The sequence below is a fragment of the Ruditapes philippinarum genome, unplaced genomic scaffold (genome assembly GCF_026571515.1).
Source record: "Ruditapes philippinarum isolate M1 unplaced genomic scaffold, ASM2657151v2 ctg466_1_1_1_1, whole genome shotgun sequence".
In the NCBI taxonomy this organism is placed as follows: domain Eukaryota; kingdom Metazoa; phylum Mollusca; class Bivalvia; order Venerida; family Veneridae; genus Ruditapes; species Ruditapes philippinarum.
Window position 1 is genome coordinate 32,628 of NW_026858741.1, and position 124,566 is coordinate 157,193.

Genomic DNA, 124,566 nt, shown 5'->3' on the forward strand with positions numbered 1-124,566 from the left:
AGGCTCATAAGATCAAAGGTCAAGGTCACAAATTTAGTATCAGTACCAGTACTTGCAAAATCACTGCAGTACATACTGCAGTACCAGTAATGCAGCTCTGGTCACAATGACCTTAACACTGAAAATTGTGCTTTGCGGAGCATAACACAAGTTCCATTGGGCTTACAGTGTTCAAACTTCAAAGGATGATTGCCTATATTGAATAAAAGATCAAATATCTGTATTGGGGTCATAAGGTCAATATCAAGTGACCCTAATATTGTTAAAAGTTTTACAACTGTCAAACTTCATAGGATGATCACATATATTGAGTAGCGGTGCTCTTGCTTTACATTGAGCTTTTCAGGGAAACTATATATGGTATGATGCACACTTTATTATCACCAGCCTGACAACTGTGTACATATTAGATGTATGATGTCTCCAAGGTGATCTGGACAATTGTATTATATAGCTAATTGGTCAACTAAAATAGGGAGGTGTTGAAGTAGATGTATAAATGCCGACAATTATCTACGATTTTATTTCAAAGATACAATAATCAACTCCGTAATGAAGCAAAATTAAAGACATTTGCACTTGAATTGTTGTTGGGTATTAAACAAAGGCAGGTTTGTTCTGGTAATAAAAGACACATTCGTACTTCTAGTACCAGTAGTTAAGGCCCCCACGGTTACACATTTAAAATTCATCCCCTCTTTAAAATTTTGACGTGTGGGGCTTTGTCCATCTTCCATTCACCAGTGCTTTTGTGACTTATACTTTATCTTCTTGCACCAATAATTTTGTGCCCATGTTTTCTTAAAAACCAGGTAATCAAGTCAACATTTATTTGTTAAAAATGTTAAAATGAAACTTTCCGGCAGGTTTCATACAATTCACACTATAGATAATATCATCGTCTTCTTTACAGCTCGACTTTTACTTGATGCAAATTACCATTTTTAGAAAGGTTAATTCTATTCACTAAAACATTATAACAAGGTTATTCATCCCAAGATGGTCAATTAGTACATTTTAGTTTAAAATGGATAAGGGGTATCCACAAGTGCTCCTCTGCATGTTTCAAGCACCAGCAAGTGCCTTGGTAGAACCACTAGTTTGTACCTTTTTATTACCATTTGCTTTGAGCTAGTTCTGTGAAATAGACATCTTCCTAGGTGGCCAAGTCATAGTTTAATCTGCTTTCTAGGATTTAACTCTTTAGTCTTGAGCAGTGCTGATTAATGTCAATTGTTACTGTACTTGTAATATGACATGTGTAACATGTCAAGTCCCTTAGAGCATACCATGATATTCCTTGACTTTTAAAACACGAGAAACAAAGTTTTATATTTGAGAAATCTGTTTTTAATAGGAACAAATAAGAGAGCCTAGACTTCCAGAAGCCCGGAAGTCTGGGCTCCCACAAGTACAATAATAGCCATATTAATAGATATATGCTAGATTTGTTTTTATATAAAAATAGCTCTATAGCATATTTACATTTAACAAAGATCAAAATGTATATGTGTAACATATGTGTTGACAAGAGATGCCATAAAACAAATACTACATTAATGATAAACAATACTACATTATGATAAACAATCTGAAAATAAACGATTAACAATGATAAACATTAATATACGTCTGTTTTATTTTTCTTAATAGCGCTACACAATTTCATAAGTATTCTCGAAAAGAGAAGAAAAAAAAAAGAGGAACATTTACAATATTTTAACCACATACTTGTGGTTAACATATTTAAGCATTATAAAATTTTTATAATCATTAATATGATCTAATATTTCTACTGACACATTTCCCCGCACAACAATTTACGGTCATTTCGTTCAAAGATTCACGATAGAAGCAACAAAAACTTATGCTACTACTGTTAAATAAAAGAAAAAACGGCAACAATATTTGTTAAGTACTTTCAACACAAAAACAACACAATTTTTTACCTTTATCGGTAATTGATTCAATATTTCAATTATATATATATTAAACTGCTGCGGACTACATCAATGACTACAGTATTGTACCTACAGGCCTTGTGAATTACAAAAAAAAATATTTGAACACATTTTTTAAAATGTTTTTAACTGCTAATCTGTAACGCCATGAAAAAGAAATAAATGATAATTTCATTTTGAGACAGAAAATGAAACAATTGTTTGGTTGCTTCAAATGGGATGACTGAATGTGCTTGGTTCTCCAAAAATTGTAAGAGAAGAAAAAATGTTTGAAATAATGAATGGCAAGCCCTATATGTGTTTTCATATACAAAAAGCAGTCCCTGTTTATATCATAACAAAAACAATACCAGTAGGAAAGGGGAAAAAAAATCATTAAAATGGCAATAATCTGAAATTCTAATCACTTAACTAATTATTATGACCTATTTAACTAGGTATAACATGAGCATGTTAATAAAGTCTGATTCTATCTTTCAGTTGAACATCAACATGTTCAACAATATGTACCGGTAAATCAAGAATACCGTGATTAAAAAACCAGAAGCTTTGGTGTACAGAACAGATAAATGAAGCTGTAATACACACAGTCCAAGCTCTTGTTTCTATTTTAAGTGTTCCCAGTTACATACATGCCACATGACTAAGTCACATGATCCAATCATGTGACCATATATCTACATGAGTGATAACAACAATAACAACTAGAACAATGCTAATATTAAAATGTAATTGAGATCAATAGAAAAGTTTACAACAACTTTGTAATTCAAGTCTCTCCTATTCAAAGCCTACCGCTCCGCTACGTCTATAAATACTTGTAGATCAATTATAACTAAATAATTGTTGTTATTTTAGCTATTTAATATCGTACATATGGTGTTAATAAGCGCGTCTCAACTTACTGATAATTTAAGAATTCATTAATTTTGTATCACAAGGAATGTAATAGTAACCTCCCTTGAATTCCTTGTGATTTGTCCTTTTGTCTCGTTTTATTCTACAGTTAAATAAAACTGCACTTTTACAAAAAAAACATCCAGCACTTTCTATGCGTAAATTTTCAGCACAAGTAAAAACAATTCACACTGTCACATGGTAAAATTGACTGTTCCAAATTCAACTTTTTGTATTAACATTTAGTCCTCGAGATCTTCTGGACTGGCGTCCTTTAACACAGCTGTTGCGTCTTTTATAGCGTGATACACAATGTTCTTAATCTGTAATTTATCCTCGTGATTCGAGTGTCCTGCCGACAAATGTCTGAACTCCTGCGTAAGCTGAAAGCAATGGTGCACATTTTCCGGAGAAACAAAGTCTTCCGCTACTTTGATACAGTTATTGAGGTTTCGTACTTGATGCGGGGCGCCAGCAGGAACAAATATGGCGTCTCCTAGGCACTGTAGTATGGTGTAGCCAAGCACGTTATACTCCTTGGCTAATCGATCTCGCAAATCTTCGTCTAGGTACCAGCTCTGATCATGGATGGGATCATGGTGTTGTTCAATTTTTTCTCCTCGTTCCTTTCCGACCTAAATAAGAAACCAATAATATTATTGTTTCTACATATAAATGTATGACAGCAATAAAATTTTCAGTTCAAATCAATACTATCAAACTCCACATCTCTTAAGTTTTTTTCAGAGTATATATAGAAACATATGTATACATGTATGTATATTAAAATAGTGAAACATCAAACCTTTTGCAGAACACTACGTTTTAAGGAAATGTCTGTTAAAGACATTCAAAATAAATGTTCAGTCAGTAAGAATGGGTTTACAACATAAAATGTTACCAAAAAACATGCTTGGAAGTTGTTTATATCTCGAGGTAAAATTTACCTTATTTAAAAAATCTCGGATTTTGTCCGCATCAACAGCATCAAAGATGTGCCAGAGTGCTCCAGGAGTTTCCCGTACTTCTCGGATACGACGTTTTGTGATTGGGTCACATCGGGCCATTTCAATGGCTTTGTTCGTCTCCTGATCTTTTGGTATTCTACCTCTTTCCTCGTCCTCGAGGTAACCAACGTAGACCATTACATTAGTAGCGTCAGAAACATCAAGGTGAAGGTTGGTGGTACCTTCCTTTGGATACTGGGCGGAACCTGTAACAGAAGACAAACCACTGATTTAATGAAGAACTTTGTGTTTGTTAAGTATTATGAAATACACAAACACCTGGCAATTAGGAACATGCTATATGTATCAAATTATTTACATTTGACAAGTTACTGTAAGCAAATTTAGCCTATTTTTATATGTTATGTCATTATTAGAAAACTTGTAAGGTAGAAAATAAATGCAACTACTAACCATAAGCAATGTACATCTTTGGTCCGAGGTCCGGTTTGACTAGAAAATCTGGGAGACGTGAGACAAGGTTTAGGCGACCATCACGTTTGGTGTATTCGGGCAATGGTAGAGACTGCATCAAGTCGTTGAATTGCTGGGGTAGAATGTCACTAAAGTCATCACCTGGTGGCCAGTCTTTTAATTTTAGTAACATAGGAGTGCCTTCTTCATCTACCAGTCGCTCTGTTGATAAAAAATCACAATTGTTTTCAATAACTGTCTAGATATTGACTTACTGGTATTTGTAAAAAGTTTTCATAGAAACAATAAATGTATTTATCTTCAAGACATAATGCTATCGTGTTAGGTAATCGTCCTTAAACCTTATTAATCAACTGTTATAAGAACTAGGCTTACAAATTTCTCTTGTTTTAAAAAATGAATGCTAAAATCTAATTAACACCCGTTGTTTTTTTTTTTCTATCCTTAAAACAAACATAAATTAATGAGCAGCGGTAATATAACAACATTTACCTTCCATACAACTGAAACCTTCCCAGAAATGTTTCATAGGTTGATTTACAACTAGACAACCAGTTCTACAGTTGATGAGGTCATTCTCAAATTGTCCAAAATGTTTCGTGAAGTATGCAGGCTTCCACAGATCTTCGTTCACATATTTATCTACACCAGACACCAGAACCGGCTGGCCTCTCTTCCACTGTTCCATGAAAATTCTCAGATTACCTTTGTGACGTGGATCGTGAAGTCGTAATAAGCGACCGTCACAGAGCCATGAGTGAGGTACATCTGGATAAAGAACACTTGTCTCTGTTAGATTATGGGCTATGATAGGGGTTTCACGCACTAAACAATGACTTGCCCCAAATCGAGGCTTATAATGAAGCAGTTTCATTTCAGGTTCATCTGCCTCTATAGGGGTCAAAGGTCCATTTTTTTCAATTTCTTTTGGGATATGCTTCTCAACAACTTTTTGTATAATGTCATTAAGTGAACTAGTATTCTTAGATTTCTTTTTGGACTCATTGTTATTTTTCACTTTACTTCCAGCAGTTTTTGTAAGCAATTCGCGTAATGTTGAACAACTTGGGGGCATCTTTTTCTCACTACTTCCTGGTGATACTGGCTCAGTGATAGGATTGTACGACTTTCCGTTCTTTCCTTCTTTCTTTTTTGTCAGCAGCGGAGATTCACTTCGGTCACGAGTTTTCTCAGAGTCCATTGAAGCAACGTCAGCCAAAAGACTAAGTGGCGACGTGCTGTCTGGATTATACACTGCATTTTTAATGTTCCCATTTTTTGTTTTCGATTTTTCATCACCGCCAACACCATTTACCATTTTCTTCTTCGGAGATAATTGTTTTATTGCTTCATTCATTAAGTCAGTTTTAATTCCATTTTTCTTTGTTGTTATTTTAGGACTACATTGACAAGCCCGTAAAATCTGGAACCTGTCCCGAACCTCATGCACCATTCGACCTACTTCCCATAGAGCTGAAAAAACAAAAAAAATCTTAATGAGAAATCTTTTGCAAAAATCGATTAACAAAGATGCTATAAACATCTAACAAGAAAGCAAAATTACACAACAACAAAAACCTGTAATTGTCTGCATGTTGTATAAAATTACAGAAACTGTTGCCATATCAACGGAAAAGAAATCGGAGAATAACGCATTAGATCGCATCATATATAATTAAAAGCTATTGAATATTTATATTAATAATGTCTTTGAACACAGATCATAACTAGTTCAAATTTCAAAGTTATATCTTATTTGGTTTTGAGTCAAGCCCACAATATTAAGGTCAAGGTGACTTTTTAACATTAACTTGTGGAATTAAACCACAAATGCCTGTTTACAGACAACATTAAAAGATAAACACAAGGTCACTGTTATATAAGCATTTACCATCAGACGGTATAATCTGGGTCAACATCAGTTTATCTACGTCATGAGCCTGTCTGTTAGCGCTGCACGTGAGCCACTGCCTCTGGTCCTCATCATCCCCTTTCACGTCCTCAGAATCAGAGTCCTCGTCCACCTCCTTGGCCTTGACCTTGTAACAGTCCAAGCAGACGACAAAACCACATTTGTGACACACCCAGTGCATGTTGAACAGAGTGGTGTCACAAACGTCACACATCTCACGAACACCTGTCACAGCCCTCTTCCATGCTATCTTGGCTGAACAAAAAACAAACATTAAAACATTAGCTCAGTGCAACTTTTCCATTGCATATTGAATAACCTTATGTGTTATTTGAACCGTCTATTTCTCGGATATCCTATCTAAAGACAATTGAATATTTAGTAGGATTAAAAATATTTTTAACTTACAATGGAAACAAACTTACACTAAAAACATTGAAGCATTTAGTATATAAACAAATTGTGATTACCTCCCTTTGACCAATTCCATTCTTGTTAGCTTCCCAATTTTATAAAGATTTAATTTAACTTTGCCAATGATTTATCAACAAAACATAAGCCTTTGCCACCAATATAGAGCCAGGCCAGCCAACACGTCCATACAGTCTGATCAGGCTCTATACTGTTGGTAGCTCAATTTCTATAATGTGATACTGAAATCACTGAAATATTTTTAATCGGCGGCAGATCAATTACATTAATTCAGCTGAATTAAAAATTAAGAACACTCACCATTATCCCCAGCACAAACATGAGCCTCTTTTTCTTGCTGTATCAATTCACAGAATTTGTCACCAAGACGACGGATAATGAATCGTGCCGTATCCACATCGATCTTCGGTTCTATGATCGGCGATTTAGGAATCCAAGGGTCTATGTCATCCTGATCAGCGTCCGATAGTTCGGAGAATCCATCAATGGTAACAAATCCGCGCTGACTGTACTTTAACCTGAAACATATCAGTCAACACATATATATATAAACAATTCATCATTACTTGATGCTTGAAAATGTTTTAGCATTTTTTATACTCTTTAAAAAGAAAGCAAAATTAGCAATTTACGACTGATGGATGCAATCCATAAATATCTTGAAGTTGAGGTGTCTTAAGTAAGTCAAATAACACAACCATAACTTTATTCATAGACATAACTTTACTCTATTACTCAATATAATAATGCATTTAAATGACTGAAAATATCGCAACAAATTGCCTTTCAACAATTATGATTTAACCTTCTGGAAGAGGGCTAACCAACTTCACTTTTTTCACCTTGGGCAGTTCCAAATATGGGAGCTGGACAAGTCCATTTAAGAAATTAAGCATGTTAAGGGTAAACAAAAGAAACCTTCCAAAGTCACCTTGAAACATAATATAGTTGAAGGTCTAACCAATTGAACTAGTTGTAATTGTTTCAGAGTACACAGCCATTTACGTTATAACATCAACGTAATTGCCCACTTGAGAATGAAATTATTCAGTTTGTTTGCGGCAAAAAACATTTATCACAATATAAATCAAGCAACTCATTGAAAATAACCTCGTAAAAATCAGCCGTACATGACAAACTCCCTCAGGTAAATACAACGTCTAAATCATTAACCTAAAACTGTGTATGTAAGCCAATACATCTTAATGGGTTTTCATAAAATTGTCAGAGTAAATATAGAAGTGTCTAATGGCTTTAAGGAGATGAAATTAACGAGAAAAATGACAAATTCATACAATTTAACACAAGATGTAACCAGTTTTACAACCACCAAGTTTCAAGGATGAATCATTAAAACAAGTAACCTTTACAAAACTGACTTCCTTCAAGTAATTTCATTACTACAATAAAAACCTGGGATGGGAGGATTTTGCAATTAGCAATCTCCTAAAAATTGTAAAATTAAATCATTACTTTGTTTGTGACCTACATGTACTATGGCTTTGTTTTATCCCCCACCCAACAAACCCCCATCTGTAGGAAATGGGGGTTTAAGAAGCATGGGACTCTTCAACTGAACTAGTTGAAGTGCAATGACAATTCATCACATTAATGACACAAGCAAACAATACAAAACTTTTCCTCCTAATCAAGCAAAACACGATTTCCAAAAATTGATCAATATTAAATTTTCTTAGTATTTACCTTCTAAATGCGTAGAATCTACAGAAAATGTTTGGAACAGTTTTGCCTCTCTGTGTAGGAGTCATCTTACATTCTCGACATTTCATAAGTTTTGGTGTGACTTCGCTACAGGATCCATCCTGCAGGAATGGCTCGCAGGTCTTGCGGAGGACAGAGTCTGGGACTCGTACCAAGTCTTTGATCACAGTGCTTTGCTGAACTGTTGAAATTTAAAAATATACTGTTTTTAATATGCATAACATACCAATTTCCACTTTATAGTGAGAATTATCACTTAAAATATTTATCCTGACCTATACTGTAATTTCTGCCAATTTTAAATCTCAACATCTTGTACTATACATAGACAAAACATGTTCCATTTTTATCAAACAACGCATGACAATTACAATGTGGCTCATTCCTAATGGGAAATTAATATTCCCCCCTCCCCCCAAGAATACATTTTAGAGAATATTCACCTTTAGTTTCAGAGTCTTTAAACATGGATTGAGGAGGGATGTAGACAGGTTCATTGTCTATTTCTTCATCTGACTTCTCCACTTCCTTTTCTTTCGTCTCTTTTACTTGTTGTTTCTCTTTCTCCTTTTTGTTCTTTTTATCTTTCTTCTCCTTGTTTCTCTTCTTTTCCTTTTTATCAGACTTTCTGCTACTTTCAGCATCATTGGGTTCATCTGTTTCCATGTCTGTCTGCTCAGTTTTTTGTTCCGCAGCATCTTCAGAGTCTAACGTCTTATCGTAGGCTTCCTCTGTCTGCTTGATATCTTTCTCTTTTGCAGATTCTCGGCAGTTTTCAACAATTTTCTTTATCTGTTCTTCAGACATGTTATCCGCATTGTTCTGAAAATACAAAAATAATACCATTTTAGTTTGAAATATCTCAAAATCTCTTTATCATCTCACACTGTTTTTAGTTATTCACAACATTTCTTCTCTCTTTTTTACTGTAAAAAAAGAACCACCCACTTCACATTATACAAGTAATGTCTTACATTTCAAAATCTGTATCATATAACTAGTAGGCCTACAAAGTTTGCTGAATTTCAAAATCACAAAAAAAACATTAATAAAGGAGGAAACCTCAAGTTCCCCTCAGTGCCTTATTTCAGACTTCTTATCAATGATACATCTCAAAATTCAGCATCAAATGTCTCAGTCTGACATTATAATTCAACACCCAAGTATTTTTTTTCCATGCTTTATTTACATCTGGCTTATTTATAAATAGATATTTTATATTTCCAACGCCTCCATGAATAACCTTGGTGCTGTAAACCCAAAACTGTTTACAAAAATAAATCTTATTCAACAAACAGCTTGAAAACTTACTCTTGACATATATACGACAGAATGATCTAACAGCCCATGTCTTTTTTGTAGTTTATTTAGGAGTGAGTGAGAAAAACCTCTACCATACTATTACAGAGTAACCTTCCCCATACTATTATATTTAATATGGTGTCATTTAACAACATTAGCAAGTAGTCTGGATCATGTACAGAGACAAATAACAAGTATCATTTATAAGACAGGGTCAACAGCTCAGGAAGCAACACTTAAAACATGACATTTTGAATAATGTTCCCTCATTATACAAGCAAATTTATACACCGGGGGAACATCTCAAAACACTTTTTTTCTGATAAGAAAACATTAAATAAATCATATGTTAAATTAATGGTTTTTTTATGTTTAATTATTTCTGTTATCATTTCTATTAATATATCAGGCTATGCACAATGCCTTTGGAACATTTCCAAAGTATTTATCAATATAAGCTTTAAGTGTTTTATGTATCTAAAAATAACTTTAATCTACTTTTTTCATCTACATGTATATTGTAACTTAACCTAGCAAAATATATCAAAATATATGTATAAACATTTGATAATGTTATTGTAGAGATATAATATCTTTACTTAATACTAACTTAAAATATCTCTAAATGTATTAGTTTGTCTGTTTGATACAGACTTTTTGCACCAGGAAACATAAAAGTTACAAAATGAGTGTACAACATAATAATTATACATCATGTTGTTTTCCAGTTTATTTTCATAGAAAAGGCGACAGAAACATTTCTAGGAAACGTGTGTAACATCAAATCTAATAAAACTTTTATACATTGTGAATATGCTGCATAATTATATAAACAGTGTAACATTTTATGACAACAGACTTTTACTGCCGTTTGTACTGAATGGTTAACACTCATTCGTTCTGACAAGTTCTCTCATTTTTTACCCAGTTTTTATTCAATTAACATGTCAGTGTAGCCATCAACTCCTTTCTTTTTTTAAAGACAGATAGAATTCCCTCCTGTTTTATCTTATTAACTTGTATAAAAACCTAAAAATTCACTTGCTTGAAGGAAAACAAACAACATTAAGTCAAGGAAACTGAATCAATCTTTTACGATTTTTCTTTTTCAATATACAACCTTCCTAATCATTCATTCAGTTTGTTTGTTTTTTCCGATTTTTCTTTTTTTGTATTATGCAACAACACAGGTTGTTTTTTTTCTTGGTTTAAGAAAACAAAAAAAATGACCTTTTTTGTTTCACATCGAATACAATTAAATAAAATGCAAACATTTTCCTGGAAAAGCATTTCAACTGACAACAACTGACAAGGTCATCCCTAACTGCAGATGACTCATAGCACGGGGTTTGTGAGATTTTATTGTACTATGACAACATTTAATTGCATCAATTCAGAATTTTATAAACCATGAAATTATACAACAAAATGCAATAATATTGCAATATGAAAATTTTATGGTTTTATTTTCTACTTCTATACATTTATTGATTTTACAGACAGGCATTTCTTTAATTACCTAAAATCATCAAATTTCTGCATTTTATTCTACCATTATCATTAAATTCAGTAGTGGGAAAAAACCAACAACCCGGAATTTTATATTTTCTTGGAAAGAAACCAACTTATTCATTTTTAGATCTTTTTGCAATAATTTTTTTCAGCAATAACTATGGAAGGTTCTGTGTTTGTTTTTATGTGTTAACATAGAAACCAGCTTGCTTTAATGTAAACCAGATGTTCTGTAGGAACATGCTGATGTAAATCGTGCTTGCGGCTAACAAGAAAACCACTTCATGCAATTTCGTACAAACATATATTTTATTGGGTTCATCCCAGTGTCTTCTTTGCTGATGTTTCGGTTGAGCTTCCAACTCAAGTATAAAATGTGGTTTATTTACGTTTGTATTCCCAATGAAAATTAGTTTTTATATTCCTCTTAGCGCACTTGAATTTAACAGGCTAATAAATAATAAATTTACACAAAACCTGCTTAATCTTGCATATTTCTTGGAAAGGTTTAACATACCAGCAACCACATAATTATATGACTTCTTAACAAGTCATTTAAATTTACATAAAACTAGTCTTTGTTCTATATGATTTTTGAGTTATATAAACAGGCATAATCTATCCAATAAAACAAAGTTTTCAAGCGGTCAATTTTAAATCATATTCCTATCCCATTATCATCCTTTGACAACTGCACAACAAGCAATAGCTAACATTTTCATAAATCTGCTACAAAAATTTTAATCTTAAACTTATGGGGAAACAACAAAACTCTAGTTTTACAAGCGACAGGTATGTAATTATTATTGAAAATTTAAGCAAATCTGCATTAATCAGCAGTTTTTTCTAACTAACACGTCAATTATTAGGTCGACAAATTGAACAAACTTTTCATTGCTCACTTCATTAACAACATTTACTGTATTTTTAACACATGCAAGCTGTTTCCCAAATAATCCTAACATAAAAGGGTTCATCAAATCTATATAAATGAACAGCTGTCTTGTCATTTTCTATATACATATATCTGTTCTACTATTGAATATACTTCATTTTCAGATTTACTTAATATTCTTTTGATCAATATGCTAATGTCTCGGTGCAAAACAGTTAATACAAAATAAACAATACTGAATGACATTTTCGACAGATGCCTATAATGTGTCCTCTATTTAATTCCATACTGATATGTTGTGGGTTTTTTTTTTTTAATTTACAGCTATTAAACAATTTGAATGCTAATGTCATTTGTAACTTAGTTCTATCTGCACAGTCTGATCAGGATCCATGCTGTTCACTTACAAACCCTATAACAAGTAGATAAACTGATAGCAAACAGCATGGATCCTGATCAGACTGCGCAGATACGCAGGCTGGTCTGAATCCATGCTGGTCGCAAACCCATTATGTTGGTTTTGTCATGGCCTAGCTCATATATGTTTTTTCAAATTCTTCAGTCAAATCTGCTTGATTTCTTTACAAAGTATACGGTCATTTTATTTATAAGGTGATAAATAAACGAAAAGCAAATGAAATCTCTAGTGTATTTTGAATGTAAATTATCCAATTGTTATGCTAATAATATACAAATGCTTTCAACTCTGCAAACGAGCAAAAACTAGCGCAATTTACATAATGAGATCGTGGTAAGGCCGCCAATATGCAACTTTATCTTCAGGTCTCAAAGAGGAACAAATATTGGAATTTCTTTTCCAAAAACATTTTCAGAAATATTTCTACCTTTGTTTTAGATTCCTTGCCCCGTCTGTTTCCTTTCTTTTTGGTTTGACCCGTGGTGCTTGTTGACGAATTTTCATCGGAATCTATTCTTGGTTTCTTAGGATTAATATTTCGCTCTTTCTTATTCTTAACTCGTTTTTTAGGGTTACTTGAATTGCTGTCTGTTGCCTATAACCAAAAACAAACAAAAATAAATCTAAACTTATGTCACAGAACAAGAACATTTATTAATACAGGCACCATTTCTGTTTCTTACTTCATTTGAAAACAACATAATATTATGCATGACACAAATGCATGATTACAATAATGAGATGGTGATTGAACATTTTTATGCACTTATGTTTTTCCTGTAGAACAATAACTGCATTCTTCTGTCATATCAAAAATGCTGGAACTATTTATAGAACAGATTTGAATGAACTGATATTTACAAGTGTTGTACATACAAATACAAGATTAATGTATATGTCAGCTCTCAGAACATGAAACATCAAAGAACATGATTTTAACATAAAAGAGAATGTATAAAGAGGGACATTAATTATTCAAGCATTATGCGTAACTGCATTTTTATACAAACAAAAAGGTCAAAACAATCAAGAGCACTTGATATTATCTTCTCTATCTTAAAAAGTGGTTAAAGAAATTAGTATGCTAACCTGTGTTTCTGTTTCAGATGCAGACGTTGTGGAACTGTCATTTGTTTCGGATTTTTCCAAATTTCCATTTGGCAGAATAGCACTAATGGGCGATTTACTTCCATCTTTACCAGGAGATATGTAAGAACAATTTACGTAACAGTTTTTCACTTCCTTGTCTTTTTCAACCTCACCAGACGGGTTATTTTGGTTAACATTTCCAGAGTCCGCTACGACTGCTGGTCCTGTGACCCGATCTTGAGGTTGTGCTTCTTGTTTATCTTCGTCGGAATGTCTCTGTAGCCACGCCTTTTTCAAGTTTGGATGTTTCGCAGCTTTATGAGGTGATGGCGTGTTTTCTTGTTTTAAATGAGGGGGAGGACTAGGGGCACTTAAAGTATCACTGTCTGTGTCAATTTGTCCGTTAGCTACACGATTAATGCTTTCAACGTAAGACATAGCAGAGTTACTATTTCCACTATTTGATAAATTAGACGATTCATCATTTGCCGCACCCGGCTGAGATGTGACTGGCGTACTTGACCTTTCAAGGCTACTTTTAGGTTTATATGGTTGAGGTTTGTGTGTTAATTGTTGTTGTAAATGTTGTTGGTGAAGATCTCGTAAGTTTTCCATGCTCTGTGGCTTCTTCATCTGACCTTCTTTTGGCTTGCCAAGTTCTGGATCAGACATGAACGCATTCTGCACGGTATTCTCAACAAATGATTTAAAACTGTCCATAAACCCAGTGAGACCGTGCAATCTATTTTTGACTATAGCCTGTGACGATGAGGTGGTAGCCGTTCCGGCCTGTGTTGTGGACATCGCAGAGGCAGGAATGCTACCACTACTTGTTGTGTAAGGTGACTGGTTTGACACAATTTGTGGAGTAGTACATGGAACTGATAAATTTAATGGATTATTATTGCTTGAAGCAGTAGGGCTATGACCCTGTACTTCACTGCCTTTTTGTCTCTTACGACCATTCCCTTCTTTCTGACCTTTACGTTTTGATCCCATTGCACTTTGTTGCTGCATTTGTTCTCTATACGAGGAGTGAGAGGATTGGGCGGCTCGTGGAACCTGGGCTGTGCCAGTTACCGAAACAGTTCTTTGAGAATCGCCACCCTTTCCATTGGAATTGTTAGAATAAATGGGGTTTGGGACAAGTCCTTGTTGAATTAAACTGTATGTGTATGGAACTGAAGAGTGAGGTAATGACACTGGTGGTTGAGCTATAGCAGGAGAATAAGATCCTGATGAATTAACACTTGATGGATGAGAGCCCGGGTTTGATCCTGGACTTCCTCTTGTTTTGGTTACATTTGGGCTACATCTGTAGTCCATAGGCTCCATGACAGCTGCTGAAAGTTGCTGAGGACTAGCAATTCTCAACGGACTTTGAGATCTAGATGTACCTTGCCTTGCTGCGTCTGCCCGAAGTGCGGCAAGTTGTTGTGAATGCGCAGTCATTGGATTCATTCCATGTGAACCGGGACTTGAGGAACTTGAATGAGGCCGTTCCGGAGTGTGGGCAGGTTTAGGCTGGTGATGTGGTGACATATGACTTGTGTACTGAGGACTCGAAGATTTCACACCCCCTTCTTTCGTTTTGTTTTCCACTATCACAGAACTGTATGGTTTCGAGTCTTTAATCAAAGGCGGGGGAACAGACAAGTCCTTTTTACGAGGAGATTGGGAACGATTTAATTTTGAGTCTAACACACCTTTATCACCCTTATTCTTCTCTAGTTCATATGACTGAAGCTGATCTGTAGTGATGAATGAATATTTCTCAGGCTTGTATCCATAAAGACTAAAATTAGCCTGAACTTCTTGTTTCACATTTGACAAGCCAGGTTCACGCTTTATGGAATTGTGACTATCATAAGGTGATGATCCCATTTCTTTGCGGATTTCCTGCTTGATGTCCGGTTTGTGATCACCTGAAGAAAGCATCTTTTGGTAGCGTATATATTCTTCCTGTTGTGTCATTAACTCTTGATGTTTACGCATCATTTCAGCATATCGGAAATCTGTCTCCCGTAACTGTTCCTGAAAAATAAAAGCCATATTATAACCATTATAAAACATAACTATGATAATACAGTTGATCATTTTCCTTGTCTTCAGACTTAATATATAAATGTTGTCACTGTTTAAATGATGAAATGATGTAGCAGTTTTAATGGGGAAAAAAACTAAACATGCCCTAGATATCTCATTTCAGGCATATGTTGGCACCTCTATAGAACTTTAAAACTTTCGTTACCAAAATAGATTGACTACTCTCTATTTATAACAAAATTACAATATTCAATCACACTAAGGTGAAGGTCACAGATTTATAGTGATAAATATCTCAGTACATTCTCTACATTTCCATTCCCCAATCATTATGAAGTTGATTAATCAATCATCCTAGTTCTATCAATTCAACTCATTAAATCACGGACTGCCATTCCTGAATATTGATTCATGGAGAACAAGTGGACCAAATTCGTTTCTACAGATCAATAAAACGTTAAAATTAAATAAGCTTGACATTGCAGCTCTCCCCCTCTCCTATAAACATACAACTGTATCTATTTCAGTGAAACTGATACATTAATGTGACAAACCAGCCGAGGGGAAAAAAGTGCTGAGTAAACAAACAGCCCACACGCTTGTTTATTATTCATAACATACCTAAGACAACATTGCTGCACCAATTGCTACATGTAAATTACTGTATATTCGTCCCTTTGATGTGATCGATATAATGACGGAAGCCATAATGCACACCTTTATTAAGCTAAATCAATACACGGTAATATGTTTGATTACTAATTAAATAAGCCTGGCCAATCAATACACATTATCATCTGTCACAAACCTGTCACCATATTATAAAAGGAATTCTGAAGATACATTAGCCTAGCAGACAATTCTCCAATAATCTATCTTGAAAAAAGGCAAAAATCATTACAATATCATTACGGCAATATGATTGATTCCCGCTACAGTTTCCTTTCTTCTCTGCATGACCTACATTAATCTGAACATCGAGAAATATCAAGCATTGACTCTAACAGGGATATGGTCACATACCGGAATGTTTTCAACTCGGCGCCCCAAGGCTTTTTACAATGGTAACAGTCTTTATAGATTAATTCTCACGACTAGTGATTAATCTGCAGCTAAGCTTTACACACAAAATCGTAAATTTACTAAAAAGTATGTCATATGACAGACAATGACTATTCATTAACAACAGAGAAGTCAAAAGGGCAAACTTTGTTGTATTTTTTTTTTGATGATAAGTTATAGAGGTGAGAAGGTTTCTTAACTAGACATAATGTGACAGACTGTATCAAGTTGTCTGGACAAACAAAAAGTAAATTATTCCTGTATGAATAAATTATCAAGTTTAAACATTTATGGTCGTCATTATCATCTCAAAACCCTGTGGACACATTTTAGACCGGGTTTTTAATAAAAATATTTTAGGTAGAACCACGGATGTGCATCTTTCTTACATGAGTGAAATCCCAGGTCTCTAGCAGTATTCAAACCAGAGAGGAGTAGGTGGAAATAAAAAACTCTTTTTTTGCTAAATTGTTTCATATTCAGATGAGAATTAATGTAATCTACCTGTTTAATCTTTTCTTCTGGTTTGATTTCGCCCATCTTCGATGAAGGGTGCTGAGACTCGGGTTTGGGTTTACCAGTACCCAGTGTGATTGAAGGCTGGGGCCACATGCCTGTCTGAGCAGCCTGAAAAACACACAGGAAAAACTACATTAAACATCAAAGAGAAATCCTGTTGCCCTTTTAAATTATACTTCCTCTGTTTGTTCGTTTTTTTTCTATTTTTTAAGATGCAGTTAGATATAATCAACAATATGTTACCATTATTTGTCTGGGTTATTTTCAATTTGAACAAATCACGAAATTGTAATTATAAATTTGAGTAAATATCATACAGCTCATTTTTTCCCTTTTGACATTTATGTAGCTAATACTAAGAATATCCCGACATTGACCAATGTCATGGCTGTCCATTAACAACATTAATAAAAAAATTTATACCACAACCTCAAAATGACTTTAACATTTAACAAAATAGGAACCATAGTCTAGACAGGGAAGATGTATATAAAAATAATTTCAAACAAATCTCAAAAAATAAAAAAGATACAAAAAAATCTCTTTTTTGTTAAGAAATGTGGTTTTCTGTACACAATTCCTTCATTTCAGTATTACCTTTACCCAATGAATTTTTATTTATTTCAGGGAACAAGGAGGATATGATATACAATGTATAAACACACAATATAAATGACATAATTACAATGTTACAAAAAAATAAAATCAACAATTCAAATGTAAACATATTAACAGATTCACTGAAAAAGCAAACTAATTCAATAAAGACTGTATGTAGGCAGCCATATAATTAGTTATACAGTATATGCTAAAACAGCCATGTCTGTATGGCTTATTACCATGCCGCATCCCAATATCAACTCTGCAAAATTTGTGAAAATAGACTAACCCATCCTATCTTATCAATAGCTACCAGTAAATTGATTAACCGATTTCATATTAAAATACGTAAATTCTCTAGTACTAGTAGTTCAAAACATAGACATAGACATATAATCATATTCAAAAGTAGAATTTGGTCATTATGTATGAATAACAATACAATATGTCAACTTAAACATGTTCACACAAAAAAATAAGCAGACTCATGTCTGTTAAAGCAACTTTTTTCACATTTATTATTAAAGTTTACACAAAAAACAACTTTGAATGTCAATGTAGAGCTTTTTCTCCATATGATTTGTTTTGACAGTTTATTAACAAAACACCTTATAAACATATCTTTCTATACATACTGATCCAAACCAGGCACACTTTCATTGAAAAAAGTGAGGGAAAAAAATTCAGGGCAAAAATGACATTAGCACATACACATTTACTGTAAGGTAATGATGTTGAAATAGCATTTAAAAGTTTTCAAAGCAAATATCTCAAAGGGTTAAGGCAATAAGTGGAATTTTACCCATATTCAATGTATTTTCTAAGTCAAAAAGGGGCATAATTCTGTCAAAAACCTTGACAGAGTTATGTCCTCTTGTCTGTTGATGAAGGTCGTGATGGTAAACAAGTATGGTCAGTTTCAAAGCAATACCTCCAATGGTTTTGAAATAAAGTGAGGTGGTACAAAAAACTTAACCAAGCTCAATACACTTTCTAAGTCAAAAAAGGGCCATAATTCTGTCAAAAACCTTGACAGAGTTATGTACTCTTGTCTGTAGATGGAGGTTATGATGGTGAACAAGTATGGTAAGTTTCAAAGCCATACTTGTAATACTTCTGAAATAAAGTGGGGTGGTACGAAAAACTTAACCAAGGTGTGACGCCAACGCCGACGCCAACGCCGACGCCGGGGCGAGTAGGATAGCTCCCCTTTTCATAGAAAAGTCGAGCTAAAAATGAGATATAATTATTGTGTTATTTCTGGGTAAGGGGGTATAAGTATCTTAGTCTTCCTTGTAAATAGCTTGTCAACAAAAAAACAAATTGGCAAAATTAGTTGCCTCATTTCAAACAAGCACAATCTGGTTATTTGTACTTTAAAAGTATTTCCTCTGACATATTTATTGCTATAATTAGAAACATATTTTCAACATTTAAATATGTATTATGTAGAACAGTACTGGAAAGCATTTCCTCTCACATAAATAAATTGATATATCACATTCATTAATTGATATAATTAGATATGAATATTAAAGTGAAGTTTTGATGAGCCTGATATCATTATTATCAGTTAAGACAAGATCAATTACATATAAATAAAATTCAGTTCATAATTAATGCATCAGCAAACATTTTATCATGTATGTCAGTTACATAAATATTCATAGGGTAGAGGCATGCGATATGTTTCAAACTTGACAATAAGAGTGTCAATTAAAATCAGTATTGACTTGGCAGCTGGCGCCATAATAAAATAAAGACATTGATTTGTACATGCATCCGATCATGGTGTCAGGGTGAGTGGGGGTGCTGGCTTGAGGCATTTTAGTATACAAGGTTGATGAAATTGGGAAGGGCCAAGAGGTTTTTGAGCTGCATGTTTAAGACAAACACTTTGACATTTATTGATTAAGGTACTATGTAAAAATACTTGTTGTAATCATTGTGATGTATTTAAACAACATGACAAAACACACAGAGAGACATCAATCTTATCACTTTTATGTCATCGTCAGTTGTTAAGTAGCGAGGTAAAACATTCAATGTCATTTCCTTCATTAAAAATAAGAGAATAACAAACATTTTCCTGCTTGTTATTACTAATTTACTAACGCATCAACATTATGGTCCATAATTATCTTCCATATAAAGGTAGCAGGAGTAATTTCACTGCACAGCATGCAAGCCGACCATTAACCCTTCTGATCAATTTTTACAATCTCGTTTTCTAGTGCTCTTGTTGATTGATTAAATGTCACCAACAAAATGAATCCAGAAGCCTAGTTACAGCAGTAGCAGTCTCTGTGATGTCTCCATAGCAACGGAGACAGAAGTGGCAGAAAAGGGGGAGTGGGGGACAGAGAAAATGTCAATTTGTCTTTTGTCTGACTCGTTTAAATGTAACCCAATTAGAGGAAGTGTGAAACTAAAGCCTGCCATAAATCACAAACACAGAATTGACAAAGTTGTATGACTGAGAAATATTCTCATAAATCTGATAGAATCAGACAAGTATTCTACGGCACTAACATCAGACAGACACAACATTAATGATCTGAGACTATTCTATAAACATGCGCACAATGTTACAAAAACATAAAAAGAAAGTAAGTTTCAAACATTACAAGTTCCAACACAGAAACCCAAGAGTTTTAAAAAACTGTGAAGTGGGTAACATTGTTTTCAGTCATTTCTTTTTTTTTAAGACAAATTTTGGCTTATACATTGTACTTTAGAAAATTGACTCAAAATTCACAATGTTAGTCATTTATTACACACTTAGCTCAATAGGGAGAGCATCAGATTCATAATGATTTGTGTGTGTGAATTATGCACTACTGTGCCGGGAATGGGCATGCTGGTAATCCCACTGGTGCACTGATTAAGCAATCAGAAAGTTACAATATTGTAGAGCCGAGTTGGCGGATTTGTGTGTTTTGTGACAGTCACCCTGCTAGGAATTCGAAGACATTCTGACATGATTGTTTTAAGGGAGATTTTTTTTCCAGAAGAATAGATACTGAATATCACATGACTGCATGCAAGGACAAGGACCTGGGGCCTGAGCTGATCTCATATTGAAGGTATAGATGAATCATCATTACCACTAACATCCTAAATATTTCAATGGACTTAAATGTCAAGTAATTACACAAGAAAAGGGAAACTCATTTGTTTCTACTAACAGAGTTACAGCCTCTGCTATTATCTAGCACTATATCATACAAGTTTCATGCCAGAACACAATAAATAATTCATTTATCAGAGCTCACAATATGAAAGTGGTTTACTACACATACAATACAGAACTTTATATTGTCAAGGATTTTTACTTCACACAGTAAAACTATACTAGTATTATAAAATAGCAAATGTAACACAGCAGTAATGGCCAACTTAAAAAAAAAGTTAAAAATAAATAAAATCTTTATTAGTTTTAATAAAATATGTGGTAATCCATAAAAGAATTGTAAAGTTCAAAATTAACCGAGCAAGATTTGACAATGGAATCATCACTGTGTACAAATCACTGAAGCATGCTTATTTTTTTTGTCCTAGTTCTTGACCTTGGCCATGCAATGTCTAATTTCTTCGAAAATCTCATTGTAATGTAAAAAGGTTCAATTTAAAACAATTATTTATCTTATTTATTTTATCTAAATGCATAGTAACGGAGAAAACTATAGTGAGGTACTGATTGATATTCTCTTTTTACCATAAATATAATTATTTTTCTAAAAATATATGTACATTGGTTTCACTGCCAACAACAACGGCAAAGTTATATACAAAAAACTAATAACATACATGTATATATAAGGCAATAAAAACAGTAGGGGAAATAATGACAATGTTGAAAGACAAAAAAAAGAAGACGGAGTTATTACCATGTATTTTGGACGGTAGTTTGCATTAGCATATTGGTAACCATCCATGGTTGAGTTGTGATTTGGGGGCTTCTTCCAGTTCTTAACAATAAATGAGAAAAAGAATTTCTGTTACTATACATTAGGCCTATAGGCTATACATTTCATTCCTCTTTTTCTCCCTTTTATCACAATTTTTTTTCATTTAAATTTAGATATTTACTACAAAAACAGCTTCAGTTTCTTAGAATAAGCATGTTACCATTAAAACACCATTATAAACTTATCCAATTTCATTTTTTTTCTACGGCAAATTTTGGTCAATCTAAGCATTGGTTTGAAACTGTTAAAAACATTTTTGTCAATTATCTAATAATTGTGCAATGCAATGTCAACAATGTCAATTACAACAATTTCTCACCAAAAAAAAAAAAAGGATAATAAAAATGAAAGATTAGTTTTGAACTATTTCAATATTTCATTTACATACACGACTATTATATATTAATACAATTTTAAATCAATTAAATAACTGATATAATTTCTCCCTTTTATAATACAAGAACATGACACTGAGCTATTGATTTACTAAAACAGCTTAAAAGCTTAATGTTTGTAAGCTGAATGTGTGGATCAAAATTAATTACTATTTCTCAAATGTCAGGGGGGAAAAAACACCTTATCAAATAGCAAGATTCCATTAATACTTGATTTGTGTTAGCAAGTCATTGTGCTTAACACTGATATTAGTTGCATAATATGACACTGTCCAATCATGCTTCAAAACTTCCCCATACATTAATCATAGCAAATGTATCGACAGACCTGCACTAAGAGTAAGAAACCTTACTATCGATGATCACCATTCACAAATGGCCATACCTTCAAAACTGTTGATACAATTAAAGCATTAAGAATAAAATTGCAAATTTTATAAAAAGTATTGACAATAGACGAATGAATGAAACTGGACGGCTGTAATGGTGATCACCAATATAGATGAGGGTTAACTCTGAGGTAACATGTATGAAGAAGATAATGCTCACCCTCTGACTGGCAAGTCTGAGCGACTCGGAGAAGTGTTGATCAACGGCCGCGTGCGAGTCCACGGATTCCTTCAAGATACGTCGTTCACGCTCCAGACGTTCTCGGTGTTCTCGCTCTAATCGGTCCTTCTCCTGTTTCTCCCTCTCTAAACGTTCACGTTCTGCTCGCTCTTGTTCGACTTTCTCCCTTTCACGACGCTCCCTGCAGAAAAACAGCAAATAAATCCATAAAATAAAAACCCCTTTACTATTTCTAATACATAACCTACTCATATAAACTGTTTCATTTAATATTCATTATCAACATAATTTACAACAACAAGTGCCTCCATTAACCTAGTCAAAGTCAAAAATGTGATGCAAAAATTCCCCAAATTACACCAGTGATTTAACTACATGTATACATAAATACAAGCTAAATCTCAACATACAGAGGATATTATGTGTAACCATTGTTGCATGAAGGATTTCTATAGCAGGATTTTATCAGTTTTTTTCTTCTCAATAGTGTAAATTTCTGGGTAAGAGAGTTTCATGTATTTGACCTAGTTTAGAGATTATATTCAGGTGTACTGAAGTGTTTCTCCTCTGTGTGTAAGTACATGTGTACATGATTTTGACATATATTATGACAAATGGTATCTCATGTAGGTGAAGACATGTCAAACAAGACATAAACCTGTGATTTATGACCAGGAGCAGGCTAAGATTACCTGTCACGATAAAATGTCTATTGTGTTTTGTGGGGGATGCATTAGACTTTCGAGAGTAATTATCCACCATGCATTAACCGATGTAAAATCTGAATTAATAAATTTGATACAATGTAATTAACATAGAAAACAAAAGTTCCCATGTATGCTGAACAGCCATAACATTGCCATTCAAATCACAAAACCAAAGAAAAATCATTAAAACCTTCACATCTGTCTGATTGGAGGAAGGGGGCGGGGGGGCTGTATTTTTAACCCTGTGGCCCGCCAGTACAGAATTATACTTTATGACTACTTAAGATATTAATTTTATAATTTCTATGAAACAAGATGAAGCTTTCAAAGGTAGGTGACACTCCTCAAGTCTTGTTTGCACTCCCTAACATTGATAGAGTGCACTGTATTCATCGTACATGTATGTACAATTTCACATGATATCACTCAATGTGACCTACATCTCAACTTGACCAACTTTTCTGTTAGTTAAGTAACAACTACAGGGCAAAGGTTACAAGCCAGTTGCTATCCATTAGTCACTATGATAGTATGCCACATATACAGTCTAACACATTCATTACTCTTCACTAAACAAAATTTAAAAAAATTGATACACAAAAGCAAGAAAGTCATGCAAAAAAGCTTTTTTTGATTATTAACTATAAAATGAAAAATAAAATGAAAAATATTGTAACAATAAACAAACATACCAACTTATACCAACCCTCTTTCAAGTATAATAATTTCCCCCACTCTTAGCCCCCTTCAGGTTAAAGCCTTTAAAATGACAGAAAATTACATAATGCACCTGTAATACTCCTCCCAACACCATACTGACCCCTATACACCTTCTGCCTTTTACCCCAATCCTTTAAACTACCAAAATCAAGATGTATGTCTACAATATTATTCACCCAGCCCATCATGCCTCAAGAGAACTTTTATTCACAACAGCTACCAGAGCATAACAAAGGCTGAGCCGAGATAAAATATCCCGCCAGTATTAATGTTACCCCTTCATGAGGGCCTCTCAGCCCTTTATAGCTATTAAACTTCTTTGTTCCAAAAGTTTGACTGAATAAAGACAAAGTTTAAACAACAAAATACAAGAGACGGTTGTAAAATAGTTGATGTATGGCTTCCTTTTCTATATTTTTATCCCCATTTAAACATCAAGAATGCAAATCAGCAAAATATGAGTCATAAATGCGTAACATTACCCTAACAATCTACATGCCACAGGAAAAACTACTTGATAAAATATAGTTTTTTATACCCCACAAAAAATATAGATATAAAAAACTTTTTACCTCAAAATAATTCCATAACTATTTATATACACTCCAATGAAATAAAAAAATCTCAGAATATTTGCAAAGAATGTAGCATAATATTGAATATTTCAAAGCGTCATGCAAGCTCTAAATACTAAGATGGCGGAGACTATTCAAATCAATAAAGCTAAGGTGAAGGTCGTTGGCATAATGAAGGTCTTATTCAGGAGAAATAAATAGGAGGCCTCCCATTGATTTCCCAGTCATGATGAATCTTATGCCAGATAACAGCAGACATGGATACTTGATAAGAGACCAACTAAATTGTTAAAGGTAGTTTGTACAATAGTACTTCATCTGTTATACTGCATGGTTATATTGCATGTGTTTATTACTCTCAGTTGATCTAGTTTTCAACTTTTTTTTTTTGTAAACACTTGTGAGTGGGTATGCTTTATCTTTATATCTCTACCTTCACCATAGTTGATCCAGTTTAAGTGTACTTATAAAATGATGAATAATTTATCTTGTATGTAACAGATTCTTTTCTTTATATGTATGTCGTTTACATAAAAACCATTAATGCAGTACAGTCCTTTCAAAAGCTGTAAATCTCAAGCATTTATTTCCTTCTCTGAAATTTAATGAAGCTAATAAATCATTAAAACATTCATGGGAACAGCTCGAAAACCTTTGTTCTGAATGATATAAAAAAAATATGGAAAAGTCCTACCTGTCTAGCCTTTCTTTCTCCATCCGTTCACGCTCTCTTCTTTCCCTCTCTTTTCTTTCGCGTTGTTCTCGTATGTCTCTTTCTCTTTCCCTCTCTATTCGCTCAAGGCGCTCACGTTCAACTAAATGTTGTTCCTGCTGCTCATGAATTAATCGAGCTTCCCGCACAAGGTCATCCTGGTGTTTGGCAAGAAGCCAAGGTGGCGGTACTGGCACAGATGGGTATTTCTGTTGCCATAAATGTTCAAGCTGCGATTTGTTCATAGATCCTCTTGGAGGAGGATAGATAGATAATGCATTACGATATTGCTCTGAGGCAGCTAATGCTGCAAGCTGCTGCTGCTGTACTGCAGCAATCTGCTGATGTATTGCCAAAGTGGCTGGGTCCAACTGATGTAAACCTGGTGGAAGCAAGCTAGACAGTGATGCTCCAGGTATTGAAGGACCCATTTGAAGTGGCGATGGATATGCCACTGAGGGTATGACTGGAGTCCTAGAAGTTCGCTCCATTGCACTTGATAATGGTGTTGATGAAGTCATTCCTACACTAGCAGGTCGAGAAACTTGCGTTGGTATAGGATTGTGGACCTGCGGATATGATTTGTGAGGATTATGCATACTTGGCACATTACTCCGCACTGGATTTTTGCTCATCAATTCTGGGTCCCTATATATTTGCACTGGTTCACTCTTGTCAACAATTAATGGACTTGAAGCAGTACTACTTTTTGAACTTTTTATATCATCAACACGAGAAGAAGGACGATGAAGTTCATCTCCACTCAGTCCCGAACTGCAACGACTGTCACTGTTCCGTGACAAACATCGTTCGTCCTGAGACCAACTGGAATTTGTGTTTGTATTATGTAAACTGCTATTGAGAGAGCCTACACTATGTCTGTTATCCCTGGGTATTGACTGATTTTCACATTCACGATCAGAAACTGGTGAAGATAATGTGCTTGGTACAGAACCTTTATCGTCACCGTTTAAGGAAGAAAGTTTCCCTGCACGAGCAATCTGGTCAGTTACAGATTGATTAAAGTCAATGCTTGTTGGAATTCCACTATTCTGAGGTGTTCCTGATGAAGCACCCCCTGCAAGTAATGATTGTTTCTTTTTTATATAGTGCATATTATCCCCTGATTCATTTAAAGAAGTCTTTTCCTTTTCGATGCAGTTACCTTGTTCCGCATCTACTCTCCTTTTGGAGTCTGTGGTTTTTACCTGAGAATTTTCATTGTCTTTCTTTTTCTCCTTACGTTTAACTTCTTTTTCGTGACATGCTGTTCGTGGGGACTTTCTTTCCTTTAATTCCCCAGATAAAGCATTCCCTGATTCTTTTTCTTTCTTTTTCAAAGCACTTTTAATTTCTTTGACTTTCTCTTCAACTAAATCCTTACTTTCTTTTTCCCTATCCACACTATCACTTTGTTTTGCTTTAATTGAGCTTGGGTTGTTTTCATTAACAGGCTTAGTAGTATTTAAATCACTTTTTAAATCACCTTTTTCTGTTTTGGCACTGCTGTTCGTCTTCTTATCACTTTTTTCAGTTTTCTTGTCTTTTTTACTGCTCCCTGAATTAGACTTAATCACAGATTCTGCTTCTGTTTCCGCTGGTGTCCTACTTGAGGACCGTCTCCTAGGAGAATTACTTGTACCCTTCGGAGACTCAACACGATTTCTAGGTGAATCAGTTCTTCGTAAAGAAGGTAATTCTACTTTATCGTCCTTTCTCTGTCGTGATCTTACAGGTGTTCTGGGTTGTTTACTTGGTAAACTTTCACTGTCCGACTTCTCTTCACTAGTTTCTTTTGCAGAATCTTTATTTTTAATATTTACACTTTTTTCTTCACTATCTTCACTTTCCTTGTCACGTTCACGATTTCTTTGAGGTCGTATTCGTTCCTTAGCCGGGGTGTTTCTTGGAGAAACCCGGACAGGTTGATTAGAATCAGAGTTAGAAACCTGAGTATTGACACAATCAGTTTTAGTAGGAGTTTGTGGTTTTGTTTTCTTTTTAGAGGTCAAGTTTTCAGACACTATTTGCGCCTCAACTTTCCTTTTCCTGTCTTTGGAATTTGTTGATTTCTGCTTCAAACTTGTCTTATCCGCTCCTGAAACAACATAAAAAACATGATAAATGACAGTAAACAAAGGAGTGAAGTTATAAATTTCTGCAACTGATACAGCAGTCTTGGTGCCCCATTACAATATCCCCAAACCCCCACCTTAAGTGGTGAAATGAAAGCTGTGCGTCTTTAGTCAAAATATGTTTATCAAAACGATACATCTTCATGAACTTCTCACCAATGGTTTTTTGTAACAATAGCTACTAGTACTAGAAATGATTGCAATCGATACTTAAATTAACAACTCTCAAGTGTTTACAATAAATCAACAGAAAAAAAAAACACAGCAGAAAAAAACAAGAGACAATTCACCATGTATTATATAAAGTAAAATTTCCACCTGTCTGCTGGTATTTACATGCTTGTAGAATTTATCAGGATTTGAGTGGCACTGAAAACTTCTTGTGTTTTGTACCCAACATTTGCCAAGGTACAATGTTATTAAAAGGCCGAGTTACAAGAAAACACCTTACTTTCAACTTCATTTTCGCCATAGATTTTATCAGCTTATTACTATTCTGAACATTTATATCCTCTAAGCTCTCATTAAATACAGAAATAAACCCTGTATGCTGATCATATATCTGTTCAATCTATGTAATTACTTGTACTAAAAGACTTTTACCAACATTCCATCTTAAATCATATTGCATTCTTTGATTACCATAAACATTTTGTTTCTATTGTAACATATGGCATCACTGTTGTGAGAAACAAAGCAAATCAGATCAAGGCCAATGTTGTTCTACAACTTGCTTTATGTTATCCTTGGTTACCAAATTATTCTGACTTACATTTTGTTTTCAAAACATTCTTTTTTATTTATCCAACTGACTTTCCATTATAATATAATTTTAATCTAAACTCTATTTATAAAAATGTAAAACCAAATCATAGCATTTTGTGGTGAAACGACCTTGTAAAAAAAGGAAAACAATTCATGGGTGTTAAGGTAGACATGGTGATGTTTAAGTTGTCACTGTGCCATGTTTTTCTGGCAGACCTAATCGGTTTGGCAGGTGCACTTGAGAGGCTCACTGATTTCCAGGAATCTTGCCTACTGTTTATGACATTACTGGCTCCATTCCAGTGATTCTCACAACCCAGTCAATATTATGGTGCACCAACTATGGAGGCTGTGCTAACCATGTGATGTGCCAACATTTCAAGGAAAGTTTCTCTTATCTTAAACAAGTCATAAATGGGAAGGGTTACTGAAATACATAACAAACTTTTGACACACCTGAAACCTTATTACCAGAAAGAATCAGTACTTTTCTTTGAAACTTGTTTATTATTTGTCATTCTCTGTCAACTATGAAGCCTTTTTCTTCATTCATAGCAAAAATTCAATTTTTAAACAAATGCAAGCTTGAATGAGAATAACATTTTATACATGTATTTCTTTTTCCTGTCCTAACACTATTTTTTCCTCTCACCCATTTCAATCCCTATGTCCACTGTCTTTATTTATATCTTATCAAAATATTAAGTTTTCATACTAAAATTAGATGAATAAGCATTACTGAAGCATAGTGATCCCAAAAAAAAATTATCTCTCAGATCTGATTAAATGTTTCTTCATGAATGGTTATCAATACAATCTTAATAATTTATAACAGTCAATAGGTTACTGCCTTAAACCATTTTATGTAATAAATGAAAACTTCCTGCTTTATCTCCCCTTTCATGCTCAAATTAAAAAACCCTTCCATTTAACCACAATGTTGCTCTTAACCACTGATAAAAAATGTTTTCCATTTAACAGACATATCTAATGCACTTGAAACTACCGCCATTTCAGATATTTTTCTACGTTCACCAAGTCTGGGGGTTTATTTTAGCAGTAAAGTGCATTTGTTCAATACTTAAAACAAAATTACTAAGCGTGACCTGTAACATAAAAGCAAAGAGTACAAAACATGAAAATATATGCAATAAAAACCTCAAACTACTACTGCTATTTACCTGTCAAAGGCGTAATGTAATTCCCCCATTGAAATTGATCATTGTAAAGAATATATTTACATTTCGTCTTGTAATTGGATTCTCAATCTTCAAAACAAGTCAGCCATGCAAAGAAAGACGAATATTTACTTTGTAATTATTTCTGACGGCCTTTGACAAATGGTAACTTAATCCGCTTTGCATAAAACTTATCCGCAACACTATTTCACCTATAATTAACCCTATAAATTGCTTAACTGTCTTTCCTGACTTGCTGGTTTCCTAATTTAATGGTCCCCTTGCATGGTTTTATTTCAAAGTAAACAAAAAATTTATCTTCATAGAAAATGTCCCATGCTTATCAACACTAAAGTTGACTCAATGATTTTGTTCAAGGTACTGTTAAAGCAATTATTCACAACTTTCTGTACAGAACTGCACCCCTTGTTCATTCAATGTTAGTTTAATCCCATTATCAATATCAGTCAACATGTTACAATTTAAAAAGCGGAGATCTCATAAGTCAGTGTATTCAAAATCATTAAAGTCCACGTCAAATAATTTACTTGTCACTACACTATCAAACAACTTAAACTTTGTACAAACTTTAATCCAACCAGAAATCTATATATAAATAAATATATACATACAGAAAAAAACATTTTACTTACTTCTACGCTTATTAATGCCAAGTCAAACAAAACCAAATATTACAAGTTTAAACATAAGTCTTTTAAAATCCTTTCTTTCACAAATAGAAATGTTGAATCACAATAAAACCAAATTAAGTTTTCCAATGCATTTCTAAAGCTGGATTACAGCTTTTACAAAGGAAGGCTTTCTTCACATTGAAAAACCTCTTACTTTAACTAGTGACAGCTGTACAGATCGTAAAACTGACGGGGAAACTATACCATCTAACCGCTTTGTGGTTTTTTTCCTTGGGGGTCATCTCAAAACATATTTTATCAGATTTTTATATCAGATGTTATCTGTAGAGGTTATTAATATCAAACTTTTATCTATTTATCATTGGTAGATAAATATTGTTTGTGTCAAAAGTTAGCAATAGTATTATCCTCATTATGGGAAAAATTTACAATGTTGAAATACACATGCTTGAACAATACTTTACAATCACTTAAAATTCTGTGTGTTTGTATGAAATCCCAAGTGGTTTACAGGCGTTAGATTAATCATAAGGCACTTAAGGAAAACAATTAACGATCTGAAACATAAACTTTAAACAATGAAAACTGTACTTGTAAGTACTCTACAATTATCTATACAGTAGATACAGCAACAGCTGCCCATAAGACAGCTTAATACTTAAACTGGCTTACAAGTGTTATTAATTAAAAAAACTGTCGTTTGAAAACTTGAGCCCAATAGAAAGGGGCATAATTTTGTTAAAAAAATCATGACAGTGTTATTCTGTTGCTTACAATTTTGAGTGATAGTCTTGAACCAGTATTCTTAGATCCAAAGCATTTATCTCAAAATGTTCAGTGACAAGGTTTGGAAAACTTGAACAAAGTTGAAAAAGGAGGGTAAGTTTGTAAAATTCAATGACAGAGTTATGTGTTCTTGCATCCAAAACAAGGTGATTGTCATGATCACATTCCAAGCAATGTCTGTATGATTTTCCATTAAAAAGAAAAATTGGTTGGTATCATGAAATTAATGAAGATGCGACTCCAACTTGGACAGACATCTGACCTGAATGTGAAGGATAGATTTACCTATGGAACAGTTATTATATAACTATATTCGAGCTAATAATCACACACAAAACATGAATCGCTCTAACATTGTATCATGTTTATTATCATCAAAGCAGACAAGAGGATGAAAACATGTAAATATTAAACAACAGCTGTCGCAAAATCTGTCAATAGTACTACTCTATGAATTCCAATAGTCTGAATAATTCACGGCCTTCCATGTTCTCCATTATAATCTTTCTCCAGTGTAAATTGCTGATGAAAATCAATAGAAATAAGAGAAGGCTGTCAAGGGTTTTATATATTTTCCTGGTTAACAAGTGTATTTTCATCATTTATATTGTCAGCTTATCAAAGATATCATCACTATTTATAAACAATATAGTAAATTGTTTTCTTTCCCTGGGAAACCAGCTTAGACATAGCTCCAGTAATAGCCAGTAGAAATATACAACAGGGGGCAATTTTCTCTCCTACCTTAATATTAAGTTAGGTGTTTTAAAAGTGATTACATTGTTCAGAAATGTCGATAACATAACCTGTAGTTATTTTTCCAAGTTATTTAAGAAGTATTATCTTCCTAATACAATGATATTTTCTCAGCATCATGTTGTTTTTATGTCATTACGTTTCTGCCTTTTGTTTTAAAACATGAGAAACAAGGAGTTATCAATGATATCATGATCGAAATTCTTTCCCCTACTAAGTACAGGTAAATGAACTTTATACCCCTAACCTTGAGTTGAGATATCTTTGGCAACAGCCAAGATAAGAAATAACACTGAATATGTCTCATTATTACAGAAGATAGTTTTAACCCTTACCATGGGACTTGTCCAATTTTTCAGCACTGTTTTACAGTTTAGACAAAACCATTCATCATTTTAAGGGGGTAATTTCAAAATAAGTACAGACTGAATAGCGAACAGAATGATTCTGCCGGCTGATCTTGGTCTGCAATGGTGGCTGGGTTAAAATGTTCAACAAATAGCCTCAATCAGATGAGAAAAATTAACTCTTTAAAAATCTTTGCAAACATTTTTATTGGGCTTACCAAACACAACTACTCTATAAAATTGTGTATTTTATTATCAGTGAAATGATTAAATCTGCTTGAATTATAAATAATTTCGAGAAATCACCTCTGGCTATTCAACAACAAGTTGTGAAGTGGTTAACATTTTAATATGCTAAGAAAAAGACGACTGTGGCCTGAAGCATAAAATTTAACTTACTGACACAAGGTGTAATGTTGAGAAAGCCCCCAAGGGATATATATGACACAATGCCTGACTATTTAGGCTATCCATCACTCCCCATGTTTTATAGTAGCAAATGAAGGAGTCCTTATCATCAATCAATAACCTTGCTGACTTCACAAGCTCAGGCCCTGTACTAATCAATGTCACCTGCTAACAACCCTGTCACAGTGCTCACTTAAATGCACAACTTTCTAATTATTTCCAATGAAAATCAATATACAGTAGAATAGAATGAACCACATAATAATAACAACCTTTTTCTCCCCAATCAAAGCTCCCCTAATTAATTACCACAACTGGCCCAATTTGTGGTACAAGCTCCACCTTTAAGCTTTTCAATTTATCTGAGATAACTTAATAAGATCTTCAAACATAAAGGTACTAAAACTTTTCATATTGTTTTTTTTTCTCTCTCTCTCTCACTCTTGATAACGAAAAAAAAAAAGTTCAATATCTTGAGAGGATATTTTCGAACATGTCCTCCCTGCAGCCTATGATTGTAAACAGAGGGAGATTTTTCTGCAAGATTAATGGCTGTGATTATGCAATGAGTCATGTACAAAATGAATGAAAAAAAACAAGCCACATTGAGGAAATGCACATGGTAACAAAGAAGACGGCCATGTTGAAATATAACACTTCCTGTGTCTACGCGGCAGATCTTACGTTTTTGGCAATGAATATTTATAAAAGGGAAGTGAGTGAATGACAACAGTCATGTGACCTATTGTGTTTCATATACTGACATTTGAACATTTAAAACTTGACCTTTTATGTTTGACGACAACGGCAAATTAAAATTGACCATGACCAATCCTATAAGACTACCATTACAAACACTTTAGATAAAGGTGCATCATTATCAAGGTCGTGATAATTTATGTCGTGAATAATAACTTTGATCCAATATTCATATCCTTGGTTTCCCTGACAAAGTTCTTGATTTTATAGTACTTATTATTATCCTATGTTAAGAGAACAACATGCAATATGGCAGTGCAAAAAGATAATCAACCTGGAACGTTTGTTTTATCCCTCACTGTTTTTGCAATACTTTTCTCATGGAATTTATTCTGGTGAGACATAATGTTTTTCCACATGATATAAGCTTGTAAATAATGAGCTATTTACCGCCAGACGCCCACTTTCTACAAGGAAGCTTTTATGTTAAAACCTAGTGCCAGCTGAAATTCACAGCTTGTTAATAATCAATAGTGACTCTAAGATATAACCTTCATATATATTTTCTATGGTTTCTTTTTATAGATCCTCCCATTATTAAGACAGAGAAATTGTACCATCTCTCATCCTTTTTGCGGATTTCATCACGCCAGAATTTAGATTGCAGAGAAAATTCAGTGGTGCCAATTTGCAATGTAAATTTCTACTTTTTTCGCCATCAGAAATAATTACGCTGAAAGAGGCAAGACTAAAGCCGCCAAGATTTTTTTTTTAAAGAATCTTTATAAATGAACTTGCAAATCCAAAACAGGTCAATCAAATACAGATCATTTAATTTCATTTGCCAGCAAAAGGTTTTTTGATTAATTTCAAATTTTTCAACATAGATTTTATAAGACCAGTCTGTCTGACAAAACACATAAATTCCTTAAAATATTAGCAATTTTTTTTTAGTTTAAAACATTGGGGTCTGGATGCTTTGAAAGTGTAAGCACAGTTAAAATCAAGCAATGTAGGGCAATGTAAACAATAGATTTTTGAATACAATATTTGAACTTAATCTGGCAAGTTATGTACCTTTTATTTCTGTTTTTGCTGCAGTGTCTAATGATGGCGACGTGACGGCAGTTATAGAGGATGTGATGGCAGCTGTAGTAGATGGTGCTGAGGTTTGCAGTGAAGATCGAGATTTTTTTGGCGGCAATATGCAGCGTGATGATGAAGTTGTGTGGGTCACTGAAGAATTACTTGTCCGCGTCTGAAAGTATACATTTATCAGGTTATTAACAGGCTATTTACAGGTACAGGTTGTAGTGATTATCATATACAGCGGGGCATCATTTCATCTATCATTGTTATAAATAAATAAACCACACTTTCTATAGATAATACGCAATACATAACACTAAATATAGCTATTACATCATAACTACATAAATAGACAAATTGTATATTACGCCTAGTTATATATGGGTCATAAAAACTACTACATCAATATTTAAATATCAATGTTTACACTTTGTTTGACTCATATTATCGGGTGTTTTGCCATTCTTCTGTTCCTTAATTGATTATGTCAGATTATCTCAGCATTTAGGCCTATTTAGTATCAAATTCTTTATATGTTTGTACATTATTTTACCAATACCAAAATTACCAGATTTGACAAGTTATGACATACCAGAACAAAAACATAATAAATAAATTCTATGAAAATGTCAAACAACAGCGTATGACCTTGAAACATTTCTTTCTCCAAATGTCAATCTGGATTATTGTAGAGCAACCTTGTACAAAAAGTTAATATATAGTTTACAGAATGTTACCTGAAAAATATATCCCACCAACTTTAACAAAGTGAATAATCTTTATTACACACGATGAAACAGTTGTGTCTTAATCCAACAAAATCTGATTACGCACTATAATTCACAAATAAAATACCGTTCATTTAAATCACAACAACTGTCATTGATACAGTAAAATATGAATCAGTTATTTCTGAAATGTGTATATATAAATGTCTATTCAATAACAATATCTGTAAATATATCTCCCTACAGTAGGACCTGTCACACAGCTATCTTGATTTGTAGATCTCTGAGACTTTATCTGCTCATCCTAGAAAATCAATGTAAAGATAGCATGGTGGAACAGGTATGTAATAAGAGATGCAGATCTAAAATAGATCACAACATAGCACAGGATCAGACAAATACATCATTCTTTCCCTCTACACAAATCCTATTCTTGTACACCTAGATATACTACACCTGCTAATACCACTGACAAATTGAAAAGGTCACATGAAAAGCAAACATCACTGAGAGAATAAATCATTTAACACCATAACACTGTCGATTCTTTGTTGTTCGATATGATACTTATTTAGAAACAACTACTATTACACTGATTGTGTCTTAATGATAATTCATCCCTTCACGCCAATAAACAAACCGCATTTTATATGACATAATACATAACAGAAATGTAAACAGCTTACATAAATCTTTAATTCATTAAATCAACCAAGAAAAAAATCATTGAGGCTAAAAAAAACCCTAACATCATTATACTATACGCGACAGCAACTTGATAAATTACTATCTTTTTTCCCCATCAGTGCCCCAGCAATATCTGTACAATGTCGGAATGTGTTTTTCTTTCTTCTCTCTGGCTGGGGGCCAAGTACAGCGAAAACAGATTGATAACAAACATGGCTGACTTCGCACAAAGGCTCTATTTTCGGTGTGCACTAAAGGTCAACCAAAACTGATTAAGATCTACAGTACACACTAATCATAAACCCATTTCATAAATTAAACAATGTGGACTATGAACAAACATTTATACCTGGCGAGGTTTTGTGTATATTGCCAAAGATTACTACACTGCATTCAAATCTCCCTAAAGATAAATACGAAAATCAATTACTGTAACAAATTAGCCTGACCTGGACAATAAGCCGTGTATTCATAAATTTTGTCATTGTATGTCCTTCAAACATATAAGCGATTTAATCATTTATAACTACAATTATGTTGGCACACTTCAATGGGGCATGTTTGGGCACAGTCCGGAATTAAATCTGCTAATGACGCAAAACCTAATAATAAACCAGACAAATATTTAAGTGGTTAGGCAGAGGCGTTAAAATTATATATTTATAGTTGTTACTCTCGTCATTTTATACAATGTATAATAACAATATAATTCATAATAACAATGATCTAATCAGATTAGTAACATAGTTAAACCCATTAAAGATGTAAACCCCTAACCATCCCCCTGCGGTGCTTCTCCACCCCCCCCCCCCCCCTCCCATAAATGAACAGAAATTTTAGAACAAATTATCAAATATAAGATAATTAGCTGCTTTCTTAGTTCACTATTCCTGTCTCTCCAACTATATACACAGAAGAAAAAACCAAGCAAGAACAGACAAGGTCAGTGGTTCGATGTATCAAATTCTCCCTCCCCCCACCTCCCCCTAACTGCCATCACTCACAGAGATAAAGCAGACTGCCATCTCTCTTCCCCTTGTTCAACGAGGCCTCCATTATCATCTAAATGCCTTAATTTTCACACACCAGTTTTAAAAACATTTATTTTCTTTACCATTTACAAATTAATTTTAATTTAAAAATACTACGCTAACAGTACAACAGAAAATCAAAAACAGGAAAAAGCCTTACCAACAAGAAGATTAATACCACAGAAAAACCATTGTTAAACCGCAGAGAATCCTAACATTATTACTATCATGATGAACGTATTCTATTTATCAGCTATAGGTAAAATCTATACTATAAGTTATTTTCCAACATTCCATCCCTCAATCCAATAATTCAACTTCTGTAAGTAGAAGAGCTGCTAATATGTTCTAACATATTTTTCACAAGCAAACAAAAAATCCAATATACTCTCCCAGGTACTAATAATGGTACAAAATCACGAAACAAAAATAGACCATCGTTGAATAAAATAAGTTACGTACAAAACCACTTGCCTTAAATCAATATTAAAATAACAATTAAAATCTCCAATTAAAATGAATTTGAAACATATCGTCAACCTCCAAGGTCCTCTATGCCTCATTAAAAGTTAAATATAGCCTAAAGAATGGTAGAAACTTGCCAAGTGTTCAAATATCTTTAAACCACCTGTTGATAATAATGCTGAAGCATAAAGTAACAAAACTACACTTACTGAAGTTAACAGTCCAAATGAAGCTATTCAATAAATCCGTCTGGATAAAAAAAGTTTGTTTAATATCAAGCTAAACTGTTTAACAAATCCGTAACAAGTCGCTACCATATGCAGCAGGGTGTAGCACGTGGTAGGTGCAAGTAGCTAGCTGTGTGAGAACTGATCCGAACCATGAGTAAAATACCGTGACCTACATCTGACATAGGCAGACCTCGGCTTGTTTGTTCAATGTACAGATAGCAATGTAATGTAATCTATACATGGGACATTAATCATGTGAACCAGGATATTTTTACACTGTAAACATTCTCTACAGGCTAGACTGTACTATCTGAACAACACTTGTAAATTACAGGTATAGGGTTTATGCCTACAGTTTTAAGATATTCCGCCTCTGGCAATAACACTGACAGTAAGCTATCAACAAAACAGCTATTATACTCTTACTTTGGGGGACCATCTCAAAACATTTCTGCAGTAAGTGGTGGGGGTCAGGTATCACGCAGCAACAAAGCATTCACATTTACTTCCAACAGACTTAAATCGTTTTAAATTTAGAACTGTCTATTGTTAATTGATCTTAAATTTACTCCAAAGATTCCTACAACCTAACAATTAAGCATCAGTTAGTATCATATTGACCCAAACTGTACAGAACAAGTCCATATATTACTACACGCCTCGCTCCTTACTCTGGTGGCACAGGAAGCTGGAGCTCTGGAAGCCAAAGAGGTTTTAAATTACTATTCAATAATTATTATCCAAATTTAGAAGGTTCATGTAAGAAGTCTGATCTATATATCTCTAGGGTGTTCCTAAATTCATTCTGTACATCTTTTCATCCTTTCCATATTTCAAAAAGATACTTATTCTGAGCACAAATACCAACAGTTTACAAAGGGCAAAATGTCATCAACAAAACATGTCCAAAGGACTGGCTAATAACCTTTTTAACAGTATGAGGAATCTTTTTCTGTCTACAACACTTCTATGTATATGCCCATAGGACATGAACTTTGTTTTTTACATCGTCCCAGAGCACTGAAACAGACACAATTTTAGTATGGCATATTACAGATTCTGGAAAGCAAGTGTGCAGAGGAAATGGTATCCTACATTTTTTATGTCTGGGAAATTCATTAACACAGAAACAGAACTTTAGGTTGTTTGTTTGCTTTTTTCCCCCTGAAAAAGTGCTTAACCTGGGTTTTCAGGTGCAATTTGTGTGCGTGTTAAAAGCATTTGTGGTAAAAGTTTGTAATTATAACTGGATGTGTTTAAACAGTAATTTGATGTAAAATACTGTTTTCTAAATTCTGTAAAAATAATCTGAGGAAGGTTGTACACTGAAACAGTAATTTGTTGTAAACTGTAGCGATGAAATTGAAGTACTCTTTGATTTCCATTGTCGTTGGCAACTTGCTAGTTTTAAGCTAAATGATATTAAAACTATTTAACTGTCAAACAAACAGAATCTTACCATTATATTAAGACAGAAATGCAAATTCAAATCACCTTTGGACATTCATGTTTGTCTATATAAGATACCAATCAGCTTAGTGACATTGAACGACCTTGTCCAGGGGTTTTAACAATGGTATAGCTTTTTCCATTTAACTTGTGTTTTTTCAGCATAATAAGATTTATCTTATGACAATCTTCTTCCCAGTATGTTCATTCAATAATGGAAATTATGGATGAGATGCCTATAACTGTTGTTCCCCAGAGACCAATAGGAAAACATCAGACAAAACAATCCAGATAAACAGAAATAAAACAAATCAGTAATGCTTCACTTATAGGAATCTATTATTCATTTCAGTATGGCTTTAAAAGCCCTATGAAAATAAAGAGTATAGAATATAGGTCACAGGCTTCTTTGGTAAAGGAAGACAAAAGGTCAGGGCTTTTTCTACAAGCAGCAGAAGGGCCAATTCTCGAAATATTCCTTGGAAGGAAGCTACGGCAAAAACACCTTGATGGGTCTCTCATTTAGTCTTTCAGAGCTGAAAGGTACCATTGTTTAGAACTTTACACTGTCACTATTATAAAAGACTGTAAAAACATAAAAAGCAAAGCTACCCTTGCTATATGCATGACATGTAAGCCATTTCAGATCAGGAGCTGAAGCACATATCATACATATGAAATTGAAATGAGCTTATTTTCCATGCTAAACAAATGAAAAGCTGGATATTCTCAAATTCTTCATTCTGATAATAAATAATGACCTTTTAACCATACAATGTAGAAGTACAACAATCCTTGTTATCTCAAAGTAATAAACTGAAGGACATTAATAAACTAAAGGAAGTATACAAAACAACAAATATTTGCTATGGAGGAATGCAAAAATAGTAACATTGTTAACAAAGAAGTAATATTACCGTACAGAGAGCCATATTTGGAAAGGTATATTCAGTTCTATTTGAATGATTTTCACATGAAACATCTCTGTACTATTTTTTTATATTTGAAATACTTTATCATTGTGTCATGCTTAACCATTGGAACAGATTTGTTTTGGGACAAAAACTGAAAAGAAGTTGAAACATGAGACGATAATTTATTTGACACAAAGTTATACATGTATCGGTGACTTGGCATAAAATTGGATATGTTATCTCAAGTGGGAGGTACCCAATTCCCATCGCTGTAATTGGAAAACCAATAAGAAAACAGGTTAAGGCCGTCATACTATACACGCAATATTGTGAGACACGAATGCAAACTTGTGACGGAAAACTCAATTCAAAGGTGGTATCAACAATCTATTTATAAAACTTATTTACATGAAAAACACCCCAAATCCAGTCAATGTCACTATTTGAATGCAAATGACTGTGCAATGCATTCAATTCAACTCAACTGTATAAATGTAAAATACATTCTCTTTAAATTTTACAATCACTAAGGAAATTGGTCCTCCAAATTAATTTATGTTCAGATAAAATCAACTTGTATCCAACCACAATTTTTGTACAGTGCTCATGCAATAAGTTAAATTCATTGTTTATATCATAAACATCTTCTTCAACCATCTTAATAACCTGCATGGACCTGAAAAGAAGTTTATAAAGAAGATAAACTATGATTTTGAGTTTAAGTGAGCATTTGTAAGTGCACTGGCTCCCATGAACTTTACCCTCATCTCAGCCACAAATACAGTACATTTAAAGCAGTAAATTTCTCAACAAGCATTATACAAGCACCTGCTGCTAGTCTACTGCATAATTGAAACACATTAGAAGCGTCCTTGAAGATATCAGAACCTAAACCTGACTGGCAATGACATATTCAAAATACATTAGATCTTACACTTGATCCAGCTAGCAAGGACAAACCATGTTGATGTTTAAAATACTGCCTCCAATCAAGCCAACATTAGAGCTATATCTTTGGACCCAAAGTTTGCAAACATTTCACATCTTTATAGCTTTCCAAGAGTATGTCTGTAAGCTTTAAACCCTTTCTCTGTTATGCATGCAAACTCATGCAGTCTGATCAGGCTCTATACAGTCATGACTAACTTCAATTTTTAATCTTAATGTCCCTAATTGATAATTGACAGTTCCAGAAATGGAAGCTGGACAAGTCCATATAAGTAACTATTAGCCCTTACCCTACCAGTCTATCTTTCAATATGGACAAGGCTATCTTTATTAGGAAAAAAATTCAAAATATGTACTGACTAATTAGCAAACAGTGTAGACCAAGAACAGACAGTCATATGGCACTGAAACAGGAAAGATGATTTTTGCTAACCTCTGGTATTACAATCTTAAAGCAACACCAGGGGTCAAAACCACCTCACCTGCTGTTGCTATTTAGAGATGCATATACTCCAGCAATTCAAAACCATTTACATGACCTTTATGTACACAATAAAGTCCTCAAGTTGCTGTTATGACCTAAGCTCACAGCAGTCTTTTATATGACATAGAAAAACCACATAATCTTTTTTTCATGGATTTAGTAACCTGCGTCAGAATTCTTTTATCCGCATTAAGCTGTTCAAAACAAAGTACAATGTATATGTATGCTTGTATTATATATTATATTGTGTCTGGTGCAATACTTCTTCATACATTTCATCAATATATATTATGTTTGTACCAGGTGTTATTTTTATAATCAATAATTACCCTGTCAGACTTAAGCAAACAATGGACAACCTGGTGTAAGGAAAAGAAAATAATATTATTTTATACAAAACAGAACAACCTTACCCTCATGCCTTGCTGAAACCTAAAATGATTAGCCTTTTGCCATCAGTATTGAGTCAGGCCAGCCTACACTATAAACCATGCAATCTGACAGCAAATAAAACTTGTGTGCCACCAGTCAGGCATGTATGGGCAAAACTAATGACAAGTCTTTTTTCCCTTCTTTTGCTTACTCAATACTCATTGATTCATAGGGAACCCATTAAGCAGAAATGTAATGGAGGTCTGATAAAGCAATTGGCATGAATAATTGACTAGAATGCTTCACAAATATAGCTGCACCACACCAACAAGCCTAGTCACAAGAGAATAGGGACAGAAAATCAATGCTCAGTTTAAACAAAGATCTCTGATCTCATTACTAGTGAGACATGCAATATGAGGGTACTGTTTAATAGTATTGTATGACAGTATTGAATGACAGTTGATTGAAACATGGAATCCCAAGGTGAACTAACAAGTTACATTAGTGTTATCATCATATGAATAAGCAAAATCATACCATTAACTTCAAACCTAACTTGCCCCTTACTTGATCAAGTGTTTGAAGAGATTGTAATTGTTTATTTGGTTGTTGGGTGCACCAGCCACATCAACACATTAAAAGTTATTTATATGACTTTGTAGCTTTACTAGTAGAGGTTGAAGAGAGAGAGATGACCCAGTTGAAAGGTGTTTTACTCTGCAAGCCTGCCTCTTCAACCAAGGGTTTACGGGTTCAAGTCCTGATGAGGTCACAACAATGTTTCCTCCATTAAACACCAGTCAGTTTCAGGAACCAGATTCAAAAGAGGTTCAAATAGGCTCTAACCTTTTATTGCAATCATGCTACAGTAAATATGGTTAAACTAATCATAGTTCAATGATTTGAATGATTAAAGGACAAGTTATACAGTAGCTTAGTTTTGATAAGAAGTTATTGTTATATTCTTTCCTTTGTTTTACATGCCAATGACCTAGATGATTATACAGTGATCTTGTCACCTCAGTGCAGTCACAGGTTAACTCCTATTAAATTATATAAAGAATGAACCCATCTCTGCACCAAGGTCATGATATTGCAAGCATTATAGAATATATTAGGTTAAGAGAGTTTAATGAAACATTTCTTGTAAAAAAATTGCCTGGCATACAAAGACTTTTTTTTTGTATTTGCACCAAAAAGTAAGAATTCCCCCACAAGTGAAGTACAACAGATCTGTATTCCAGTGGTGTTCTGTTGAAATTTTTAGTGCAGTATAATGCAACGGAGTAGTAATGAAAGTGGAAAGTTATGAAGGATTGTTTCTTTTACAAAGACAGTACAAGCTTCATCTCTAAATGAAGCTTATAAATACCTTGAAACTAATTTAATCATGCACATGATGCTCTAGAAAATGAAGCCCTATTTCTTTACATGATTACTACAGTCACCAATTCAAGCATGGTCTCCCTAATTATAGTGTAAAATCACCCTGTATCAGAGCCATAAATCTTTTAAATCTTTTGAACAAAATAAACCATTTTCTCTTAAAAGCAAATTACAACAATAAAAAGAGAGAGAAAAAAAGGACAGGGAAAACTGCCAACATTTGCTATTTTTGCTTTCTTTGATCGATTTGTACTTAGGGTGAAAAGATCTCGTAAGAAACTAATTACAACAAAACTTGACGAAAATTTTCAATTTGACTTGACATAACTTCACTGAAGTATAATAGATTCCATTAATAATTTACGTGCTCGCAAGACAGTTTTCTATTGAACAAAAAAGTTAATACTGTAATAATACTTTATACAAATAACATAATCATAGGCTGCCAACTCTGTTTTAAAAGTAAATACGCTTTTGAGTCCAATCAATAAAGCAAATCTAAAATTGCCGTTCCATTACATTTTGTATATAAGGTCAAGGACTAATCTCAGTAATATTAATCTTTCAGAACTTTAAAAATCAATAGCTTTTAAGACTAATATATATTAACAAAATGAATGAAGAAATCCTGAATTATTATTTTTTTTGTGTGTGAAATTCAAAAGGCCCCCCGAGACAATTGTCACTGAACGTACTTTACAAATGTATTCTAAATTTCTGCTTCATACAAATTCAAAATTAAATGTAAACATCTATTGATCAATGTTGAAATCAAATAATTAAACATGGGATTGGGTCAGTTTTACACATAGTTTTCCGCAAATTGTTATAAACCACATCTACAGGGGTATTGTAGGCGGAATTTATTTCATGAATAAATAGTTCGTCACAAACAAAATTATTTTGAATCACGCAACAAGAAATCGAGGAGGATATGACCTTGGGGCACTTACAAAACCTTTCCTTTAATAATGTTAGAAAGTTATAAGCAGAAAGAGGACCATAGAATGTATGAACAGTTTCTTGTGAAGAAATTGAATCGTCGCTATTCATCATAGAAATTTGGCAACAATGACCTTTGCACGGAAGTTAATACTTTTTGAACGAATTTAGTCTTTTGTAATATGTCTCCCAAAATAAGACTGGGACGGTGGGTCAAATTATTAGCAAACAGGTGAATTATACCATGTTCTATGTATATATGTTGTTTAATGTGTTTATTGTATGTATATTTGTTTAATGTTATGTACATGTATATGCTATATAGGCCCACATGAAAAATCGGGAAACCCATGGTGTTAGCCTCTTTAAATAAAGTCCTTATTACTTACTTACTTACTTACTTGTTGTGTAATGTATAGGTATTACAGTATTTTATTATAGACTTGATGAACCAAATTGTTATCATTTATCAATGAATCAGATTCATGTACATTCCGCCAATTTTAGTCTCATTAAGTATCCTTATCCATTCAGACAATGACAAGATGCTGGTAGTAGTCATTCTCTAAATAACTTACAGTACTTACAGAGTAGTTTTAATAAGGATGTATGGACATGATTGGCTCTATACTAGTGGCTATAGCACTAGGACCATTATGACATTATCAAGTAATTATCATGCTGACACTTCACCAACTGATTTGTGATGGATGTACTCCATATTTAACTGTCCATTCTAAATAACTACACAATAAATCATGTATGAAACAGCTGCTGCAATAATGTGGGACTCTAAAAACTGATGACATTGCATTACTAATTAAATCATTCTAGGCCATCTAATCAAATCACATTTTTTTTTTTTTTACATATTACAATTCATGAAAATTAAGTCAGTCACTAAATGAGTAAGTGTCTAGCTCTAGACTCCTTACATTTTCATTATATACAGAATTTATATCAGTTCAATTGAGTTGGAAGTAATAAGCTTACAGGTCGACATACTGTCAAAGTCACTCTTTGTACAAACCAGTACTGAAATATGAGTGTAAAGTCCCTTGCTCAAGAAAAAACAATGACTTGCATCACAGGGATTTCAACCCACGCTGCCAGCAACACCTAAATAACAGTAGTCCAAGTGGTAAACCAATCGGCCACACCATCACATTTTGAACTAATGTCAGGTTTTTTGTAGTCTTACATGTATACCAATGGATATTAAGTTAGTCCGTGTTGCTTCAATTTACTATTCAAAGACAAAGGAAAATACTAGTAGTCTCCAGCTGATTCATCATATATGACAACACAACAGGGATTGTATACAATAATATGCAAACTAGGAATTCCGCACACCCTACGTGATCTGTACTAAGCTGCAGCATTGACCATCTAGAAGAGAATGTAACAAAGTACTTCTTAACTGACATATCATTTGTTTGAACCAATAAAGTGGAAGGTCAACCGGCCCATGCAAAACCATATAATTATTAAGATTGCCAATAAAATATTCTTATATAACCCTGATTTAAGCTAGGTCATTGAACATTTAGCCTGGCAGGTTAAAAATAATGTCAATAACCTTAAATGTACATATTCTATTAATTACCTACATTTTGTATTAAAAAGAATTTCTTTAAAAGACCTTTCCTACAGCACTTTTGAAGCAAATTCTTAAAACTTGATTTCTTTTTTCTTTTCTTTTTTTGTGTCACAACAAGAAACAACAAGCATCGTCAACTGCTCTCAGCGCTTGATAGTAACACAAGAGACTGGATAAAGTAAAATTTTCAAAAAGGGCTATAACTCTGTCAAAATCCATGTTAGAGATACAGCCTTGGACAGTGACCTTCTGATACTCTCTCAAGTAAGTGTGTGAAGTTTCCAACCATTCCTTCAGATGAATAAAGAAACTCTCTGTTTAAAATGTCAGAATTTAATAATCTGATTAAATAACAGTAATCCTGAATTACCTTTTGTCATCAAAGACCATTTTTGTTCTTTTTTTAATTTCGCAAAACTGGACTATTTATACAAATCTAAACCATAACTTCCAACATAAATGAAGAATATAAACAAAAGATTAACAAGTTCAATCAATATATGGAATTTAATGGCAGTGTTTATAGTCTTCTATTGACAAAGAGCTCTAAATTTTGCACCCAATCCCCCTCTTATCTCCATTTGAATCTCTTTAAAGTTGTTAAACTATCTTGGTTGCCAGTGCTTGGCTAAATCAAACATTTATCAAAAAGATAACACAATTAATGTCATCTTAAATTTAATACATTAAAACAGTGAGTACCTTGGTGTTCTCTGGTCTTCTTTTTGTCAAGGTCAAGGTCAACAACCTGTAATCTGTAACACAGCCATCAATACTATATCTTTTTTATCAGTTAAAATTAAGACAGCTTGATATATGCAGCTATATCATTTAATAAAACCCGATGTGATGTAAAGTTCAAAGCCCATGTTCTCCATCCACGGACATGCTGACACAATACGCCACTTAGTTGCAAAACAGTAACACTGGACTCGCTTGTGCTAACACTTTCCAGTTTTAGTTTGGGTTTCATGAGGGCAATTCTTCAACTTTGACATCATTTTAAGATTGACCGTTTCATTTAACAGTGTATAATGAGCCCTGCTTTAAACTTACGAGTTTATTAACACCGAGTCTGTGTACTACTCATGCAATAAGTGAAGACCAAGATTCATGATCTGCACTCTTCCCTATTTAGTAAGTACACATGCACTAATTAATGTAGAAATATTTGTCCAGAATAAAAGTTGGACAAGTTCAGATAAGATATGATGTAGCATGATAAGGGTTAAGCAATCAACAGCATTAAGAACCTTGTAAAATTGCATAGATGTGCAAATATTCCAAAGGTTAACAAATGACTGACCTCAATCTGATCTTGTACAAAGCTATCTAATACTGTTATGATACCATATGTACATTTGACAATGTTGCTACACTAAAACAAACAGTGATATATATACAAGTTAAAATGTTAAAGTACTGTTATCAACTTCATAGTTTACCTAATCAATGTAAAACTAACATTACAAAATCTGGGACCATCATGGCTGTATTATATCTAGTTCAAAAACCTGACCATGTGGACCTTGTGAACAATATTCTACACAAAGATAGAAATTAAAAGTCAACTAAGAACATGAAAAGTATTTATAACTATAATCTATAATTCAATGCTGTTCATAGTAAGATATTATCAACTTTATGGTGGTGGCAACTTGGAGAAACAGCTTATTTATTACAGCTTCATCTGACCATATTAGTACAATATACATTGGAATCTATCCGGCTACAGGTTGGTTGGGTTTTATGTTGCATCAAAGCAATAAAGGTCGTATGGGGACTTTCCAGCTTTACTGGTGGTTACGTGGTGGACAACCTCAGCCCCTCTGCACATAATTTCAGGCACAAACGGGGCACTCCAGTCCACTCGAGTAGAACCACAAATGTTCTATAAGCCAGCTGGATAGCTTTTTCACATGTAGAATCCAACAAAGCTACAACAGTAAGAGGCAAGTGCTTTGAAGTCAACCAACTTAACCATTCAGCCACAAATGCCCCTTGGCAATGAAAGAACAGTCTCAAATTAAATACCAGATCAAGTCCATCAAAATGACGAAGGTAAATGTTAAATTAACCAATATATCATATTACAGTACATTGTATGTGAATGTTTTGCTGTAATGCTGGATGATAGCTTACTAGCAAGATGTTACATTAAGTATCTACAGTGAAAAAATCAATTCAAGGCTGTATTTGATAGCATCAGATCTCTAATTACATCCTAGTTAACAATGCCTTAATGTCTAAGAGGTCACATCCCCGTACAAGATCCTCATACTAATGGAAAACATTTTTTAAAGGCCTCATTACAGTCAGACAGACCCTTCCTTTTCTGTTCAAAAAGTTCATTTATTTTATTTTCCCTAGTTTCTTAACATCAGTCTTATATCTAGGGGTGGGGGAGGTAGTGGAGTAGTGCTGGATATTTATTGTTGGTAATTATTGCGATTTTCTGGCATGTGCACAGGCTTTAAGTTAACTTAAGACAATTTCTTGATGATTGTGTTACAATTCTCACTGCAATTTCATTTACATAAATGAACTGAATTAAAATATGGATTGAAAATGATGGTATAGCCATTTTTACTTCTATTCAAAATTATATCATGCCAAATACTTAAGTCTGTAGATAATCTCTCCAGTCAGTCAAGTGGATTGACTAATAAGACCCAGAGGCCATGTTTTAAGTTAAAACACATTTTCAATCTTTACCTAAATAATAACAATCCTCATTATCTTCATTATCACTAACAGCAAATACTAATATCACAGGTGAAGGTCACTGTGAAAGATTTATCCCAATCTGATATCCAATCATCAAATGAGAACTTCTTTGCTCAGATATGGTATCTCACCTTTATCTGGCTATCTATCAAACACTCATTATTCAAACCCTATCTTGACAAACAAAGTAAGCTTTCATTACATTCTTTGACCTTTTTTCCTTGTGAGCCGGCTAAGAATAAACCTAAATCAATACATTTCTAAATGCCCTTTTCTAAATAACAGTAATTCTTACACAAACATTGAAACAAGCCATCAGGTGATATGATAATAAGAATGGAACATTTTTGAATTTGAAGAATTTTACGGTTTTATCTCCGTCTTTATGTAGAGATTGTTTATTCTTAAAAACAATATGTAGGATATTAGTTTTATCTGTAATGTACCTTGCCCTATTGCATTTGAAGAGCAATGCTATCAGACATCCACAGCTATAACACTGGTCTGATAAAATCACTTTATAAAGTAAATATACCCTAATACAATCAGAGGGTAACTTGGGATATCATAATCCAGGACTATTTTTTCATTTTACGATTATTACTACTCACAGATGAGTTTGGTTGTTCCTTTTCCTGTTTAACAGCCCGCGGGCGCCGTCTGGGAGCAATTCCACCAATTTCTACGCCCCGCAGTATTGAGTTCACAACTGAAAATACACAAAACAATTTTGAGAACACAAATACAACATTACGAGACCATGGTAATATCTGCAATAAATCAGTATGCAATTTATTTTTCCTTCGAAATAGCTTCTGCATTTTAATCAGTATAGGGTATTAAAATATGCCATAAACATCAGACATCTAGACAACTTCTTGCCAAGAAACACTGGAGATAAATAAGACAGGGAAATAATTCCATTCACTCTGCTTGCAGACAATATTCTTTTTTGTTATGTACAAAAAAAAACAGGGATATTAATATGTCATGTTTAGCAAGCATCTGTCTATAGGCAAAACTTATTCAACGTCTACACTTAAGTTCTTTAAGGAAATACCAGTGGTACATTCATCATAAGTTTGAGATAATTCACAATAACTCACTACTCTCCCGGATTTATAAAGGTTAAATTAGTGTCCATAAACATCTCAGGGGTTTGATTTATTTTTTCCCAGTACTAAAAGTGTACAAAAAACATGTTTTCGCAGATTTCAAAGCTATATACTCTGCAGTGTGAGGTGAGATGTGATTAGGATGGCTCTTCCTGTAAAAGGATAATACTAAGTTATCCCAAGCCAAATAATACATATATAACACTGGCATTTCATCAAGCCAGCACAGCATCCATATATAACCCAGGTACATGCATCTTGACATTTGGCTGTCAGATAAATAGACAAGGTAAGAATATTTGCTACTCTGTGGGTGAGAGGGGGGAGGGTTTGTTTGTTTGTGATTTATGTTACATCAACACAGTTTAGGTCATATGGGGACGTTCCAGCTTAATTGGTGTCGGAAGATCTCAGGTGCCCTTCTGTGCATTATTTCAGGCATGAACGGGCACCTGAGTAGAACCACTGACATTCTGTAACACACTTTACCACTCCGCCACAGACACCCCTGAGAGGGAGAGGGGAATAACAAATTTATACAGTTACAACTTCAAAAATAAATCAAACAAGTTGGCTAATCTAATGTGATTAAGCTATAATGGTAAAAATTTGTTTGTACCTGGGAATTAACTTGGAAAAAAACATCAAATTTGCCATGAAATTATAATAAATACAGCTGGAAAAAACAAAACATTTTGGGACAAAGTTTTGTACTCTTAATAACAAAACAGAGCAATATTGTAACCACGCCTTCCTGCAATTTAAGATTATATAAACAATCTTTTTACCTCATCTTAAACTTGATAACGTCAGAATAATTTGTTAAGCCCTTTATACACGCACATACACAAAAAAGCCCCATTAAAAGAAAAAGATCAAAACACCTATAGAGTTACAGCAAATATCATGACAATCTGACATTTGTTTTAGCCTGTATAAAAAACATACTTAACCACCTTGTATAGGGCTCAATTAGACTGCAGATTTTCTACATAATCATACATAATGATCAAATGCAAAATCTCAACAAAAAAAAAAATTCTCACAAAAACAAACAAGGCATAATGATGGAAAAACAAATGAAGAAATGAGGAGAACAACATAGAAATACCAGCAATTACCAAACTCATTTTCCGATTGAACTTCTTGTTTTATTTCTGACATATTATGACCAGCTAAAACATGGGAGAATCTGTTTTGATTGTAAGAATTTATCGGAGTATGAATCCTTTCTGTTGTTGGTAAACTGGTCAGCTTACTGATGTTCGAGTTGTATTGGCTGTTGAAATAGTGGGGTACACCAGAAGCATAGGGTAACTCTGAGTACATAAAGTGCTGGTCCACCCTCCGAGGAAACAAGTTTTGTCCTACAGAATGGTCAGATGTAGGGTAGTTAAGCAGCTGTTGTGGCTCACACTCATACAGGCTATGTATGTCCCCTGTGAAACCATTTCTTGCCTCGTAACCTGGCTGGTATACAGGCACTCTCATGTCATGACAGGGATACATTCCATTTAATCCTGGCTGAAAGGGACTCACTACCCCTTGTGACTGAATATAATCCATATACACAGCCATATTACACTGATAATCCATATCTGAGATTTTCCGTAAATTAACCAAACTTCATTTTTACAAAAGAAAACAAAAAATAAAAAATCTCATAAAATAAAGAATATCAATCAGATTTTAAGCGTCAAATTGTTCACACAAGATTGTAACACACAAACGTTTACAACCAAATCAGAAACAAAATTCCTAAACTCAAAACATTTCCACTCCCCTCATCAAAATTAACCTCACATAACACATAGAAAAGTTGACAGTAAGAACATAATCTCACAAATCCTCAAAAACCTCCTACCTTGCTATTGAGTCAGTTATAAACCACAATAACCCCCACTGTAAGTACATCCGTGACTAACAAAAACTGTTTTAAGTGTCTAGTTTCCGCCAGAGCAGTATCATTCACCTATAAAAGCCCTTGCGTCATTTATGTCACTTCTATAAACTAGATTTGTCTGAATATCAATAGATAAACCAAGCCTTTCATTACACTCATTGCCGAACATTTAACTATCTTTTCAAAACTATTTACATTCTAAAACCCCAGTGAAGGCCAATATCAAACACTTCAAATTCGGAATAATCAAATTTTTGTTCTGCTCAAATACCTTCAGAGATAAGCTGTAAGGCCGTATTTGTTAAACCAGTATTACCAACTTCAATGGTCTCCGCATATATTCACCGACATTTAAAACGATATAAACGTCATGGCGGATAATTAACAAAGACGTTTTTTGCGGTGCATTTCATGATGTGCAACATTTATTTTGAATGCAAAACACTACGTTGTATTAATGATCTACTAAATCTAAATTTAAATCAATTTAAATACGGAGTAAACACAATATTATATTTATGGTGCACTAAAAGTACCTTCACACTGATGAATATTTTAAAGTCCTAACAATATTTTTTTATCTGATTTAACACCACAGCTACACCAGTGGTTCAGTTAAAGCATAAATAAATGAATTAACACCAAGGGGGCTGAATAATTAAATATAAATCAACTAGATGATTAAAATCGGCACTTACAATTAACTGTTTTACCGAAATATACTCACTTTGTGAAAATAGTACCAAATTACACCATGAGGGATCAATTACTGAGCATTTAAACTACCAGCATAATGACTACACCTTAATACTAAAACATGAACACCAACAAAAAAGAGATAGGGCACAAATTGCCTTCCTGTTTAAGAAATAAAAAACACAAACACAAATATCAGAAAAGTAATGGCATTTGTCTGAATTTTAAGAAAAGCAAAAAACATACCGAAGTTCAGTATCAATCATTACACATCCATTATCATTTAACACATTACATTAATTATATATCCTCACCTACTGAGAGTAGAATCCAGAAATAAACACCCTTGATATATGTATATATTTTGTAAACAACAAGTTTTTCATTCTGCAGACAAAACTCTCCTATATTGAAATGAGAGAAAGATAGGTCGGTGAAAATTGGTCAGTATCAGAGAATTGCTATTGATCTGATGGCTGTGATTTAAAGTGCCTATCATTTCTACTTCCTTCTCTTTCTGCCAGCTAACTTCAAACAAAATTCTATACCTATCAAAGTGGCACTTCTAGGCACTAGAAAAAAACCCAATCAAACAAACCAAATATAGCACAACACACAAAACACAAACATAAGCTCTTTAAAGCTTTATGATACACATGATTGATAGAGCAAATATTGTCATTTAAAGGATTATTTTTCCCTTTTTATATAGACAATAATAGTATCAGGTTTCTTATCAAAACCATAAATTAATTCAGGTTGAAAATAAATTGCTTTTAGAGGCTATAAATATTTTATTAATCTGCCTTCAAAAGTTTTTCAGCTGTTCTTTCTTCCTTATTAAAGTTTCCTTGGCACTGTTGTCAGCCATTACAGGACAAAAATCTGTATATGCATGTAAACAAATGTTCTTACCAACTTGGATTTGAGGCCATTTTGTTTTGAATAAGTTGCCCGGTTTCTTTAACTATTGTTATGATTTGTTTGCCATTATAAAGTCCCTTAAACCTGTGTTCAGGCACTTTAACCCTTTACCCGATATACATGCCTTTTAACGCCTTTTTCACCCCCCCCCCCATTTGTTGTCTGAAATGGTGAAAAATGCCTTATTTAGGCCCCCAACACTTGATTTTGTTTGAGAAATGTTGCTTAAAAAAGTGACAACTTTTTTGGCGCTGCCCCCATCCAAAAATACATCAGGGGGGGTTGCTAGAAGGGGCATGTGCCCCCTTCTGTTTGGGGGGGTTTGAAGGGGGGGGCGGTAATCCCCCTTATGGCCAAGAAAAGTTTGGACTTGTGAGAGGCTAAAAATGACCCCAGGTCGATCATAAGGTAAGGTGTAACCAACACTGAAAAGCCTTTGACTCTATCTCAATCAATTGAGAAGTTGCAGCACTTTGATGGAAAAAATCAAGGCAAAATAGTGATTTTTGGCAATTAGGAGATGTCCCCTCGTTGCCATGGTAACTTTAAGACTGAGGAAATTTAAGACTTGAGCATGTTGTTATAAAGGCAATGGTCCAGTCAACATTTGTGCCAAGTTTGATTAGTATTGAAACAGTTTTTATAGCAATTTGAACTTGTAATGGGAGACTTTTCAATGAAAACAGCCATTTTTCACAAAATGCTCATGAAGTAATGGGTTAAATGACATTGAAAGATACTATGTGTCATGACATCAATTCAACAAAATATGACATCTATATATGAACATGACATCTATTAGAGAATATACAACATACCAACTTGTCTATGACAGATTTATGGGATTTTTTTCGATAATATCTGTTCTGAACTAGACCATGGTTCCGCAATGGGAATCAAACCTGCAGACATCTTTTATTCACGCAATAATGTGGCAAAACAATACAGAAGAGAGCATGATTGTCTCTGGGAGAGGAATTCTGTTCCAATAGTTCTACATGACCTAGCAACATGACACAAACAAAACAACAGCAACCAGACAACAATAACCTATACAGTTGCATTTTTCATCATCATAACATAATAATACTCATAAAAACACTCGAGAGCAGACCTCTTGAACCTAAAGACTAATCTAAACAACGATATATATCTGACATGGCTGTATCTGATACCGATGTCACATGATATATAGGCGCATCCCCGTGATTTATCATCACCAGAATTATTCTCTCAATAACAAGCCCTGCACAGACACATTGATTATTTTCATTCCATTAACTCTCCAGTCTTATCAAATTGATCCATAAATTCCAATTACTTCCTAACAATGCATGGAAACATCGTTGCCAAATCAATAGAGTACAACTTGGCCACTGAATCAGATATTTCTCTATTACTCTCTATGATATGTGGGGGAAGTCTCTATCATGGGTTTTTTCAGCCATTAAATTCATATTAGATTTTCTCTCAGCATGTTACAGAAAGTAATTAAATTTAAATTGACAGATATTTTACAAGGATTATAATATACTCTCCTGAAAACTTCCTTCTTGTAAAGTAAGACCTACACACTTTTAAATCAGAGAATGAATATTTTTATCAAATTGCCGATCGTCGCCTAATGTTATTGAACAATTTTACTGACACAGTTTAATCTGTTCAAGGTCGCTGCATTTTTATGATTGGCATGGGTCTAAACTGGTAGCGCTAATAAACTGTTCCTAAACATGCTTGCGTACCACGCCAAATATCTAAAATGGATTGTCCATCTTGAAAGACTGGAAAAACATTGTCAGTTTTAAGGTGAACTTTTAAAATATTAAGTGACAGGAAAAGCAAACAGTGCAGACCATGATCAAACAGCAAGGATGTGCTGATGAGCACTGGTTGCATAAATAGAATCTTTTTCCTACAGCACAGACTAAGGCCTAGATATTTAATTCCATTGAGACACATGCATTTTTCCATCAAATGACACCAATATGATTAGTCCACTGTGCATTAAATCAAACTGAAAGCTTCCATTACCATCAATCTAAAATTAATTTGTTTAAACTACACAAAAACAGACAGTGATCTTAATTTGTCCCATGGAAAAAAAAAACATCTGAGAAAAAAATTGACATAAAAGATGGCAATACTCAAAATTGGGGAAATAATCCTAACTGTACTTTAGTGGTTTAACTTTCCAGCATGCACCAATTATTGCATCCATCCATCCATCTTAAGGCATTTTCCATTTTCAGAGCACTGATTTTCTCAGAAAAAAACAACAACAAAAAAACCAACAAACTATGAATGATGTAATAACTCATGAAACTGGCTTCATCTGGGGAGAAAGCTGAACTTTATTTGAGTGAAGAAGTCAGAGTCTCCACCTGAGAGTTATAAATCAGCCAAGATCCTGACAGCTCCTTCGGGAGGAAACTCTTTGTGTCTTCACAACCAATATAACTCTCTGCTCAATGAATGATAGAAAAACACAGGCATCAATCTACTTTCCTTTTTTTTTGCATCTAATTCTCCCATCATTCTGCATTTTGCAGGGGGGGGGGGGGGGGGGGATTTATCTGGCAATCAAAAGAAAGACTGAGCATATCAGAGGCTAGGTGAACATTTTCCAGATTTTGGAGCTTTGATTCTTACTGCATGCAGAATTTGTTTATTTGTTTATATCTGATATATAGAGATTATTTTTAACAGTTTTCACTCAAGGGGCGAATTTAGAGTATCAAATATTTTCAGAATTAGGCCATCCTTAAAAAAATGTTTGTTTGCAGTAACCCGACTAGGTAGGTCGATTTTTTTTTTTTTTTTTATTGAAGTGTACTCCCAAATAAACATGGAATTTCAAAATGCTGGACAATATATGCTTTGATAATCTGGTAACAATTAATAAATTGATAACTGAATTCTAATTTAATCAGACCTACATTTTATTTCTTCTATTAACCTTTAACAGAACGAAAACAAAGCACAAGGCATAATTTTCTGATTCCAAAAAAAAAATTTTTTATCCAGACCATGAAAAAAAAATTTGAGTAGGGGCAAATTTTGTGAGTCGGTCGCGTTACTGCAAACAAACATTTTTTTAAGGATGGCCTTATATACCAAAATTTACTTTCAAGAGAACAATATTCACTATTGATTTTACACATTTTCATTCATTGCTTATTGAAAATTCTTTGAGATGTGAATTTTTAAGTAAACAAATGCTTCAAAGCAAGTAAGGCAAATATACAGAAGAAAAAGGAAGCTTCCCTTAAATGTGCATTTTCAAAAATAAATTTGCCCTTCTTGAAATGTGACCTTGACCTTAAAGTGGTTCATCTGAAATGTGATATTAGGTAACAAAAAACATTGAAATGGAGATGGCCATGTCACCGCCATATGTCACTGTGTACATGTGCATTCATGACTCAGGGCATCAAGTTTAAAATAATTAGCTAAATTATGCTGCGCTAATATCATCAGAGAAGTGCAAACTAAATCTTTCACATTAATCATGCAAAATGCGCCTTTTATTCAAATTCTCCAGTAATATTATTCAAGCTTGGGGAAAAACTCATATTTTTTGGGAGTTCAGAAACAGTATTTAACATGTTAATTAAATTGTTTATTTTCTCCGCTAAATTTCAAGATGAACCGTACAATAGCACGCTCTCCTATAACTATGCACGCATTAAAAATGAAAGATGCCATTTTAACGCACAGAGTTCTCATAATTTCATGTAAAATTTCGCAAGCATGATTGCCTGTAATTTGAAAAAGAATACAAGGAAAAAAAGTAGTTCTAACCTCCAGAGGTTAATTTGGCCTTCCGTATTCTGAGTCATAAATACCAGTATAACACCATGCATGGTGTCTTTAAGTCCTTAAAGACAATTTTGACAGCTACAAGCCAGCATTCTGTCCATTATTTTCCCTGTACTTCCTCATTTGGGTTCACATCAACAGCGCTAATGCTTTAAGATTTTCCAACTGTATGACAACCATCACTGGTGTATCTTGGCATATCATTTTAAGCATATTTGTTATGTTTATTCGCCTTTAACAAGAGTATTAAACCAGAATGCAACAATCATTACAATGCAATAAAGTTAATACACTGTTACAACTAAACCCCTAGCCTGCTTCATTTCGTTAATGGACTTGCCCAGCCCACATTTTTTGGAGGGTCCATTTTTGCTATGATGTTGGTACTACTTTCAATTTCAGTTAATTTATGAACTTCTACAAAATGGTGGCCTTTGTAAAGACAATTTCTTTTCTTTGAAGCGAATGACCTTCAAAAATGACCTTATTACTTGGGGGGAAAAAATCTTTTATTATTCCCATTATTCTAGTTTTTTTTTTGTTTTTTTTCTAACCATTTTTTAAATGGCAATATTTTCTTGTTATGAGGTCTTTTGGAATTCCACTTCAAATTACAGAGCTATTTTTCAATCATTTATAATGAAGAGGAAAAAAACAACCAACATAGTAATCATCATTACAATACATTATGTGTCTTCTTTTTTTTCTTTTCAGAATTTCTTGGAACAAGGAAAAATAAAATCATAACAGACAATTAACAAGGAATGTTATTCCTCAAATTACAGCCTCACATTTTCTCGGTTATTCTTGGGGAAAAAAAATTTTCTCTTCAATATAAAACCTGATACCTGCGCCTCGGGTTTGACTGGAATCTATAAAGTTTATTCCTAGACACTTTCCTCTTAAAACTGCATTTTCATCTAGAGGATAATCAAATAAATTGGCTTTAACAATGCAAAAACTTCTAGATAAAGTCATTGGTACAGTACTCTAAAATAAACCACTTAAAACTTTTGTTATCATTTCAAAACTTACAAGATCTAATAAGGCCACACAAAGAATTTCTGGTTTAAATGGGCAATGACTGTTACGTTAGTTAAGTCAGCCGGCCTTTTTCATTTTTGACAAAGATAATATACCAAACAATTTAACAGTACTTTCTTGTACTCTTTTCCAAGTATTTTTGTTGTTGTTTTTTTGGACTACAATAAAAACTAAGCCAAGAAGTAGGAAAATTTGATGTTTGTCAAAAAAAAAATTACAACAACAGAATAAAAGCTCGTCTTTTTCTCTATAATTAAACACACACAACCAAGTAGAAAGAAAACGCAGTATGATTCTAACATAAAAACTGGCATCATTTGCATCAGATTACAAACAAAAGCTCAACCATAAAACCTTGGAAAGGTTTTTCCCCCTCTCTTCATGTTATTTTTTTATTTTTGAAGGCAAGTCTGGCAATGTGTTTGAGATCAGAAGCACTCATCTTTTCTGTTGGCAAGCGTGGGAAAATGTTACATTATCTACTGATATCACTACATGATGACTCAGGTTATAATTTGCTGTTATTATAGATGCTGATATATCTAGCATTCCTCCAACCTCTCTGTCCTCCCACCATGCTTATTTTATTATATAGTGAATATATATGAGCCGCGTCACGACAAAACCAACATAATGGACTTGTGACCAGCATGGAACCAGACCAGCCTGCGCATCTGCGCAGTCTGATCCGGATCCATGCTGTTCGCTATCAGTTTCTCTACTTGTTACAGGGTTTGTAAGCGAACAGCATGGATCCTGATCAGACTGCATGGAGGCGCAGGCTGGTCTGGATCCATGCTGGTCGCAAACCCACTCTGTTGGTTTTGTCGTGATGCGGCTCAATTATATACTTTGAATTTGGAATTGTTGGCTGTTAATCTTTAAGAACTTCTGGGAATCAAAATATTACATGAACTGAACCTGCTTAAAAGTGGTTGAACAACACATTTAATGCTCAGGTGATATGTTTTAAAACTATATATAAATGGCAAGTGCTTAAACATTTGATTCTTGCAGTGAATCCAAATTCATTCAAATCTCTGGTAGTGAAGGGCAATTGATCTAAACCAATGGGCTACATAGGCCCTCTTTACAACAGCACACATTTTACAGCTAAGGAAAATCCATGCGAGAGCTGTTAAGAAGCCTATGATAAAATCGTACATAATTATGGCCTGTTTCACAACAAACTCATTCCCTGCTGGCATGTTTTTACTGGATCTGAGATAAAAGAAACCTGTAAAAATTCACAGATACAGTCAACAAAGGAAGTAGTCTAGCTGTTATACCTAAAGGTTGTATCCATCAAAACAACATACACTAACAGTAAATGTTGATTTTGTGAAATGTAATTAAGGAATTGATCCATCTGTCTTCTGGCTACAGGTGGAGTAAACAGACAATCACATGATATCTTTTTCTTTTCTTTTTTATCACCTATATTATTAAACAGTTTGCAAATGCACGCAAGATCTTATTTTAATCAATGCATTGCTCTATAACCTTGAACAATAATGGATTTGTGTAACAGGCTTGTCAATGCTTTGATTTGGGTGGCTCTCCATTGTACAGAATTTCAATACTTAACATGACAACATTTTAGCAATGGCCTGGCCTCTGTTTCCTATGGCAAAGGCACATCATTAAAACTGCAAGCACTTCTCAAACAATAATTTTATTGAAGGGAAAAAATCACGACAACTAAAATTGAACTGTCACCAGAATTAAATTACAAGGCATGATGAGAGTAAAAAAAAGTTGAAAACTTATATACAACATTGTTATGTTAAGCAGAATCTTATCTTTCATGACCCAGATTTTATGACAAAGGTACATTTGTCCATGTATCTGTGTGTGGGCTGGGTTTTGAGAAAATAATGTCAGGATTTACACTGTCTTCTGTAAAAGTTAACTGCAGCTTAATTATAATGAAAGGTTATATGGCAAAATGATATCTTACCTAATGTCCCAATATTATCAAACAAGGTTAATACCCTAAACATGCAATGTAACAACTTAATCTTACTTCTAACCTATGAACAATCATTATGGTCCAAAGTGTAAATCCAACATTAAATTGTGATATCAATGATCACTGTATTACTGACCTGTTCTTGCATCCTCACAGTCTTATCAGGATCCATGCTGTTTACTATCAGTTTCTATACTTGTAATATAGTTTGTAGGCGAACAGCATGGATCCTGATCAGACTGTGCGAATGCGCATGCTGGTCTTGATCCATGCTGGTCGCAAACACTATGTTGGTTTTGTCATGGTGCAGCACAAATTTTACAGGTTATAGTACAGGTCTGGTCAAACTTTACACACACACAGGTGCCGTTTTTGGCCTGGCTTTCTACTAGTTAATGGCACGGGCCTGTACAGTAAAAACCCGCTTTACGACCACCCCGTTTTCGAGACCAACCCGCTAATACGAACGATTTTTCCAAGACCCGATTTTTTTATTCTTTATTTTAATGGTCGCTCACCCCGATTTTGAGACCACCCCGTTATTCCGTAATACGACCAGTAAATTCAGTCCCATTTCGTAAATTCTGTACATTTGGAAACCCATAAATACGACCGCGGGCACTTTCTCACCTTGATATTGACATGCATGTATATTGCTGAAATCTTTTTGACACGTAGTGTAAACAACAGTTGTCCTAGTTTTACGACATTTAACGACATCCAATTTACGGCAAAGGTCAAGGTTACTTTTTATCAAACCCGGAAATGATCAATAATATTGTCGATAATTTCTTAATTTCACACCTTTTATGTCATAACTGGAGGATTAAAACAACAAAATATTGAACAGAAAACTTTCAATAAGTTTTTTAGAGGTGTTGCTGCTATCATTATCTCTTTCGTTCCATAATTTTAAACAAACATAAACATGATATGATTAGGTTTTTGAAGTTGTTATCGGCGATGAAAACTGTGAAAATAATTAAAGGTTAATTGGTCGATGTGCTTTGTAGTAAAATGGTGATTTTATTGAGTAAGTCATGTCATTCTTTAAACAAGAATGTAAAAATATGTTTGTGTTAAAAGACATTCATAATACATTTTGTACCTCTAAAGAAGTTTAAAAGTTTAATAATGTTAAAAAGAAAAAGAAAATAAATGAAAATAAAAAATAATAGTGTATGCTTATTTAATATCTTCTCATTTGAAATAGGTTAGCCCAGAATTAAACATGTGTACAGTACATGGTATCCTGTAATATATTGCCTGGTTTTCTGTCTTACGAAACTCATTAATGAGACCAACCCGCTATTAAGACCAGATTTGTAAAGTCCCTTCATTGGTCTCATTAGCGAGTTTTTACTGTACTTAACAATAACAGACCTTAGAAAATTAATAAACATTAACTTCAGGTGTGATGACTATGATCACAGAGCAATGTTTGCATCAACAACATTACATTTTCTGAAAAAGTAATCAAAATTCCCCAGGAATTAATAAAGATGTGAAAACAGTGGTAATCAGGGAAATACTATCTGTGCATACAACAGCTGCAGGCATGGTTCAATTTCAGTGAAATAGTGCAGATTTGATCAACATCCTGGGATTCAGCCAACCTCAAAGGCCTAATTTCAGTGCAAACACATAGCTTGTTAAACAAACATCAAAGATGTCAAATGCAATGCAGGTTTATAACCAGCTTTAAGCCAAGTAATGGGCATCTGAAGAGTTCCATGTAATCTAGTTTTAAACTAAATCTTGAAATGCGGACTTGAAGTTTTAACTAAATCTTGACATCTGTACTCGATTTATCTTGTTAAATCATTCAGGTGAACTATATTGTAGAATAGTTGTCCTACTTCAAATGCCTTGTTTAATTATTTACATGAATTTATCATCTTGTTGAATCCGCGACTAACATTATCTTGTTGAATCACCAGCAAAAAAGAATAAAAATGTAATTATACCAATTCAGAGAAAGTTGCTGTATTAATTAACTAATAATTATACTTTCCCCGCATAACTAATTACTTTTCACCACTAATTATTAAAATAAAATTAACATTTAGATGACATACAAAAATACAGCAGAAAGAAATACAGCAGCATAGAGCTCTTCGGGAACTTTGAGATGTTCCCTATAACCTAGTTTTCCACTATTGAGATTAATACACCAAATTAAAAGTCATAAAACCCACCTGCTGTTAGATAGGCAGATAACTGCTAGATAACCAAGGTTAATAGACATTTTCTTTACACATGGGGATATTGTAGGTATTTCTGGTTTGTCTTTAATTATTCACACACTAGTCAAACAGTGAAAGAAAACTTAATTGATTTATTTATATCTTTTGAATGGTGCAAGGAGGGGGGAGGTGTGTGTGTGGGTGGGGGGGGGGATTTTCAATTGTCAGTTGCTGAAGGTGTTGCATTGACTGACTAGAAAGGGGACCCCATCCTACCCCTTACAGAAAGCAGAATAGGAGGCAGAAAGGGGTGAATTCAAAACTGCATGTACATAATTATTCATACATAATTACTGTTGTATCGCAACTTAGTATCTTACTTATTGATAATTTTGTACTGATGTATTCACATCCAATCCAGACCTGTTTCAAGCATTGTAAATCACCTTGGTAAATCATTAACATTAGTTGATAGATGAAAGCAAGTTGAAAAAGCAATCAATTCAATTGTAACAAACATTTCGTGACGTTTACTTGAAATTGACGGATGTCTACTGAAGAAAAATTATGCATTCTTTTAAAAAAAGCCATTTAATATTTACCTTTTAATTCATCAAGGTATATAAATATATGTACATCATCTAGTGGGAGTACAGATGTTTATTTTCTAAATGGTGTTACATTATTGTACAGTTATAAATGTAGGTAAATCGGTCACAACAATAATTCTTTGAAAATCTGTTTTGCTCCCCACTGTTTAATAAGTGGCATAAAAATCATTTGAACACTGTTCATATATTAAAACTATCTCTCTTGAATCTTGTTTACGCCTTCAATTAAAAACCACATCATTACAAAACATTCAGCCTGGTTGTTTTTATTAAGTGTTCTCAATACAATAGTCAGATAATTAAGTGCCTAAAATATTTGCCTGTCACACTTGTGTGACCGAAAATACGCTTGGGCTGTCTGAAAAATGAGTTTGAAAGACCTATGTATAATGCCATAACTAGAACTGCCACTATCATGGCGTGAATACCCCCGCATACCAATTTGTCAGAATCAACAGTGGCCATTTAGAGCTCAAGGACAACCTCCCTGCCAAATCTGAGGTATCTAAGCCAGTGCATTGCTAAGTTATGTATTCTACATGCTTCAAATGTGAAAATGTCAAAATCAATACATTGCGGACAGGACATTCTTTAACAATTGAGAAGAAAAGCTTTTTGTGACCTTGACCTTTGACCCAGTGACCTCAAAATCAATAGGGGTCACCTTATAGTCATGATCAACATCCATGCCAAATATGAAGACTGTGAGTCAAAGGAATCTTAAGTTAATGGGTGGACAAACTTTTTGAAGTCAAAGTCCCTATGACCTTGACCTTTGATCCAGTGACCTCAAAATCAAAAGGGGTCATCTACTAATCATGATCAACATCCATGCAAAATATGAAGACTGTGGGTCAAAGGAATCTGAAGTTATTGGGAAGACAAACTTTTTGAAGTCAAAGTCCCTGTGACCTTAACCTTTGACCTGGTGACATCAAAATCAATTGGGGTCATCTACTAATCATGACTAACCTCCATTCCAAATATGAAGACTGTGAGTCAAAGGAATCTTAAGTTATTGGGCGAACAAGCTTTTTGAACTCAAGGCCCCTGTGACCTTGACCTTTGACCTGGTGACCTCAAAATCAATAGGGGTCATCTACTAATCATGACTAACCTCCATTCCAAATATGAAGACTGTGGGTCAAAGGAATCTTAAGTTATTGGGCGGACAAGCTTTTTGGAGTCAAAGCCCTGTGACCTTGACCTTTGACCTCAAAATCAATAGGGGTCATCTACTAATCATGACTAACCTCCATGCCAAATATGAAGACTATGGGTCAAAGGAATCTTAAGTTATAGGGTGGCCAAGCTTTTTGAAGTCAAGGCCCCTGTGACCTTGACCTTTGACCTGGTGACCTCAAAGTCAAAAGAGCTCATCTACTAATCATGACTGACCTGCATGCCAAATATGACAACTGTAGGTCAAAGGAATCTTAAGTTATTGGGCAGACAAGCTTTTTGAAGTCAAGGCCCCTGTGACCTTGACCTTTGACCTAGTGACCTCAAAATCAATAGGGGTCATCTACTAATCATGACTAACCTCCATGCCAAATATGAAGACTAAGGGTCAAAGGAATCTTAAGTTATTGGGCGGACAAGAAGAAACCGACGGACAGCCAGACGGACGGCCGGATGGACGGACAAGCTGATTCCAGTATACCCCCCTTACAACTTTGTTGTGCGGGGGTAAAATTATGTATTGTTAGAATTATTTTAGAAGGAATACAATGTTGTACGCGTTTCAAACACCAAGAACCTTACCTCCATCATCAATAAGGTGCATCTGTATTAATGTGGGGTCCTCATTGTGTTCTTCTAAAACAGTGTCATCTGTAACTGACAATGTCTGCAAATATAGGAAAGAGAAGAAAATAAAGTACATGCCCACAGACAAGGTCATGAATCATTATTAGAATAGTAACACTTTTACACTAAATTGCTGAGTAACATCAGCATAGAATTTATTAAATGTGCAAATTTGACTTCAAATTACAACTTTTATGAAGAAATGCATTTTGCCATGATGATTAGATTACTATACAAAAAGATTTAGCCGATATGGCTGCTTATGCCAAAACAGATGTATATAAAAACAATTTCTTACAAATCAAAATTTATATCTTGTTTGTATGACTTTTTACTACATAAGAAATACAGAATCTCATTAACATCTGCACTACAATGCTGTTGTGTTTTTTTAGTCATATATTTCCTGCAATGACCTAGCCAAACACCAGGTGCTGTTTCTAATTAAGTTACAGACAAACTTTCACTTGTTGATAGCTGCTGGTATCCTTGGCATTATAAGCTATCTCTATATTTTATACAATATTTTCCTGGCAACATACTCATTCAGAAATCTTGGCAGTACTGGTACTCTATTGGCAACACACTAACTCCTGGTTGTAACTGTAGCCAAATCATGATGTATACAATATTACTTTTATAATCATATTTCTAAACATAAATATATGTGGCATGAATTTACCATTCTTCATGCTAAAACAATGATAATAAAATCACCAAATTATTTCTACTATCATTTTCAAGCAGTTCTTTAACTTATATTTCAGATGAATACATGACAGCCATTTTACACAGGGTTTAGGACAAAGCAACTTTGGGTCTACCAACACCAGCAACACATTATATAAACACTCTACTACTAATTCTAGATATTCTTCTCAACCCTCAGCCTCCTGGTGGCAACTCGAGTGACCAGTGAAGACCAAAATCAGCCAGCACATCTGTGACAGTCTCTTGATCAAAGAACAACATATGAGCCGCGTAATGACAAAACCAATGTTATGCGTTTGCCACCAGCGTGGATCCAGACCAGCCTGTGCATCCGCGCAGTCTGATCAGGATCCATGCTGTTCGCTATCAGTTTCTCTACTTGTAAAAGGGTTGGTAAGAGAACAGCATGGATCCTGATCAGACTGCGCGGATGCGCAGGCTGGTCTGGATCCATGCTGGTGGCAAACGCACAATGTTGGTTTTGTTGTGACACGGCTCATATATGCCACTTTCACAATGGTTAAAACATGACCTTACTATAAGGAAATGTTGGAATATCTTATCTTAGCCTTAATGACCTAGAAAAAGAGAAGTCAGACGAACTACATTGTTGCACACAAGAAACAAGAGGGCCATGATGGCCCTAGATCGCTCACCTGAATTATCAAACTCATCCAAACAATTACCTAGACAAGCATTCTGACCAAGTCTCATGACAGGTGAGTCAAAAATGTGACCACTACAGTGTTAACAAGGATTATCCATATTTGAGCAGTGCGACCTAGTTTTTTACCCAGGTGACACATATTCAAACTTGACCTAGAAATCATCAAAACAAACTTTCAGACCAATTTCCAGGATACTTGGATCAAAACAGTAGCAACTAGAGTGTTAACAAGATTTTTCTATTTTTAGCTCCGGTGACCTAGTTTCACATGCCATTTCGAACTCATCCAAGCAATTACCTAGACAAGCATTCTGACCAAAGTTTGATGATAATGGAGTCGAAAATGTGACCACTAGAATGTTAACAAGGTTTTTCCATATTTGGGCGGTGTGACCTAGTTTTTCATCCAAAGATGACCCATGTTCGATCTTGACCTAGAAATCATCAAAACAAACTTTCAGACCAATACCCAGGATATTTGGATCAAAACAGTAGCCACTAGAGTGCTAACAAGATTTTTCTATTTTTAGTTCCTGTGACCTAATTTTTCATCCGAGATGACCCATGTTTTAAGGCATCCGAGCAATTACCTAGACAAACATCCTGAAAAAGATTGATGAAAATTTAGTCAAAAATGTGACCACTAGAGCGTTAAGAAGGTTTTTATAGTTTTAGTTTCTGTGACCTAGTTTTTCATCCGAGTTGACCAATGTTCAAACTCATCCGAGCTATAACCTAGACAAGCATCATGTCAAAGTTTGATGATGATTGAGGCAAAATGTGACCACTTGAGTGTTAACAAGGTTTTTCTGTTTTTAGCTCCTGTGACCTAGTTTTTCATCGGAGATGACCCATGTTCGAACTCATCCGAGCTATAACCTAGAGAAGCATCCTGTCAAAGTTTGATGATGATTGAAGGCAAAAATGTGACCACTTGAGTGTTAACAAGGTTTTTCTATTTTTAGCTCCTGTGACCTAGTTTTTCATCCGAGATGACCCATGTTCGAACTCATCCGAGCTATTATCTAAGACAAGCATCCTGACAAAGTTTGATGATGATTGGGCAAAATGTGACCACTTGAGTGTTAACAATTTTTTTCTATTTTTAGCTCTGTGACTAGTTTTTCATCAGAGATGACCCATGTTCGAACTCATCAAGCAATTGACTAGACAAGCATTCTGACCAAGTTTGATGATGATTGGTTCAAAAATGTGACCACTAGAGTGTTCACAAGGTTTTTCTATTTATAGCTCCTGTGACCTACTTTTTCATCCGAGATGACCCATGTTCGAACTCATCCGAGCTATCACCTAGACAAACATCCTGACCAAGTTTGATGAAGATTGGGTCAAAAATGTGACCTCTAGAGTGTTCACAAGGTTTTTCTATTTTTAGCTCTTGTGACCTAGTTTTTCACCTGAGATGACCCATGTTCGAACTCATCCGAGCTTTCAACTAGATAAGCATCCTGACCAAGTTTGATGATGATTGAGGCAAAAATGCTACCGCTAGAGTGTTCACAAGCAATTGTGGACGGCGGACGACGGACGACGGACATTCATCGATCCTAAAAGCTCACCCTGAGCAAGCTCAGGTGAGCTAAAAAAAAAAAAGCCATTTTTTCATTGCTGACATAAATGTCAGAAAGGTTATTTCATCATGATCAAAAATAGGAAAACAAACAAATAGAAAGATGTAAATCAAGGCAAAGGAAACTGACACCTTTATCAGCAATGTGAGATATCTTAAAAGTTATAAACATTCTTGACTTTCAGCAGGTGAGAAAGCCGACAAGGGAATTCCAACTTGTTTACAATCTTGTTTTTCAAGGAAGTATTCCAGGTAAATTAAATCATTCACCATGGTAACCTGTGTTCAGCTGTAATTTTTTTTGTTTCTCTTGGAACCCAACAATGGGGTCTTCTCAAAACACTTCACATTTTCCACTTAAGAGAAGGGGGTCTTCTCAAAGAATCTTTAGTATGAAAGAAAACTTTTACAACTAACCCTGATAAGTCCTCCATTAAATGTAATCTTCAATCTCAAAATGTTACTTTTTTATGATGAAAAATATTAACACAACTGAGCTATAAAGCTTTCACTTACTAGTCCACAAAGAAATATAAAATTCCAAAGAAGAAATCGAAAAGCTTCTCAAGGAGCAACCAGTGTTTTTTTAAGGGCATTTGTTTATCCTGGAGAACAATTTTATCACAAATTAATAGATAAAAAGACAAGGACATTCTTGTTTGAAAAAAAATAATGGTATAACATCACAAATTGACTAAATGGACTGTTTAAGGCATTTCTGAATTTCACATTTTTCCCCTCCATGACACAATTCCCATCTCCATGGCCCTATCACAATTCCCCTCGAGGGGAAAAAAAACTTTTGGCCATTTGACCTGAAAATGAGTGTGGCATGTCAAAATCATCAAGGTGCACCTACAGATTGACTTGCAATATAAAAACTTTGTCAGTATTAGAGTATGTCACCATAAATGATACTTATTCAATGCTCACCCAATGCAAATGCCACAGCGCCATGACAACTGCTATGCTTTTTCACTGAAAATTTAACAAAATCCACCAAATGGCATAGCATGGTAGCCTTTTAAGAATCAAAGAATGTGTATAACAGTAAACCCTCAAAACAGATTTAAGTTGATTTTTTACTCTGCATTTTAAGAAATGGACTCGCTAATCTCATTGATTGCAACTTTTTGTCTTCAGCAAATTTGAGGAATTTCATGATCTAATTACGTTGTATGGTGAAACTAATCATACAATTTGACCTGAGTGAAAGCATTCAAGGATTTTGACAACAAAGACTAGTGTTTTCTGACTGACAAATGCTACACTTTAATTGTACATGATGACACTGATTACAGACCAACACATTAAACCAGACGTGCACTTGCACCATGTACAATTAGCGGCACTGTTTTCCTGCTCATTACAATACAGCTATTTTGACACATTTCTAGAATGCTTAATGGCAAAAAAAAAATACAAGTACATAAAATGTTTACACTTGAATGTCAAGTGATGTCAGAAACAATTTTGCTTTCTTCTAATGAGCCAGTTATAGGGGAAAACCTAAATTTAAAGATATATCTCTTGAATGGCTTCTGCCATTTGTAGATAAGGGCAGCCTGTTGTGAAAAGGTCAGCTTCCAAGCAATCCTTCAATTGTGTTGTAAGCCAAGATAAACCATACAACAGTTAGAGAACTGGGGAATCATTATCAGTCTGAATGTGCAAGCTAATTTGGGAAGCAGCTGAAACAGTTAATCTGCACTGCCTATTAGAGCAGAGCAAACAGCCTGCACTAGATACTTAAGAAGTATCTATATGCACAAGATATTCAGGAAAGTGTAAGTATAAGTCTAAGGAAGCTACATGGCAATGAATGTCAGTCTGCTGGGATAAACAACAGTCTGCACTGGATACTAAAGGAGCAGGTTGATCTTGAACTGGATATCAAGGAAACAGTGTCAGTTAACAATTAATACTAAGGAAGCATGTTGGTTCATACTGAATACTAAGAAAGCAGTGTCAGTCTGCACTGGACACTAAGGAAGCAGTGTCACTCCACAATGAATACTAAGAAAGCAGTGTCAGTCTGCACTGGATACTAAGGAAGCAGTGTCACTCAACAATGAATACTAAGAAAGCAGTGTCAGTCTACACTGGACACTAAGGAAGCAGTGTCACTCAACAATGAATACTAAGAAAGCAGTGTCAGTCTGCACTGGATACTAAGGAAACAGTGTCACTCAACAATGAATACTAAGAAAGCAGTGTCAGTCTGCACTGGATACTAAGGAAGCATGTTGGTCTACGCTGGATACTAAGCAGTTTCACTTAACAATGAATACTAAGGAAGCATGTTGGTCTACGCTGGATACTAAGAAAGCAGTGTCAGTCTGCACTGGATACTAAGGGAGCAGTGTCACTCAACAATAAATACTAAGGAAGCATGTTGGTCCACACTGGATACTAAGAAAGCAGTGTCAGTCTGCACTGGATACTAAAGGCAGCAGTGTCACTCAACAATGAATACTAAGGAAGCATGTTGGTCCACACTGGATACTAAGGAAGCATGTTGGTCCACACTGGATACTAAGGAAGCATGTTGGTCTAAAGTGGATACTAAGGAAGCATGTTGGTCCACACTGGATACTAAGGAAGCATGTTGGTCCACACTGGATACTAAGGAAGCATGTTGGTCTAAAGTAGATACTAAGGAAGCATGTTGGTCTACACTGAATACTAAGGAAGCATGTTGGTCCCACACTGGATACTAAGGAAGCATGTTGGTCCACACTGGATACTAAGGAAGCATGTTGGTCTACACTGTATACTAAGAAAAGCAGTGTCAGTCCACACTGGATTCTAAGGGAGCAGTGTCACTCAACAATGAATACTAAGGAAGCATGTTGGTCCACACTGGATACTAAGGAAGCATGTTGGTCCACACTGGATACTAAGGAAGCATGTTGGTCTAAAGTGGATACTAAGGAAGCATGTTGGTCCACACTGGATACTAAGGAAGCATGTTGGTCCACACTTGATACTTAGGAAGCATGTTGGTCCACACTGGATACTAAGGAAGCATGTTGGTCTACACTGAATACTAAGGAAGCATGTTGGTCCACACTGGATACTAAGGAAGCATGTTGGTCAACACTGGATAATAAGGAAGCATGTTGGTCTACACTGTATACTAAGAAAGCAGTGTCAGTCTGCACTGGATACTAAGGGAGCAGTGTCACTCAACAATGAATACTAAGGAAGCATGTTGGTCCACACTGGATACTAAGAAAGCAGTGTCAGTCTGCACTGGATACTAAGGGAGCAGTGTCACTCAACAATGAATACTAAGGAAGCATGTTGGTCCACACTGGATACTAAGGAAGCATGTTGGTCCACACTGGATACTTGGGAAGCATGTTGGTCTAAAGTGGATACTAAGGAAGCATGTTGGTCTACACTGAATACTCAGGAAGCATGTTGGTCCACCTTGGATACTAAGGAAGCATGTTGGTCTAAAGTGGATACTAAGGAAGCATGTTGGTCTAAAGTGGATACTAAGGAAGCATGTTGGTCTAAAGTGGATGCTAAGGAAGCATGTTGGTCTACACTGAATGCTAAGGAAGCAGTCTCGGTCTGCACTGAATTCTAAGAAAGCAACATCAGTCTGCATTGAATACTAAAGAAGAAGTGTAAGTCTGCACTGGATTCTTAGGAAGCAAAGTAAGTCAACAATGAATACTAAGGAAGCATGTCAGTCCACACTGAATACTAAAGAAGCAAGTCAGTCTGCACTGAATACTTAGGAAGCAGTGTCAGTCTACATTGGATACAGGGAAGCAGTGTTGGTCTACAATGAATACTTAGGAAGCAGTGTCAGACACACTAGATACTGACGAATCAGTGTTAGTTTGCTCTAGATAATGAGGAAGCAGTGTGACACTACACAGCAATTTTTGTTTACACAGGATACTTAGGAAGCAGTGTTAGTCTGCACTGGATACTTAGGAAGCAGTGTTAGTCTGCACTGGATTTGAAGGACGCATTGTCAGTCAACACTGAGTTCTAGTGGAGCAGCAATTGTCAGTCTGCCCTGAAGTCTAAGAACGAGTAAGAAAGCAACGACAGTCTGCACTAGAAGTGTCAGTCTACACTGGATACAGAGGAAGCAGTGTTGGTCTACAATAAATACTAAGGAAGCAGTGACAGACACACTAGATACTGACGAATCAGTGTTAGTTTGCTCTAGATAATGAGGAAGCAATGTAATACTACACAGCAATGTTTGATACTTAGGAAGCAGTGTTGGTCTTAAATGGATATTGACAAAGCAGTGGAAGAGAAAACAGTTTCTTCAGAATTTTTATCCAAACTTTATAGTAATCAAATGGCAATATAAACAATACAGGATTTTTTCTGTCTGCAAAGTAAATTTTTTCCACTCAGAAGTCAAATAATGACCTTTTATAAGTGCCAACAAGGCAATTTGGCTTCAAATTGCTTGCAGCAAACAGACCTGTCTGTGATCATTAACATGATAAGTGCACATATTGGCTTCTCTAAACTTGTTACACACTTCAATAGGCTCCTCTTTTCTACACTTAAAGAAATTAGTAAAGTAAAGTCTGAGTGATTTTTTTCTTTCCCCCTATTTGCAATGAACAAACATAAAGAAATTTAAATCAGTTGTGACCTTGATACTGTTATATCTTAATTTTTTCATATTCTTTTGTTTTCTTGTTTTTCTTTCTGTCTGTCTGAAGCAACAAATGAATGGACATAAATATTTTATTCATATTTTCTTTTTTGGTGGGGGGGTTGTGTTATGTTGGAAGGGTTGTACATTGGTGGATGAATTACACAGGATTGCAGGCTGTCCTAGCTCTATAGTTCTGGCAAAAGTTGATCACTTTTTAGTTCCAGTCAGAAATATACCAGATTGGGACAAAAGTACAAATGAGATGACCTCCCTCATTATCTTTATCTATACAGGTGATCCTTGTGTCCTCTTCTCCTAATACTGAATGATTGAAGCACTCTTGAAAAGTCACTCCTGCAGGGAATTCTATCTCAATTTATACGACTAAAATTAGGACAAGTAAATATATTGACTTATCGATCTAGAGTGGTATCAAAGAAAGAGCCAATTCCCCGTAGGAAAGACAGGATAAGAAATCCAATTTTCTTGGCTTTGACAGACTGGATAACAGAAAATTCTGCCAATATCCATTTATAGAAATCTCTCTCTGATTGGAATAAGAGAAATATCAAGATTGCAAGATGATCTTATTTCTATAAACTTCCTCTTTCCAGTAATTGACCAATGAAAGGATTGGTGGTGCCATTCCACTTCAGCAATGTAATTTTAATAATTGTTTTCAATGATCTTACTAATCAGGTAGCCCAAAGCTCCTAAAAAGCATCAATGCATCAACAACATGACATATTCATTACTTCTAATTTTAAAGATCACCATCTTACAATGACCAAAATTTCTCAAAGTTAGAGTAGATGTTTGGTTTAAATTTTGGAAGTTTCCTCAACAGGTCAATTCATAAAATCTTCAATTTTGTTGTTTGCTGGACGTCAGTCTCCAAGACATGGTACAAAACATCTGTTCACATTTCTGACAGAAGGTAGTTTTCATGGAGTATTGTGATTCAAGGGCATTCAGGAATAATTTAGCAATCATTGCAATTGAACCACCACATAACCATTAAACTAATTGTATGATTACATTCATACAGGAAAAAAACAAGTCCAGTATTCAAAAAGAGATGCCTAAAAACTTTTTAACCAATCAGTAAATGAGGTCACCAGCAAAAAACAACTAACATATTAGCCTCATAACCTTCTGAAGTTCAAAGATATAACTCACATTATCCACCATGTAGGAGCTCCATTTATCTCCCACTATTATTCAGACAAAAAAAATACTCAGGGTCTGTGTGAGTCACAATAATGTTCTTTTTTACAATTTAGCACCATTATCTGCATTCCTTGAATCAATTAGGCCCTGAGCGGGCGGGCAACTATCCCAAAACACAGTTCTTTTCTATTGATTTCTTGTCTGAGAAACATTAATGTCAGGAAAAACAGCAAGGACATTTTACTTTGGCTGTCACGTTTACATAATTGTGTAAATGTTTAAACATTCTTAACCCTTAAACTGCTTAATTGTTATTATAGAAATGCCTGCCATTACTGAATATGATTTTAAAGGGATTTTGATATCTAGAAGTTTTAATTGAACAGCCGGTGTATGGCACATGACTGGTATATTCCATCATCAAATGGCCAGACTAGCAATGGCGTTTCTGTATGTACTGACTATACTATACACTGATACTAGCACCAAATCAAAATGCTGTACAAGTTCATCATAATTCATATTTTATAACCATCCCATGATAGCAGTATAAAGGATGATTCAAACATCTTACAAATTACATGCACATTCAATTGCATGTAAGCTCAACTTTTCAATCTATCAGGAAAACAGTATTATAACCAGCACTGAAAATTGACACCACACGGAAATAACATCTTAAAATTTAATAGAATAACTGACAAATAACGGTTTACTGGAAGCAGTCTACTTCTATATTTCACTACAAGCACCGAGACAATGGCACATGACAAATCTAGTTAACCGACAAGAATTCTTGCTTTCAGACAACTTTTTCAAGAGCCTCTTAATCAAATAGGCTTCTTGAGAGGGCATTGCTCAAAGTTTGCAACAGTTGTTAACAGTTTATAGACAAATATAGTTTTCTAGGTCAAATGTTAGCATGACAGATATTGTGCTGTGGCTTTTAGCTGGTTGGAAATTTGACATTTGACAATTTTTTCTACTTAAGTTTCAACTTCAATGAAAAAAAGGGTGCATTGATACTAATATCTAAATATCTAATAACTTTTCCAGCTTTATTGGTGGAGGAAGAACACACAAGGTGTACTGTGACCCAGTTTCTGAGGGTTACCACACTCTATGTTCAGAACCATAACCCATTTTCGTTGTAGGCATCACAAAAACAGATATGGAAACTTTTATTTTAATTTCCCATGTATTCTGATCTGTTCTGTTCAGATTCTTTAATTTTTGTTTGAACGTTGACAACTTTCTATTTACATATATTTTACAATGTTACCTTTGAAGTATGGTTATAGGACTGTATGACAGCAGTATACCACTGTGTGGTACCCTCCGCCCTGTACACCTCGAGTCTGTATCCTACGAGGACTGTAGGTGTGGTGAGCAGGATCTTCTGACCATCCTGGTAATCTAACCACTCCTTCAGACCGTGTTTTACTTCACGTCGTGCAGAGGCTGTAGGATGCGAGTTTTCATCACCTTCCTGAAATAAACAAAAATAAAATGAGTTAAGTCAAGTCCACTTGAGGATTATTGGAATCATCATACTTCCTAATGAGACTGAAACATGTTTTAACAGGGAATCAAACATGTAACCTCTCAAATATAAACTGGGAACTGCTGATACAGAACCAAGTGGATCATGTGGACACCATCATAACATAACATGAAACAAATCATTTATTCACCACCAAACACAGTTTATATTGTTTCCCTTCTTAAACATGTATGAAGCCCTTTATGAGCATGCATGTAGCCCTTTGTGAGCATGCATTTATCCCTTTAAGAGCATGTATGTAGCCCATATGAGCATGCATATAGAACTTTATGAGCATGTTTGTAGCCCTTTATGAGCAAGCAGGTATCTCTTCTTAAGCATGCATGTAGCCTTTGATGAGCATGTGTGTTGCCTTTGCTAAGCATATATATAGTCAATAATCAGCATATCTGAGGTCATTAAAGACCAAGTATGCAGCCTTTAATAAGAATGTACAAAGCCTTATTGTACAAGTTTGAAGCCTTTATTGCCAAGTCATACAAATGTTTTCAAGGTAATGTTCAACTATTCATCAAACTTGTATCAATATCTATTATGATCAGCACAAATTTATTTGTCATACAGTTACTGTAAGTCAACACAGATCTGTAAAAAAATAACAACCCTATTCATTCTGTATTGGTTTGAACAATTTTTCAACAGAAGTTTAAACAGACTAAGTTAAAGGTCATCAATTTCAATATATGATAAACAAAATCTTGGTATTTATAAAACATGCCAGAGGGCTTTGTGTGGGCATGATTCAGTCAAAATTTAATCGAAATTTAATCTCTATAATTTATCATAGTTTTGTACACACGTGTCACAAATATTCAAAGACTGAAGTACATTGACTATCTCTATTTATCTGGCTATATAACAATCTTTAAGGTCAGAAGACGTTCAATATTTATAATGTACTAATTCAAAATAATTCCGACACTGTGCAACATTTCTTTCTCAACCTTAAACAGTATAATATGCTCCATGTGCAATGCCTGTGCAATGCCTTGACATGTTTCATGTGCAATGCCTGCACATGTTTCATGTGCAATGCCTGCACATGGTTTATGTGCAATGGCTGGACATGTTTTATGTGTAATAACTGGACATGTTCCATTGTTCCATGTGCAATGGCTTGACATGTTTCATATGCAATGACTGGACATCTTTTATGTGTAATACCTAGACATGTTCCATGTGTAATGCCTTGACATGTTCCATGTGTAATGCCTTGACATGTTTCATGTGTAATGCCTTGACATGTTTCATGTGTAATGCCTTGACATGTTTCATGTGTAATGGCTTGACATGTTTCATGTGCAATGACTGGACATCATTTATGTGTAATACCTCAACATGTTTCATGTGTAATGGCAAGACATGTTTCATGAGCAATGGCAAGACATGTTCCATGTTCACTTCCTGGATGTGTTTCATGAGCAATGGCTGGACATGTTCCATGTGCAATAGCTAGACATGTTCCATGTGCAATGCCTCGGATATGGATATGAAAATTTTATCCAGACAATCATAGTTTTGAAAGTTCAAACCCCATGACAGGCATATCCTGTGGATCAGGCATCAATAATCATCAAAACATCTCATATTATTTATTATCCACAGCTAATGTAGAATAATTGGTTGTTACTCGAGGAGATACCTATAACAGCTTTCCTTTCAAAATTTTTGATATTACTTTCCCTTGCTTAAAGTTCTAGTATCAAATATGTAGCCTGTAACTGTGACCCTTATACTGCCCAAACACATGACCACTTTGTTGAGAGGAGAACCTCAGCTTTCAATTTAATGCCTATCTAATAACACATTGCATCTTGATGAAAATTATGATAAAAACTCTTTATGAAATTTATAAAAGCTGTTTAGAGAAAAAAAAATACAACAGAGAAGAAACCCTAAGAATTACAAAGTAATCTATTTTGGAAAATAAGAGAAGATCTAAAATATAGACATATGTTATTTCTAACATAATGGCTTTCTCTGAAAGTAATTCAACAATTCTGAATGAAAGACTTCTAAGATGATTATTTTCCATAAAAAATGTTTTTCTATGGAAAGAAGCAAAAAAGAATTTGAAAGGACGTGAAAATCGATGACTGCATTTTTCATAAGGAATGAATAAATCTGTGCAGGGATTTTACGGGACTAAAAAGACATTACAATTTCCCCAAGAAAAGTGGTAATTTTATTAAGACGAAAAGTCTGAAACATGGTGGGATATTTTTTTTCTTTTTCTTTTCAGCAGTTTGGATCAATAAATCCAGGCTTCATGTTAAAATGAGGTCTTACTTTTTGGAAAAGAAAAAATTGGTTATTTGCACACCATTACTACGTCAATATTTGCTGTTTTTTTTTTATTCTCGCGTATTAAATAAATGGCTTTAATTTTTTTGTAAAACCCGTCTTTTCATAACCACGCAAGCAATACAAAGACGACAGAAAGCAAAGATTGAAATCAATTTGAAAACATTCCTTTAAGACGAGTACTTAAATGTCTTTAAACACAAAGAACGTCCTTTATGTTTCTATTCTGTTTACAATATAACGTAAAAACACATTCATTTTAAAAACTAAATACAATTTCCCCATGGTGAGATAAGATTTTAAACAAAATTGCCTTTTCAGTCTTACTAGAGCGCAACTTTCTTATCATTTACGACCTTGCCAAATAAAGTGTCAAAACAAGCCGTCATCCCATGCTTCAAATTTTATCAACAAAAACCTCATAATGAGCCGAGATGAAGCGTTTATTCTATATATAAAGTTATATAAATATGCAAATTAAAATTCTTCCAGTTATAACAAGCGTAACATGAATTTAAACTTCCTTAAGATGTTCTAGCTTAAAATTGGATATAAAAAAACAACAAAGACAAGCAAAAACATTGTTGTACATTATTTGGAGAATGAATTAAAAATCATGAATCATCAAACACAAATGTTTCATATCATAAAACTGTAATAATGATAAAATCATTACTATTTATACAACTTTGCTGTACTACTATATAATTTAAAACATATGTTACAAAGCTGAAGGGGTAAAGTACTGATTAACCAATAAATAAAACACCAGTATAGTAACTGCTATACACGGAGTGTATAGAGAAAGGGAGATAACCTTTATAGAACTTTAAACCTTAATATTTGCTGGACCATTTTCTGGTCTTCTTTCTTTAAACTTTTAACCTACTTACTTTATTTCTTCAGTCTATTTACTCTGTTGGTGGCTCAATTTTTTTTGTTTTTAAATTGAAATTGCTTAACTTTTAATGGACTGTTTTAAATTCAAAGCAGGGCAAAAACATTTTAACAATTTAAAGGTTAATATCCCAGTGCCTCAGAAAATAAATGCTTGTGCACATTTTAAACCTCTTGACTAAAATACAAAACACTTGTTTTGACACGCTGACCTTTCATCCTTCTGCCTTCTATAATATAATATTATAGCAGGGGTGCATGGTATCACTGGTATAAAGGACATGGATGCCGGGGTTCGTACTCTCAGAGCCTGAATGGGTTGATGGACTATCATGAAGCCTAGAATACATTACTGGTATACCGGTAACCAAGGTACGAACTCCCTATGGTAATGATACCATACAGGAATATCATAAATGAGCCGCATCATGACAAAACCAACATAGTGGGTTTGCGACCAGTATGGATCCAGACCAGCCTGCGCATCCGCACAGTCTGATTAGGATCCATGCTGTTCGCTATCAGTTTCTCTACTTGTAATAGAGTTGGTAAGCGAACAGCATGGATCCTGATCAGACTGCGCGGATGCGCAGGCTGGTCTGGATCTATGCTGGTCGCAAACCCATTATGTTGGTTTTGTCATGACGCGGCTCATATATATTATCAAAATCCAGATCAATAATGGAATTAGCAACTCTTCTCAAAATCTGGGAGTGAAATTTCATTGATCTTTCTACTCTTAAACTATGAATTTCCAAAAGTTCAAAGAGCTCTTGCAATAGCATGACCATGACCTCACACACAATTTTTTTCTTTTTTAAACTGCTAGCCTTAGAATAAAGATCAAAAGCTGTTGAAGATTATGATGAGCATGAAGCAGCTACAAGATACTTTTTAAATGTCAAAATTGACCTAGGAATGATTACATTTTCTGTATTAATGAATGCACCCCAACCTTCTCATTCATTTTTGTTGAAAACTTTAGTACACAAGTGATAATTCATGTTTCACTACCCTTAATACAGACTGTGTCATAAACTTTTCAAGGCTCAGTCTTTTTTTTTTTTTTTTTTTTTTTTTGGATTTTACGGCACGTCAACACATAACTGGCCATATCGTGCCGAATGCTATAATAGGCTTAAAATATTATGTAAAACATTGTAAATGACAATAAAAATGAGCCAATTAGATCCTAGAATACAAGTTTATCTCTTTTAAATAATCAATTATTTTTTTTGATGGAATTGTATTAAAAAGTTCTTTGAGTGAATTTACAGAATAAAATCTATTACGGGCCTGTGAAAAATCATGACATTCAAGAAGAAAATGCTTGACAGTAAAATTTTCATTACAACCTACACAGAAAGGGGCATTGTCATTTGTGAGGAGATAAGAGTGGGTAATTTTTGTGTGTCCAATTCGGCATCGAAGAAGAACTGTTTGATCACGGCGGTTTGACAGAGATAGAGATGGTGACATATCAAGAGATGGGTTTATATCGTGAAGTTTATTAAAAACGGCATTGTCCCAATTTGCTTTCCATTCAGATGATACGAGTTTATTTATAGCCGGTCTAAAATCACAAGCAGGTAACAATAAGTCAGTTTTTTGAAAATTTAATGATTGTTTAGCTAAAGCATCTACTTTTTCATTTCCTCGTATTCCTACATGGCTTGGAATCCAATATAATTTAACATATTTTGTTTTTAGTATATCATGAAATCGCAAAAGAAGTTTCTTTACCATGATATTGTCAGATTTTTTATTTTTAATGGATATTAAAACAGAAAGCGAGTCAGAAAATATCACAAATTTATCGTGGGTATGCTGTGCTATGTATGACAATGCTAAATCGATAGCTTTTGCTTCAGCAGTAAAAATTGATGCATTATCTGGTAACCTCATACTAGATGTAAAATTATTTTCAAACACAGCCGCACCTACTTTGCAACCTTCTTTTGAACCGTCCGTATAAATATGTATAAAATCTTCATGTTCTTCCTTAATTGCTAGAAACTTCTCTTTGAAATATTCAGGTGAATTTGATGCCTTTTTTATATTTGAAAGGTTAATATTTATTTCCGGGGAATTATAAGTCCAAGGTGGAACATCCTCATCGTCATTTTGAAGGATACTGTCTGGATTAATTTTAAGTTTATCTAAATCATCTTTTAAACGAAGGCCTAATGGTTTAATTTCCTTTGGTTTGCTAACAAATTTTTCAGTATAACTCAACAATGTTGATTTGAACATTTTCATCTACCTAATAACTTGCCAACAAAGACAGGTACCCCCAGGTACTTATATCAATATTTGCTGTGTGAGATCAAAAGGTTGGAGAAGATTTCTGTTTGCCTATTTATGACAGATATAAATCACAATTTTTGGGAGTATGGGGGGCATCTCAAGCTTACATATTCAAGTGTACAATAACAAGATAGTCCTATGTAGTTTTAACATGACAGGTATAATAACACTAATTTTACAAATCAATATATTTAATGCTTTAGGGCAACAATCATGTTATTTAGCTATAAATTGTCAATTGAATAAGATGTTATAAAATTTAGAAATTTAAACAAATTGGAACAAAGAGCACTGTCCGATTGAATGAATATTCATAGGGGCAATGCCTACCAGCAGTCAATTATTTTCTTAAAGGCACATTATGCCTCAAAAACCCTTTAGAAAGGGTAAACATGAGATTTAAACTGTTTACCATTGACACCGGTTTTAGAGCATATAAAATGTTTATTCCTTGAAGAAAGTAGTTCTGAATGTGAGAACATTTGTCATAAAAGTAGCAAAATGTAAACAAAGTAGTATTATGACTTTCTTACAGGAAAGTAAATCTATGACTGACTAACAGAAGTAAAGTATGATTTAGGTAATTGGCCAATGAGCAACTTTTGGAAAATATAACCAGATACCAAATTAATGTTAAAATAATTTGAGAAATAAGAATTCTTCTAGATTATATTGAGAGTTTCCAGCCACAAATTGTGTGTTTTTTTTGTTTTGTTTTTTTGTTGTTGTTTTTTTGTATTTTGTCTTCTTTCAAAGCCAACCTTTCTTTTAATCACTGTCAAATACTTGACAGATTCATTCTCCCTTTAACAGTTAATTGACATTTTGTAAAATAAACAGTTACTGATCAAAATTAAAGACCATCCGGCTTCAAAACTCAATTTCATATCAAATGTTTCAAAAGCTTCTGTTTTAAAGCCAAACCAAACAGACAGAAAATAAACAAGAGGGTTGGGGAGGGTGGGCTGCTAGGGCTCCCAATGTGTTCAGGACAACACAATACCCTATGAGTATGAGCCCCTGTCACACCCCCTGTATATTCTGTATATGAAACATGAGCCAGTCAAATCTGGTTATGAAACTGGTGGAGTAAAATTAACATTTAATGGCAAATTGAATATATATTTTTGTTGCCGTAATCAATTGTTAGATCTTTTTTTCATCAGATATAATTATGTGCTTTCAACAAACTTTCAACATAGATTTTAGAGTGTACGTACATTTTTACAAATTAAATATAAATTTAATTATCTGACAAAACTGGCATAATTATATGGGTAGAAATATAAATATCAGCAAAAAATTGGTCGCCTTTCCTTTCTCTCTTTCTTTTATTAACCTTTTATAGTATTGTCATAGTAGTATAGTAATAGTACCATTAACTGCTAAAACCAAGACAGAAGTTGAAATCAATATTACACTTAAAAGATTGTAATTTCATCCTATTAATATCTAAGTGAAAGCCATGCATGGCACACAATTATGTTAAGTGCCCCTTTAGGCAATTATATTGATATATAAACAGGAACATATAAGGTAATACAATTGGCACTTTTGTGGTGTCACCGCCCCTCTTTTCATTCCTTATATATATATAAGGCAATTAACACTAATGAAAACTTCATAAATAAATAGTAGTTTCAAGAAAAGTTTGTATTTTTTGACATTTTTTTAGCTATTTTTCGCTACTGCTTTCAGTAAAATCAGTAAATTAGTAAATTGCTTTGAATAGTTTACCAGAAATTCTCTATAGTATAATAAACAGATAAATTCACAGTAATGGTGTTTGTGCTAGATGGTTATAGAAGGTGGATGGGTGGGGAGGTGAGGGGTTGAAATTGAATAAAGGGAAATTGGTGAACTTGCTTGAAAATGGGATGTATGTGGAGAGAGTGGTTGGAAATAACAAATCAAGAAAAAAGGGGGTAGAGTATGGGTAGAAGTAGGCAAGATGATGATAATGGTAATGTGTGCTGGTAAAATATCAAATAAAATAAAGAAGGGTTATTTATTAAACATTGAATGACATCGATAGGCGGCCATACAAAACACCTCAAAACACAAAGGAAAAGAAGAGTCAGTGGATATTTTTCATGGCACATACAGCTGTTACTTGTAAACCTACAATTACTCATATTTTCTGTCAAGAAATCCCGTGTTGTCATATATCACTGTCAAAAAGCTCAGCAAGTAAGAAAATTGCCAGCCCAACCAACATACTGGCAAAAAATTATAGATCACAATTTCCCCTCTCAAGGGACATGGTAACAATTTGTAAATGACAAGAGGTGAAACTTATTTAAATGTCCAGACTTGGCAAATATTATGATGAAGAAGTATTGATGTAGATAAAAAAATTAGACAGTTCTTTTTTTATCCTAGACAAAAAACAGAGCTAGCTGCAGTCTAGTAAGTAATAGATAATATCAAAATATAGGTATGTACAATTGTCCGACTTTACCTTCCTCTTGAAAGTATTGTAATATAAAAACAAGGAACATCGCAATGCGATGCAACCAGGTTTTCAGCAAAATATTTCACAGAAGCTTCGTCATGCAGGGGCATTTGTTTTAAAGTGAACGCCCGCCCGCACACCCAAAATCACAAAACCCCGATGATATGCACAAGGACTCTTGATGAGAAAGCTTCTGTGAAAGTTTGTCAAAATAGTTTGTAGGAAGAGGTGTGCAAATAAGAATTTGTTCACTTTATATTCTATATATGGAACAAAAACAATATATTTCTATATAAGGGAAAAAAATAAATGGCCATAATTAGGTCAAACATTATCAAATCTCATAACCCTGACAACATGCAGCAAGAGTTGATGACAAAGCTTCTGCGAGAGTTTTGTCAAAATCCTAGAGAATTGTAGGAGTTGCGCACAGAATTGCGCAGAGAAGAAGTGTTCACTATATATATTCTGTATAAGGAAAAAAACAAAGGGCCATAATTAGGTAAAAAATTATCTAATCACAAAACCCCGACAATATGTGCTATGGCACTTGATGACAAAGCTTCTGTGAAAGTTTGGTCAAATCCGTTGAGAAATGTAGGAGAAAGTTGCGCACTGTAGAAATTGTTCACTATTATATTCTGTATAAGGAAAAAATACACAAAGGGCCATAATTCGGTAAAATATTATCCAATCTCAAAACCCCGACAATATGTGCCAGGCACTTGATAACAAAGCTTCTAAGAAAGTTTGGTCAAAATCCGTTGAGAAATGTAGGAGGAGTTGCGCACAGAAGAAATTGTTCACTATAATATTCTCTATAATGAAAAAAAAAACAAAGGGCCATAATTAGGTCCAATATATACCAATTGCAAAACCCTGACAATATGTGTCAGGCACTTGATGACAAAGCTTCTGAGAAAGTTTGGTCAAAATCCGTTGAGAAATGTAGGAGGAGTTGCGCACAGAAGAAATTGTTCACGATATATTCTATATAAGGGAAAAAAAACAAAGGGCCATAATTAGGTCAAATATTATCTAATTGCAAAACCCTGACAATATGTGTCAGGGCACTTGATGACAAAGCTTCTGTGAAAGTTTGGTCAAAATCCGTTGAGAAATGTAGGAGGAGTTGCGCACAGAAGAAATTGTTCACTATATATTCTATATAAGGAAAAAATTAAAGGGCCATAATTAGGTCAAATATTATCTAATCGCAAAACCCCGACAATATGCGCCAGGGCACTTGATGACAAAGCTTCTGTGAAAGTTTGGTCAAAATCCGTCGAGAAATGTAGGAGGAGTTGCGCACAGAAGAAATTGTTTACGCCCGCCCGCCCGTCCGCCCATCCGCCCGCCCGCCGACATACCTCAATCTAATAACCAGTTTTTTCCTTCGGAAAACCTGGTTAATGACCAAAATAATTGAGAACAATTAAAGAGATGACAGAGTTTTAAGCACACAATTTTAACAGTTCAAGATGGTTGTTCTGCATGTTTCCATCCTGATATCAAATTTCATGACCATCACAGTTATGATTCCCTATAGTTTTGACCATGTGACTACTTTGATTTTCTGATGACTTAAATATAACCAGTCATCATATATAGCACATCAAATTTGTAGAGCTGTAGATGTAAAATCATCTGAAATTTTACAACAAATTTTTCTCCTTCAATAGGAAAATTAACTTCTTCATTAGCTTTCACACATATTTCTATCACCCACTAAATTGCTAAAATGCATCCAGGATTTTACATCACCAATGCCAAATACAACTTAGGATCAGACAGGGGAAAAAAATCGAAATACCCAAGAGCGATTGTTTACACCAACTTAGGTTAGATCTCAGCTTTAATTAAATAAGTTTCTAGGTTTCAAATTTTGCTTGCAGTGCAAAGTGCTCTATTTCTTATTGATTTTCGTCTTCTTTCTCAAATCTAGGACAAAGTTTGCATTTTCGAGCAGTTTTTGCAAGTAATCAAAGATTTTTGCCGCAGCTGGTCCTGTTTCAAAGGCAAGCATTTAAATGAATGAGATTTTGCATAAAAACGAATTTGCGAACAATTGTCAACAACATTTAAGACAGCTAAATGACTTTACTAACTAATGCAGAACAAAAATTGGACAGTTTTCCTCAGATCTGATGTAAATGATGGTTAATACACCAAAACCATTATGAAATTAAATGGTCTTATTGATTTTCAAAAAAACATGAAAGAAAGAAATTGCAGTGTCGGCAAAATGCAAACAATATTGATGAGTAAAACCACCATGTCAACATTCTAATCACAATCACATGAAGTAATTATGTGTTGGTTTTTTTAGTATTTCTGGTTTTTACTCAGATATTAACACATATTTTTGGGCATTTTACAATTTTTTGTCATGTCTCAGCTGTCCAGCCACCTAACTGGATTGCCTGGGTAACGAAATAGTATTTTTACCAAGTGATGAACTACTACAGCAACTAATCACACATAATTTCTGAATATTAGCAGTGAAGTTCCATGACTATTATAGTGACACAATGCCCAAAGTCAGCATGAGCTGTGATACTCTCCGTCTTGCTAGAAACCTCCCTCATACACCCCTTCTTATACCTTACTAGAAATTTCCCCTATACACCCTATCTTCCACTCAACCTTACAGTCCCATCTTACATGTTACTAGAAACCTCCCACATACACCCATCTTACACTTTACTAGAATCTCCGACATACAGTCCCGTCTAACACTTTACTAGAACCTCCACCATACAGTCCCATCTTACACTTTACTAGAACCTCCACCATGCAGTCCCATCTTACACTTTACTGGAACATCCACCATACAGTCCTATCTTACACCTTCCCAGAAACCTCCCCCATACATACCATCTTATACTTTACTAGAACCTCAGCCCCATATACCACTTTACACCTTACTAGAGCCTCCCCTCTATCTAGTAACCTCCCCCATACTACAAGAAACATAATCTTACATAAAAAGTTGCCATAAAATAACCCTTGACTCATAACTTTTCTTTTCCTGGATTAAGCCAAAATTCTTGAAAGCCTGCCATTCATGTTCAATTTCATTACAACAATAAAATAAAACCAAATGATTTCAGCTTCCCAAGTGCAACTATTTTTCATCCAACACAAGAATGGCATAAATTAGGAAAATGACAAAAGATTTCCATCTACAATCTCCCATATCAATCATGGCTCGGACAATGACCTATTGAATTCTGGTCAATGCAAAGGCATTTTCTATGCTGTGGCCATCAATCCATCCAAAATCCTATCGCAGGGAGTAATAACCCAAGTCAATGTCCTTGACAAATCAATACTAACTCAAATGAATTGAAGTTACCATTCACTATTAACTTGATATTATCATGTGCTTAGAAAAATAGCAAAAACCATTCCATAATAATTCATTGTAACATACAAGAAAAAAAAAACTACTCTAAAATTAGAGTTTCTGGCCAAATGCCATCTACTTTGGTACATTATCAAGTATACCAGATCAAAAGTTGATGTTGAATGTAATGGGAAACAAGGTCTGTAAAAGACAGAAGTGAATTTTTTATTCCGATTTGCTTTCTTTGGCATGAATTTCAATGTATGGAACACAATAAAATAGTCTACAAGAAACTGAATATAAAAGCAGCTGTAAGATTTTATTATCATATGTACGGTATATTCAAACAGAATGGAATTCTTATACTTCTAGGTTGGGTTGTTGTTTTTTAGCTTGACACAACAACACTTGCTATAAAGGACATTCATGTACATGTACAGTATTACAGAAACTTTTCAGCAAAGACTTGAGGGGACTAACAAAACCACTGATGCTAAAGTGACCATCTCAAACACATTTTGGGCTGCTCCAAACTTAGAAAAAACTCTTTGTTGTATTTGTTAAAACCAATAATGACTACCTGAAATTCAAAACAGACTGTCTCAGAAAGATTTGAATGACAACCCTTATGCTAGCTTGATAGTGTTCTCACACTCCACAACCCATGGTCATTATTTTGATATCTAGCCTAATCATTTTTTTTCCCAGCTTTATTGGTAGAGGAGGACCTCAGGTGCCCTTCCGTGCATTATTTCACGCACGAACAGCCCCTGAGTGGAACCAATGACGTTCAATAACTAGCTGGAAAACTTGCTTACACGAAAAGAACCCAAAGTCCCTGTCGTATTTGAACCCACGGTTTTAGCCTAATCATCATTATTATCCAATATCAAATTTATCTACGTTTCGGAAAGTTTTTTAATCATTAAATACTTCTCACCAAATTTGGTTTTTCCAACAAAAACTTTTTTTAATTTTGTGTATTTTGTTAAAATAAGTCTGGGATAACATTTCAGTCAGACACTTTATACTTTCTCATCCAGATCATATCTCAAAGTTTCTAAATTTTAACTTCTCCACCACAAAAATCAGTTGAAACACAGGTGGAGGGCATACAGCATAAAATAAAAAAATATTATCATAGATTCATCAAGGATAAGCATGTAGCATCTCATCCAAGACTCAAACTCTGGATCTTCTGATATGCAAAAGGCTAAAAACATCTACCATTTAAGCTAACTGAGCTCATCTGGTCGGCCTAAAACTTTATTAGTAATATGAGCAGTACCACAGGTGGCAGTATCAGTGTAAGGACACCCCACCCCTATCTGTCCCTGGACCCCTGCTACAACCCAGAAAAACAAAAGCCGCTTGAACCGGGTGATGCTCCCTAAATAGGTTTTAGACACAGGAAGGTATAATACCTCTGGTAGTGTCAGAGTTATGTCACAGACAAAGTTAGAAGTGTAAAAACAAGCCAAATGTTGGGCGCGACACATTGTCTCAATATGGTGATCATTTCTGAGAAATAGTTGTAAAATCTGAATTCAAATAACAAAGTTATGGGCCGGACACAATTTTGCTGCAAGGTCATGCTGTGACCTTGACCTTCAACGTAGTGACCCAAATGTTGTGCATGACACGTTGTCTCAATAATGGTGATCATTTGAATTTTTCTGTGAAATACTTTTAAAATCCAACTTCAAATAACAAAGTTATGGGCCGTACGTATGTACGTACAGACGGACTAACTGACAGACAGAAGGACAACCCGACGACTATATGCTCCCCCGAAATTTTCGGGAGCATAAAAATAATTCAACACTCTAAGGCTTACTATAAGATACCAAATACAAAACCACCGATAAAATTTAAAAAAAAAATTCCATTATCAAATTTATAGTCTATAAATATAAATTTGATAGTGGATTTTTTTTTATAATTTTATCGGTGGTTTTGTATTTGGTATCTTATAGTTAGCCTTAAGTCTTGAATTATTTTTTTTCAGGGTTGTAGCAGGGGTTCAGGGGCAAATAGGGGTGGGGTGTCCAAACACTGATACTGCCACCTGTGAGCAGTACTACAAGAAAGTGGTACAAGAAGGCAAGCATTCAGAATTTAATCATTCTGAACAAAGACCCATTTATAATCCTTTTATCAATCAGCGTTATAACCATTTCTGTTAATGAATGCATCAGCATTCCAGTATATTATTTGACCTTAAAATGACTTGTACACACTTTCTTGCTTGAATTGTATCAGTCAGTTTCTCAAATAATGCTTGTTCACACATGTGTTAACTGTGAAAATAAGTTGCAAATAACACCTTCATAGTGGATATTCTTCCAAAACAACTCCTCATAAACAGAAATAAAAATCTTTAGTAAACTGTCTGCAAAGCTTTTAAACTTGTGATGAAAAATGATATTCCTTCCTCATTTACACAGTTAATGTTATATAGTTAATGAATGTGTCATTAATCAGCATTTGCCATTATACTCCCTATACTCTCTAAGCATAGCAAATATGGTTTCAACTGAATGTGTTAGAACATTATGCTGAAGGTGTGAGCCTGTGGCTGTAACCCTTAGTATATTTCAATGTAATTTCTAAGGTAATACCATTTATAGAATATAGGTGTTGAATTAACCCTCAAAAGAAGAATGAATGAAAGCAAACTGTAATTTTAAAATCATTTCTTTTTTCCCTTCTTTTTGTTTGTTCTTACACAGTAGAGAACATAATTGGTGACTTTGCTGGAGGAGGAGGACAGCCCCTTTGCTGGAGGAGGAGGACAGCCCTATGTGCCTGCCAAGCAGTCACACAAGAACTGGGACCTAGATACCTTCTTCACATTACAGAATCCGGATAACTTCCTTACATGAAAAAAAAATCAAGCCCCTTCTGGGATTCAATCACATAGAAATGAGAGGCAAGCAATTCAAAGCCAATGACCTTAAACCATTCAGTCACAGAGGCCAAATTAATATGAGGCCAACAAATGGGTGAAAATACTCACTTCTAGCCTACATTCCAATGATAGAGTAACTTAAAACTTCATAATGTTTGCCAAAATCAAAAGCACTTCTTACTGATAACAGATAAATTTCTTACATATAAATCAGTTATCATTGCAGAAATAGAAAAAGAATTTTACCTGAAATATCTGGATCTCTTTTTCTTCAACAAGACCCAGGAATCTGTCTACAAGGAATTCTACTGGTTTCCTTTTACATCCCGCTAAACCAGCCTTGTCCACTACTGCACGAAAACTCTGTAAATATAAGCAATAAATGTCATATATTTATTCATATAGTAATTAACAATAAATTTTAGCTTTAACAGATAAATGATAGCTATGCTAGATTGCAAAAATTTGATGACATAATGTTCTCTGATACATATGATAAAATGATTGTGTTTGTTTTTTTTTTCTTTAATAACTTGCAAGAGTTAAATAGAAAAGGCTGCAAACAATCTAAACAAACTTGTCCATGAATATCCTGTAAACATGAGTGACAACGAACTTAACAATATACAGAGCGTTAAAAAGTAGCCCAAACATGTATTAAAACATAACATTTTTCCCTGGGCTATTGCATCTTTGCACTTTTGTATTCACTGAAGAAAAGATACATTACTTTCCAGAAATAATGTAAGTTATTGTTAGGATGCTTGCGAATAAGTTATCACGCATTTTGAACATTAGTCAATTGTATTAATTCATTACTTTAAAATATTCTAATTTACTATCAGAATATCAAAATAAATGATTTTTTTCAAACATCTAGAAGAATCTTAACACAGTCAGAATAACAGTGGGTTATTTAAAATCTTAAAAACATTTTTTTAAAGCTATCCTATTTATAGCTCAATTTTTCATATCTTAAGAAGTCTAGCAACTTGCTTTGTGTTGTCATATACACAGTTGGTAAATCTAGGTCAATCAACTTTATCAATACACAAGTCTGTTTTGAGAAAGCCCCCAACAGCCGGACTACTTTCTTTGGTGTAAACATGCTAATACACACACACATACTGAATACACATGTATAACTGAAACATACAGGTGTAAAGGATTGTGTGTAAGAATAGGAGAGGCCATTGAATAGTGTAAACAAGAGAATAAAATACTCTCTTGTAAAACTTGTAATTCACATTATTTAATAGTTACGGACAATCAATTTGAGCAATTATTTCAGTAGCATAAATTTTAGAAAGTAGGACTTTAATAATCCTAGCTTATTTGCTGATCATTAGCACATTTATTTTAATTATAATTATTAAAAACAATTCACAAGTCAAACTTTTAAACTGTGTTCACAAATTTACAACTTAACTAAAATTGTAACAAGTTTAAATCATCATTTAAATGCGAATACTTTGTACAGTTGTACAAACCCTTTTTATTTATAGTTTTTAAATTGGACAAAAACATTTTCATTTAAATATCTGAGATTATAACTAAATAAAACATAGTGTTCAAGTAAGTCAAATGATATATTTTTCATAGACAATGGTTATTCCCTATTTAATTTTTACCAAATCCGTTCTCTGGGTAAGTCCAGAAAATAGAGTATCTTGAAATCTAGTGAGTCACTCATTGAAAAAATGTTCTAACCCAATAAAATTTCATACCAAGCAACCTATGCCTGGCAACAGATGAACATTTTTTAAGTCCCAGTATTTATGGAGAGGATGTGGTAGCTTGACAGTCACTATGACATATGGTCCCTGAACATATTCAGACATCCCCACTCCCATCTTTTCACACCCAATGTTCAGACATCCCCACTCCCATCTTTTCATCCCCAATGTTCTCTGACACTGTAATTTCTCCTGCTAATTTTACAGTTTTATGACAGTTGACAGCCAAATTCTGAGCCAATATGGCAGCTTTTCAGCAGAGTGACTGACCAGATTACCAAAAAAGGTATAAAAAGATTAGTACATAAAAGAAAATTTGGTTTAACAAAAACAAAAAATTCTGATTGCAAGCAGTTTTATGAAGAGGTTCAACAAAAAGTGAATGCTTTTTACAAGTTCAGAGTAAAATAGATGCCCAAAACTTCAAAGAATATATTGTAAATACATCTAAAATAATTAGTGAAATATTCATTTTAAGGTCCTAATCGCTATCTCGAAATATAATCTGGCCACCATGTCGCCACAGCTGTTTACTTTTTCATCACTGGTACTTAAAATTCTTTTTTTTTTCTAATCCTCATGATTTTTTAAAATCAAAAAATTTTCTTCATATTCTTTTAGATTATTTGAACAACCTTGAATTTATAATTGAGATTATTTTTTTGTTTGTTTAAGAACAGTATATATACTATGATGAATAAAACAGTATAATGTGATTGTAGCAGTACCATCATTGACCACTGTCAACCAATAATTACATTTTTTTAATTATTAGTTTTAATAACATATTAGCAACGTTGGTACCACAGACTGGCCATATGTACTGCAAAGTACACAAGGGGTTACATATACAAGTGTACATTATGACCTTTATATTAATTTTAAGTGCCTGGTGTCTACATGATTACACAAATACACACTCCTTGAAGTACATTTAGACAAGTTAAGTCAGGAATAAACATTATCAATGGACAGATGGACAAGTCCTATTCAATTTTAGCCATACTTCCCTTTATTTCAATATTTACCATAACACCTCTTGTAAATGCTCTGTTTTATTTTCTACAACATATCAAAATTCTTGTTCCAATAAATATCTAATCTAAGTAACTCAAATCACAAAAAAACAAAACAAATTTGATATTCGATCAAGTCACCTAACTTTAATGAAAATAGAATAAACATGTTACATATAAGGCTGTTCAGATAAAAAACGTGCAGAAATCACAGAAATTTATTAGGTCATTGCATTTGCCTTGCCATGAAAATTAAGATTTCCTTGTGTAAACAAAGAATATTGTCAGAAATAAGCAACATGATATAAGCAGTTTTAAAGACAAGAAAAACTGGAACACAGCACAAAAACTTGAATATAAAACATTCATCTACTGAGGAAAAAAAAGATCATACAAGTAAACCAGCTGTGCTTTTTCCATTATTATTACTTTTATTATTTCCACCAGTCAGAGCTAAACAGATTATTTTCAACATGAATTTTTAGCATGCGCTACAAGGTTTTCAGTGAAAATCAAGGAATCTAGCTTGAAGGCAAAGAGAATTGATTCTTGTCATTACTCCAGAAGCAATGTCAGTGGGGCGAACTAGAAAATCAATGCCGGCGTCCATATAGTGCTGGGAGAAGCTACGGCAGTACAACTGTACAATCGATACACAAGGGTATCCTAGCAAAATATGGAAACACTTAAGATGAGCTTCATTTTTTCCCCCCATTTTAAAATGAAAATAAACAAACTTGAATAGCATTGGGACGTAATGAAAAAAAAAAAGAATGAAATATTTCTTCTCTTTCCAAGAATTCCTGCAGTAAAAGTTGTCCACAACAATAGATAGAAAATGCAAAGTAATCAATACAGAGTTCCTGAATTCTTTCACATTAACAGCAGTACAGTATGTTCACTATTTCATTAATTAGAGCAATACTATTATTTTCAACTTAACTACAGCATATAGTGCCTGAAAAAACTGAATATTTTAGCTTTTCTGGCCAGAAGAATGGTACAAAACAAGAATGGGGTGTACAAAACAACCAGCAACATCAAACAGAAAGCTGCAAAAGCCCTGCAAGCTGCCATTTCTAGATTACTATCAGATTAATCGAGTATGGATCAAAATTGAACCTAAATCAATGTAATTTACATTTGATTCTATCACTAACATACATAACCTTGGTAACTATGAGTTGTATTTAGATGATGTTTTGATTCACAACCAAAAATGTTGATAATCAATTAAGTTAAGCCATAGTTACTGCCCCTGATTAGAATGGAAGTTTTCTGTATAAACAACTGAACTTGCTTTACAGTTCATTATGAAATCAAGAATACAGAAGATAATTGTTTTATCAAGATAATTACATAATCAACATAATTATTTCACTTTTGTAAACTATACCAACTATCAACTTCCTGGTTAATTCTGGAGGTCTATAGCTGCTTTCAGGAAAATAAGCCAACATGGTCTATTAGTATTAGGCGAACAAAGCTAATTGGAGTTTTGTGAGAACTGAATAATGATAGAAAATGACAGTTCCTAATTATAGCACACTGCCAAATCCTTTTCTAAGATGACAGACCAATTTACAGTAGATTATTTTTTTGGAGCTAGCACCAATTCTGAATCTTTACATTTAAGAAATCTCTCTGGCAATGATTGGCGATAAAGACAGTGGTATAATATAATTTTTTTCCCCATCCCTTTACTTGTTCGGACTTTATTGCCATGATTTTCTGCAGTTTTAAGTATGCAATTATTATGTCTGTTAATGAGGAAAGATGGAACTGACTAGATCAGAAAGAATTTACATTAAGCTCCTTGTGTAAACAAAATATTACCAAATTAGTGGACTACATAGACACCACCATCAATCAGCACATAAAACCAAGATTACAAAACAACAAAATTTTAAAAATTATTTGGAATAAAAAACAAATAACCAAATACAAATAACAGCTAATTTCAGCCATTTTTCGGCAGCATCTGTAATAACTGATCTTTTCTGATTAAAATTTAAAATGAACAGAAAAAGGCAAACTGATATATTTAGATCCCTTGAATCTAAAATGCATATTTTGCAAGAAGAAAGGTAAGAACCCATGTAATCTTAAGTTTACATTCATTTTAAATACAAGACATTATGTGAATTACTAATTACAAGAAACAGATGAAATTGAGATTTTATTCTAAAATGAATTTCTGTTAAAATATGCTACTGGAGAACATGTTAAAATGTCATGCACAGATCTATGAAAATGTTATTCCTGGGGGGGGGGATTTTTTTAGAAACATAGCCAGTGCCTATTAATTACTTGCTAAAACTCAGCCTAGTGAATATAGCCCTCAACCTTTTGGAACCATTAGTGATTATAACCTCTGCCACCATTATAAATTTCACGCCAGGCCAGAACTGAAGTTACTATAAAAACAGTCTTTCAGATGAGACTTTAAAAAATACAATATAGGTCTTGTATATGAGTGCTTAAACACTTGGCAAGCTAAAGAACCAGGAGAAGCTTCTGGAATTGGAGCGTCTTTCTGTACCTGTATCAGAATCTAACTTCTGCTGGACACGCCCATATGGGCAACAGTTTGCAAGTACTAAAACGCTGTTTACTTTACTTTCCATCATGATATCCATAAAGTTGATGATGGTCTGTTCCAAAAATACAAGCTGGACAAGTCCATTTCAGAAATTCAACATGTTAATACAGGATTGTTTTTTGTTATTGAAAGTCTGGGGATCATTTACTCCTTAATTTTGGATTGTGACTTCCAAAATGTTATGCTTTTTTTAATGTGGCCTCAAATGTCAGAGATTTCGGAGTCTCTTACAAATTTTGAACCTTAATGAACCTTAATGGAAGCCCTGTTAATATAATGATGTAAATGTGAGGTCAATAACAGAGCAAATCTGCAAACAAAGCTCAGGACATACAGTTAAAATTCAGTTGTTCAGTCCATCCCAAATTGCTTCAATCCTCTCTTTGCTAGAATTCACAGGCCCTCTGAGTTTGACTGTATAACCAATTCATGAAATATATTACATACATCAGTTTTGACTACAGTAATGTCTCAAGGCCAATGTGTAGACACCATTAGGCTACTGCCCCCCCCCCATTCCAATAAGATTTAAAATACTGAAGCTACATGTATATTTATACTGACCTAGAATTACTTAAAATCAATTTGTTCATTAATTTGTTCAGTTTAAGTTTAACTTTTAATCTAAGTTTATAAACATGCCAGAAATAATATTATATTGAGTGTTTCTTAGAGACTGCAAGTTCTCTACCAGTATCACTTTTCAATTACATTAATTGCTTACATCAGAGATCAAAGCACTGAATGTACTGATGAGGCTATAAGAGAATGTTTCAGACTTACAGTTTCTTTTCTTTTTGCTTAAAATATGCTACCAAAATAAAAAGATATGCACATTGCGCTATTTATCCTTACTGTTGTGTTCAACCATTCATATATATGGTTAATGTGGTTGACTATTCATTTTGGTTATATTCCAGAACATTTAATTGAGGTCTACATTCGGACTGTTAATCATGCAAATTTTGAAAAAAACCTAAACTGTCAATAATAAATGGACATACCAGCAAGTATGACGACTGTTCATTATCAGATAACAATAACATTTTACAACTGACGGTTCCTTATCAAAATATTCTAGGACTGTTCATCATAAATACTTTATGTCATTTTAATATATTGAATGATAATAACATCTGCAAGTGATGCAACATTTTTATTGAACATAAAAATTATACACGTTTAGATGTACCATAATTGAGATCAATAAGATACTGTCTTGTGATGGAGTATTAATATTCATGCTCTAACGGACAGAAGGTTGTCTTCTCCAGAAGCAAATCTCGAATAAAATCACGTTTCAGAAAATTAATCCCATTTCATTACTGACGGCGTCGGATTAATATTAAAGCTAAATTTTTCTTGAAAAAATACATTCTGCAAAGCTTATTCAAAACTGAATCAACCTAAGTGAAAATTGATCAGGAAGTTATATCTTCTTTTTTTTACCGCCAACACTCAACCAACTTATGGTAGTTAATCGATAGATTCTACGTGTATTTTTAAACCTCACTAGCTTGAAATATATACTGCGGAAAATCTGTTGTTACAGGGTGTGCGGTTATTACGTAGGGTTTTTCCTGTCGACCCATTTCCCGCAAATAGATGAGGACATCGAAGCCGTCAGTGCTATGAATGGGTGTTATAAATGGCGTGTGTTTTGGAAAGTTTTTGTTGAACTTCTCCAAATACCTCCAGAGGCGTGCACGTCCGCGGAGAAAGCACACGGAAGGTCATAGTCAAGTCATCATAAGTACCAGAGGTGATTGGTTGACCTTGTCGTGACTTACTCCGGAGGTTTTGGCGCTAATAGATGCTGTTTTTTTGTTGTCGTCAGTCAGAAAGTTGATGCCTTGACGGTATTGTCGTCTCCTTTACCACCAAAGAACGAAGAATGGGCTTCCAGGAAGAATCTGCTTGAAAAAGACGTCCCAGATGCTATAATCTCGGACATATGGTTATTCCGGCGCCGAGTATAAATAAACTTAAAACACACACACTTTTGTTGAAAACAAAACAACAACACATTTTCTGTAGTAATTTTTCAAGTGTTGTAAAATGAATAAGAAATTCCTCTTATGCCGCCCATTATTTTTAGAACACAACCATAAAAGTTCTTTTTTTTTATTTTTCAAATAAACATTAATCACTTCAGCGCGCGCAAATATCGGTTTCAAATTAAAGTTTCGTAAGATATGTTAATGACTTCCCGATGCTCGACTGTAAGTAATTTGTATATGTATGCGTTTTTTTTTTGTTTTTGTTTTTTTGTTTTTGTTTTTTAATTAAAGCTTCTTATTCTTTAATAATTTGTGTTTTCTAATCAATTCGAATCTATAATCAGTTTAATGGGATCACCACCGGGTAAACGACTACTAGGTACTTTGGTCATGTTTTTTACCACAAATATTTGAATGTTTCTATTGGGATTAAAATGAGCATAGTTAACTAAACAACTGTTTGTATAAATTCCTGACCTGTCTAATTCTAATTATGAGATTAGTGAATATATAAGACTTTCACTACAAAATATTCCTAAACAAAAGAGCACATGTTTAAATTTATTCCTATACAAATAAAAGATCAGAGTAGGGATCTGTCAATTGCCAAAGATACTTTTATGTTAAAAGTTTGATTAATGAATTATGTAAGATGAAAATATAAGTATTGCTTTTTTTATTTTGCTAATGTAAAATGTAATATTGTGCTGGAATTTTGTCGGAGGTCCTTAGGGGTTTTGTAGTTAAATAGTTTTTTTTCGGCGATAATGGTTAAAGAATATAATGTTTTCAAACTATATGTTCATCACCATCAGTGAATTTTTAGTTAAATGTATGCAAAATATTTACTAAACAGCTATATGATTTAGCGGTTTTATGAGCGTTTTCCGCGTACAGCCTCCTGGGTGTACAAATAAGTTAGTTTTCCTTAGTTATCACGCAAGCATGATCCATGTCTCTGATGTAAGCGACAGTTTACAATTATTTGTCTTAAAAAATATTAAGGACTATTAATAGTTTATAACAACAAAAGAACATGCATGAAATTGAGAATACGGTGTTGCAACGTTCTAGTTAATGACCCGTCATAAACAGTTGGTCCGCTGCGTAGTAATTGGAAAATTGTTATCAAAAATAATAAAGAATATTTGCCACTGAATTAAAGCATTTACTTATAAATTTTCATTTATGCTTTTTGTTAAAAAAATATTGATAAAGTTATTATTTTGAAGGGTTTTCATACCAGAACTATTTATTACAGACGTACGTTTGCCTAAACCTGATTACCGCGGCAGTATGACGTCACGGAGTAGTGATTTAAACAAAAATCAAGAATTTTTCAGAGAATTATTATCTTTACAAATTGAAGATATGAAATTAAAGAATGAAAATATTTTCATATTGTAAATGTCTGTGATGAGTGATGAGTCAGCTTAGAAAAAATCAAGGTACTATTTTTTGACCTGATTACCGCGGCAGTATGACGTCACGGAGTAGTGATTTAAACAAAAAACAAGAATTTTTCAGAGAATTATTATCTTTACAAATTGCAGATATGAAATTAAAGAATGAAAATATTTTCATATTGTAAATGTCTGTGATGAGTGATGAGTCAGCTTAGAAAAAATCAAGGTACTATTTTTTGACCTGATTACCGCGGCAGTAAGATTTGACAGACGGTTATTAACATTGGGTCGGCATAGCCTCCCCAAAAACTTAGTATACTGGGTAATAACTATATGCAAAAGCCCAAAGCTACTGTTGATCTAAAACTACTACGGTATTGCAGCCTACAAAAGTTTTGCCGATCTAAGCCTTAATTTAACAAAATATTCATTGGACAATTTTACTAAAAGCTGGAATCAATCAGAATTTTTTTAAATCTTAATTTCCCATTCTACCAAAGATATAAAGATTATATGAAATAAAACTTCAGTGCTTCTTAAATAGCTTACAACAACAAATGACCAAACCCCACAAAAATTCATTGATTTACAAATATTCCAAATTCATTTGACTGATAACCAAATAAAAACAGACTACTATAAAGTGGCGAACAAAGAAACCACGAAATCAATATATATATAGACTTTGGTCGGTATGATTTTAGACGTCCTCTATTCATGAAAAATCTTTGTAGTTTTAATCTCATACTATTACAGAGCAAACTTTAATCAGATAGAAAATCACAAAGAAAATTGTCTCGTTACACAAACTTGAACAATTTAGGAAGGAATTTATTTGCACTTTGACAATGTCCCTGTTCAAAACATACAGAATAAAGATTTTCCGAAAATAGAGTAGATTAATATCTTCCATTCTGGTTATTAGCCATTCATAAACAGTGCTTTTTATTGTCATTTAAATTGGGAATAACCTTATGTAAGATAAGATTAAATATCTGTATAAAATCAATATTATCCACAAACATGTAATAAATTTTAAATTGATTTTGGAAATTGATCAAATTCTGAACAACAACAAATGATTTCATTTCAAATTTCTTTTTCTTTTAAAGAGTTTACCCTAAATCACCTGCATTTGTAAAACAAACTGATTTGACTTTTAATTTGGAACTGTCCTTTTCAAATGTCAACATTTCATATAATGTCTAATGAGACAATATACTTGTGGCTAGACAAGTTTAACACTGCTAGCATACATAATTTTAAACACTTTTACATATAAAATAAATGTTTTTGGTCCTAATTTCTACAATAAGTATTTCTTTTCCCTCCTCTTCAATTTTCAGATATGGTGTTCCCCACATCCCCTAACCCGTTCATCATTCCCATCCCCCCTGACCCAGTACCACACTCTTTCCCCTTAAAATGGCTTAAATTAAATGCTAAATTCCCTTTTAGGTTAAGATTAATTTTTGGTCTACTGCAACTTGCCCAGTAACTGTATTTATTAATTTGCTCTCTCCCTTTACTATTGCCCATTTCAATTTGGTGCCCTGCAAGTCTGGCTTTAACCTCTTACATTCTGGTTGTGCCGGATGCCTTTCGGTTGTAAGGCATCCGGTTGGTATCTGTATGGCTGGATGTTGTTGCCAGCTGCATTCTGTGAACGTTGCTCTCCATTATTAATCTTTGTACTCATACTTTACACGGTAAGTAACAATGCAATGAGTGACTGGCCATTCAACTTACATTTGTACCACAGCTGAAAGCTACTAGCCATTTATTATAACTTCTCATAAATTCTAGAACACTACTTGAATAATGAGGATACATTGATTTAAGGGTAACACGTTTTATATACAACTCCCACATGTACACACATATAATAACAAACCAGTATATAATTAACATTTTGAATGCTAACTTCTATATTGACTTTATGTCTATGTCGCAAGATGATAGAACCAGCCTGCATAATTTTGGTTATGTTCTCTTGTTGGCATAACGAGGTTCCATATTGTTAATGGCTTCTTTTGATTACGTTTTAATCAAACGAACAATGATCTAAGATCCAAATTCAAAATGAATTATTTTGTCACAATTTCACAAAGCATGGTGGAGAACCTTTACAACCGCACAACTAGAGCAGTTCTCTTGTCACAAACCGCTGATTTGCATTTCCTCCAAAATACACCTTATTTTCAGTCAAAAATTCAATTGTAAAATTTTGCTTTTTACTTGCAAATGATACAGATCATACGGAAATCAAAACAATATCACCTGGTATTTGTGGGCTTGATGGAAAAATGACCTAGATTTTTTCATCGATTTTATTGATACTGAAACTGATGAAATATCTGTGTATTGCGAAGTATTGTATCGTTTAAAACCCGTTATAAGTGTTTACAAAAAGTTCCAATAACCAATGACATTTTGCCACAAATTAAAGAATGTATTCTTGCCACTGACATTTTTGTTGTTGCTATAAAACAATATGTACTTCACTAGCTTATATTTTGTACAGCTGCAAAAGCATTTGGCCATGATATATGAATATATTGATACAGAATGACATTAACTATATTGAGTATTTATATCTTATTATATCTTTATTTCACTTTCTGTTTCATACCTTTTCTCAAGATTTCAGTAAAATATTAATTCTGTGCATAAAATTACAAAGTGTATTGTTTAGTAATTCCAAAAGATGTCATCATGTGTGTCATCATCAATTTCTAATGCAGTCTTTTAGTGATTTCATTTATCGAGTAACAATGGCATAGTTTAGATAATTATGTCTTTTTAGACAGGGAACCTACTTAATATGTTAATGTTTCACATTTCTAGACATAATGTTCTTTAGTCAAAGTTACTGATGTTTTTCACTGCTAAATATGCAGACAGCAACGATAATGACCATAAACAACAAAACACTACCTGTGACAAATACAAGTATCATACAAGCCATAATTGGTAGACAGGATATTACAGTTAATACCTTAACAATAAACATTAAATAATAATTTTTATGCAAATTGAAACTAACTGACAAATAACATCAAAAGAATGAGAACTTTGACCTTTAACCCTTATGATAAGAGACTTGTTCTATGTTGCCCATGGTACAGTTCATTTATATACTGAACACTCAGTATTTATCATGTTGTGTTGTTTTTTTTTTAATCAGGACATGAGCAGGTTCCATTTTTAGAACAAATTATTGTCAATTATCAATTTTGGTTACATGTATTTAAGTTTAACAGTATAGAGAGCCATGATAAACTACACAGATGTCACTCTTTAAACAGCTGGCTATTTACTTTGATTATATTTCACCTTTCACCTTCCAAATGTGTCCTTGAAACTAATATCTATACAATGTATGTAATGTGTTTCCATATAAAAAACTTTGACCAAGCACTGTAACAAAGTCATGCTTGATAATGAAGATTTAATTTAGCTTCAAAGACCAACAAAAACTAATATTCATTTCAGTCAATCCGAATAGAATTTGTAATGAATCATGATTAAGTTACACTTTAAAAGTAATTTCAGTTCAAATCCATGGTTGGTTACACATAAAATCTTGCCTATACAAAAGATAACAGTGATATATGTAAAGGGAACTTTTAAATCATTTTTGTTATGTTTATGACTGGCGTAAGAATCCTACATACTTGATTCACATGTTGCTAAAATTAGACATCTTTTAAAAAAGCTCTTTCTATCTAGCAGAACTGGTACTCTCATGAAATTTATTGGGATATTAGAATTTCAGTTGAAAAGTAGGCTTAGGAGTGCTTGTAGTATAAATGACTTATTTTTTTCATGTTTGCATCTTGACAATTAGGTCAAATATATTTCAGTCCCAGTTTCAAGTGTCAACAAGTAATAGTTAAAGTATTCAATTTTATACTTGTAGAAAAAACTTTCAAACTCCAATGCAAAGACAAACAGGCTAACCACCCCTACAGTTCAAACTGGTTAAAGCCATGTTCTCCAGTACATAGCACGAAAATGACCATAGCCTTATGGTTTAGAGAACTGTGATGCTACTTAATATATGATAAAATAATGAAACAGAAAATGAACTTACCAGTCCAGGCCAGGACAGAGACTGTCTTGGTTTATCTGGGTCCGGCCTCTCAGCCCAGACCAAGGTGTGTTCCACTAGGAACAACTGGAAGATATCATGGACACGTACCCATTCACGTCGTGTCCAATCAATATCATCAAACTCTATCAATACCTGAAAATAAATAACAGAATTTTTTTATTGAAGTGAAAAAACTATATCCAAAACAAAGTTTCTTATTGCAAAAGTGTCTTAGTTTAGCATATTTGACCTGTATTAATCATTTATCTAGACTTCGTCCTGTATTTGCATAGGATATACATGTATATAACAAAGTTAGAATTTGAGAATTGTGAAACCCAGTGTCTATTCTAGGATTCGAAAAACAGGGGGGATTTTTATCGAAAAGTGAGAATTTATTTCATTTGTTGATCTTTTTCCTTCTTTCTCTATGTAAAATTTCCCCCTGCCTCTGAAAAAATAGGGGTGTGAATTCTCAAAAATACAGTAAATCACCCCATCCCCCCTCCTAGAATAGACACTGAAACCAATCCTGAATTTATTCTAACAGAACAGACTTTACAGAGGTGGGTGTACCAGGACTTTGACAGAATCAACTATACAATGTATTCCCAAGGAACCATTTACTGGTCTGCATGACATTATAAACTAACTCTTTGGCAAATTTATGTTAACTTAAGTGTTACTGTCTGAACTTGCACTATTATAAACAAAACATCTTACAGTCAGTATCTGCATGTTCACATTATATGTATGTAATAATGTCATATTTCAAACTTGCTTTACAATTGCACTGTAAGATCAATATCAAGTTTTACTTGAACCAAACAAATTAATTACCAATCAAACTACTGTAACAGGTTTATAATGAAATGAAAAAAAAAACCCATCAGACATATACAATACAAACAAAAGTCTACAAAAACCGTATCTTATAAATTTAAAATGGCCCCCTTTAAATAATATATAATATATTCAATCATAATAATGAATATTCTAACAGTTGTAGGAACATGCTATTTGGTTGACAAAAACATTTAAAACAAATCTGTTGCCGTTCTTCCTTGACAGCAGTTTCAAATAATTTTTGTTATGACAAAATTGGCAATTTAACTGTTATATAAAATAAAAGAGTGACTTGCGTTAAGTCAGGTTGGTACGCTTTGCATTGGAATACTGGCCGGTATAACAAAATAATGGACTTTTTCTGCTTAGACTTTCATATTATAGGAATTGTCCATTGTTATAGTGACCTAATTATTTTGATACCAAAATACTAGATTCAGAACCAATAAAGCATAAAGCTAGAGTGGTCAAACTAAACATATACGGTTAAGTACAATATAGCTGGTCACACTTTATCCAGGTGGCATAGGTGAATTTTCTTGCTTTGCACCCACTATTTTTTGGGAAGGGGAGGGGTTTTTTTAGACTGACCCTGAAATTCAGCATATTTAGGGTATAAATGATAAAATGTCTGCATAATACTGTCAACAACAATAAAGTACCCTGTTTATCACTTAGCACTTATCACTATTTTAAGATTATTCTAACAAAGGTAACATTGTCTTAACATTACTGTGTTAAACTCAATATATTCAGAGGTGAACTTTGACCTATGCCTGCATAAACAACTATTTTTGTGATTCTAGCTAGGTCCTTAGAGGACTTAGAATTTTTCTTTCTGTTACTATGATCTTGATTGGACCATAAAAATTCTCTCAGAATCAATATTTTAAAGTTGACTTCAAAAAATAATTGTGTACCAAACATACAATAAGAATCATTTCTATTATAAATTCATGCACAATGGTTTAACAGTTTCATTCACAAAAGACAAAGCAATACACACCAAAATGCAAATTTGTTTTAAAAATCAAATCACGCCCGGCAAACTGTCGCTCCACTTCAAAATTGTGGTGTACGGTAAAACGAGCGAACGGCATTTCCGAGATAGAGCGGAGGGCCGATTTAAACGCCTAATTGTAAGTATTGTTTATGTTTTTGTCTTGTTATTCATTTAAGTTGTATTTTTTCGAAAAACGGAAAATGTGGTTCCGTGTAGGATTGATTTAGGCTTCCAATTATCTAAGCTGTTACAAAAAGAAAATTATATTAAGCCCGGGAGAACTTTTCTCCCTGACGAAGCGAACGATGATTTGTAGAATATTGAACTTCCCAACCATAGAAATGCCATACCTTTCGGATTTCTTGAAAAAGTGTATTAGTAAATTATCGACCCGTAATAAGAACTTGTCCTTCGTGCAAAATAAATTACTCCTGAAGGATTTCTTAAATTTGTAAACCGATATTTTTCGAAAGTAGTGGAGCGAAAGGGCAAGAGATGGAGCAAAAGGTTCGATGTTGAGCGCAAGGCGATATTAATTTGACGTATTAGGAGGAGCGTAGTCTATGATTTTTACATATAAAAGCTATAGAAGTTAAAAAAGACGTGATCAAGTGTTTAGACTGATATATATTAACCTTTTGAAGAGAACTAATAAAGTGTGATATCCTTTCAACGACTATAGTGTAATAAATGTAATCGCGAAAGTGTCACCTATGGCTTCCGTGTAGATTCCTTTATTTATGTTCGAATTTTAGATGAGGCCCCACCATTGAATCATACACATGTATTCATGGCATAATACAGGATGCCACTTTTTCGAGGTCAATCATGATTTTTGACACAGTTATGTACATTTTAAAACGTGTGTCCGTGCAAATGCGACAAAAAATCGAATATTTATAGTTCTACCGCGAACAAATGTTTCCGAGCAGGTACGTGTAATTCGCCTGTTCATGCCAAAATGTTATGTTTTTCGAAAGTTAGATAGTCAAGGTGCAGAACAGAAACAAAATTATGCAATGCATGAAACACATTAAATTAAATGGATCACTACTACCAAAGTGTAAATAGAAATTTCTACTATAACTAGGTCTATTATATTATTGAAAATTTTAGTCCGTACACCGACTGAGTTCTGCCTCACTTTGAGAGGAAAATAAGAAACTAAACAACAATGCTAAATAAGGGAGGAAGAATCTTGAAACATAACTGGAACACGTGTTATATCCTTATAACGACTGGCACCTTGTCAACCATTTTCATAGTGATTCCCCACCTTACAAATTCATGAAAACGTGACTTATTTGTGTTTTTGCTCAGAACAGGTACTTTTAGAGCTATTAATTACAGAAAGTCATTGTGAACTGAACTTGGTAGTAGTGATCCATTTAATTTGATGTGTTCCATGCATTGCATAATTTTGTTTCTGTTCTGCACCTTGAATATCTAACTTTTCGAAAAACATAACATTTTGGCATGAACAATCGAGTTACACGTACCTGCTCGGAAACATTTGTTCGCGGTAGAACTAAAAATATTCGATTTTGTCGCGTTTGCACGGACACACGTTTTAAATGTAAATAACTGTGTCAAAAATCAAGATTGACCTCGAAAAAGTGGCATCCTGTTTTATGCCATGCATTAATGTATATGATTCAATGGTCGGGCCTCATCCAAATTTCGAACATAAATAATGGAATCTACACGGCAGCCATAGGTGACACCTTCGCGATTACAGTTATTACGCTATAGTCGTTGAAAGGATATCACACTTTATTAGTTCTCTTTAAAAGGTATATATATCTCGGTCTTCACACTCTATCATGTCTATTTTATCTTCTATAGCTTTTATTTATAAAAATCATTGACTACGCTCCTCCTAATACGTCAAATTAATATCGCCTTGCGCTCAACATCGAACCTTTTGCTCCATCTCTCGCCCTTTCGCTCCACTACTTTCGAAAAATATCAATTTACAAAGGGCTAGGTACGTTTTGGGTCGATTTCGGCCCAAAATTTTGAGAAAATTAAACATTTAATATAAATGAATCATTTAATGTCAATTGACAAAGCATCATATATGCAATTAAAAACTGGCGTTCCTTAGTATCGCGGCAACGTTGATGACGTCACGGATGACGTCAATCATCCTCTAGTTCGGGCAAAATTTGCAAAAATGAGTAAATTTTGGTGTGATTCTATAAATATTAGGTTAACGCATTTTTTAACCGCTTAGGTTTTTACATTTTATATTACCATAAAACATTAGCTTTAAATTATCACCTACTATTTTGCGGTTACTGCTTGCGCACTTCTGTTAATTACCCAAAGTTTACACTCCGTCAGTCTACTGTTTACATACTTGCAAATGGCGACGGATTGGTAAGGGGCGTAATCGAGTATATATTGGTAGTAGGCTTAAATTAGTGAAGAGATAAATATCACCGTACATTTTAATAAACTAAAGTATATCTCTTTAATGAGCAATTCCAATAAAATGCAATAATATTTGCATGTTAATTATCCTAAGACGTTAATATCAGATATATTTTCCCAAGACATTTTAGTAATACACAAAAATGTTGACACTAATCCACTGATTGATAAATATGTGTGACCTTTCTCGTCAATTAAAATATTGGAACACTGCTGCTTTGCTGGGCAAGTGTGTCAACAATAAATTATTGTCTGCATAAATGACTCCGCCTACATTTACCTAGCAGTTTGTCACGTACGCAAGTCGGCAAAGTCTTTTGAAGTCTTGATAAAACCGCCCTTGAATGATGATTGACACTTTTAGCGCACCAAATGATATCAAGCACGGCTCCAGCATCAGTTTATTTAGAAGGATTGTGTTACAATCATTAATTGCGATTTTATTTTATGCATTTGTATTGAAATAATTAAACAAGTTCAACAAATGTTTGCATGCTTGCTATTATCTTGGAAGTGTCGAAATTTTGTGCATTATTTTTAACATACGAGTCTCTCTTGCTTCAAAAACTTTATAAGCCACTTTTAACATTTTTTGCTTTTGTTAGATGCCGCATTTGCCAGGCATAAAAACAGGTACGCTGAATACCACTGTGAAAACATTTTAAGTCTATTATAGCATTCGGTACGATATGGCCAGTTATGTGTTGACATGCCGTAAAAATCCAAACAAAGTGATAAAGTATAGCGCATGCTTTACCGTATAGTTACAACATACTGATATATTAATTTTAGAAACCGTTTTTAAAGTTTCCCTGAAATCAGTCTTGTATGTATTTTTTGCATACTTACCTTGTAAATGACTAGGAATAGGAATTTCAACTTTGTGCTCACCGGTAATATATTGAATTACATTACATATGATAAAACGAAAATGTATGTTATCGAAATAACTCAAAAAGCTTTTTTGTCGGCAACTGTACCTATATTTTACGAGTCATAACTTGAAACTTGAAACAAAACTGAAAATAAGAAACTCGTCGGGAGTATTTTTGTACTGCTATGCAAATTAATTGCAGTATATTACAGTATTGTTGCATTAATGGTATGTCATTGAAAAAGCTTAGAATTTTTTATGCACTTTTTTAACGTGTTCATGTGTATTCTTTATATCATAAATTGAAAAGGAATTCAAACCTATTTTGTGTTTTGTGTTGTTAGATATGTAATCTGAATATTCAAAATCTGACAATGAAATATGTGGTATTATCCATTAACAGGAAACATAAATACTAGACTAAAGTGTTAATTATCCGGAACAAAGTTTATGTTGATTGATAACCGCATTTTTCTATTTTCTTCAATTAAAATAGTATTCTAAGCAAGTTGAAAATATTTTATCTGAGTTTTACTGACTACAGTAGTTTAAATTATCCGTGCATATACCTTATTAAAGAAAAAAATCCGTTACAGAAAAAAAATGTTGTAATTAATCTCGTTACATGTTCTTTTTGTACAGAATATAAACATTTTAGTCTCTGCATCATCGTATTATAACGATGATCTGCTTTCGAACGATACCCCAAAAAACTTCGACTTAAAAATGCCAATTTTTTGTGTGTGTACATTCATTTATGTTTTTCTTCTTTTTCCATTGTATCATTTTTATTTAATATTTCATTCGTTTCGTTAATTCAATTATGTCTTAAAATATTAAAAGTAGGTTCTCCGCGGTGATCGCCGACAAATATCATATGAAACACGAAAATATCCAGTATTCATGACCTAAGTTTTGTAAGATTCAAAATTATTTGTTTCGTTTAAAATTCATTTTAGCTGTATTGCATCCCGTGGAATATTACAGACATGGCAGAATCTATACACCGAGTTCATAATCATCAATAAATCAATGTACGTGGTTTTCCAAGTGGTCTCCCTTATTATTGTAATGACGTTTTGGCAGGAACTCAAGGGAGGCTAATCATTCGACTATTTGGGCAGTATGACAGTTACTCGATTGTTTTATTAATCAAAAGCGAATTGCAAAATTCTTATTTTGAATATGACAGATAATGTTTATATTTAATAAAAAAAGCAAAACAAACGTTAAAAAGTGCAAAAAGGACCAAATTATAGGCCGATTCTGGAAAACCCTCCGACAGTATGGCAGTAACTTGCCGATATAAAATATCTTGTTTTATTAATCAATAATGATTTTATTTACAAAAATCTTTTTTATATATCATTAATATCGTTTTGTATTTAATTAAAGATGCAAGACTATTGATTAATTGTTCTTAAATAAGCAAACTACAGGCCGATTTCGGTAATGATTCGCCGATTCCGGCAGTTTACCCGTTTTCGCCGATTTTAAATATTTTTTCACTGTTAATTAAAAGCGATTTTTTTCACATTCCCTTTGGAGACCAATTATAACGTTTAATTTTTATAAAAGCAGACAAAACAAATGTTATTAAAATGCATGAATAACCAAATCACAGGCCCTCGACGAATCCGGCAGTATGGCAGTAACTCTCCGATCTTAGATCTATTGTTTAATCAAAAAATCTTTTGACATTGATAATGTTTATATCTTATAAAAAACAAAAATATTCTCAAAAGTTTATTAAAGTTTAAAAACCTCTTACTTAACAAACCAGTAAAGTCCCCGCCGATTCCGGTAATTCGGCAATTCCGGTAGGTCGAATAACCGAGGCATACATCTTAGAGATTATGTGAAAGATCAATATCAAATAATAATAATAATGATGATGATGATGATGATGATGAATATGATGATAATCAAACACGTGCATACATATAAGTTCGGAACTTGGCTAAATAGGTTATAACATAAGACTACTGAATAAAAAATATTGTCATAACGGTAATATTACGAATATGTGCCTCTTCGTCCATAGATTTCGGTGGTTAGCCCTTTTAAACTGAAGAAGGTTCAGAGCCGATAATTTAGCTATGAACTTGCTAAAGTAATAATGTATTTTATAAAACAGCAATAACTGAATACACTTCTTAAATAGGGTAAGTAAATTATATAAAAGCTATTGTATATGTCTTCCTTTTCGTCTGCTTTAATCAGAGACGTTAAAATACATATAATGTATATATTATATGTCTCTGCTTTAATATACTTCACAGTGACTAATTATTTATGTCTGCTATCGCAATTGAACGGTGGAAATGTACATCTAATGTATTATCAACTCCTTTGCATTACACGATAAACAAATTGGAAAATACATATGCGTCATTATATTTTTAATTACTCGAAGCGATGCGCTCAAAATAATACGGGACGTTGATGACGTCAAACTGTGGTATTTTGTTTTCTTGATAGGTTGTTTTGATTTATTATAACTTTTTTGTCTAAACAGATATCTGACTCAATTTTCTGCATTTGTTATAAATATAGTTAAATTTTGGTATATCAAATTTTGAATATTTTTTGCCGATGGGCCAAAATCGACCCAAACCGTACCTAGCCCTTTAAGAAATCCTTCAGGAGTAATTTATTTTGCATGAAGGACAAGTTCTTATTACGGGTTGATAATTTACTAATACACTTTTTCGAGAAATTCGAAAGGTATAGCATTTCTATGGTTGGGAAGTTCAATATTCTACAAATCATCGTTCGCTTCGTCAGGGAGAAAAGTTCTCCCGGGCTTAATATAAATTTCTTTTTGTAACAGCTTAGATCATTGGAAGCCTAAATCAATCCTACACGGAACAACATTTTCCGTTTTTCGAAAAAATACAACTTAAATGAATAACAAGCCAAAAACATAAACAATACTTACAATTAGGCGTTTAAATCGGCCTTCCGCTCTATCTCGGAAATGCCGTTCGCTCGTTTTACCGTACACCACAATTTTGAAGTGGAGCGACAGTTTGCCGGGCGTGCAAATGCATCTTTAAATTAAAATGGAGACCCATTCATGAAAGTTTTCCAAAACATGTTTATTTAAACTATGTTTGTGATAAGAAGCCAAAATAAAAGGTTTTTATTCAAGTTGTATGTTTATCTAGAAAACAACCAATTGGAAAAGGATTTTGAACTTTAAACTTAAAGGCATGGACAGTCACCATCACCATTGACCTAATGACCTCAAAATCAATAGGTCAAGACTTTGACTGGAACATCCTTTAATGAACAAATGTAGGGAAAACCTGAAGTTACCATAACCTTCAAAGCCTATGAAAAGAATCATTTTATCCTTGTTTCAATCAAAAGTAAAAAAAAATTCAATCCATTGCAAACATAATTATATTCTATGTATGCCACTTTCAAAGCAGATGGCTGATTTTTAACATGCTCATTTCAGAATTAATAATATTCATTCTTCTTTTATGACCTCTTGCAAATAGATTATGAAAATCTGAATTTCACAGACACAAAAGAACATGAAATAAAGGCTAGCCAGCAGCATGTTGAACGTGGCTGGCCCTGATAAGACTCGGTGAACTACTTCACTTTATTGAACAACGAAACAATGTAAATTCAAGTTAATCATAGCTACTCAAATATTTAAATGACAAACTGGGGTCTCTCATCCAAGTCAACAAACATATAAAACACTTAAAAAACCATTTCATACAAGGATTCCATTTTTTTTGGTTTCAACTTGTTTTTTCTTTCTTCTTCTTATCTCTGTGTTGTGTAGAAAAAAAATGTGGATTGTAGAAATTTCAGTGTTTCTTACACAGGTGCTTGCTAGCTTGCTAACACAGAGATGGGGGTGGTAATATTATTAATAGAGCTCAGAAATTCATCACCATAACAACCTTGCATGTTATGTTGTAAAAAAAAAAGTACTTTTAAAAGAGAAGAGAAAATTCTTTATCAATAATAAATAAAAGAACTTTTTTAACATTCTTTCATTAAACATTTAAAATTATTGTTAACAGCAAGCATGTCCCAGTCATTTTAATATAAACAAAACCTTCTCCTACACAACTTTTCAGGAAAGTGGGACATCTTGACTTTCCCTCCAAAAATCAGTGCCAGTCTTGCAGAAACAACCCTGTTAAATGGCCTGGCTATCTTCCTGGCTAATTTGACTCAAAAACAAAACTTATACCCATTCATCCTGCAGAGGGGGGATCACATTGTTTTTAAAATCAAATAACACTGTTAAAATTGCTTTCCAGCTTACAGTAGCTTTCACCAAAATTTCCCACAGAAGTGATGGTTAGACCTTATAAGGGTTTCAAAAAATTAGTGCATCAAGCCTGTAAATAATTATCATGGATTATTAAAATGTCTTGCTATACATAAATGGTCATTAGGCAGGGCCTACAGTAAATCATGTATGATTACTACAATCGCCAAAAAATCAATTACCCCAGATAATTCAAACAATTTTTTATTTGTACATGATATGAAATACAAATTTGCCTTTTTTCTAAATCAGGGTTTATCATAATCAAATATCTAACACAATAGGCACTTTAAGTATATTGACCGGAAATCAAATATTGGCAAAACCCCTTGACCTTATATCAATTTGCTAACCCCTTTTTTCCTTAAGTGGGCAATACAGCAAACAGGAATTTCCCATTGAAGCAACTTTATCAATACCTTTGTTGTCAATTTTGCATCTTCCTCAAAATTATATCAAAATTATATGTATCAAAATCTGCAGGTTATCAACAAGTGACCACTGCAAAAATAATATGACTTAAACAACAAGCAGGAAAAACCAACACATATTCATAGCAGCATTGTGGTCCTCAGTAAAGAGAGTCGACAGACAAATGAAAGTTTGTTGCCTATCAGGCCAATAAGTGATCAGTTAAAATTCTGCTTACAAAATATAAACAAGACATTTTTGGAATGCTAACTGAAATGGTACTGTATGTTGTATGTCCATGCTAATTATAAATGACAAAATGAATGATGCCTGCATGTTGAGTTAGAATTTCATAGAATCATTGACACCATCACTAGCGCCACTAAAACCTAAATATTGCATTATTCAAATTGTTGTTATTTGTAAAACCATGTCATGAACTTCTGACTTACTTTAAAAATTTTATACCGATATACCCCGGATACTGACAATGGGCATTAATATTTTTCAAAATTGGTAGATAAGAAAGTCCATTTCAGAAATTCAGCAGGTAATGTTCAGGTGGTTGGTAAAAAAATAACACAGTCAACAATAATATAGTAAGCCATAGTATATAAATTAACTCTTAAGTACTGAAATGTTGCTGGCATATGGCCAAAATTCACTATCATAAATATTATATTCCCTGAGAAAAACAATCTGTCCCTATCTTTCAAGGCCTAGTTTTTATGTATTTTCAGCCTTCCTAGAACTTGCAAATCACTGTTTCTATAAATATTTTAAACATCTCTAACTGTGAAAAAACTTACGCGAAAGAAAACATCATTCTCTTTTAGTTATATTTTTTTTATTGTTACACAAGTCATCTGACAACATAAAATGGGATATAGGTCAACAAAGCAACAAAACAAAATAATATTATTCATGTTTTATTACCTTCAAAAAATGAATGATGAATCACTGTAAGAAAGATAAGATTCTACAAAGGACTAATTAATGCCCTTATCTTAATAATTTTGAGATGAAACTTTTATTATTGTGGTACAGACTTTCTTAAATTGATCTGTGCCAGGACAGGCTTATTGCAAGAGTGCATAGAATAGCAAGATGGCATGACTTTGCACAACTCAATTGTATAATAAAACATTTAGGTTTGACCACCGAAATGGGCACTATAAAGAAATGAAAAAAATTACACCATACAGTAGGTCTGATATAGGCCTTTAACTGCTTAAAGGACACCTGTATGGAAAATTTAAACAAAATAATCAGATTGAATGGTCATCTGAGGATTGCACCTTAAACATGCTTAATTTGTTTCATGGGACTTGTTGAAGTTTCTACATGTATATGGGTGGCAAAGAATTGTGTTATTATATAACACTGTAAATTCCTGTAAAGATTTCTAACCTGGGTTAACTTTAATACAACCTTCCATCAATGATCATGAATAAATTCTCATGTTATGTTAAACATCAACTTTATCAGTCTGACTGTCTCCAACATCATGTATTCTTCTATTTCAACTTTTAAGTCAAAATTCTGAATATTTCATAAGTTCAACAGAGAATGGAATAGATAAAGTGAGTTTCAAGATAGTATTTCAAATACCTTCTTCAAATATTTAAATCTGAAACCTTAGTGAAAGACATTTAAAAGTTCAGATCAATTGTTAAATGTTAAATGTGTATCTTCAACATGGTTGCTTAGTCAAGAGGTCATGGCATATCAAACCAAAATACATGACATGAAAATACACTGGCAGAGTAATTCAACAAAGCCGAACTTTGAACTCTAACTGTACATGCTTCAATTTACATGTAAGTAACATCAAATTTTGTTTATAATTTCAATATGTCCTCTGTAAAAAAGTAATTATATTATTTGAAAAGTTTATTATTATTTTTTATAGTGTACAGAGTATTTTACTTACAACTACCAAGCAAAATAGAGCCTAGTTGCCCTTGTTTTCCAAAGAACCGGCATTGCATACATGTATTTATAACTTAGTAATAAATTTCAACAAACATAATTTTTTAACCACTGACAATTTATGTTAATGACCTTAGGGCATTCAACTTTACACACACATCAATACCATTAAAAGATCTAGGCCAGTGATCACTAGTATAACCACACCACACACACTATCCAATGTCATTCAGTCAACATACTACACATTGTCAGAGTTAATGGTGCCCTCAGGACCAAAACACCATTACAGACACAATTCTTCTTAATTATCAACATTTATGATTTTATTCTGAAACATTCAGTCTACAAATATACCATTTAGAGGCTTTTTTAACTTCAGGAAATACAGGAAGATTTTTGTTGTTTTTTTCCTAGTATAATTTGGCACACACAGACACGCTACATCTCAAATTTGAACCTAGACATCTCATTATCCTAGATTTTCATTAGAATGTCTAAAATAAAGTGTCTGTTACAATTAAAGTGTCATTATATTATTGGTGTACATGTATATTAAGCATTCATGAATCATGAATAACATTCAATCTGCCAACTACTCCGCATAAATTAAATGAATCAGCTGTAGAATGTACATGTACAAGACAGAAATGTTCTTAAAAATATAATAAATCTTTAAAAAAAAACAAGATGCTGAACATCTTCAGCTTAAATTCCAAGATATTGATGTAATAAACAATTTTATAAAATTTCCCAAATTAATACATAATTATGGCATTTCAAAAACACACACGTTTGTCAATGTTATTGTATTACCAGGGCCTTTTCCAGCTACTTTGGGTAAAGGCTCTTGGCTTAAATTGGGAAAAAAATATGTTGCATATATTGGAAAATTTGAGAAATTCAAAATTGTTACAAAAAAATATACATTGCTTTCAAGTTTACTCATACATGTATAAAAATATGTATGATCATATGTCATGACTTTGAACAGTTCCATTTTTCTCAAAAGTTCAAAAATCTTGATTTAATAGTTGGGAATTTCTATTTCTTCTTTTTTTCTAAATTGGGAAAAGAGGTTATTTTGAATAGGGATTGGGCCTTATAGATAGAATCCCGGACAATCCCCCTCCCGGACGATTCCCCTTCCATATTATTTTCACAACCCGGACATTTCCCCTCCCGTTATTTTAATAGGGCGGACTTTTCCCCTCCCGTTAATTTAGCAGAGCGGACAATTCCCCTCCCATTTTTTTAGCAGAGCGGACAATTCCCCTCCCGTTTTTTCACATTGCGTATAAAAAAATCTATAACCATTCTTATCAAAGATGACAGTTTTTACTCTTAACAATAAACTGTTATAGATCGGAACTTTTAACAATCATTATTTCACAAAAGTGACATTATACCGCCTTTAATCATTGCCGCCGCTGCTTAAGATAAACAAACTGTCAATAAAAAATCTTTAATCATTGCCGCCCTTAATTAAATGTGTCCTTGATTGCAAAAATGTATATATACCTTTCAAATAAACAATATTATATAATATATATTAGGGATGTCATTCGGAGTCCGGATATCCGAACGTTCGGATAACGATTAGTTTGACAATACACATCATAACCTCTGCAGTCCACAAAAAATTCAATAATTACTATAATAATTACGAGTCAATTATGAAACATGTTGTTAATCAATTTTAAGTTTTGTAAGATTCTAAGTCCCGTGCGACTGTCATCGGCAACGATGTTACATTTTTTTATGTCCAAATTTAAATATTTAATTAGGTTATTATATTTATATATATTTCGGCTTACCGACCCGCCGACTCCTTATTTTTAGACATTGAAAAATCTGCAGAAAAAAAAATAGCAAATAAAGAAATTCACTTACGCATTATATGTTAATTATCAAAGCTTTTATTGAAATTGATACGAAAATTATCCGACAAAATAACTTTCTCCTTTAGTATTAATCAAACATGTGCATTTTTTTAAAAACATTTTTTTTTTTCACATTTCTTTTTTCACTTATGAACACTTAAAATGTGTGTAATTCATGTAAGTTTCGGCACTTTCTTTGATGATTCGAATCAAACAGCCAGTGCTACATGATGGTAAACATCAAAGATTGGCAGATTCTTTTGAAAAGCCGGCTACACGCGTGTCAAAGGTCATCGTGTGTAAATTGTATGCGTGTTATTGAACAATGGAAACATTATATTTAATTTTTACGGGTATTATTTGTTTTCACAAATGTGAGCGAATTTTATTGCGTATTATAGCGCTAATTGAGGAATTCAGACAATCGGCGGCAAATTTCGTTTCCATTTTATTTGAAATCGTAAGTACCACACGCACTTAATTCATTGATAAAAGCTAGTCGTATTCTATATAGAAGAAAAAAAATCAATAACGGAAGATTTTTGATATGTATCATTCAATTAAAAAGGAAGAAAAACGAAATACTACACTTTGAAAAAGGTAGCGAAGAAATGGTTACGTCATATCAGACATCTAAGAATATAACAACAATCCGAACATCCGGATGTTTGATTCGGATATCCGGATGGCCGTTTCGGCTCCAGATGACATCCCAAATATATATATTCAACAGCCACGGGAGGGAAATTGTCCGCTCTGACAACAGCGGGAGGGGAATTGTCCGGGTTGTTAAAAGAACGGGAGGGGAATTGTCCGGGTTGATAAAAGAACGGGAGGGGAATTGTCCGCCGTAAAAAAATAACGGGAGGGGAAATGTCCGGGTTGTGAAAAAAACATTCAAATTTACTGGGAGGGGAATCGTCCGGGAGGGGAATTGTCCGGATAACTTATAGATACCCCTGGTGATAGGGAGGAAATGCCCCGATTACTCAGGAAAAACATGCTTATGCAACAGTCAATTTATCCCTACACACAGCCTAACCGTATAGAATAGCTTGGACTCTGACTTTTGGATAACACACACCAGTGAAGCTCCCCCTCCCCCACCACCACCCCAATCCAGATGAACACGATTAATTGCTATAATCCCTGGCTACTTTGCAGCTTAAACAAAAAGTATTGCATTGACCACATGCCAAGATGGAAAGTAAAACCTGCTCATTTCTGACTGACTGACATACATGTATTGTATGCTAATAAACTGTAAATTTTTATGAAGAATAGATGATTTATTTTTATGAAGAATAGATGATTTATTTTTATGAAGAATAGATGATTAAAGTGTGTCAAATCTCACTTATTAGGTGTTTTGTTTTTTGTACCTTTTTTATAAGCAGAATGTTTAAACGATGACAAATAACATTTATCATACAAGCCAGTTTACTGGTTTAAATCTACTTTGGGACTTTATTGCCCCTATATATGGTTGGGGGATAAAAGATAAAAGATTTGCTTTTGTCCATCTATCCTGCTATCCATCCATAAACTGACAAAACATTTGTGTACTGTGGACACATTTCTAGACATTGCCTTGTAAGTTGTATTACAGTCAGATCAAAAATAGCTTTATCAACTTGGAAAATATTTCATGCCTCTTAGGCCTCTGTATTAATACAATTCATTATCATGTTTTCAGAATTATGAAATATATGGACTGCATAGGTTATTCCAATCTAAATTGTATACCTTTCCTACAATTGTCTTTAATTTTGTCTTAAAAACATTCTGCTGTATTTTACAATCATATAAAATATGTTACAGAATATTTCTTTTGAATAATTGTCAGAGGAGAAAGGGAAAGGCAAAAGTGTATGATGAAACCTGTAGTCAAATCTGAGTCAATAATGCTGCTCTTTTTTTTAATATTGTTTAGTTTCCTATTCAATTATTTTTCATGTGATTTTTAGAATTTAAGCTTACAGAATCTGATGGTAGTGTATTTCTTGAACTATTGTTTGTTACAAAAGAAATTAAATCAATGAGAGAACTTGAAAAGGCCTAACGGTTAAGCCAGGGACTGTGGGTTTGAACCCTACTTAAGTGAAAATGAGAAAGTCCAAGAAAATTGATGAAACAATTAACCTAAGATTAAATATTAGACTTGTATTTATTATTCATATAATATTATGTAGCTCAGTGAATTTTGTTTCTCACGAACTAAAAAATAACTTCATTAAAATTTTTACTTTAAATTAATATGAAAAAAGGTAACTAATAGGAAAATATTATCTTCTTTTATTATAAATTAAATCTATAATTAAAGACATACATGTCTAACATCATAAAACTTTAACATTTGTTTCATAAATGTTTCATAAATTTATCATTCTACGAATGTACATTGGTTCAAACCTAATTTATGAAATCATTTTGCTTTTCTTACTAACATTTCCTCATCATTATCTTTAGCTGTACCATACATTTGGATTTTGGTGTTCAAATTACCAGGGATACAATAAACAAACTCGGTCAAACTGCTATATTGTGCCAAATTCCATCATTTGCTGAATTCTGGCACCGAGTCAGCTTCATTAATTTCTTTGGTAAAAGAAAGCAAACCTACATGTGCCAATGACCATTAATTTTGAAAACTGCAACAAAAATTGCCTTATTGTTGTTCTGACATTTAAAAATATCAACAAAATAACCATTAAACCAGTAAATTCTATAATCTAATTCTAAAGTAAAGTGAAATTTTATTTTCATACCATATTAATAAAGAATATTTTTATTTTATTTATTTACTGGTTGGAGTGAAAACTTCTACACTAAATCATTATTTTTTTAATATCTTTTTTATTTTTGTGTATATTTTAAATTTTTACCAACCTAAACAAAGTTTGGTTCAAACATTTATAATCATGTGCAAATTTCCTTTATTGAAATGGAAACTGGTACTTCCTTAAGGTCCTGAATAAGGTATCCCCATATGAGTAAAATATCACAAAACTATCATAAAGTGGCCAGTTAGATTTTCCTTCATCAGAATTTTGTTGTTCATTTTACCGTATACAAATTAAAACCCTAAAAAAATTCAATATGCTTATTTATTTAATTTAATAGTGTATATAATGAAGATAAAAATAATAAAACAAAATAAACTGGGTGCTAAATGATTAAGTTGTCATCCCGTAGCATGCCGTCAATCATCAATGGAATTACAACGAAGGTACATGTATGAAAACTTGTCAAGAAAGAAACAAATTCAGTCCAGACCTTGTTTGGAAGGAAGGCGTGTTGACATCGTCTAAGACGATCGAAAACATAGGTAACTATACTTACAGATAAATCGAGACTGCTCGAATCTTTACTGCTTACGGCCCGTACCACACCGGACCGCCATTCCCATTCGGATATTTTTTGGATTTTAAGCTTTTGTGGACTCCTTACGGAGATAAAGCGTTTTCCAACTAATTCTTCCCTATAGCGACACGCCATAATACACTTTACGTATCCATATTGAGTAAAATATATTCCAAAATCCAGAGAATTTAGCTAAATTATCCGTTGGAATGTCTACTCACAAGATTACGCTGCGTAATAATACACGGTATAACTTTGACATCTAGAAGGTCATTAGGTCACTATCGCCGCAACAAAAACTAGTTCGCAAGTTAAACCTCAATTTTGCATGTCCCGTCTACGTTTAACAAAAGTGCAATACACTATTACTAAGAACGCAAAATATCAAAAATTAAGAATAAATCAAATCATTAGATAAATGGAAACTAGATACCAGATTGAGCACCATTGAGTGCCCTACTGTCAATTATGTTTACTGACTACTATTTCGATTTAAGCTATTTCCATGTAAAGTTGCATTTTTGTGTGAGTTAATTAAAGGAACAGTTATTAATTTAATATACAGTAAAAGATGGGGTTCTTCTCTGATGTATATTAGTGTTTCATAAATTATTTGGAATATTTCCAACTTTTGGGATTTTTAGCCCATTTCAGTGACACCTGTCATACAAAGGGACCATCTCAAAAGTTAAATTTGATATCCCGTTACAAACTTCAGCTGTTTGTTATTGCCTACTTTCATTAAAATTGATGTAAATGCACTTTTATATTACATTTATGACATCAATGGCAAAAAAATTAAATAAAATTAAAGTTATCGAGTTGTGGTTTACAATCTTAAGCTTTAAAGCCTATAGATACAAGGTCTTTCAATTGTCTTTTGATTAAGACCCTGATAGATTTGCTTTATTCAATAATTAAAATTATTTTGTTTTTATGTTTTCAAATCACCTAAACACGTAAACATGGTGTGAGGTTATCACAATTTAATCAATGTAATATCTGAGGTGCACCCATACCCCCATGTTCGCTTGCAATAGAGGGTTTGAGGGCAATACTATCTTTATATCTTCCATTAATGTAAAACCCCTCACGGGGAAGTAGACATGACTCTAGACAAGTCACTTCAGAGACATCTATGAGATACAAGGGAATCTGGGAACCAGTCCCTAGCTCTTACTGAATAGACCCCTTGGTTCTTATACATGCCCAGTGTATAGCACTGATACATGCAAGGATTACCTGGATTTCTTACCAGTCTACCTCTGCCATGGTTAAGTGGGAAGCACTGAAAGTGTCTCTGAAAAATCCCAAGGGTGTTACCCAGGATCGAACCCAAACCTCAGGAGTGATAGAGAGTGGTCTAACCTACTGAGCTATCGCCCCACCAATACATGCATGCATTTATGCTTTCAGCTGAGTTCCCAATTGGTGGTTGGCATCAAAGTTTCTCCAAGTAAATTCAGAGTTCCATGATGAACAATGATAATTATTCTATCTTAAAGCAATTCATTGTATTTGATCAGCCATATGTGCTATATGTCAAAAATGTAAAAGGCCTTATTAAGTTAAACATAGATACAGCCCTGTGTAAAACCAGCACAGTGCCAGAAATGTTTATAGCACTAGCTCTGCACTAGCTAGGTATCCACCCTTTTTCTCCTTTGATGATACATTTACTTAACAATTTTATCACTTCATGCAAGATAGAGTTATGGGAATGCCCTCAGGTTAGTTCATTGCCATGTTGGAACGGCTTCTGTTCATGTATTTTCTAAACATTTTATGTCAGTGAGGTCTGCATTTTGTGAATGCTGCTCTATCTTGTTCGGTCTTTTTTTCTCATATTTTCACTTGCCTCCACTGGTGCCAGTTTTTAACCTTTGGTGGTTATGACATTATGGTTTGCCACCAGAACACAAAAAGTGAGAGAGTAGTTCAACAAGGATGTGTTCATTTGGGCAATTCTAGTGCAAAACAGGCTTCATTGCTACACAAACATCTTCTGGGACTGAACTTGGATTAACTGATTTAACACCTAATAATCATGATAATAATATTATCTTAATGGGATATACTAGTTTTTGAGAATTTGACAAAAGGTCACAAAAAACCAGTACCTAATGCAACCTTGCATTAAACAATGCTTAGTATTCATGGACAGATCCAAAAGTGGGGGAGCTAGGGGGTCATGACCTTGACAACCCTTATGTCGAAATTGTGCAACCCCCTCAGGTAAAAAAACCTTGATCCCAAACTTGTCTTATTCAAAAGCCGCATGTTCAACTTAAAAATTATAAAGAGAAAAACTTGCTTCCTTACTCAAAGAACATCTGCAATGGCAAAATTGAAAATGTTAATGCTTGGCTTGATTGGGTCTGTTCAAGGATAGTATTGGTAAGTGCAAGCTACTGTCAATGCCCTAACATCAGCTTAATCATTATTAATCATGTAAACATGATAATCATGCAACATTTTTTGCCTACCCTCCTCTATATTTGTCCCTCTCCTCCTATATTACTTATTAATTAGTATGCTCCTCTACTCTTTCCTGAGTGCCTTTTCCACACCCTTATTTATCCCACCTACCCCTGCCCACTCCCCTCTCCAGTTTCTTGACTTTTCACCCACCTTTATCCCCTTCTTTCCCATATCAGCCCTTTTAATTGTATTTTTTATTATTTCCTTTTTTGTGAATAATTTGTTGATTACAACAGTAGTTGCTTCACCTATTCTCTCCTCCCTTTTGCTTGCTCCCATTTTCAGCCATTATGCTTGCTCCCATTTTCAGCCCTTGTGCTTGCTCCTATTTTCAGCCCTTGCGCTTACTCCCATTTTCAGCCCTTGCGCTTACTCCCATTTTCAGCCCTTGTGCTTGCTCCCATTTTCAGCCCTTGCCCTTGCTCCCTTTTTCAGCCCTTGTGCTGTCTCCCATTTTCAGCCCTTGCGCTTACTCCCATTTTCAGCCCCCCTTGCGCGTGCTTGCTCCCATTTTCAAGCCCTTGTGCTTGCTCCCATTTCAGCCCTTGTGCTTGCTCCCATTTTTTCAGCCCTTGCCCTTTTTTCCCTTTTTCAGCCCTTGTGCTTGCTCCCATTTTCAGCCCGTGCTACTCCCAATTTTCACGGCTCCCATTTTCACTGTGCGCTTGCTCCCTTTTTCAGCCCTTGTGCTGTCTCTAAATTTTTCAGCCCTTTCGCTTACACCCATTTTCAACCCTTGCGCTTGCTCCCATTTTCAGCCCTTGCGCTTGCTCCCATTTTCAGCTCTTGTGCTTGCTCCCATTTTCAGCCCTTGTGCTTGCTCTCATTTTCAGCCCTTGTGCTTGCTCCTATTTTCAGCCCTTGCGCTTACTCCCATTTTCAGCCCTTGCGCTTGCTCCCATTTTCAGCCCTTGTGCTTGCTCCCATTTTCAGCCCTTGCCCTTGCTCCATTTTTCAGCCCTTGTGCTGTCTCCCATTTTCAGCCCTTGTTGCGCTTACTCCATTTTCAGCCCTTGTGCTTGCCTCCCATTTTCAGCCCTTGCGCTTGCTCCCATTTCAGCTCTTGTTGCTTGCCCTTGCGCTTGCTCCCATTTTCAGCCCTTGTGCTGGAGCACAAAGTGCTCTCATTTTCAGCACTTGTGCTAGCTCCCATTTTCAGCTCTTGTGCTTGCTCCCATTTTCAGCCCTTGCCCTTGCTCCCATTTTCCTCTTGTGCTTGCTCCCATTTTCAGCCCTTGCGCTTGCTCCCATTTCACCCCTTGCACTTGCTGTCATTTTCAGCCCTTGCGCTTGCTCCCATTTTCAGCTCTTGTGCTTGCTCCCATTTTCAGCTCTCCTGAGCACAACGTGCTCATTGGTGAGCTTTTGTGATGATTATGTGTCTATTAATTGTCATCCATTGTATAAACAACATCACTTTCTAAACAACATTTTTGACTTCACTAGAATTCAGGTATTTGGCATGTAGCATCACCTTGTGGTTTTCTACAAAAGTTACAGAAATCATTCCCCTCCTGTTGTGGTCATTATTCACTCCACTGTGAATACATAGTTTATAGTATCAGTATTATATTTTTTGATAGAATTGTTTGATTTTGTATTGACATGTATTTTGAATGTGTTGAAGTATATTAGGGTAGTATAGCGGGTCCTGGGGGGTGGTACCTTGGGGGTAGGGCTTGGTCCCACGCAGATAACCTGTGACGTTAATTAGACATACTAGTATATAGGAAGACACATTTTAATCTTTATGTGGATACAATGTTCAGAGCATAGATATTTGAAATGTAGTATTGCCTTGTAGGCCCTTACAAAAGTTACATAAATAATGCCCCTGGGTTTGTAAGGCCCCCGCTCTGGGGATCAGCAAGTTTATATAGACTGCAATAGTAAATATGTCTTTAAAATCATCTCTTTTAAAACTACAATGCTTAGATATTTGGCATATACATAACATCACTGTGGGGTCCTCTACAAGAGTTTTATCAGGACCCATCTCAGGGGTCACTTAGGTTATAAAGACTTAAGTAAAACACATGTAAGTCCTTAGATATCTTGCATGTGGACATCATTCTACATTTTGATTATACAAAATTATAGGGTCAAAATGATATACTAAGTGTCAACTTGTTACTTCTGCATTTTTCTAGCATTATATCTTATGTGTGTGTTCCAGGGCCATCATGGCCCTCTTGTTTTCTTGATGCCCTGGTGGGTACAGGTGTGGCTGGGTTGTGTGGGGGCTGCATTCTGTAAACAACGGCTTGATGATCTTTGCTCTCGTTTTTTGAAGACTGCATTCCACAAACAAAACTTTGTTCACCTTTGTTTATCTTTACTCATCATTTTAAAGAGAAATTAATTAAGAAGCAAAAGCAATGAAATATATATTACTTATATTATGTACAATTTCCATTATAAACCAAAACAGCCAAATTTTGAATCCAAGAGAGAGTACTTGTACAAACAATCCAACCAAACAAAATAGATAAAATGAAAATTTTAAAATTTAAAAAGCAAATTTAAATTTTATTGAAAAAGCCTTTTTAATTGATGGAAATAAAGCAGTTCCCAATTCTAAAACCAGAAAAGGTGGTTTAAGTTTTTTGTTTTCCACAGTGAAACATTCTCTTAAGGTATTTAATTTTTTAAAAAAGCCTCCGAATTTTTTAAAAAATGAAAAATTGAGTTCCTCTCTTGTGGAACCGGGAATGCATGGAGTTTTGGGAATTTGTTTGGGCTGTCCAAAGGAACATTTTAAATCCTTGCCATATAAATACAATCGTTCGGAAAAGGATTGAAACCCAAAAACACAAACATGAGGCAAACCAATTTCCCCCAAAATTTGAAAGACAAAAAACTGGTTTCCACTGTCCATGGAATGGCAACAAAATAATATTATGTTTTTTTATAATCACCTCTGTTTCAACACATTTGGGAATGTTTCCAAATTCTAAATTTAGCAATATCTTCATATTATGTATGTTGAATTCTGGCGGTGCTAGTGGGTGTGGATGATAGGTAGCTTTCAATAACCACTGCCAGTTATGCATTCTTGAACTGTTTAATTTTGCTTAAAGTAAGTGCTAGTGGGAAGGTGGAAGGTCAGGGGGAGTAGGGGTTAATAAGAAAAATTTTAATTAAGGTAAATATAAATTAATTATTTTTTTTAACAGAAATTTCCAGGTTTTTATTAAAAACAACTTGGCAAAATCGTGAAAAAATTAAAAATTTTTCTTTTTTTTCTTAAACTTTTTATTTTTGTGGATATTTTTTATCATTTTCAA

At 33.9% G+C, this 124,566-nt stretch overlaps 1 protein-coding gene across 4 annotated transcripts; it reads right to left on the bottom strand.

Annotated features, from left to right (window-relative positions):
• Positions 1–1,327: 1,327 nt before the first annotated feature.
• LOC132754098 (protein split ends-like) lies at positions 1,328–119,048 on the bottom strand. Of its 4 annotated transcripts, XM_060744692.1 has the most exons (21): positions 118,778–119,048; positions 101,748–101,900; positions 89,138–89,254; positions 74,387–74,593; positions 64,276–64,360; positions 48,853–48,950; positions 34,264–34,444; positions 25,442–27,557; positions 22,725–22,926; positions 21,700–21,780; positions 17,195–17,317; positions 13,583–15,616; positions 12,921–13,088; positions 8,810–9,188; positions 8,349–8,547; positions 6,945–7,162; positions 6,192–6,467; positions 4,793–5,773; positions 4,280–4,501; positions 3,806–4,071; positions 1,328–3,493 (listed from the first exon to the last, which is right to left on the bottom strand). In XM_060744692.1, exons 1-21 carry the CDS (start codon positions 118,931–118,933, stop codon positions 3,101–3,103), a joined length of 8,655 nt encoding a protein of 2,884 aa, XP_060600675.1. In that variant the 5' UTR covers positions 118,934–119,048; the 3' UTR covers positions 1,328–3,100. The 4 variants fall into 4 exon arrangements, with proteins under 4 accessions (XP_060600675.1, XP_060600676.1, XP_060600677.1 ...); XM_060744693.1 differs by lacking the exon at positions 21,700–21,780; XM_060744694.1 differs by lacking the exons at positions 64,276–64,360; positions 74,387–74,593; positions 89,138–89,254; positions 101,748–101,900; positions 118,778–119,048 and adding an exon at positions 50,616–50,967.
• Positions 119,049–124,566: the final 5,518 nt, after the last annotated feature.

Bases quoted from the DNA above. Each gene is read 5' to 3' on its own strand.
- LOC132754098 (XM_060744692.1), bottom strand. From the start codon at position 118,933: ATGGCGTGTCGCTATAGGGAAGAATTAGTTGGAAAACGCTTTATCTCC. The intron at 21,781-22,724 runs GTGAGCATTATC...TTTATTGTTAAG, and splicing joins TCAGACTTGCCAGTCAGAGG to AACTGGAAGAAGCCCCCAAA. The intron at 8,548-8,809 runs GTGAATATTCTC...AAATTTCAACAG, and splicing joins TAAAGACTCTGAAACTAAAG to TTCAGCAAAGCACTGTGATC.